General features: G+C 46.8%; 5 protein-coding genes, 1 long non-coding RNA gene and 1 pseudogene across 15 annotated transcripts; 4 read left to right on the top strand and 3 right to left on the bottom strand.

Moving 5' to 3' along the window:
• Positions 1–13,403: 13,403 nt before the first annotated feature.
• LOC125535225 (cytochrome P450 93G1) lies at positions 13,404–15,447 on the top strand. Its single transcript, XM_048698277.2, has 2 exons — positions 13,404–14,456; positions 14,549–15,447. Exons 1-2 carry the CDS (start codon positions 13,458–13,460, stop codon positions 15,188–15,190), a joined length of 1,641 nt encoding a protein of 546 aa, XP_048554234.1. The 5' UTR covers positions 13,404–13,457; the 3' UTR covers positions 15,191–15,447.
• Positions 15,448–45,072: 29,625 nt separating this feature from the next.
• On the top strand, positions 45,073–48,505 carry LOC147983112 (uncharacterized). 4 transcript variants are annotated; one of them, XR_015614941.1, is made up of 7 exons: positions 45,073–45,375; positions 45,437–45,518; positions 45,603–45,714; positions 46,460–46,667; positions 46,751–46,890; positions 47,063–47,122; positions 47,443–48,505. It is a non-coding gene; the product is annotated as an uncharacterized LOC147983112 (long non-coding RNA). The 4 variants fall into 4 exon arrangements; XR_015614939.1 differs by having other exon boundaries at positions 46,974–47,122; XR_015614940.1 differs by having other exon boundaries at positions 47,063–48,505.
• Positions 48,506–50,498: 1,993 nt separating this feature from the next.
• Positions 50,499–59,037, bottom strand: LOC125535224 (MRG family protein). Of its 4 annotated transcripts, none has more exons than XM_048698274.2 (11): positions 58,804–59,037; positions 58,031–58,084; positions 57,831–57,844; positions 55,963–56,108; positions 55,490–55,528; positions 55,225–55,262; positions 54,395–54,499; positions 52,817–52,896; positions 51,673–51,842; positions 50,947–51,031; positions 50,499–50,858 (listed from the first exon to the last, which is right to left on the bottom strand). In XM_048698274.2, the coding sequence occupies exons 1-11, from the start codon at positions 58,951–58,953 to the stop codon at positions 50,774–50,776; spliced, it is 966 nt and encodes a 321-aa protein (XP_048554231.1). In that variant the 5' UTR covers positions 58,954–59,037; the 3' UTR covers positions 50,499–50,773. The 4 variants fall into 4 exon arrangements, with proteins under 4 accessions (XP_048554231.1, XP_048554229.1, XP_048554230.1 ...); XM_048698272.2 differs by having other exon boundaries at positions 55,204–55,262; positions 58,804–59,036; XM_048698273.2 differs by having other exon boundaries at positions 55,204–55,262; positions 55,490–55,525; positions 58,804–59,035.
• Positions 59,038–62,297: 3,260 nt separating this feature from the next.
• On the bottom strand, positions 62,298–68,267 carry LOC125534779 (uncharacterized). 4 transcript variants are annotated; one of them, XM_087542847.1, is made up of 8 exons: positions 67,994–68,267; positions 67,382–67,804; positions 65,489–66,047; positions 64,744–65,406; positions 64,407–64,713; positions 64,091–64,284; positions 63,578–63,813; positions 62,298–63,498 (listed from the first exon to the last, which is right to left on the bottom strand). In XM_087542847.1, the coding sequence occupies exons 2-8, from the start codon at positions 67,556–67,558 to the stop codon at positions 62,608–62,610; spliced, it is 3,027 nt and encodes a 1,008-aa protein (XP_087398973.1). In that variant the 5' UTR covers positions 67,559–67,804; positions 67,994–68,267; the 3' UTR covers positions 62,298–62,607. The 4 variants fall into 4 exon arrangements, with proteins under 4 accessions (XP_087398973.1, XP_087398974.1, XP_087398972.1 ...); XM_087542848.1 differs by having other exon boundaries at positions 64,407–64,944; positions 64,990–65,406; XM_087542846.1 differs by having other exon boundaries at positions 64,407–65,406.
• Positions 68,268–69,984: 1,717 nt separating this feature from the next.
• LOC125540717 (protein GOS9) lies at positions 69,985–70,952 on the bottom strand. Its single transcript, XM_048704298.2, has 2 exons — positions 70,659–70,952; positions 69,985–70,502 (listed from the first exon to the last, which is right to left on the bottom strand). The coding sequence occupies exons 1-2, from the start codon at positions 70,887–70,889 to the stop codon at positions 70,260–70,262; spliced, it is 474 nt and encodes a 157-aa protein (XP_048560255.2). The 5' UTR covers positions 70,890–70,952; the 3' UTR covers positions 69,985–70,259.
• Positions 70,953–83,494: 12,542 nt separating this feature from the next.
• Positions 83,495–102,175, top strand: LOC147983111 (uncharacterized; annotated as a pseudogene).
• Positions 102,176–106,280: 4,105 nt separating this feature from the next.
• LOC125535222 (uncharacterized) lies at positions 106,281–113,137 on the top strand. The gene is made up of 6 exons (XM_087542845.1): positions 106,281–107,145; positions 107,607–107,694; positions 107,769–107,841; positions 107,978–108,082; positions 108,497–110,624; positions 112,194–113,137. Exons 4-6 carry the CDS (start codon positions 108,077–108,079, stop codon positions 113,135–113,137), a joined length of 3,078 nt encoding a protein of 1,025 aa, XP_087398971.1. The 5' UTR covers positions 106,281–107,145; positions 107,607–107,694; positions 107,769–107,841; positions 107,978–108,076.
• Positions 113,138–133,693: the final 20,556 nt, after the last annotated feature.

The following is a 133,693-nucleotide window of genomic DNA, read 5'->3' as shown; positions in this document are numbered from 1 at the left end:
GCCCACGTTGGGTGAATAGGTGGGTGACGAGTCGCTACTTCCGACCGAGATATCATGGTTTTGGTATTTGGATGGCATCCTACGCTCAACCGATTTTTCCTATGTTTTTTTGCCGGTTTTCATTCCATTTTCTCATTGTCTACTTTTATTTTCTTTTTAATTTCTGGAATTCTTTTTAAATTCAGGAACATTTTTTAATTCTTGAATGATTTTTGAATTTTAGTAACATTTTTTGAATTCATGAAACATTTAAAAAATCATGTTCATTTTTTCAATTTGTGAATATTTTAAAATTTTGGAAACATTTTGTAAGATCTATGAACATTTTTTCAGATTCCACGCACATTTTTATAATTTATGGACATTTTCTGAAATTAATGTACTTGGTAAATTCCTGAATATATTTTAAAATTCTAAAAGAATTTAAATAAAAACCAATAAAAATGCAAGGACATACACATGACTTGCTATCTTGCAGATCCCGTAGGGGGCCAGCCACTTTGCTATCACACGATGGGTAGGTGAGCGTATTGTTGCCTCCCTGAGCACTATCGGCGGACTATGAGGTCATGAGTGCTATATCTCGTTTATAGCGACATATACGCTATGCTCACCTAAAGAAACCCCCTCATGCTTCATTATGAGCCGGCCCCTTCCGCAGGCACTCTTCTCTTCTCCCCGCTCCCTCGAGACGATCGCTATATTGGTTTGGTTTTTCGTTCAGTTTTGTTTGGGCTTTGCTCCTTTTTATTTTTTTTCTTTCTGTTTTCTTCATTTCTTAATGTTTTTTTGTTTTCTTTACTCTTTTACCCATTTTTGTTTCTTTTCTTGGTATTCACTGTGTCTTTTTCCGGTTTTTCTTTCCTTTCACGGGTTTGACTGGCTTCTTTCTTTCTTTCTTTCTTTCTTTCTTTTTTCATCGGTTGTTTCATTTTTTGGGTTTCTTCATTTTTTTCTTCATTTCATTCCTGGTTTTCGTTGTTTTCATTCTTTTTCATTGATTTTCAGTGTTTTATTTTTCTTTTTTGGAATTAAATGGTTCTTCGTTTCTTTGTTGGGTTTTCATCGGTTATTTATTTGTTCAACACGTGTCATTTCTTTCTTCAGTACACAATGTACATTTTCTGTACACGTGATTTTGCTGTTGATATATGTTGAATAATTTTTTAAAATAAATGATGTATATATTTACTTAAATACATGTTTTGAACACTTTCTTAATACATGGCAAATATTTTTCAAATACACGATGAACAGTTTTTAAATGACAAGAATTTTTTTCACACACAATGTACATGTTTTGTATACATCAGGAACATTTTTAAAGATAAAATTATATCAATATGTTTTTTGATGTCTACTTTTATTTAATGCATGTTGTACATTTTTCATATACACCGGGAAAAAAATTTCATACGCGTTTAACACTTTTTAAATACATGATCAATATTTTTTCATACACATTGTATTTTTTGTATACATTTTTCGGATACATGACAAACATTTTTTCTATATGCATTTAGTCCTTCCAGCATGCTGGATTAGCATTTACACCTCGGTAATTTTTTAAATGCTTCATTAATTTTGCTAAATACTTGATTAATATTTTTCAAATGCTTGATTAGTATTTTTAAGTACATGATCAACTTTTTTCAAACATACTGTATATATTTTTATACACGTGAAACAATTTGCTATACACATTTGACATTTTCAAGTCAATGATTAATATTTTTTCAAATGTTTTATGTAAAGTGTTTTTTGTAATATACTCCCTCCATCCCATAATGTAAGACGTTTTATACATTATGGGACGGATGGAGTATATATTTAGAATACTTTGAAGTAGAAACAAAAGTAAAGAAAGAAAGCAAAAAGCAAAAACAGAAAACAGAAAAAACAAGATTGTGGCCTCCCACGCGCTTTCCCGGTCCAGCCTTGCGCTCGCCCAGGCGATGCTGCCCTACGTCTCGCTATTGGCGAGATATAGACGGGCCCTATGAGGTCCTCCAAGATATATAGCGCATGCATATCGATGTTTGGTGGAACTGTAAGCTTTTAAGTTTTGTGGCCTTTTGGCGCAAACAGATTTGTCACTTCACACTGCGGTCACTAAACCCATTGAGAAATACTTCCTCTGTACGCAAATGTAAGACGTTTTAGGTCACGTTTGTTTACAGAGGTAGTAACAATTATTTGTTTGTATGTGTCATCTTCTTTTCGCCAAAAAAAAGTGTTATCTTCTTATTATCTCTTCCTATTTTGGGAGCAGTCAACCACAGACCTTTCTCCTTTCTGGCAAAGAGAAAAGGTAGATTGGTATATATTGTTATTTTTGGGAGTAGTTGATGCCATGCAGATGTCATCATGACAAGGGCTGCGTGTCAATGGCCCCGCTTGTCTACTACCAGCCACCAAAACGATAAGAAGCAAATTAGTTGCTCCCATTGGCAAGGCAAAAAGGCAACGAAAGAGCCATTCCAGCTAGCATGTGATGCCGATCGATCGCATGCAAATGGCGCACCAACTTTTTTGGGTGTGATTTCCTCTGTCTAATTGAATTTGGTGCTGGTGCATAGTCCAGTTAGTGTCTGCAGCTGCACCCTTGATTTGCATGATCAATGAAATATATGCAAAATAAGTAAATAGGAGTAACACATTTTACAAGAAGAATGGACAAAAAGATCGACATCGAAGGACTTGCTAGTATTGGGTTGGTTATCTCACTTTCACTTCTCTAATTGTTGACCTCACAACTCATGCAAAGAGACCCATCGATGGCAACTGGTCAGAAGTGACGCCATACCAAGCATGTTCATGTCCACTGGAAGTCGACTCGGCACCAATCGCACATACGATCTCGGTGTCCCGCAAGCTAGGTTTCTGCTCCAACAACTCCCAATCTGTGGCCGTGAGCGAGCTTGAAGGGTTGGTGTGGTTGACTTTGATAGCAAAGGTCACTTTTCTCTGCTGAAACTGTCGGGAACATGATCCATGCAATCACATCTTTTAGGGAGCCATTCATCAGAGTTGGTGGCTTAGATTTGCTGCATATGGCGCCTGGAGAATGACTTGGTACCAAGTTCCTGTCCACAGGAAGATATATAGACCAATTAATTGCTTTCAGAGAATTAATAGAACGCAATTTTGGTGCATCAAAATGTTGGCTGGCTAATTAACTCTGGTCCTACGTACGTACTCACACAAGTTCGAGCTATTATATCCTTATATGTGTGGTGAACAATATGTGTGACACTCCCTTCGCGTCCGGGAAACAACACACGGGTTTTGCGATTAGTTTATCAGATAATATACCTGTGACATAAAATTGGAACGGTTGCATTCATAATCAGAAACATTTTCCATGTGATTATAATTTTTGTGTAGTCAAAGTTCAGTTTAAATCCACACATAAAAAAGATTTCAGTTTGGAAGACGGCGTCTGGTGCCAAAAATAAAGGAAGGGTGTGCGCACCTAATACTGATGTGGATTTTCCCTGAAGAAAGGGGAAGAAAAAGAGAACACCATTAATGTTGGACATCCATGCCTGCTTGCCTACATAGACTTAAGCTGGGGTTTCAACTGACTTGAACACCATTAATTAACTAATAGTATGAGCCATGAGATGCTCAAGTAATTAAGTGGCCGGGAGGCGAGTGATAATCTATTCAAAGCGTGTGAGTTTATAGCTAGGTTTTGCTGTTGTTATCTACCATAACTAGAGAAATAAAGGTTTGGGCTTGTTGTAGATTCAATGTTAAAGCGGTATCCCACACAATTTTTTTTGCATAGTTTTTCAAGAAAATAACTTTAATTGTTCATTTACGTCAATGTAAACTTTCTGCCCAAACCTTGATCTTTCTAAGCTATGGTAGATAGTAGGATGCTACATTGATAAACCGTTATGGCGTCTGAAATTGCCCCTCAAAATAAAGATGTTTTGATGGTACTTATTTTTCGCGGGATTTTTTTTTGATCTATTCATGATCTTTTATGGTAGTACAAAAAACAATAGAAGTAATAAAAATTATATCTAGATCCACATACCACCCAATGGCGACTACAAGCATTGGAGCGAGCCGAACGCGCGCCGTCGTCATGTCCCCTCCCTCACTGGATTTGGGCAAAATTTGTTGTAGCAGACAGTTGGAAAGTTGTCGTGCTAACGCCCCAGAGAAGCAACACAGCAGAACAACAACCATCGCTGATGAAAAAAGGTGTACATAAGAAGGATCCAGCTTATAGACACGCGAACAAGTGAGAAAGATTTTTTGATGGTACTTACGGGAGAGTTTATTCTAACGTAGCAAAACCAAATTGGCACGGTTATCAACAAATCTAGTTTGAACAAGAGACAATCCGTCACCTTATTTTTTGAGTGTCCAACTAAGCAAATCTCTTGGCGTGACACACTCACACACATCTACATTTTAATATCCCATCTCCTCGGACATGGAGTATGTGTGCTCGAGCTCACAGGAGCTAGAATGAACAGTAAAGTCTGAAAATAGTAAAAAAAAAATCTGTTTTTCTTTGCAAGAACATTGATGTTTTTTCTACATACATGTAAATCTGCAGGTTCGAATCACATTTGTAGAGGTGTGGGCAAAAAACAAATCGATGCTCCAAAGAGTGTTTTTGGAGGTATTTTCGAGCATTAATTTTGTTTTTTTATCCACACCTCCACAAATGTGATTCCATTGCAAAATTTTGCATGGGTGTAAAAGAACATCGATATTTGTTGCCAAAAAAATCCAGAGTTTTTTTGGATTTGTTTAATATTATTTGGAATTTACTGTTCATTCGAGCTCCTGTGAGCTCAAGCTCACAATATCACTTTTTGCCATCTACACGTACTATGTCATTTATTCTTGTGCCATGGTTACATACGAGGTGGATAAGTTTCTCCTTTCTTTGATTTGTATAGGCGTGGCAATGGTTTTTTGTTCTATTTGTCTATGTCGCAACAAGATTGTTCTTTGAAAGGAGAAAAGTTTAACCCGTGTATGCAAGTTAGGGTGAAAACCTAGATTCTTGCCTGGTGGTTGGATTCACTGACGACGGTGCTTGAGTGTCGCTCCCTTTTTGAAGATGTTGTTGTTGAAGAACCTCGTTGTCTATGTGGAGTCATGAGATGGTTGGAACAGATAAGGTCATTGTCGTAGTTTGCCAATCACAGATCTGATCGCTTGTGTTTTTGACTTTTGTTCCTCGCTTACGCATAGATTTGGTCTTATATGACCATTTGCCGGCGTGGTTTTGTGTGTGAGTTCGTGTTGGCCGTGTGTCCTAACTATGTAGAGGCCGGGCGTGCCCTCATTATATTTGTATCCTATTGATGCTCCATTATAAGGCAATAAACACTAGTAGAAAAGGGGCTTTCGTTCGGGCCTGGCCAGCCCATTAGTCCCGATTCTTCCACGAACCAGGACCAATGAATGCATTTTTCCCGGATCGTGAGCCCAGGGGGGCGGCCGGGGCCTCGTGGGTATTGGCCCCGGTTCGTATGGACCCATTTGTCCCGGTTCTAGGCACGAACCGGGACCAATGGGCCTCGCTCCTGGCCCACAAACATTGGTCCCGGTTCTTGGCTCGAACCGGGAAGAAGGCTGGGCATTAGTCCCGGTTCCAGCCACGAACCGGGACAAATGAGTTGCCTATATATACCACATCGCCGGCGAGCAGAGCACTCCACAGTGCTCTGTTTTTTTGCTGGCCGGCGAGGAAGGGCATTTGGGTGCTCTAGCTCACCTCTTATGCATGTGAGGTGTTCGATGAAATGCCCGAGCCACACTAGTTAATCTTTCTCCTCTCGAAGCTCGACCTTCGAGCTCCATTTTTTCCGAGATTAATCTAGGTTTAGCGGTCCGTCACGCCCCGTCCTCGTCTTCACCACCGTCGATCGCCCGCGTCGATCTCGTCACCGGCACCACCATGGTGAGCCTCTTGTTCTTATCTTCTTTCTGAAAGAAAAAAAATCTTACTTTAGATAGATACTTGTCTAATTTTCTTACTTTTGACACACATAATTATATATAATGCACGCAGATGAACCGGCAATGGATGTACGGTGACAGACACACCTCCGAGTACATTAAGGGCGTGCGTAAATTTCTCGAAGTGGCTGAGGCAAACAAGCAGAATGGTTTTATGTGTTGTTCATGCCCTGATTGTGGGAATACAACACGTGGTTCCCACTAGTGCATGTGTTGAACTACGGTAACTACCATGGAGATACCCTGGTAAGATTTTTTACTATTACGACATCCGTGCATCTTTTGCATACTTCTAAAACTAGTACATCATTGCTAACTATGAAGTTATTACTATGTTTTTCAACAGATAATCCCAGAGAATTGTGTGCCTCATTTGATGTATCAGAAAGGTAGCCTTAATGTTTTGAACATACAGCCAGGTCATTCTACGAATCTCAACTGTCCATACCAGATTTCTAAAAGGAATGGAGACATGCAAATCAAAGGATGAAAAAAATGTATGGACAGTCATAAGGAGGTTCTTGGAAGCAAAAGAAAGCGAAGCGCAAGAATTGGAGACAGGATGATCTCCATTCTCCATAATGGAGAGTCAGGGTCTATATTGTTTTATGCTATTTTACCTTAAATAGGGTATTTAGGTCCTACCTAATACTGATGATCATGTGCTAAGAACAATTAAATAGGGTTGGTTCGATGACTATGAGGATGATGATCATATGACTTGTTATTAATAACGAGTAGAAGTTGTATGATGATGATTAGTAGACTTGTTATTATATATGATGATGCATGATGCGAGCATGAAGAGTTATTATATATCAACGGGTGAACATGGATTGGATTGAAGTGAAGGCAACATGCATGTGGTGCATGTTGAAAGTAGTACAATCCAAACTTGATCAAGTTAGGATTAGTATTACTTTCGACATGCACCACATGTTGCCTCACTTCAATCTAAGTCATGTTTAGGCATAGCAGTAGCAGTAGCACGGAGATAAGAGAGGACACATCTCTCTATTAGCTACCTATACCAACCTAAATTAACCCCCAAAATCCCTAAACCACCTCCTTTCAAAAAAAAACCAGCCCCTAAAATGCTGACGCGTGGAAGCTTATTTGTCCCGGTTGGTGCTACCAACCGGGACCAAAGGCCCTCGTGCCTGGACTCGCCGGAGCGGCCACGTGGAGGCCCATCTGTCCCGGTTAGTATAAGAACCGGGACTAAAGGCCTAGGGCATTATTAACGACCCTTTAGTCCCGGTTCCCCAACCGGGACAGATGAGCCTTATGAACCGGGACAAATGGCCCTTTTTCTACTAGTGAAAGTCCACCCTTTATCGAAAAAACCCTTGTATGCAAGTGTTGTTCTCACATATCAACTTGTTACGAACGTGGGCTATGCATGCTGCAATAGACGTGTCACAAGGGAGTCGACGGAGTTGGCGCCAAGCAGCTAGAGTGGATTTCCACATAATTTATATCTTTTTTTAACAAAGTACAATGCAGATGCCCGCATAGATGCACTTACACTCACCTCTGTGAAAGCACGCACACACACTCTGTCTCTACGAGTACCTCCGAGACGCTGAGTCAATAGCCAGTCAATGGGTAGGCCCCTATTTTAGTTGGAAACCGGACCTTACTTTTTCAGTAGTTGGAAAAGTTGCAAACCAGCCAATGTCACTTTTTGGAAAGTAGCAAACAAGACAATGTCACTTTTGCATAAGTTGCAAACAAGGAAATGTTACTTTTCCCCATGTTTTTGTGAAACTAGAAAATGCATATGATGACCATTGAACCTTTTGATAGTGTTGATTTGTTATTGAAATCTCTCGGTTGTCCCCGAAACTTGGTTCCCCGATTTTCTTTTCAAAAAAGAAAACTAGGACGGAAAGGATAGGAGAGATCACGAAAATGGTTGGCAGTTTGTACTTAATGCTGGGTGCGTTAGCGTCTGTCGGGTACCAAATTGAAATGCATAAATAAATTGAAATGTTGCATTTTGGCACGTTAGTTTTCTAGTACAGTTAAAACAATTTCTATGTTGGTTGCATCTTTTGGGAATCTACAAACTGATTTTTTTATAAGTCTGTCTTAGTTATGGCTGGCTAAGAAGTGAGAGAAGTCCACTTTATCCTTTAAACTTGTCCTAAGGTTCAGATTACAACCTCAAACTATGATTTGGTTCAAAATACACCCCCAAACTTAGGAAACTACTCAAAATACACCCCTTCCCTGAGTTGACCCTGGTTTTGCCCTGCCATGTCACCGGTTTCTCCTCTCTCTGCACACTTGTCCGCCAAGTCAGCAATCTTGTGAGTTATTCTTTCTCCTCACTCAGTTGGCTCTCTCCTTTCTCTCGAGGTAGCCTGAGAGGCGCCCAGCTGCCTGCTAGGCCCTACCTCCACCCAGCCTCCTTCATTTCCTACAACTCACCGTTGCTGCCCATGATGCACACCATAGATGGGTAGTCGATGATGGCAAGAACAAGGCACAACACGCCAACGAATCAAGAACACGGAAGGACGACTTCACCCATCATCGTGATTTTTCTTAACATAAACATACAAAAGATGATTTTGTATCCTATCGGTATTCAACACCTAGGCGTACTAGGATTCCCCCATATCCTTGAGAACTAGGGGGTTTGCTCAGACATAAAGACAAGAAACATCATAAAGATAATCATGGATGAATGACCAATGTAATATACATAGGAATCCACCTAGGGTTTTGGTATTACAAAGAGATGAATAGTGATGATGATGGTGACGATGGTTGAAGTAGGAGTCTCCTTGATTGGGCTGATGGCATGGCGGTGCCCTTCTACCGATTGCCCCTGGAGATCCCTTTTGGAGGCAGGGTTCTTGGTTCTATTGTGTGTTATAATTTCTCAGTGTCTCCTCTCCATGATCTGAAAGCATGGGGGTGCATGAACTAGGTGACCAGGGGGTGGCGATGCTACTTTTTACGAGCGATGGTATGAGCAGGCACGCTTGTACCGGACGCAATCTTCGCCTCTGGAAACGCCTATGCGTCTGCTTTCTCTCCCACTTGGTTGCTGCTTCATATGGTAGGTTATTATCACACCAATTAGCATGATTTTCGCACATTGATTGTTGTTCTCTTTTTAATTCTTCAAATCCCCTCCTTCATTAAGATCCGGGTGAAATCAAACAAAAAGGATGCGCAAACGCGATAAAATCATGAAAATTCTATGACTGTGTGCAAAACAAGATGCAAAAAGTGATGCAAAATTGAACTCGTCGGTTAGCCTATATTTTTTCTTTTCACTGTCTCTTTGCCAAAAGAATCTGTATCTAAAATAATCCGGCCTTTATAGGACCCTGTTTGGAATTTGGAAAATGAGAGCGCGTAGAGGACCATGTTTGTGAGAACGGAATTGATCAAGACCAGTCGCCCTCCAATGAAGAGCAATTTGCCTTTCCAATCGCTAAATTGTTTGTCTAAGTGTTCTTTGGCATATTTCCGCATTCTTTGGCAAATTTCCACATTACTGAGGTGCTGATAACGACTCAAAATTCTTAGATATGTAATCGACAATTGACCTTGTGCACCAACCAAACAAATTGGTGTGTGGCCACCTCATTGGCTTCTATGAAACAAATCAATTCACTTTTGAAAGTTATTTTTAAGCCCTTATATTTGTTCAAAAGCTAAAAACAAAAGTTTCAGATTTCTAACCTTGTTGAGGTCATGTTCCTTAAAAAAACATCTTTTTTGGCATTTTGCAATGTTGAGTGCGCCACATCTAGGGCTGAAAGAAAAGCTCGAGGCTTGTATTTTGACTCGACTCGATATTGACTCGAAAAGAAATGAGCTGAATACGAACAATTTATGTAGCTCGATAGAGAAATGAGCTAGTCTTGAGCCAACACTTGCTCTCTTGATTGTAGCTCAATAGCCCGGCGTCACATAATTATATTAGACAATCTTGACATATATTAAAGGAAAATAGGATAATATATTGTGATATATGTTGTGTACGTTTTTTCTTAATTTTATCTATTAGCAAACATGGAAGCCTAATTAAGCACGGGGAAAACTTTCACCACTATATGGTATGTAATCAGCCATGTATTAAATATCCTATTATGCTCGGTTAAAGTTTAAGAGCGGGCACACCATCATTTTTCTATCTTTCTAGTTCATCCACAACCCCTAGTTATCAAGTGCTAGTCTTCAGTTGAGAGAGAGTAAGTCGAATTTTATAGTGGTTTCATTTGTTGTGTTGTGGCCTATTATGTTTGAAAATTTTGTCTTAGATTATTAATAAAATTATCTTATTTAGCTTGAAACTAGCTCGAGATCGATACAAGCTGAGCATGAGCCACTTTCTACTACTCGATCTTGAGCTTCACTCAGTTTGAGTTCGCTCAAATTTTAATATAATCTAAGGTGAGTCTAATCCAACTCGCTCGAACTCGGCTCGTTTGCAGCCTTAGCCACATCCAAAAGGTGGGGCATCACTCCTACAATTTGGCCATTCTGCTTGGTCCGATCAATTAGAGTAGCTAATATATCTTCAACAATGTTAAATAACATCGAAGACAAGGTGGTCACTTTGACGTAGTTCTTTTTTCATCTTAAATTAATGACTTATTTCATCATTGACTTTAATAGTCATACTATCTACTCACACTATTAGAGGGAGAAATGTTGACCATTAACCATTTGGCTTTATTACTTCTCCAAATGCTTCCGCAAAATACTCTTAATACTAAATGCAAGGGGGACTTTCGAAACATCAATGATCTAGATCTAGACCACCAAACAAGGAGAAATATTGTATTACCTCCGTCTCGGTGAATAAGTCATTCGCGTAGTTCTAGATTGATGATTTAACTATCTAAATATGTATTATATGTGACAAAAAATATGTATTTAGAAACTACATCATTATAGAAATCTAGTGATATACTTTTCATGACATATAACACATATTTAATTCCTTAAATCGGTGACCTAGAATTACGCGAATGACTTATTCACCTAGACGGAGGTAGAGTTTGGACGCGTGTTTGTCACCCGCTGGAGCTCGGTGGTCTAGGCATACGGGACCTGCACCGCGCTGGGATATCTCTTCGAGTCCGTTGACTGTGGCTGCAGGCCACTGATCAGTCGCGCCCTTGGTCGCACTTGACGCTACCTCCCGATCCGCAAGTGCTCCAGTTTTTCTGGGCCTCCACGTCGTGGACCGTGGGCGATGGCACCTCTTGCAGATTTTGGGTCGACCCGTGGCTAGAGGGCAGCTCCATCTCTTCCCTTGCCCCTGCGCTGACGGCCCTTGTCCCGGCACGGAGGCGGCACACACGCACGGTGGCCGCGGCTCTCCTGAACCTCACTTGGATCGCGGACATCCAAGGATCGCTAGGGCCGGCCGCCATTCTTGAGCATGTGGACATCTGGCGTCGACTGCAGCACGTCGCGCTCTAGTTGCAGCCAGACACCATCCATTGGCGCTGGACTGCGAATGGCATTTACTCGGCTTCATCCTGCTACTCGGCCTTGTTCGGGGGTTCCACGGCCTCCGAGCATTGGCGGCTCGTGTGGAAATCTGGTGCAACCCTGTCGGTGAAGTTCTTCCTGTATCTGGCCTCCTTAAATCACTACTGGTCTGCCGATAGGCTTGCCCATTGGGGCCTGCCGCATGTGCCGACATGCACGCTCTGCATGCAAGAGCCCGAGACCCTTCACCACATCCTCGTGGGCTGCATCTTCGCGAGAGTTACTTGGCACGAGGTGCTCTCTTGGTGCCGAACGACGGCACAACCACCAAATGGCTCTTCCTCCTTGTTCGCCTGGCTGTCCACCACCCTCCAGACCATACCGGTTGCTGATCGCCGAGGCTTCACCACCGTGGCAGGCCTCACGGCATGGACAATTTGGCGCCATCGCAACTCCGTCATCTTCGACAAGATCTCTCCCGCCACATCAATGGTCGTTGATGCTATCAAGGAAGAGGCTCGCTCCTGGGCAAGAGACGGAGCCAAAGGAATGAAAGATTTTATCCCTGTAACCCGAACTTTGTATGCGAGGCTGAGCATCCTCTTCTCTGTCTGCTCACTGGATCGCCACGGACACGCCTGTTACTGTACACGAACGTGGCGTGAATATGTATGTTCTTCCCCCTATGAATGAAAAGATACGCTCTTAAGCATATTCTCAAAAAAGATTGTACAGAGTAGCGGCATGATCTGCTTGCCGTAGGCCGTTACCCACCGTGAGTTTTAGAGCATCTACGGCCTCTTCAAATATTCCTCAAACGCTCATGAAAATGTCAAATCAGTAACCGGACAACAGAGAGAAGGAAAAAACGACCTGACCTCTCGTATCATCTCTATACGTCCGGGCTATTCACGAACTCTCATATTCTAACAAAATATAGAGAGAAAATATAAGGGCTTGTCGACACGCCAGTCCGCCACGTAAGACACGGGCCACCATGACCATATTTTTTTCACCTTCTTTTTTTTCTATCTATTCATCATTAATCATGGCAGTATGAACACAAATAATAATAAAAAATTTATCCAGATTCATAGGCCACCTAGCGACGACTACAAACGCCGTTGTCATCATCCCTTCCTCACTGGAGCCGGGCAAAACTTGTTGTAATAGACAGTCGAAAAGTCATCGTACTAAGGCCCCATAGGATCAACATTAAAACAGCAATCGTTGCCGATGAAAAGAAGCGTAGATCAGAAGGATCCAACCCGAAGACACACTGACGTAGATGAACAAAGACCGGATCCACCAAAGACAATCATCGACTGAATCCCACGAGATCCACCGGAGACACACCCCCACACGCCCTCCGACGATGCTAGACAGACCACCGGGATGAGGGCCAGGCAGAGAGAACCTTATTCCACCTTTATGGAGTTGTCACCGTCTCGTCTTTCTGAGTAGGACACAAACCCTAGCAAAACTCAAATAAACATATTAAAACGGAGCCCTCCCGCCGGCGAGGACCGGGATCCACCGCGTCTCCATGGCCTTAAGGCCACATAAGGCGAGGCAGATCGACGGCGGCGCCGACGTGAGGCAGGAGCCCTAGCCGCCTCTTCTTGGAGAAGAGAGGGGAGGTTTTTTTTCTTCCTTCGCATGCAAGTGATTAGAAATATATAAAATATAATAAGGAATATGGCTATATGAAGGAATAAACAGGGGCTCAAAACGAACAATGAAGGATGTGGACGTCTAGGAGGCCGGATTCGTGGATGCTCTTAATTACACAGCACGGAGCGAATACGATCGATCCTGGGGAAGCTTGCTGATAGATCATGGTGATCCATACGTTTACCTACCGACGAGTCCACTGGAGCTCAGTTAATTAATCACCAGCTTGTTAATCGCATTTCCCGCCTATATATAACACACAACAGTTACGTGCGTGTAAGTGTGATCCAGAGGTAGCAGGCGCTACCCTCGCGGCAATGGCAACGGCGTCGAGCATGCAGCAGCCGGCGCTGCTCCTTCGGCAGCTGACGCAGGACCCAGTGACGGCATCCCTCCTCGCGGCCGCACTCGCCACCGCGGTCCTTATGATCGCCGCCGTGAGCAGAGGCGGGGGACGGAAGCCGCGGCTGCCGCCGAGCCCGAGGGGCTTCCCGGTGATCGGGCACCTGCACCTGGTGCGCCCGCCGGTGCACCGCACCTTCCACGACCTGGCGGCCAGGCTGGGCCCGCTGATGCACATCCGGCTCGGCTCCACCCACTGCGTCGTGGCCAGCTCGGCCGGCGTCGCCGCCGAGCTCATCCGGACCCACGAGGGCAAGATCTCGGAGCGGCCGCTCACGGCCGTGGCGCGCCAGTTCGCGTACGGCGACGACGGCTTCGCCTTCGCGCCCTACGGCCCGCACTGGCGCTCCATGAAGCGCCTCTGCATGTCCGAGCTCCTCGGCCCCCGCACCGTCGAGCAGCTCCGCCCCGTCCGCCGCGCCGGCCTCGTGTCCCTACTGCAGAGCGTGCTGCACCGGGCGTCGGGTGCTGAGGCGGTCGACCTCACCGCCGCGCTCATCCGGCTGTCCAACACGTCCATCATCAGGATGATGGCCAGCACCGTGCCTGGGAGCGTCACGGAGGAGGCGCAGGCGCTGGTGAAGGCCGTGGCGGAGCTAGTCGGCGCGTTCAACGTCGAGGACTACATCGCCGTGTGCCGCGGCTGGGACCTCCAGGGCCTCCGCCGCCGGGCCGCCGACGTCCACCGCCGCTTCGACGCGCTGCTCGAGGAGATGATTCGGCACAAGGAGGAGGCCCGAGAGGCCAGGAAGATGCGTGGCGGAGCAGAAGGAGAGACGCCGGAGAAGAAGACGGCCACGGGAACGACGACGGAGAGCAGCAAGGACTTGCTCGACATCCTGCTGGACAAGTTGGAGGACGACGCGGCGGCGGAGGTGAAGCTCACCAGGAAGAAGATCAAAGCCTTCGTCATCGTAAGACCAAAGATTTGGATTAATAATCTTCTTCTTCGTGCCGTTGCGATTATTGAATTCTTCTCGATCACACACGTGGATGTACTATGCAGGACGTGGTGACCGCGGGCTCCGACACGTCGGCGGCGATGGTGGAGTGGATGCTGGCGGAGCTGATGAACCACCCGGAGTGCCTCCGCAAGGTGCGGGAGGAGGTCGACGCGGTGGTGGGGCGCGACAGGATCGCGGGCGAGGGCGACGTGGCGAGCCTCCCCTACCTGCAGGCGGCGTACAAGGAGACGCTCCGGCTGCGCCCAGCAGCCCCGATCGCGCACCGGCAGTCGGCGGAGGAGATGGTGATCTCCGCGGCCGGCGGGTTCACGGTGCCGGCGGGCACGGCGGTGTTCATCAACCTGTGGTCCATCGCGCGCGACCCGGCCAACTGGGACGCGCCGCTGGAGTTCCGGCCGGAGCGGTTCATGGCCGGCGGCCGCAACGAGGCGCTGGACCCGCGCGGGCAGCACTTCCAGTACCTGCCGTTCGGGAGCGGCCGGCGCGGCTGCCCCGGCATGGGGCTGGCGCTCCAGTCCGTGCCCGCCGTCGTGGCGGCCCTCGTGCAGTGCTTCGACTGGGCCGTGGACGGCGACGCGGAGAAGATAGACATGGAGGAGGCCGACGGGCTGGTGTGCGCGCGCAAGCACCCGCTGCTGCTCCGGCCCTCGCCGCGCCTCAGCCCCTTCCCGGCGGTCGTCTAAGCCACGCCGCACGGACGCCGGCGCGGCGTCGCTGTCGTCCACGTCCCTCTATACTTTTTCTTGTGCCGTCCGCACGTACACGTCAAGAGTGGTCGTTTCCTACTATACGTACTACTGCCGCTGGCACGTTAATGAAGCTGTTTACAGTCATTGTCAGGTGGTTCATAGGTTGCAACTCCATATGGATCTATGTATATTGCTGTCACATCTTACTAATAAATACTACAGTCTAGTACAGTATAAATTAGGCAGCTCCACACAGTGGTCTTATATTTTTATTTGGCATCGTCCATGTTATTAGAATACATACACATTGAAGATTACAAACCGGAGATAATCAGATAATCTAGAATAACGTAGAGATAGAATATTTTCTTGGACACAAGTTTCTAGGTTCTTGCTCTCAACTCCCTTCGGGCTTTTTTATGTATTTTTTATCATTTATGATGTTCGCCTTCTGTCAGGAATAAACCAAAAGTTTTCCGGCAAAAGAAACTTCCTTGGTTTTTATTAACTTTATATATATTAGCTTTGTCTCTAATATAACTTTGTAAACTTGACCAAGTTTACAAAAAAATATTAGCATCTGCAATGCTAATCATTACCATTAGAATCATCATTAAATATTATTTCACACCATATATATTTATTTTTGTGAAAGTTTAGATTATTTTTAATAAACTTGATCAAACCTTACGAAGTCTGACTATGATAAAAGCTAATAGGCGGAGCAAACAAAAATGGAAGAGTACCACTATATTTACCCCACGAGGGTCAGAACAAGACAGTACTAGGGCATGTACAATGATTGATAAGACAGTCTTATTTTAAGTCTTACATGTAATTTAAAGATGACAAAAAACTATGTCTACACTGAGTTCATATCTTACCTTATCTTCAATAACTCATTATTCCTTAAAACATGGTGAGACAAATTATGCTAAGAGATCATCTCTTGTCTTCTCTTAAATAAGAGAAGACAAACCTTTTCTTATGAGATTTTTTTCCTTCACCTCATCATTTATCCTACGTGGCACTCATAAAATAGCATCATTGTACATGCCCTAAATAGTCAGCCCATTCTAAATTTTCTACATGCATAGGAGCGGTTGGTCGCACAACGTCGATCCTAAGTTCCTCTGCCACTGACGCAATGCGGCGCCCCGAAGAGATTAATCACCTCTTTCCGAAAACCCAGCACCCGATCAATCAAAAGATTAAATCAGCCTCATAGTTTAGATCCCATTCTTGAGTTCCCTGTATTAGATTAGATTGCGACCATCTGCTTGGAGCGCAAGCAAGAGGCGCCATCTCCCAGCAGGCCGTGTCTCCAGCCGCGGCGCAACCCGTCTATCCACGTATGCATGTGCAGCAAGGAGAAACCCATCCGGGAAAGTATCCAGTGCTCCCAGCTTTGAGATACTCCCGGTGCTCCAATGTCAAAAAATATTTTTAAATATTTCCAAAAATTCCGGAAAAAAATGAGAATGTTCACAAGGGATGTCACTACATCCCCTGAAAATTTTAGGTCCAAAATCGAAATGTATATTGAGAAACAAAAAAGAGAAATCCATATATGAATAGTGTCAATGTTGCTTTTGTCTCTTCTTTACACTATTCATGCTAGATTTCACATTTTTGTTTCTCAATGTGTGTTTCGAGTTTGGATCTAAAATTTTTGGGGCTTGTAGTCACATTCATTGTGAACATTCACCATTTTTTGGGGTATTTTTTTGAAACATTAAAAAAATGTTTTTTGACATTGGAGTACTGGGAGTACCGAAGGCTGGGAGCGCCCTATACTTCCCCAAACCCATCCAGCCAAAGGTGCGCGCATGGGTTATGCTATGCATGGACTGTTTTCATTTTTATTCTGTACAGTATGTATGCGGGTGCAACAAGCACGGCATCGGATCCCGTGCGCATGACGTGTGGACAAAGGCCCATGCACTGGGATCACACGATGACACGAGTACACACACAAAACCAGGCAGCTTCATCGCGCCGAGCGACATCACCTGCAGCGAGCGATCTTCACCGGCCCTGCGCAATGACGTCGAGCTGTACCACTATTAGAGGCCCGAGAGAGAAGAACGTCGAGCCACAGCGCCACTGTATTGCTGATGTGTGCTCGATGGATTTCCTTTGATCCTTGCGAAATCGGTGGGCTCATTGCCGACGACGCCCTTCTGACATCCGCATTATGCATCGTCCACGACTGCAACTTCGTCGTCTACAATATAGCGCAAGAAGAATTTGCGTCTCCGACTTTGTGCGGCTTTACCATCGAGCACGACTACACCATCGAACACCGCTACTTCACGATCAACTACCTCGACACCCACGGCTACGTCGTCTATAGCTACACATTATCAACAACTCTAGTCAACTGCGTCCCCCTCGTCACTTGCGTCCACAGCTCCCCCTATATGACTCGATAGGGAACAGAAAAGAAGACAGGGAAGGCACCAAAAATAGACACACTCACCGCCCTAGGTGCCGACGACCCATAATTCGTAAGGGTGGTGCGGTGTAGAAGATGACAAAAGCGCAAAACTTTAAATTAAATCGTAATTGGCTGCTTCCCACCCGCTATGACTATGAGTAAATGTTAAAAACTTAGAATACATACACATTGGAGATTATCAACTAAAGATAAATTAAAATCCGTAGAGATAAAAACATCTTCCTGTGCCACAAGTCTCTAGGCTTCATGCTCTGTAAGCTGTAACGCTATAGACCCCAAGAGGATCAAATCAATACGATACCAGATATTCAGGCTATTACGGTCGACAGCAAGATGCTCCTTCTTCCTCTCCTCCTCTTTCTTCTCGTTTTGATCTTAGAAAGATGCTCATTCTCTCTTTTTTTTTCTTTTTCTTTTGCAAGGAAAAGGAGTTGAAGAGGTAGGTTTAAGGTTTTGCGTGGGTGGCTAACATCCAGCCTCACGTCTCTTTATATAGATGATCATAATACAATTACATACGTATACAAATACGTGTACATGTATAATATGTTAGACCCTATTTTACATGCCCCCTCAATCTGAACTACATACAAGATTCAGATTGGTTCTAAAACGGTCTAGCATCTGTCGAGTAGCGGGTTTAGTAAATACAGCCGCTAGCTGATCATCAGTTGAGATAAACCTGACTTCCAGTTTACCAACAGCTACTCGTTCCCTCACAAAATGGAAATCAATCTCAATGTGTTTGGTCCGAGCATGAAACACTGGATTCGCCGTCAGGTAAGTTGCCCCTAAGTTATCACACCACAATATGGGTGTGCGGTGCTGTGTGACTCCAAGTTCTGTGAGAACTGTGTCTATCCAAATGGCTTCAGCCGTGCCATTGGCCAATGCCTTATACTCTGTCTCGGTGCTAGACCTCGAGACTATAGGCTGCTTCTTGGAACTCCAAGATATAAGATGGGGTCCAACAAATATAGCAAAGCCACCAATAGAACGCCTGTCATCAACACAGTCTGCTCAGTCTGCATCGGTGAATATACTGACTCCAGTAAATCTAGACCTACGAATCCGTAGTCCCGTGTCTAGCGTACCTTTGACATACCTCAGAATACGCTTAACTACTTCCCAATGAACCTCCGTAGGCTGAGACATGAACTGGCACACTTTGTTCACTGCAAAGGAGATATCAGGACGAGTGAGCGTCAGATACTGAAGTGCTCCAACTACACTGCAATACCTGAAAGATTCGTCAGTACTCAGCAATGCACCACTATGACGCGAAAGACTCTCGGATGTAGCAAGTGGAGTGGAAGTGGACTTGTAGTTCTCCATGTTGACGCGATGAAGGAGATCAAGTGCATACTTCTTCTGCGTCAATGTCATGCCCCCTGAATGAAAGGACGCTTCCAAACCAAGGAAGTACTCCAACCGGCCCAAGTATTTGATGGGAAAACTTGCGGACAAGGACTGCACAAGGCGATCCACCACAGTAGGTGTAGAACCAGCAATCACAATATCATCAACATACACCAGCATATATATCTGAATAGCACCATGTGAAAAGATGAACAGTGACGCATCTGCCTTGGAGGGAACAAAACCAAGCTGTGAAAGTCGCTGATTCAACCGAGCTTACCAGGCACGCGGCGACTGTTTGAACCCGTAGATGGACCTCTGGAGTTTGCAGACATGAGACGAGCATCCTCAAAACCAGGGGGCTGCTGCATGTAGACATCTTCGGCCAGAAAACCATGGAGAAAAGCATTACTCACATCAATCTGTCGAAGACTCCACCCGCGGGAGACAGCGAGAGAGAGGACCAGACGAACCGTGGCAGGCTTCACCACGTGGCTGAAAGTATCTCCATAGTCGATCCCTTGCTGTTGAGTAAAACCACGAGCAACAAGGCGAGCTTTGTGCTTGTCAACAGAACCATCCGAACAATGCTTGGTCTCAGCAGAGTGTTGTGGTCCTGGTCATAGCGCTTGTGACAATCATCGGCCTCATGCCCCCAATTTTTGCAAATTTGACACCAAGGGTGCCAAGCGATTGTTGCGACGGCCACCACCGCTGTTGTTGCCGCCGTTACCCCGCCACTTTGCCGACCATTGCCGGCGTAGGAGGGGTTGCGGTCGCGGCCACCGCTGGGGCCGCCGTTGCCTCCTTGGCGGCCGTGCCCGGGCTGGCCGTTGCCATCGGCCGAGCGACCCCTGTCGTGGTTCTAAGTCTGACAGTAATGTAGGGGGGTAAGTATGGAGAGGCAAGATCTTAGCTATGGAGAAGTTGTAAGCACACGAGGTTTACGAGTTCAGGCCCTTCTCGGAGGAAGTAATAGCCCTACGTCTCGAAGTCCGGAGGCGGTCGACTGGATTATGCGTGTATGATTTACAGGGGTGCAAACCCTTTACACTGAGGAAGGGGTGGCTTATATAGAGTTCGCCGGACCCCTCCGGCCCTCAGTTATGCAGGGTTTTAAATACATTAAGGTCGGGCGTTACTGGTAACGCCCCTAATAAAGTGCTATGATGACCATAAAGGCTACTTAATAACCGACCGTTAGCATGCGGAGTGCCTTTAGGTCTCCTGGCAGTCGAGTGGTTTGGTCTTGGTCGAGTGATCGCTTCTTGGTCGAGTGTCTTCGAGTCTGTCGAGTGGAACACCTCCAAGTCGATTGAAAGGTGATTTCTTCTAGAGATGTCCTTGTGTAGGGCAGTTTGGACATGTCCATGACCCTACCCTAGGTACATAGCTTCGTCATTAGCCCCCGAATGGATCGAGGTTTGAGTGGGGAAGGAGTTGAGGATTTTCTCGACTCATTTTTCATGCCATGAGCATATCTGGTTTCGGATCAATGAACCTGAGTGATGACAGCAACTTCCTTTTCAGTCGCCTTGATCCATTCTTAGCTTTTTGTCGAGTGAGATTCTTTACTTGAAAGGCTCCGAGTGACGGTGCGGAGGAGATCTTCGGTCTGACAAGTTGTTCTGCTGCCCGCAGATTTCACGGGATCTGAATTTTGGGAAGCGCGCGGGACGGGGGAGGCCGCAGTAATCGGATGGGATAGAGTGGAGCCGCCTCGATCCCCGCGCCACCTTTTTCGCCACGTATCACGCGCGCGATTGTTACGGGATTTGACAGGGCCGCCCGGGCCTACCAGTCAGCCACTCGGAAGCGGCCTCATATAAGGCATCGGACCGGGGCCTCTTCGAACAGTGCATCCCCATTATCTCTTCTCCTCTTCACGCTCCCTCGCCGCGCTCGCTCTCTCCCCAGCGCCACCGCTCCGTACGCGTTTCGCCGGCGACGATGGGGAAGGAGAAGACGGCGGCTCTAGAGTGGGCAAAGAAGGCGACGACGAGGTCGAAGGGGAAAGCGACCAGTCGGGGCGGATCCTCCTCGCGAACCGGCCTACCGAAGGGCTGGATCCAGGGCGACTGGATTCGCTCAACGATCACCCAAGAAGTCCTCGACGACCTAGCCGAAGGAGGGCTGATCCCCTATGAATCGGCGCGGCTTCCGGGGAAGGAATCCGAGCCGCAACCTCGGGAGGGTGAGCGCGTTCTCTTTGCTACCCACGTCGACCGTGGATTTTCCTTGCCTCCTCACCCTTTCTTTCGGGGATTTCTGAACTTCTTTGGGGCACAACTCCACCACTTTACTCCCAACACAATCATTTATCTCGCCGCTTTTGTTTCTTTGTGTGAGAATTTCCTGGGTTGTCGACCTCACTGTGGCCTTTTCAAGCACATTTTCACTTGTCGCTCCCAGATGGTGAAAAAAGCTAATCCGAGTGACGAGAGGACTCAAGTGATTCAGATGTGTGGGCGTCTTGGTGTCCAGATGAAAGGAAAAAGCTCCTTTCCGGCCATGATTCTTCCCGACTCAGTTCGCGGATGGCAGTCGACCTGGTTTTACTGCAAAGACCAGTCAATGCCAGGGCAGTCGACTGGCCTCCCTCCTTTCACCATGGACCGAGTGAGGAAACCCTCCCCTTTGAAGGTGCTCCCGGAGGAGAAGGCGCAGGTGAGGGTGCTGGTAGAGCGAGTGGTCCAGCTTATCCGTGACGGGGTCACTGGTATGGATCTCTTGGAGGTCTTCCTTCAGCGGCGCATCCAGCCTCTTCAAGCCCGAGACCATCCGATGTGGATGTATTCAGGTCTTGAAGACTCCACTCGGATTCACCCGGAGGAGGTCGATGACGACACACTAGAGAAGTGGCTGTCGGGCATGACCGGAAACAAGGACAACCCCAGGGGAGCCAGGAGAGTTCCTCCACTCGACCAGTCTCATGTACCAGAGAAGGTCCGATTCTGAGTTTTTGTTTGTAATCTGAATTCACGCGCGCAACTGCCTATACTGAGTCGACTGACTTTGTTCTTCCTGCTTTCTTTCAGGCCATTATTGAAATGTATTCAATGCCCAACGGAGAGCAAGAGCAGGACCCGGAAGGAGAAGCGAGCGGCGACGACAGTGGCGAATGGGAGTCTGACGGTAGAGGAGACGAAGAAAGCGATGATCCAAGTGACGAAGAAGAAGTCGAGTCGCCTCCTCGCAGGGAGAGGCGGTCCAAACTTGACCAAGAACGACCGAGCACCCATGAAAAGGCGATTGCTCAAGCTAGTCAGTCTTCAAAGCGTCCTCAGACCTCTTCGCCAACTCCGACTGAAAAAGCGTTAAAGCATCCCAAAGTCGCAGAGCCGAAGCTTCGGAAGGCGTTGCCGAAGATTAAGATTGACATCCCCATCGCTTCCGCGTGAGTGTCTCCCTTCATATTTACTCGACGCTCTATGCTGTTTGTTTTTCTTGTTTTAACCGGGCGAACTTTGGAATTATCAGCGCTGCTACTTCCGGGACCTCAGCCTACAGGGACGATGATGAGGTGATGGAGGATGACGTCACTTCTAATCTGGGTATGATTTCTGCCATACTGTCTTTATTTTGGTCGATTCAACTGCAATGTGTACCATTGGGTGATGTGATTTTGTCGATTGAACTTTGAACATCCCCTAACATTATTGACCTCCTTGATGATGATGATGAAGAGCCCAAGAGGCCTTTGACGAGGAAAAATAGGCAAGCTCCTGCGAACGAGGTGCCACAATCGACGCCGAGTGCGGAGCCAGTCGTTCAGGACGCTGGCGATGCCAATCGGGGTTCTGTTACCTTCGCCGTGCCATTGTCGAGTGCCTTGCCTTCCTCGTTGACTGCTCAGGCCCTTGTCGACCCGCCTTCAGTTTTTGCGACCCATCATGTCCCAGAGGATAAGGTGAATGCTGCTAGGGAAGCCATACGCCAGGCGGGCATTATGATGGAGAAGATGAAGACGGTGCGGGACGCCAGCCAAGCCGCCTACGATGCCAGCTCGGCTCTCCAGAGCAACGTTCAGGTTAGTTGGTCGCCGCTTGTTCTGTTAGGATATGCTATCTGAAGACTCTTTCCGAAAATCTTTGCATCTGTACACCCACTGGGTGCGTCGATTGAATTTTTGAACTAGTGGGGGCACGCTGAATGCACCCACTGGGTGTAGTCCCCGAGACTACGGTGGACTGCTGGCAGTCGACTGTAGTCTTTGCATTTTATCGAGTGTAAACCGAACTGGTAGTTTGTCTCTTCCACTCGATTTGGTCGAGTGGGATCAGAACCGGTGGGGGCACGCCAAGTGCACCCACTGGGTGTAGTCCCCGAGACCGCGGTCGACTGCTGGCAGTCGACTGTGGTCTGAGTTCTACTTTCTCTCCCTTTTTTTACTCCCTGCACTCGACTCCGGCGGGCCGGTCGAGTGGGATCAGACCCGGTGGGGGCACGCAAAGTGCACCCACTAGGTGTAGTCCCCGAGACTATGGTGGACTACGGGCAGTCGACCGTAGTCTTAGTACTTATTGTCTTTGTCGTTTTTCGCTGTAGAATAACTTCTCCCCTTTGATTTCAGAAATCTTGTGATCTTGGAGCTCGCTTTGCTGACTTGGAGAAACAGCAGATTCAACTGAACCTTGACTTGGAGCTGGCCAAGACAGAGCTGCAAAAGGTCAAGGACGGCGCCACTGGTAAGACGAGTTTGTTGACTAGTCTGTCTTAGGCTTGAGTACCCTTCTGCTATTTCTGAATCAATCATCATTTCTTTGCAGAAAAACTGAGAGAAGCTCTGGCGAAGAAGGATCAGGATTTGGCTGCTGCTCGAAAGGAGGCTGACGACAGGGCCGCTCTGGCTGAACAGAAACTGGCTTCGGTCGGCCAGTTGGAAGAAGAGAATACCAAGCTGAAATCTGCTCTGAACGAAGCCAACAAGGAGTGCTCGCGCTGGAAGAAGGAGAACCTCAACCTGGGCAAGAAGATGGAAGGCATCGCTCGCAGGAGGGACGATCTGGAGAGCTATCTGAGGAGCCTTGCCAAGAAGTTGTTCATCAAGCTTGAAGGTGCACATTTTGTTCCGACTGATTTTTTTTGTGTCGACTCAGCGTATGAAAATTGACTTATTCTTGGATCATGAATGCAGAGTTTTGCCAGAATTTCGAGGAGGAGACTGGGCGGATCGAACCAGGTTTGGATCCAATCAATTCTCTCGTGAAAGATGAAACTGCCATGAATCTGCTCCGATTGGAATCCCACATCGACGGTGTCGTGGACTATTTGGCTCGACTGAAGGTCACCATGTCACGGATCGACCCGGCACTTTGGCCAGCTCCAAAATGATCTTGAGTCCCTGATGACTCGACTTACGAAATCCTCGACCGAGTGCGGGAGTGGAAGAAGTCTTCTGCCCGGTGTGGCGCTGATGTGGCTCTGTCTTTGGTTCGTGTCCATTGCAAGGAGGTGCGACAAGATAAGCTGCAGCAATCAAGGTCGCCAACACCCAGAAGCATGACTTCCGATCTTTTATGGAGATTTTCATCGCTGCAGCCACACGGATCGCCGACAGCGTTAACTTAGACAAGTTCGTCGAGCCTGCTAGTCCTCCTCCCGCGGAGTGAACAAACTTTTATGCCTCACCTTAAATTTGCCTCGGAATGCCGAGTGGTTTTTGTAACCGTTAAACTCTTTCGGGCTGAATGCCCGAGTGCTTCGATCCGTGGTCCGGAACCTTTAGGATTTATCTGAACTTGGTTTATCGTTGAATATCTTCATGAATCCCCTGTTGGGGAACGTAGTAATTTCAAAATTTTCCTACGCACACGCAAGATCATGGTGATGCATAGCAACGAGAGGGGAGAGTGTGATCTACGTACCCTAGTAGATCGGCAACGGAAGCGTTTGGTTGATGTAGTCGTACGTCTCCACGGCCCGACCGATCAAGCACCAAAACTACGGCACCTCCGAGTTCTAGCACAGTTCAGCTCGATGACGATCCCCGGACTCCGATCCAGTAAAGAGTCGGGGAAGAGTTCCGTCAGCATGACGGCGTGGTGACGATCTTGATGTACTACTGTCGCAGGGCTTCGCCTAAGCACCGCTACAATATTATCGAGGACTATGGTGGCAGGGGGCGCCGCACACGGCTAAGAATATGATCACGTGGATCAACTTGTCTTCCTCTAGGGTGCCCCTGCCTCCGTATATAAAGGCTCAAGGGGGGGGGTGCGGCCGGCCTAGGATAGGCGCGCCAGGAGGAGTCCTACTCCCTCCGGGAGTAGGATCCCCCCCCAATCCTAGTTGGAATAGGATTCGCGGAGGGGGGGAAAGAGGAAGGGGGGCCGGCCCCCTCTCCTTGTCCTATTCGGACCAAGGGAGGGGAGGGGCGCGCGGCCCATCTCTGGCTGCCTTTTCTCTTTTCCACTAAGGCCCACTAAGGCCCATATACCTCCCGGGGGGGTTCCGGTAACCTCCCGGTACTCCGGTAAAATCCCGATTTCACCCGGAACACTTCCGATATCCAAACATAGGCTTCCAATATATTAATCTTCATGTCTCGACCATTTCGAGACTCCTCGTCATGTCCGTGATCACATCCGGGACTCCGAACAACCTTCGGTACATCAAAACGTATAAACTCATAATATAACTGTCATCGAAACCTTAAGCGTGCGGACCCTACGGGTTCGAGAACAATGTAGACATGACCGAGACACGTCTCCGGTCAATAACCAATAGAGGGACCTGGATGCCCATATTGGCTCCTACATATTCTACGAAGATCTTTATCGGTCAGACCGCATAACAACATACATTGTTCCCTTTGTCATCGGTATGTTACTTGCCCGAGATTCGATCGTCGGTATCCAATACCTAGTTCAATCTCGTTACCGGCAAGTCTCTTTACTCGTTCCGTAATACATCATCTCGCAACTAACTCATTAGCTGCAATGCTTGCAAGGCTTAAGTAATGTGCATTACCGAGAGGGCCCAGAGATACCTCTCCGACGATCGGAGTGACAAATCCTAATCTCGAAATACGTCAACCCAACATGTACCTTTGGAAACACCTGTAGAGCACCTTTATAATCACCTAGTTACGTTGTGACGTTTGGTAGCACACAAAGTGTTCCTCCGGCACACGGGAGTTACATAATCTCATAGTCATAGGAACATGTATAAGTCATGAAGAAAGCAATAGCAACATACTAAACGATCGGGTGCTAAGCTAATGGAATGGGTCATGTCAATCAGATCATTCAACTAATGATGTGATCCCGTTAATCAAATGACAACTCTTTGTCCATGGTTAGGATACATAACCATCTTTGATTAACGAGCTAGTCAAGTAGAGGCATACTAGTGACACTTTGTTTGTCTATATATTCACACATGTATTATGTTTCCGGTTAATACAATTCTAGCATGAATAATAAACCTTTATCATGACATAAGGAAATAAATAATAACTTTATTATTGCCTCTAGGGCATATTTTCTTTAGTCTCCCACTTGCACTAGAGTCAATAATCTAGATTACACAGTAATGATTCTAACACCCATGGAGCTTTGGTGTTGATCATGTTTTGCTCGTGGAAGAGGCTTAGTCAACGGGTCTGCTACATTCAGCTCCGTATGTATCTTGCAAATCTCTATGTCTCCCACCTGGACTAGATCCCGGATGGAATTGAAGCGTCTCTTGATGTGTTTGGTTCTCTTGTGAAATCTGGATTCCTTTGCGAAGGCAATTGCACCAGTATTGTCACAAAAGATTTTCATTGGACCCGGTGCACTAGGTATGACACCTAGATCGGATATGAACTCCTTTATCCAGACTCCTTCGTTTGCTGCTTCCGAAGCAGCTATGTACTCCGCTTCACATGTAGATCCCGCCACGACGCTTTGTTTAGAACTGCACCAACTGACAGCTCCACCGTTTAATGTAAACACGTATCCGGTTTGCGATTTAGAATCGTCCGGATCAGTGTCAAAGCTTGCATCAACGTAACCGTTTACGATGAGCTCTTTGTCACCTCCATATACGAGAAACATATCCTTAGTCCTTTTCAGGTATTTCAGAATGTTCTTGACCGCTGTCCAGTGATCCACTCCTGGATTACTTTGGTACCTCCCTGCTAAACTTATAGCAAGGCACACATCAGGTCTGGTACACAACATTGCATACATGATAGAGCCTATGGCTGAAGCATAGGGAACATCTTTCATTTTCTCTCTATCTTCTGCAGTGGTCGGGCATTGAGTCTGACTCAACTTCACACCTTGTAACATAGGCAAGAACCCTTTCTTTGCTTGATCCATTTTGAACTTCTTCAAAATCTTGTCAAGGTATGTGCTTTGTGAAAGTCCAATTAAGCGTCTTGATCTATCTCTATAGATCTTTATGCCTAATATGTAAGCAGCTTCACCGAGGTCTTTCATTGAAAAACTCTTATTCAAGTATCCCTTTATGCTATCCAGAAATTCTATATCATTTCCAATCAGTAATATGTCATCCACATATAATATCAGAAATGCTACAGAGCTCCCACTCACTTTCTTGTAAATACAGGCTTCTCCGAAAGTCTGTATAAAACCAAATGCTTTGATCACACTATCAAAGCGTTTATTCCAACTCCGAGAGGCTTGCACCAGTCCATAAATGGATCGCTGGAGCTTGCACACTTTGTTAGCTCCCTTTGGATCGACAAAACCTTCCGGTTGCATCATATACAACTCTTCTTCCAGAAATCCATTCAGGAATGCAGTTTGACATCCATCTGCCAAATTTCATAATCATAAAATGCGGCAATTGCGAACATGATTCGGACAGACTTAAGCATCGCTACGGGTGAGAAGGTCTCATCGTAGTCAACCCCTTGAACTTGTCGAAAACCTTTTGCGAAAAGTCGAGCTTTGTAGACAGTAACATTACCGTCATCGTCAGTCTTCTTCTTGAAGATCCACTTATTATCAATTGCTTGCCGATCATCGGGCAAGTCAACCAAAGTCCATACTTTGTTCTCATACATGGATCCCATCTCAGATTTCATGGCTTCAAGCCATTTTGCAGAATCTGGGCTCACCATCGCTTCTTCATAGTTCGTAGGTTCATCATGATCTAGTAGCATGATTTCCAGAACAGGATTACCGTACCACTCTGGCACGGATCTTACTCTGGTTGATCTACGAGGTTCAGTAGTATCTTGTTCTGAAGTTTCATGATCATTATCATTAGCTTCCTCACTAATTGGTGTAGGTGTCGCAGAAACAGGTTTCTGTGATGTACTACTTTCCAATAAGGGAGCAGGTACAGTTACCTCGTCAAGTTCTACTTTCCTCCCACTCACTTCTTCCGAGAGAAACTCCTTCTCTAGAAAGGATCCATTCTTAGCAACGAATGTCTTGCCTTCGGATCTGTGATAGAAGGTGTACCCAACAGTCTCCTTTGGGTATCCTATAAAGACACATTTCTCCGATTTGGGTTCGAGCTTATCAGGTTGAAGCTTTTTCACATAAGCATCGCAGCCCCAAACTTTAAGAAACGACAACTTTGGTTTCTTGCCAAACCATAGTTCATAAGGCGTCGTCTCAACGGATTTTGATGGTGCCCTATTTAACGTGAATGCGGCCGTCTCTAAAGCATAACCCCAAAACGATAGCGGTAAATCAGTAAGAGACATCATGGATCGTACCATATCTAGTAGAGTACGATTGCGACGTTCGGACACACCATTACGCTGTGGTGTTCCGGGTGGCGTGAGTTGCAAAACTATTCCGCATTGCTTCAAATGTACACCAAACTCGTAACTCAAATATTATCCTCCACGATCAGATCGTAGAAACTTTATTTTCTTGTTATGATGATTTTCAACTTCACTCTGAAATTCTTTGAACTTTTCAAATGTTTCAGACTTATGTTTCATTAAGTAGATATACCCATATCTGCTTAAGTCATCTGTGAAGGTGAGAAAATAACGATATCCGCCACGAGCCTCAATATTCATCGGACCACATACATCTGTATGTATGATTTCCAACAAATCTGTTTCTCTCTCCATAGTACCGGAGAACGATGTTTTAGTCATCTTGCCCATGAGGCACGGTTCGCAAGTACCAAGTGATTCATAATCAAGTGGTTCCAAAAGCCCATCAGTATGGAGTTTCTTCATGCGCTTTATACCGATATGACCTAAACGGCAGTGCCACAAATAAGTTGCACTATCATTATCAACTCTGCATCTTTTGGCTTCAACATTATGAATATGTGTGTTACTACTATCGAGATTCATCAAAAATAGACCACTCTTCAAAGGTGCATGACCATAAAAGATATTACTCATATAAATAGAACAACCATTATTCTCTGATTTAAATGAATAACCGTCTCACATTAAACAAGATCCGGATATAATGTTCATGCTCAACGCTGGCACCAAATAACAATTATTTAGGTCTAATACTAATCCCGAAGGTAGATGTAGAGGTAGCGTGCCGACCGCGATCACATCGACTTTGGAACCGTTTCCTACGCGCATCGTCACCTCGTCCTTTGCCAGTGTTCGCTTAATCCGTAGTCCCTGTTTCGAGTTGCAAATATTAGCAACAGAACCAGTATCAAATACCCAGGTGCTACTGCGAGCTCTAGTAAGGTACACATCAATAACATGTATATCACATATACCTTTGTTCACCTTGCCATCCTTCTTATCCGCCAAATACTTGGGGCAGTTCCGCTTCCAGTGACCAGTCTGCTTGCAGTAGAAGCACTCAGTTTCAGGCTTAGGTCCAAACTTGGGTTTCTTCTCTTGAGCAGCAACTTGCTTGCTGTTCTTCTTGAAGTTCCCCTTCTTCTTCCCTTTGCCCTTTTTCTTGAAACTAGTGGTCTTGTTGACCATCAACACTTGATGCTCCTTTTTGATTTCTACCTCCGCAGCTTTCAGCATTGCGAAGAGCTCGGGAATAGTCTTATTCATCCCTTGCATATTATAGTTCATCACGAAGCTCTTGTAGCTTGGTGGCAGTGATTGGAGAATTCTGTCAATGACGCAATCATCTGGAAGATTAACTCCCATCTGAAACAAGTGATTATTATACCCAGACATTTTGAGTATATGCTCACTGACAGAACTGTTCTCCTCCATCTTGCAGCTATAGAACTTATTGGAGACTTCATATCTCTCAATTCGGGTATTTGCTTGAAATATTAACTTCAACTCCTGGAACATCTCATATGCTCCATGACGTTCAAAACATTGTTGAAGTCCCGATTCTAAGCCGTAAAGCATGGCACACTGAACTATCGAGTAGTCATCAGCTTTGCTCTGCCAGACGTTCATAACATCTGGTGTTGCTCCAGCAGCAGGCCTGGCACCCAGCGGTGCTTCCAGGACGTAATTCTTCTGTGCAGCAATGAGGATAATCCTCAAGTTATGGACCCAGTCCGTGTAATTGCTACCATCATCTTTCAACTTTGCTTTCTCAAGGAACGCATTAAAATTCAACGGAACAACAGCACGGGCCATCTATCTACAATCAAACATACATAAGCAAGATACTATCAGGTACTAAGTTCATGATAAATTTAAGTTCAATTAATCAAATTACTTAAAGAACTCCCACTTAGATAGACATCCCTCTAATCCTCTAAGTGATCACGTGATCCAAATCAACTAAACCATAACCGATCATCACGTGAAATGGAGTAGTTTTCAATGGTGAACATCGCTATGTTGATCATATCTACTATATGATTCACGCTCGATCTTTCGATCTCAGTGTTCCGAGGCCATATCTGCATATGCTAGGCTCGTCAAGTTTAACCTGAGTATTCTGCGTGTGCAAAACTGGCTTGCACCCGTTGTAGATGGACGTAGAGCTTATCACACCCGATCATCACGTGGTGTCTGGGCACGACGAACTTTGGCAACGGTGCATACTCAGGGAGAACACTTTTATCTTGATAATTTAGTGAGAGATCATCTTATCATGCTACCGCCAATCAAAGCAAGATAAGATGCATAAAAGATAAACATCACATGCAATCAATATAAGTGATATGATATGGCCATCATCATCTTGTGCCTGTGATCTCCATCTCCGAAGCACCGTCATGATCACCATCGTCACCGGCGCGACACCTTGATCTCCATCGTAGCATCGTTGTCGTCTCGCCAATCTTATGCTTCCACGACTATCGCTGCCGCTTAGTGATAAAGTAAAGCATTACAACGCGATTGCATTGCATACAATAAAGCGACAACCATATGGCTCCTGCCAGTTGCCGATAACTTGGTTACAAAACATGCTCATCTCATACAATAAAATTTAGCATCATGTCTTGACCATATCACATCACAACATGCCCTGCAAAAACAAGTTATACGTCCTCTACTTTGTTGTTGCAAGTTTTACGTGGCTGCTACGGGCTTAAGCAAGAACCAATCTTACCTACGCATCAAAACCACAACGATAGTTTGTCAAGTTGCTGTTGTTTTAACCTTCGCAAGGACCGGGCGTAGCCACACTCGGTTCAACTAAAGTTGGAGAAACTGTCACCCGCAAGCCACCTATGTGCAAAGCACGTCAGGAGAACCGGTCTCGCGTAAGCGTACGCGTAATGTCGGTCCGGGCCGCTTCATCCAACAATACCGCCGAACCAAAGTATGACATGCTGGTAAGCAGTATGACTTATATCGCCCACAACTCACTTGTGTTCTACTCGTGCATATAACATCAACACATAAAACCTAGGCTCGGATGCCACTGTTGGGGAACGTAGTAATTTCAAAATTTTCCTACGCACACGCAAGATCATGGTGATGCATAGCAACGAGAGGGGAGAGTGTGATCTACGTACCCTAGTAGATCGGCAACGGAAGCGTTTGGTTGATGTAGCCGTTCAGCTCGTTCAAGCACCGAAACTACGGCACCTCCGAGTTCAAGCGTTTAGTCGATCAAGCACCGAAACTACGGCACCTCCGAGTTCTAGCACACGTTCAGCTCGATGACGATCCCCGGACTCCGATCCAGCAAAGTGTCTTGGAAGAGTTCCGTCAGCACGACGGCGTGGTGACAATCTTGATGTACTACTGTCGCAGGGCTTCGCCTAAGCACCGCTACAATATTTTCGAGGACTATGGTGGCGGGGGGCGCCTCACACGGCTAAGAATATGATCACGTGGATCAAGTTGTCTTCCTCTGGGGTGCCCCTGCCTCCGTATATAAAGGCTCAAGGGAGGGGGGGTGCGGCCGGCCTAGGAGAGGCGCGCCAGGAGGAGTCCTACTCCCTCCGGGAGTAGGATCCCCCCCCAATCCTAGTTGGAATAGGATTCGCGGAGGGGGGAAAAGAGGAAGGGGGGCCGGCCCCCTCTCCTTGTCCTATTCGGACCAAGGGAGGGGAGGGGCGTGCGACCCATATCCGGCTGCCTTTTCTCTTTTCCACTAAGGCCCACTAAGGCCCATATACCTCCCGGGGGGTTCCGGTAACCTCCCGGTACTCCGGTAAAATCCCGATTTCACCCGGAACACTTCCGATATCCAAACATAGGCTTCCAATATATCAATCTTCATGTCTCGACCATTTCGAGACTCCTCGTCATGTCCGTGATCACATCCGGGACTCCGAACAACCTTTGGTACATCAAAACGTATAAACTCATAATATAACTGTCATCGAAACCTTAAGCGTGCGGACCCTACGGGTTCGAGAACAATGTAGACATGACCGAGACACGTCTCCGGTCAATAACAAATAGAGGGACCTGGATGCCCATATTGGCTCCTACATATTCTACGAAGATCTTTATCGGTCAGACCGCATAACAACATACGTTGTTCCCTTTGTCATTGGTATGTTACTTGCCCGAGATTCGACCGTCGGTATCCAATACCTAGTTCAATCTCGTTACCGGCAAGTCTCTTTACTCGTTCCGTAATACATCATCTCGCAACTAACTCATTAGCTTCAATGCTTGCAAGGCTTAAGTAATGTGCATTACCGAGAGGGCCCAGAGATACCTCTCCGACGATCGGAGTGACAAATCCTAATCTCGAAATACGTCAACCCAACATGTACCTTTGGAAACACCTGTAGAGCACCTTTATAATCACCTAGTTACGTTGTGACGTTTGGTAGCACACAAAGTGTTCCTCCGGCACACGGGAGTTACATAATCTCATAGTCATAGGAACATGTATAAGTCATGAAGAAAGCAATAGCAACATACTAAACGATCGGGTGCTAAGCTAATGGATTGGGTCATGTCAATCAGATCATTCAACTAATGATGTGATCCCGTTAATCAAATGACAACTCTTTGTCCATGGTTAGGAAACATAACCATCTTTGATTAACGAGCTAGTCAAGTAGAGGCATACTAGTGACACTTTGTTTGTCTATATATTCACACATGTATTATGTTTCCGGTTAATACAATTCTAGCATGAATAATAAACCTTTATCATGATATAAGGAAATAAATAATAACTTTATTATTTCCTCTAGGGCATATTTCCTTCATCCCCTGCCGAGTGAACTCGTTCTTCATTCGAGACAACTTTTGTATTTGTATCGCAGCTCCGAAGGAGAAGGAAGCAGTCGACCTGCGCTTCTTTGCCCTTGCGGGTCGGCGATGGAGTGCGCATTGTATTTGTGGCGAAGCTCTCCAGGGGAAGACGGCAGTCGACCCACACCTCGTTACTGCAGAGCGTGATGGAGCGCACATTGTATTTGTGGCGAAGCTCTCCAGGGGAAGACGGCAGTCGATCCGCACCTCGTTACTGCAGAGCGGGATGGAGCGCAAATTGTATTTGTGGCAAAGCTCCCCAGGAGAAGGTGTCAGTCGACCTGCACCTCGTCGTCCTTGATGATTGAGATGTGTTTCGTACTTAGGCGAGTACTAGACTGCAGCTAAGCCCCCGAGTGGGAGGATTGCTCTCCGCTCGGTAGGATTTTCAAACACTTAGGCGAGTACTGGACTGCAGCTAAGCCCCCGAGTGGGAGGTTTGCTCCCCACTCGGTAGGATTTTTTCAAACACTTAGGCGAGTACTGTACTGCAACTAAGCCCCCGAGTGGGAGGTTTGCTCCCCACTCGGTAGGATTTTTTCAAACTTAGGCGAGTGCCGGACTGCAGCTAAGTCTCCAAGTGAGAAAACTTAGGCGAGTACTGGACTGCAGCTAAGCCCCTGAGTGGGAGGTTTGCTCCCCACTCGGTAGGATTTTTTCAAACTTAGGCGAGTGCCGGACTGCAGCTAAGTCTCCGAGTGAGAAAACTTAGGCGAGTACTGGACTGCAGCTAAGCCCCCGAGTGGGAGGATTGCTCTCCACTCGGTAGGATTTTTTCAAACACTTAGGCGAGTGCCGGACTACAGCTAAGTCTCCGAGTGAGAAAACTTAGGCAAGTACTGGACTGCAGCTAAGCCCCCGAGTGGGAGGATTGCTCTCCACTCGGTAGGATTTTTTCAAACTTAGGCGAGTGCCGGACTGCAGCTAAGTCTCCGAGTGAGAGAATTTAGGCGAGTACTGGACTGCAGCTAAGCCCCCGAGTGGGAGGATTGCTCTCCACTCGGTAGGATTTTTGAATACTTAGGCGAAACGGGTTCGCAGCTAAGCCTCCGAGTGGGAGGCTGGCTCACCACTCGGTAGGAAATTATTTTTACAAACTTAGGCGAAGCGGATTCGCAGCTAAGCCACCCACTAGGGGATTTCTTACGCAAACAAAAACAATAACAATCACTGGGAAAATTATAACGCTCTTGTCTTTGATAAATAAACTACAGAAGTTTTTTCTTATTACATCTCATCCGAGTGAGAATCCAAGTATAAAAGGGGTGTAGTAGCTCCGCATTCCAGGCTCGTGGCTCATCAATCTGGCGATCGACATTATAGAGGTGATACGCTCCATTGTGGAGGACTCTGGTGACTATGAAGGGGCCTTCCCAAGTAGGAGCGAGTTTGTGTGGTTTCTGCTGATCCACTCGGAGGACTAAGTCTCCTTCTTGGAAGGCTCGACTCTTCACATTTCTGGCATGGAATCGACGCAAGTCTTGCTGATAGATGGTCGATCGGATCATGACCATTTCTCTTTCTTCTTCCAGGAGGTCGATTGCGTCCTGCCGGGCTTGTTCTGCTTCTTCTTCAGAGTAAAGCTCGACTCGAGGGGCGTTATGAAGCATGTCACTCGGCAAGACTGCTTCGGCTCCGTAGACCAGAAAGAATGGGGTTCTTCTGGTCGATCGGTTCGGGGTCGTCCTCAATCCCCAAAGAACTGATGGAAGCTCATCGACCCACGCACCTGCTGCGTGCTTGAGATCACGCATCAATCAAGGCTTCAGTCCTTTGAGGATTAGGCCGTTTGCTCTTTCCGCCTGTCCATTCGACTGAGGGTGAGCGACCGAAGCATAGTCGACTTGTGTGCCCTGAGAGGCACAAAAGGCCCTGAATTTGTCAGAATCGAAGTTTGACCCATTGTTAGTGATGATGCTGTGCGGAACTCCATATTTGAATATCAACTCTCTGATGAAACTGATAGCAGTGCAAGCATCAAGATTCTTGATAGGCTTAGCTTCAATCCATTTGGTGAACTTGTCGACTGCTACTAGCACATGAGTGAAGCTGCTCCTGCCCGTTTTCAGTGGTCCAACCATGTCCAGCTCCCAAATAGCGAAGGGCCAGACGAGTGGAATGGTTTTCAGAGATGACGCGGGCTTGTGCGACATATTGGAGTAATACTGACATCCTTCACATTTGTCGACTATCTCTTTTGCCATTTCATTGGCCCTTGACCAGTAGAATCCCGCTCGGTATGCTTTAGCCACAATGGTCCGAGAGGACGCATGATGACCATAGGTCCCCGAGTGGATATCATCAAGGATCATCTGACCTTCTTCTGGTGTTATACACTTCTGACTGACTCCAGCCGCGCTTTCCCTATACAACTGTCCCTTTATGACTGTAAAGGCCTTGGATCGACGGACGATCTGTCAAGACTCTTCTTCGTCCTCTGGGAGTTCTTTCCTTAGGATGTACGCGATGTACGATACTGTCCAGTCGGGAGTGATGACCAAGACTTCCATGATCAGGTCGACCACAGCTGGAACTTCAACTTCAGTCGGATCCGTGGCACTTTTTGGCTGCGGGGCCTCTTCAGTGAAGGGATCCTCCTGAACTGATGGTGTGTGGATGTGTTCCAAAAACACATTGCTGGGAATGACTTCTCTTTTGGAACCTATTTTTGCCAAATCATCAGCCGCTTGATTTTTCAATCGGGGTATGTGATGAAGTTCTAACCCCTCGAATTTCTTCTCCAGCTTTCTCACTGCATTGCAATAACCAGTCATGGCTGGACTTCTGACGTCCCATTCCTTCATCACCTGATTAACCACGAAATCTAAGTCGCCATAGACCATGAGGCGACGGACGCCGAGTGAAATGGCCATGCGCAACCCATATAAAAGTGCTTCATATTCCTCCTCGTTATTGGAGGAATCAAAGTGGATTTGAAGAACATACCTGAGCTTATCTCCTCGGGGGGAGACCAACACCACCCCGGCATCGGAACCATTCAGCATTTTGGAACCGTCGAAGAACATGGTCCAATGCTCCGAGTGAACCTGAGTCGGCAGTTGCTGTTCAATCCACTCGGCGACGAAATCTGCTATTGCCTGGGACTTGATAGCCTTCTTTGCCTCAAACTTGATATCTAGAGGAAGGAGTTCAATCGCCCATTTTGCCACTCGACCAGTTGCATCTCTGTTATGCAGGATTTCTGACAATGGAGCGTCGCTGACGACTATAATGGAATGATCAGAGAAGTAGTGAGCAATTTCTTTGTGGTCATATAAATCCCATATATAAGCTTCTGATAATGAGGATATCTTTGCTTCGACGGGGTCAAAACTTCAGAAATATAATATACTGGGCGCTGAACTTTGAAGGCTTTTCCTTCTTCTTCCCGCTCGACCGTAAGTACCGTACTGACGACTTGTCCCGTGGCTGCGATGTAAAGCAGCAAAGGCTCCTTGCTGATTGGGGCAGCAAGCACCGGCTGGGTGGAAAGCAGAGCTTTGAGCTCTGCAAACGCTGCATCAGCTTTGGGAGTCCACTCGAACTTGTCAGACGTCTTCATCAATCGGTAAAGAGGTAATGCCTTTTCACCGAGACGAGATATGAATCGACTTAAAGCGGCCAAGCAACCAGTAAGCTTCTGGACGTCGTGCACTCGCACAGGACTTTTCATTCGGAGTATAGTGCTGACTTTTTCTAGGTTGGCGTCGATTCCCCGTTCGGAAACGAGAAAACCGAGTAATTTTCTGCCAGGAACTCCGAATGTGCACTTTGATGGATTAAGCTTGATATCATACCTCCTGAGGTTGGCAAAGGTTTCAGCAAGGTCAGTCAGCAGGTCGGAACCCTTCCGTGACTTGACCACAATATCATCCATGTATGCTTCCACATTCCGACTGATTTGAGTGAGCAAACACTTCTGAATCATCCTCATGAATGTGGCTCCGGCATTCTTGAGGCCGAACGGCATGGTAACATAACAGAAGCACCCGAATGGAGTGATGAAAGCTGTTTTGATCTCGCCAGGGTCATACAGACGGATCTGATGGTACCCGGAATAGGCGTCTAAAAAAGACAGTCGCTCACATCCTGCAGTCGAGTCGACTATCTGATCGATGCGGGGGAGAGGAAAATGATCTTTCGGGCAGGCCCGATTGATATGTTTAAAGTCAATGCACATGCGAAGTGACTTGTCCTTCTTGGGGACCATGACAACATTGGCGAGCCACTCGGAGTGGTAGATTTCTCGAATGAACTCCGCTGCTAAGAGCCGAGCCACCTCCTCGCCAATAGCCTTTCTCTTCTGGACGGCGGACCGTCGGAGATGTTCCTTGACAGGTTTTACTTTTGAGTCGACTCTTAGGCGGTGCTCAGCCAGCTCCCTGGGAACACCTGGCATGTCAGAAGGCTTCCATGCGAAAATGTCCCAGTTCTCACGAAGGAACTGGATAAGCGCTTCTTCCTATTTGGAGTCGAGTGTTGTTGAGATATGAGTTGGAGCAGCGCTGGGATCGGTCGGGTGGATGTGAGCTGTCTTCGTTTCGCCAGACGACTGAAAAGCTGATTCTATAGCGGGCTTCTTGGCTCGCAACAAATCACTCGGGTCTGCAGTCTTCTGGTATTCCTGCAGCTCCACCACTGCCATCTGAGCATCAGCGATCTTTGAACCTTTTTGAAAACATTCTTCCGCTTTCTTCCGATTGCCCGTAATAGTGATCACACCTTTGGGGCCAGGCATCTTCAATTTGAGATACACATAACATGGTCGGGCCATGAAGCGTGCATAAGCCGGCCTGCCCAAAATAGCGTGATAGGCACTCTGGAAGTCTACAACTTCAAACATCAACTTTTCTTTGCGGTAATTCTTGGAATCACCGAAAACCACATCAAGAGCAATCTGACCGAGTGATTCAGCCTTCTTCCCAGGAATGACTCCATGGAAACTCATGTTGCTGGTACTGAGTCTGGACATCGGAATGCCCATCCCTTTCAACGTCTCAGCATATAATATGTTCAAACCACTGCCACCATCCATCAAGACTTTGGTCAGTCGAGTGCCTTCAACAACTGGATCGACCACCAAAGCTTGCCTCCCAGGGGTGGCGATGTGTGTTGGGTGATCGGACTGGTCGAATGTTATGGCAGTCTGAGACCACTTCAGATAACTAGGTGTCGCCGGAGCAACCATATTCACTTCTCGATTCATTACTTTCAGTCGACTTTTGCTTTCAATATCAGCAAAAATCATCAGGGTGGAATTGACCTGGGGGTATCCATCGTCACTATCTTCCTTGTCCTCAACTTTGTCCGACTCCTTTTCCTTATCTTTGGGCTGCTTGCCCTAGAACTGCTGGATCAAGAGTCGACACTGTCGAGTGGTATGTTTCGGGTAAATAAAATTACCCTCTTCATCTTTCTTGGTGTGGACGAGACATGGCAAGTCCAACAAATCATTTCCGTACTGGTCTTTAACTTTCTTGGGGTTCCAAGGTCCTTTGGGTTTCCCTTTAAACTTTCCTTGGGTTACGGCCAAGGCTTCCCCAGGAGCAGCTGGCTCGGCTTTCCGCTTCTGTTTCCGATTGGAATTTCCTCCAGTTTCTTGAGCGACTGACTTGAGCTTGCCACTCCTGAGTCGATCCTCATCTTCATCATTAGCGTACTTGGTGGCAATCTCCATCATCCGATTCAGAGACATATCTTCGGTCCGAGCGAATTTCAGATTCAGTTCTCTGTACTTGACGCCTTCTTTGAAGGCACAGACCGCTTGGTGGTCAGGCACATTCTCTACCGTGTGATGTAACGTGATCCATCTCTCGATGTAATCCCTCAAAGTTTCATTCGGCTTCTGCACGCAAGACCGTAGTTCCGTCAGCCCTGCCGGTCGCTTGCATGTTCCTTCAAATGTGGTGACAAACACTCGGGCGAGATCTTCCCAAGTGTAAATGCTGCTGGGTGCTAACTGGTTTAGCCACGCTCTGGCCGAGCCTTCCAACATGAGAGGCAGGTGCTTCATGGCCACTTCATCATTGCCGCCGCCAATCTGGACGGCCACTCGGTAGTCTTCAAGCCAAGTATCGGGCTTGGACTCACCAGTGAACTTGCTGACTCCAGTCGCCAACCTGAAGTTGGGAGGAATCACAGCAGCCCTGATGGCTCTACTAAAGCAGTCTGGCCCCGAAACATGTGCTGTGCTGCTGGTAGGTGCATCTCTATCGTGACCTTCTCGGTGAGCTCTGTTCCTGTCAACCAAACCTTGAACGAGAATGGATCTCGCATCAAAGCCTGGCTCCCTGGAGTCGATTGGAATCCTTCACCCAACACTACGAGGGCGCCTGTCATCCTGCTGTCGAGGCGCATACGACCCGCTCCTCGAGGGAGGGGTAGGCACTCGACGTCGATCATCACGATCGAATCGGTGATCATATTGCTCACGGTTCCCGTGCTGATTACGCCGGTCTCCACGTCCCTCACGCCTCGGGGGCGATCTTGGGCTATGAGCCGACTGGACTGTGTCTGCAGCAATGGATCTGCTGTGAATCCTGTTCCGCGACTGAGAAACAACGGAATTCTGGTCTCCTGCTACCCGGAGTAACGCTCTGATCTGCAGGAAGCCTCCGCCAGCCTCCGACTAGGAAGGCTGAATCGACTCTGCTATACGGGCTACAGCTGATAAATTCTGAATCGGAGTTCGATATACCTGCGGGGGCGGGAAGAGCTGACTGGATTCGGGAACCCGTTGTCGTGCACGCTCGTCGAGTGCTCGCTGGAGGTTCTCCAGTCGAGTGCGCTCGGCCAAGTTTGCCAGGTGCGCGCCCTCCAAGGCACGAGCCTCGGGGGTTTCTCCGACGATAGGAGTGTTCAGCGCATCCATGTTCCGGCGACGAAGTTCTTCTCTCTACAGCGACGTGAGAGGCTCGGGGAGATATTCCTCATGGGGACGCGACGGGTCGCCTCCACCTGCGCCTCCATCGGTGCGGGGAAAACCGGGAGGACTGGGTGGTCCATCGACCATCAGAACCTCCGCCGCCGGATCGCTGCTGTCGCACTCGGATGCGGTCTCTGCGGAGCCAGTCGACAGATCGAATAGGCCGTAGAGGGATTCATCGGGCTCGATTGCCGCGACTTGAGGGGTGGCCGACTAGCGTGCCACATCGTGTCTCACCTACCGCTGAAGCCTCGACCGACCGGAGCGCTTGCGCCGGCGGGAAACAGGGAGGGAGGACAGCATAGGGGCCGACCGGTAGGGGGTCGACGGTTGCCGCAAGAGAATGCCGCGGACGCACGCGCTAAAGTGCGTTGCCCCGCGGACAGGGAGTGCGTCCATGTCGAGCGGAGCCTCCTGAAGCCAAGCGGAGTCATCGGCGATGAACGTGAGCGCGCCGAGACGGATCTCGCGGCCCTCCACCAAAACTCCGCCGAAAACCATAATGATTCAGATCAGAAAAGATCGCAACTCCTCCAACAAATCGCTAAAACACCGGCCCCACGGTGGGTGCCAACTGTCGTGGTTCTAAGTCTGACAGTAATGTAGGGGGGTAAGTATGGAGAGGCAAGATCTTAGCTATGGAGAAGTTGTAAGCATACGAGGTTTACAAGTTCAGGCCCTTCTCGAAGGAAGTAATAGCCCTACGTCTCGGAGCCCGGAGGCGGTCGACTGGATTATGCGTGTATGATTTACAGGGGTGCGAACCCTTTACACTGAGGAGGGGGTGGCTTATATAGAGTTCGCCGGACCCCTCCGACCCTCAGTTATGCAGGGTTTTAAATACATTAAGGTCGGGCGTTACTGGTAACGCCTCTAATAAAGTGCTATGATGATCATAAAGGCTACTTAATAACCGACCGTTAGCATGCGGAGTGCCTTTAGGTCTCCTGGCCGTCGAGTGGTTTGGTCTTGGTCGAGTGATCGCTTCTTGGTCGAGTGTCTTCGAGTCTGTCGAGTGGAACACCTCCAAGTAGATTGAAAGGTGATTTCTTCTAGAGATGTCCTTGGGTAGGGCAGTTTGGACAGGTCCATGACCCTACCCTAGGTACATAGCTTCGTCAACCCCCACCTTGTGAGGAGTAGGGCTCCGACTAGAGAGCACGTCCGCCCTGGCCGTAGGAGCCCGAGCGAGTCACGGCGTTGGCGGAGGGAGTCCACCCCTCCGACGCACTCTGCTGAGCCTACAACGCTTCGAACGACAAGACGAGCGAGTAGAAGCTGGAGTAGGGCATAGGTGCGTTACTCACACGCAGGGAGGCGGCGATGGAGTTGTAGGCGGAGCCGAGTCCGGTGAGGATGTGATCAATGAGCTCATCATCACGAATAGGAGAGCCGACGGCAGCCATGGTGTCGGCGAGGGCCTTCATCTTGTGCATGTACTCAGCCGCGGACATCTCCTCCTTCCGCAACGTCTGGAGTTGACGCCGGATGTGACGGACGTTGGCGCGACTCTGCGTGCCGTACGTGGCACTGACGGCCGTCTATACCGCCTACGCCTTCTCGCAGCTAATGAGCTGACAGGCGATGTCCTCCTCCATGGAAGTAAGGAGGAGGCCCTTGACCTTCTAATCCTGAGTCCACCAATGATGGTACGCCGGATTAGCGGCGGTCGTCGCGGCGTCGCCAATCCCGACAGCAATGGTCTTGTCGGGTGCCGTCGTGGTGCCGTCCAGGTAGCCATGGAGGTTGGCGCCGGCTAAGACGGTGCCGGCGATGCCTCCCCACATCATGAAGTTGTGGCGGCCAAGGCGAACGGTGATCGCCGGAACGGCGAGGGCGGCGGGAACGGTGGCAGCCACGGGCGAGGTGATGGTGCCAACGCTGTTGGAGAGCGAAAGGGCGGCGGACAACATCGCGGCGGCGCGGAGGAGGACAGCGCGCGGCGGCGGAGAAGAAACTCACGGCGGCGGCGGTGCGGAAGGGCGGCGCACGGCGGCGGCAGCGGATGGATCGGGCGGCGCGTAGTGTTCGCGCGGCGGCCTTGTGGCTAGCTAGCAAGCAGCTGGATGGATCTTGCGTATGCGCGTAGCTAGCTAGCAAGCGGCGGCGGCGACGCGGACGATGGGATCGGGCGGCGGCGGCCCGACCTGCCTGATACCAAGTTGAAGAGGTAGGTTTAAGGTTTTGTATGGATGGCTAACATCCAGCCTCACGTCACTTTATACAGATGATCATAATACAATTATATACATCTACAAATACGTGTACATGTATAATATGCTAGATCCTATTTTACAAAAGGTGCTCTGCACTCTGTCTTGCGATGACAGTAAGATGCTTCCTTTGTCACGCTTAGTGGGCACCAAAGAGTATTTTCATAGCTTGGAACCGATTGACAATACGTATACGTTAGGAATTCCACATGGAAGCTCTACCACATTGAATAGACTTCATACAGTAGAACACAAATCTATATGCCATGTTGACCGTAGGCACAACACAATGCGTATGGATACACTATCCGTACTGGAGTACAACACTTCATTTCACATAATTACTCTAAATTAATCCATGGTTTATACTATAATGATACTCCCTCTGTCACATAATATAGTGCACATTGGGTTTTTGCAAAAGTCAAGATTCACAAATTTTGATCAAATTCATACAGAAAATTATCTATAGCTAAATACCTAATATATACCAAATGAAAATGAATTTCATAATGAACCTAATGATATTGATTGAGTATTTTATATGTTGATGAATTTTTGTATAAACTTGATCAAAGTTTACGAAGTTTGACTTTAAAAAATTCTAATACGAGCTATATGTTGGGACAGAGGAAGAACATACTTTCAACTATGATTAAGAGCATCTACAGCCGGACATTGCAAATCCGGCCCCTCAAACACCCACAGATGCGCCCCGGCACGTCCGCGGGCACTGACCGGTCACTCCTCAAATTGCCTCGTCCACATCCATGTATCTCATATCCGATCACCTATATCCATACTAAACCATGCAACGTCGTTAAAAACAACATACATCATTAGCGAACATAGAAACGAACATACAAATGCACAATCCGTTCACCAAAAGATCACAATCGAATCCTTAAAAGATCGCCAAAGTTCACATAATGCACATCATACGACGGACAAGTTTAAACTACATCTAAAATCTTGAAATTAAAGTGGGGAAGGCGGATCTTCACCACTTCCTCGCCGGCCCTTTCCCCTTCCTGTCGCCGGCACAGCTGTAGGAGTCGACGGCTAGTGGAGGATCATCTGAGTCGTCGGACGAGGCGCCGTGGTCATCGCCGTCATAGTCGGAGGAGGAGTTAGAGAGGATAATGAGCCCTTTGAGCCATCGGATGGCCCTGTCCTGCTGCCGCTTGAGCTTCGCCAGCTGAGCCGCCTCCGCCGCCTCGCGCTCCAACAACTCAATGGCAATCCGGAGTGCCTTCGCGTTCTTCCAGCGAAACCGCTAAGTGTCCGTCTCCAAGGTCGTAAGCGACCGGCGGTAGACCCAAGCGAGGAGCTGCTCGTCCTCGTCGGGCTCCGCCTACATCCTGCGATGGTGGCGCACGGACTGCTCCGCCGCATCCCTCTCCCTTGGCCGCTATCTTTAGCAGCAGGCGACACGCGTCTTTGATCCCGGCGTGCACGTCCGGGCCGGCAGGGCGGGTACAAGCACCCACCACTGCCCACGTGGGGGGGGGGCAGCAGTCGGCGGGGCAAGGGATGACATGGGGGAGGCGTGGACTGTGCAGCCCTCGCGGAGCTGCGCATGGGCCGGGAGGGGCCGTCACCAGCGAGGGAGCTGCGGCGACGCTGCAGATCCGGAGCTACCCACAGTGTCCACCTTGGAATGCTCCGAGGCAATGCAGAGGGCCAACTCCTCGTTGGCATCTAGGTCGGAGTCAGAGCGGCTGCTGGAGCTCGACATGGTCACTAGATTAGATCAGAATTTGAGAGGGGGGAGAAGAGGACGGAGTGAGAGAGGAGAGCGAGTGTGCTAGGGTTCCGAGTGAGGAGCTGGATTGGGGGCTTTTGTGGGACAACGGTGGGGTCAGTGGTGGGCTAGGCCTGTCAGGCGGACGCGGATGCCCCATATCCGCCCTACATTTGGGTTGGATATGAGGGGCGCCGGACAGCTTGGGCGTTTGAGGCCGGTTCGAGGCGCCAGATTGGGTTGATTTTTTGTGACCGGTCCGCCCGGCCGGGCATTTGAGATTGTTTTGGAGCACCCATCTGTAGATGCTCTAACACCTTTAGAACTAAATTCGGGGGTACCGGTTTCATCACATAGAAACCATATTTAGATATATTAAAACTGAGTACCCTCCCAGCCCTCTCACCGCTCCCAGCCATCACTCTCGACTACCGTCCGTTTTCCCGATTTGAATGTGCCTAGCCGTCCGATGCTCTGCTACGTGGGCCAGTGTCGAGGGGACGCTGCTCCCGTAACAGTTTTCGAGCAACCTGGTTAATTGGGCCCGGTAGAGCGCATGAGGCCCGTTTAGCCCTGTCCCTTTGCAGTTCACGTTTTCGTCCAATGGTCTTCCTCCCGTGAGTCCCCTCCCCTCTCGTGTCCTAACCTATCTTCACGCCAGGCTGCGCGTCGATCATCCAGCGTCTCTTCGGTTGGATCTGGAAGTGATCGGGGTTGGGACTAAGCCGAGGGAAAATAATGCGGCGACGGGAAAGATGTGAATAAGGCAGTGTCGTGCTAGATCAACGATGCGAAGAACATCACGCATCGCGGGTATGGGGTGGAAAGTTTGTGTGGGGCCGCGATGCAAGGATTTTTGCTACCTATTGTGTCACCGGTGGACTCGATCTTCCAATTCTGCCTCCAACCAGGACGACTCAAAGGTTTGGTAGCCTTTCTCGATTCGCCACCACAAAGGTTTCTCTTTTTTTTTTTTTGCTTCAGCGCCTGCTCATCTACCCCTTTTAACCCTAGGCGTTGAAAGAAATGGAAGCGACAACAATGAGATTATAGGCTGGGTCACCAGGTAAATCTCATTCTTCATAATCAAGTGTTATACATAATTACCTCTTATATCGTTCTTATGCTGTCACTTGACACGATTCTGCAGGGACACCATTTGTATATTGTACTCTACCAAGTGTAGCAAACACATGATATCACAAGCTATGATACGAGGATACCTAAGATGTCTGCACTGCTAATCTATTAAGCATTTTGCGGTGAATTACTTTTCTATCTGAAATCCTTTTATTTTTTGTCAAATAAACTATGAACTCACACATGTTGTTTGATCACTGAACATTAATCCATATTGACGTTAACCCTTTCTATTAAAAAAAGTGAACGACAATATGCAAGCTATTGCTGAGGATTTGACCTTATGATGCATTAAGGCAAAGAATCTTGATTTTACATTTTTTTTATTCCTTCCCGTGCTATTTATATACTTTTATTCTGGCGGCTTCCCCATCTAGGTAGGAGCTCACACCTCGTGAGTTTCTGGAATTAGCATATTTCCATAGCTTCGTACAAAAGCATTGTAAATTTTATGACAGAATATAACGTGGTAATTTTAGGAAAATATACAGCGAAATTGATTAATTTTGCATCTGTCCAAGTTGTGCAAACACATGTTCGGTTATTGTTTCTTTAAACTTCTAAGGGTTTGGATTTTTTATCATGCTATATACACATGCAAGGGAGAAGTTTTGTGATTTAGTAAAGGATGTCAAGGTGGACCCTGAACTCTGAAACTCGGGTCAAACAACATTACAGTTTTTGATATTTCTTATTATTGAACGAAAGCTAAGCTTTCAAGCCGTAGCTGAGAGGTGTTCATTATGCACTTCCATGATTTGAGGCTTCATGGTGGCATTGATTCTGTTATTTGAAACTCTATATGGTTTATATAGATTGGCCTTTTTTAGTTTGATGATCTATTTTCGTGCCTTCCTTTGTGGTCAGGTATTGTTCATTTACAACTGAAATATCATGGTTCTTGCTTTGTGGAGGAGTTAATGCCATTACTTTGAATAGCGAGGATCTCTACAGAATTGGGCAATCAAAGATTTTCATCATATTGTGGGTAGCATTTGTGTCCTATTTCCATAGGTTCAAGTTGTTATTAGCAGGAGCAGGAACATAATTGTTCTTAGCAGGCTGACCAAAAAGTGTAATTTTTCTGCCACCAATTTGTTCAGTTTTCCTTGTCCTGCACTTATTGGCTTCACCTCAAAAGTTTCTTCATGTTTGCAGGGAAGTAGTAACACCTTGCAACAGGACTTACTGAAACAGGAATAAGAGTCGGCAGAGCAACTGCTAGCCAAAACGTCAAGATCTTAAATTTACACGAGTGAAATGAAAGTGCCATATGATCTTTTTCATGATCACTTTAGGTATGGCTCACTTACAAAAACTATGCAGGTTTCTCTTGATTAATGTGGTGGTCATTTATTTTAGAAAACTTGCATGTCTTCAGGCAAGTGGCTAAATGTGGAAAGGTACCATAATTTATTATGGGCATGTATAAACAATAGCATGATAGTGGGCCTGTGTTTTATTTCCCAGCTTGAAAAAATCAGCAAGGATGTTTCATAGCCATACAAGATTTCTAAATCTTGATACTAGGTACGTATGGTAGGTGATGCTCTCTTACGAATATTAATATAAATGCTACTCTCTCTATAAAGAAATATAAGAGTGTAGTGATCTAAACGCTCTTATATTTCTTTATGGAGGGAGTATTTGAGTAGTGATGCTACTGTTTAGGTGCATCAGTATACACTATTATCGCTTACATTATGATGTTGCTTTATGGTGAACAACTTTAATTTATTTGCATGTCACACTACTTGAGTTAGAATTTCATAACAACCTACTACCATTTGATTGAGCGCTTTGGAGATGATTTTTAGTTTTTTACCTCAACAAAACTTTCCTTATTGTAGATCATATGAAATTCTTCAACCAGAGAAGATCTCCTCAATGAGTTAAACTACATTATCAGCCATCTATCTTGACACAACAAAGACATACTGAAATAACTACATTGACAGTAATTTGAGACAACAAAGACATACTCAAAGAAAGCAATGAATGGTCACTGAGAAATGATATTGTATTTCAACAGTCTCTATGAAAACACTGAAATTGTTCATCTCTATTCTATGAGTAAGTTTGACATGTTTTTTGACAAATGATTCTTTTGACCGTCTAGATCTTAGTGATGTATTTTTATGGACTTCGGTTAGTCCATGGTGTTTTAATGCACTATATGTGTATTAGTGTATGCCCAAATGCAAATGTTGTCGAAATGTATGAACGCAGATTGCCAGTAGGAGAAATTTATTCCTCTGTTGTAACCTCTATTTACATTTCTGAACTTTAAGGGGATGAGAATTAGTAATTGCACTACTTTCCAATACTGCCTTAAGGTTTTAATGTATTTGTCAAATTTCTGGCATTACAGTGCAAAAAGTTATTAAAAATTCTATCACAATAGATGGGCGCAGCAACGCGCGCCATCATTGATCTAGTACTATGTTTATAGCTACACATCGGCAACAACTCCAGTGAACAGTGTCCGCCTCATCATCTGCGTCCTGTGACTGTGGGAGGGGATAGAGGAGAAGATAGAGAAGGCACCATAAGGGGCGCAATCAACACCCTAGGTACTGACCCATCAGTCATTAGAGGCATAGTTCGATGATGATGTAGCGGAGAAGACGATAGAAGCGCGAGACTTCAAATTCAGTCGTAATCGTCTCCTTCACTCCCGCTATGACCGAGGAGAAATGTTAGAATGGATACACATTGGAGATTACAAACTGGAGATGAATTAGAATACTGTAGAGATAAAAAAAAATCTTCTTGTACCACATGAGGGTCAGATCATTACGACACCAAATAAATATTCAGGTTATCTATATTTTCTACAGTCGACAGTAAGATGCTCCTTCTCTGTCTTGCGATGACAGTAAGATATTTCCTTTGTCACGCTTAGCAGGCACGAGAGAGTATTTTTATAGCTTGGAACCGTTAGACAATACGAATATATTATGAATTCACATGGAAGCTCACTTCATACAGTAGAGCACAAATCTCTATGGCATGTTCACCATAGGCACAACACAAATGGGTATGGGTACATTGGATACACTTCATGTCACTAAATTACTCTATATTAACCCATGGTTTATACTAATGATACCCCCCCCCCCCCCCCCCCCCCGCTCCCGCGTCTTCTCATAATATGGTGCATATTGGATTTTTGCAAAAGTCAAGCTTCACAAAATTTGATCAAATTCATACAGGAAATACCTAATATATACCAAATGAAAATATATTTGATAATGAACCTAATTACAATGATTTGGTATTTTATATGTTGATGGATTTTTTTATAAACTTGATCAAAGTTTACAAAGATTGACTTAAAAAGATTCTAATATGTGCTATATGTTGGGACGGAGGAAGAACATACTTTTAAAACCTTTAGAACTAAATTCAGGGGTACTGGTTTCATCACAAAGAAATCACATACTAACAAGGTAGTAATTATTGGCCAAGGCGGTGTCTTAACGAGAAATACGAAAATGCTAGACCTACCAATAACTCTTACGAAATCTTACGTACTAACTCCCCTTTCCCCCAATCTACTACCCCCCCCCCCCCCCCCCGGCGCCCTCCCCTCCTAATTTTAGGAGTGATGGGCCTCACTCTCCACTTTAATCTGATCAAACATTGCCAAATCAGATCAGACCGTAAACATCCCACGTATGTGATCGGAGAGAGCACCCGTCGTCCAGGAGCACCCACCAAGGCATCACCGGCATGGGGCTCGCGCTGCAGTCCGTCCCCATCGTTGTGGGGGGCCTCGTGCAGTGCTTCTACTCGGCCATACCAACAGACGACGATGCAAAGCCGACGGGGATAGACAAAGAGGAGGCCGACAGCCGCTGCTCCACCCCTCGCAGCTCCTTGGTTCCTTCCCCGTGTGGTCGTTTAAGCCTAGCCGCACAGTACATATTCCCTGCGTTCCTTTTTACTTTGCGTATTAGGTTTGCCTTAAGTCAAACTTAGTAAAGTTTGGCTAAATATATATTAAAAACTATCAACGTCTACAATATCAATTAAATACAATATGAAAAGATATTCCGTGATGGATGCGATGGTACTGATTTAGTGTTGTGGATGTAGGTATCTTTTTCTATAAAATAAACTTGGTTTGAAGACTTCCAGGACAAACCTAACACGCGGATAGTACAAAATGAGAGTACCATGCGAAGCCGTTGACAATACAAATATGTTAGGAGTTGGACGTGGAAGCTCTCCTCTCACTTATTTTGCACTACTCCACGCCACTCATTCAACCTAAGCTGTGATCAAGCTTCACGTACTATGGAATAAACATTGAATACACTTGATTGATACAGATGGGCCGGATTGCCGCTGTTGGCAAAACGGGTTGCATCACCTTATTTATTTTTTCTTCCAGCTGACGGTCTTTTCGCCTACGATTTAGTTACATCGTTCGCCCAGAGGGGTTCGGGTATTATCAGGAACAAGTGCAAGTGCAGGCACCCACACCAAAACACACATCTAAGAGTTAAGCAAGTACTAACAGCAAGTGAAAGAAGAAACACGTTAGCTCCCTATACTTGGGCTCTTCACACAGAAGTTGCCCGGTTTTATAAGCTTAAATCATTCAGAAAACAAATTCTGAAATATAGCTACTTACCAATTCCAAAAGCAGGCACCACAGAAACAAAAAAGTCCAGAAAAATAACTATAGTCAGTTTGAAAGAGGAACTCAAATTCATATGCCTCCATTCACTGAGCGCTTTAAAACAGATCTAGCGATATCAATCATGCCACAGAAACCACATAAGTAGTTCTTGGGCCAGACCTTGCCCTTAATACGATCCGCACATGGGAATGGAGGGGGCACTCGCAATTTGGTGTTGTCCAAAGAAGGAAATTATTCAGAGTTGGCAAGAAAACAGAGAGATTCTGCAAATGTACACTAGTGAAGTGATGTAGGACAGTCTCAGGGGCACCACACAAATGCAAGGATTTTGTACGCAGGCCAACACTGACGTTGGACAGGTCAGCTACATGAACTTGTTGTTAGCAAGCAGAGCGGCGATCGGCGGTCACGGGTCACACATCCCACAAAATATCCACATCCAAGCAACAACCAGACTATGAGGTGTGAGCTACGCAGTACAAATCCAGCAGTGGATGGCGCATCCGACATACAGACACCAACGTTTGCTTCTATTTGCCTTTTGCCCCATCAGCGCCTTTGGAATCACCGTCGTACGCAGAAAGGAAGAAATGAACCTGGTTCTTCTGCAGAAACCTGACATTTGGTCGATACGTTTAGCGGACCAGTTTGGCCTCAACCAAGAATCAAGCACACGCTGACAATTTAATCGAGAGTTGCTTACTTGAGAATGTCCAGTAATTTCTGCTGCAGCTTGTTGAGTGCATCTTCTTCCATGTTCACAGAAGAAAGTAGCTCTGGTAGTTTCACTGTAAAGTGGTAAAGTAAAGCCGTTCAGACGCCATGGTAACAATGTCATGGCAAGGTGACAGTCAGAAAAATGATATTGACATAATCAAGTAAACAATCCTACTAAACTAATCAAAGCACAAGCAATGTGCTTTCTGAGGTACCGACAACTATCCCAGATCAGTTCAGCAAACATATAATGTACTTGGCAAACAAGTCTCCCCATAGTAGAAAGCTAGTGGTGCATGGCCGCTGTTTTCAGCCCCTTTGCAAGGCAAGAAACATGGTTTGCTTCCAAGTAAACATGCCAGCTTTTTTTTATTTCATTGGGTTTTGGGTGACTTGCAGAAAGAGAACCAAACTGGGGTAGAGTCCCTTTAGAAGACAAGAAATTGTGCACCGAGCTTTATAGGAAGACTAAAATTATAATGCCTCCATGAGTAAGCATCTTATCAGTTCAAACAACAATAACAAGGATGGTAGATACTGCTACAACTGACTGACAGTGGATCAAGGAAAGTCAAATAAAGTAATAAGATAACACCTAACGTCATTTTCCAAAGCTCTCACGAGCACTTCCAACTGAGAGCCACAGGGGAACTATATGAAAGGATAAATCAAAGACATAAGACAGCTCCTGGAGTGGAAAATTTGGACATACCAAACAGGCGTAGTAGATGCTCAGCTCCATATACAGTCGAGGGTGAAACGTCACCTTTAATTTCCTCCTTATACTGCTTTTGCTCTTTCTTGTATAAAAGCATGGCAGGCAATGCTTTATCAAAGTAACAGCGTAATCCTTTCGTTACCTCAGCACAAGAGTCACTTATCCTTCAAAACAAAAGGTGGTAACCTTTAATGGAGAAAACAATGCTTGACAAATGACACAAGTAGCTCTGGGTCACAATTAGAACACTATTGCACAAGAGAATTTGCAACATTTAGACAGCCAACCAAATAAACAGTTCTTCATTAGCTTAAGTTGTTGGGAACTTCACCACGCTGATGGCGAATTAGCAGATTTGATCCAGGAAGGTTAGAAGGCCAATTGATGTTTTTTTTTCTTTCTGTCATATTAGTACGCCTAAAAGAATTGGCACATAAATTATCTGCTGCATGGTAATAACGATCACTAGCAGGGGGCGCAAGGCACATCAGCTAAACTATAAGCCAAATCTGTGCAGATGGGATGAGTTTCAGCAAGCCTGATACAAATTGTCCCAAGCCCATGACAAGCCCAACAAGCGTACAGTAGTTAAGAAATAGTAATTCATTTAAGAAAATTACAGACCCCGCTACAAATAAAAAAAGAATTGTTTTTGGTAATATTGCTGGAAGAAGCCACCTGAAGTTATGGAAGGCTTGAGCTCAATCTCAACATAAGACGTCATTTTTCTCACAGAAAAAAATAAAAACAGGTCTTTGTGCCTTACATATGCAAGCTATTAAGTTCCTTCAGAACTAATCAGACCAAACGTTTTTTGCTATATTGCTGGAAGAAGCCATCTGAAATCAGGGAAAGCTTGAATTCAATCTCGACCTAAGAAAAAACGATTTTTTTCCACACAAACAAACAAAAAGCAGTCTGTGTATCTTGTACACCTGCTAGCTGTTAACTTTTATCTGAATTTTGCATGGAGCTGTTTTCTCTGACAGTAACTAAAATGGCACTACGATGCTTCAGCATTATGCAGTCAAGCCGTTGCATAATAGGAAAAAAATGGGAAGTTCACAATTCTAGTAAACTACAAATGTGACCAGAAAAAGAGGCTAATAAACAAGATATCATAACATAGATTACTGACTTGTTATCCTTCTTTACCCGATACTCCAAATACTTCGTTAGAATATCATCAACAGTGGGCGATCGAGGTAGTTTTACAAGCTGCAGGACAAGGAAAATGCTCAGATGATGTCATCAAATTATAGCAGAGAATTTCCCAGAAATAATCGAGCCAAGCAATGAGATTCAGCCCACAAGTCTGCAAGAACAAAGATGTGGTTCTCTCTGTGATGACAAAAAAACTGATGAAAATGATACCATGCTGAAAATGCAGGATTCTCAGCATGATTTTCTAACAAATAGCATTGTAAAGTCCAAGTCTAGCGCGGTGGCAATTGACTTAAGCCCTGTTTGGAATCACTCCGCCCCGCTCCACTCCGCGGAGCGGAGCTGGGCTTGAGCCGCTCTGTGAAAACGAGCTACAGCCTGCTCCACTCCAGGAGCGGAGTCAAAGGAGTGGAGTGGAACCAAACAGGCACTTAATGGAGACTTTTATGGATGGCGGTGCAGGATTATCCAAATTTCTAGCTTGAGGACAAGCTGTTTTGTAAAGCGGGTGGAAATGATACTTCTTTACGGATGCACATTTTGAGCGTGGGAATCAAAGAAAGCCAGTAACTCGTAACATGATGAGTTTGGGGGTTTTGAATATATTTTATCAAAAACTAGGACTAGAAAATTTCTGCAGATTTTCTCAAATTAATTAAAGCTCAAATGGGAATTTCATAGTAATTTGTGTTCAGTATTATTAAATTATAACATAAGTTGTATGTACTTTATTTGGTTTCAGCATATTATAATATGCCTCACTGATTCTTTGTGGATTTCCTGGAGTTCATTTGGTATTTTTCTTGCTTTATTTTTATCTCTCAGATATTCTTAATTTGAAAATGCCTATTTAATTCATCCAGCCTCACAGGCCAAATCTCCTCCCGGCTCATCTCGCTTCCCCTCAGTCAGTTTCCCGATACTGACCATGTAGTCCACCTGCCACCGCCTTAGGGTAGAATTAGGTATCCTTTCCGGATACGATTAAGTAAACTAGAAAATGATATGATGATTGAGTAGAAGGACATCCTATGTGATCTTTTCATCAATCAAGAAAAATTGCATCCCCCAAACAAAGCGCAGCTCAGAGCCATTTTGCTCTTGGCACAAGAGGGGGAGCATGAGCTATTTGTGCTACCCTTTTCAATCTCCCTGAGACAACTTCTTCAATCTCCTCTTTCCCATCAACGAATATCAGCCCCATAAGAAGTAAAAAAATATATGTTTGAACAGAAACTCAAATCTCAAGTACTGGATCATGTTTGGAAGTTAAATAATGGTTTCTTTTCTAGTAAAATGTTGGTAGCTGTCTGATCCGAGCCACATCTTATCGAATGGCAAAGACTGCTAATTCATTATTTTATTCTAAGGTTTGTTCCTATTTAATACATGTCCTTCCATTCGCCGCTTGTTATTTCTTTTTCTTGGTTCATGCTATTTCCCAACCAGCTGAAACACTATGCAACTACCAACTAGTGATGTAAGAAAGAAGATGAGTGCAATTCAGATATAAATAAATGAATGAAAGATAGTGCAGTCAAGAATTAAATACCTTACCCAGCTGCGTGACAAACTCCCAATCATCAACAAGTTGCTTCTTTAGTGTTACGGGAAACTGTGACATTAGGAGACTCTCTGATGACCTTCTTTCCTTTTCCTAAATCAACCAAGGTGGAGTCATTAATACGTTACAGCAACATCACAAGAAACTTGATAAAGGACTATGCAAACTGATTTATTACAGTCTACCAATTTGGCAAAGATATCTGAGCATCAAAGTTATTAGTCTATTTCATTAAGCTGGACCATAACTTCATACTGGATAAAAATGATGGTTCTATGTCAAGCTATCGAAACTAGGTAACTGATGCTCGCCAGGTCGCCTCAACTAGTGGCGATTTCAATTTTTATGATATAGACCATACAAATGCAATAACTTGAACAAGTATGCAAAATCTCTCAACAATCATTTTTCACACATTAAGCTGCTGGCTCATTCGCCAAAAGAAAAAAAACTGCTGGCTGCTGTTGCAGGCCATTATGCATATGCTGTCTAAAATATGAATTTGGAGGTCAAACTGCTACAAGACGGCAAGAGAATGGTGTCATGTATTGCACGGAAGTCATAATTTTTGTGTGAATTGTCATCCTCAGTCAAGGAAATTTGAAGATATCACTGGACTTATGCAAATTACAAAATAAAGTAAAGTACAGTACTAAACAATAAATAAGTATTAGCATTTTGGAGGAGCGCAGAAGTGCAAAAGGAGATATGTTTAATATTAGTATTGTTCTGTATATGGATAATATGCATAGAGTATGAACTTTATAGAAAATCAAATCAGATACTTAAGAATGTACATGTTTGGGAATCATAGCCACCTCAACGCCAAGCTGATTCTTGCGCTTCTTCCCCTTGACTGGAATTTCAACATAACAAGTATATTAAAGTATGTATCATACAACTACTCCCTCCGTTCCAAATTACTCGTCGTGGTTTTAGTTCAATTTAAACTAAAACCACGACGAGTAATTTGGAACGGAGGGAGTAAGTAGCTGGGGAAAATCTGAAAACAGATAAATGCACCAACAGAATAAAAGAAACAGATGACATAAGGAATTCTGTTAAAAAGAAGAGTAAACTTACCAAGACCCTTAGTGTCCTCTTTATCGCCTTTTGCATCTGCTGAAAGCAAATATGAGAGCCAATCGGGAGAAATTTCAACCAAAAGACCATAAGTATAAATATGGTCGAGATATGCCGACTTTCTAATGCCCTATCAAAGTTCTGAAAGGCGGCCACCTAACCTACCAAGGCTCTAAGAGACACCCTTACTAGAACAAATCACCTTTTAGAACATTGTAATCTATATTCATTACTTCATTAGTGCAGACAGGTATAACTAGTGACATGCTTATCTATCACCAAAAGTTGTTTCAGCACCTATCAAAAAATCATTCCAATAATGGGTTGCAACTTAACAATTTACTTCAAAAAGAAGATATGCAGGATGGAATTTGAGCTACATCAGTATGAGATGATCAAAATGTTCAGTTATAGCCATCCCATGGATAGAAATGAATTGCAAGATGCTGCAATTACTGCAAAATGTCACTAACCATTAGAGCCTTTTGGGTTATGCTGTGCTGACCGTCCACCAGTCCTGACGGTTTTGTCCCCTGACTGGTTTTTCAGCTCTAGTTGTTTGCGAACATTCTCTTCAGTTAACTTCAATAAACGATCACTTGCGACCCATTCATCCCAACTATAACCATTGAAAACTGAATAAGTTGAAAAGAATGTGTACAACTGTATATGGAGGATTAGAACAGCAGGGATGGACAATTAATTAACTGCAATGATGCTGATATAATTAAAATGACAGAAGCAAGCAATCAACAGGGATTCATGAAGAAGTTAATGGAATATAACTGTGCACAACCATAAATCTGAAGATGAAATACCATCAAAAGATGGCCTGCACGTCAATCCTTTTTAGTTGTTCATATTAACAGCAGGTAGCAACTAACATAGGAACCCTCTTCCGCGAAATTTACCAAGCCACTCAAACAGCTGTATTAGCTCATTCAGAAGTCCATATAAACAGAGGACAAACCATACACTTTAAAACTGGCAAGTGCATGAAAGCAGAATTTCGATTGGCACAATTACTGAACCAACCCCTCCATCCTTCTGCTTTATTCATATTGCCAAATTCCATCCACCACCCACTCAATCAGCCATACACAAAAACATGGAATCACTTAGGCTGCTGAGACATATCAATACCCTGTCTAAGATGCCTTCATTACCACAATCTTCGAACTTCAGGAAATGAAATGCACGGCTAAGAACAAATCGAGTAATAAAAAACAAAACAAAAGCAAGAATGGAATCATTAGACATCCGTATGGGACACAATCCAGGGCCTTGACTGTGATAATGAGCAAATAAAGTATCACTGTTGTAATATGTTATTACTTTGTTTTGCAATGTTAGTACAAGTCCATTGTGTGTACAAATCAAAGCTGCCTAATCTTAGTAATGAGTAATGACATTGGATCATACATAACGCTGTCGATTGACATACTACAAGTCTACAGCCACCTCCTTTACGGCATTAAGGTGGGAACAGAGAGTCGAGTATTGCAATAATTACAGTCTTGACTTCTTCGACGTACATCACGAAATGATGGTGCACAAGCAAATGGCCTTATATTGTGAAATGGTTTTGCTTACTGTTAAGTTTACAAGGAGTATGTTGGCAACAGACAACGAAATCAAAGGTATAATAGAATAGTACATAGACACTAAAGGACCAAACATATAATCATGCATAAGACTAGCACTGGCGCATTATACAACATAAGTCGACTACATTAAACTAGAACATAAATTATTATGTTATAAGGGATCAAAACTGGCCATGTTTAACATAACTTATGTAGGCAAAACATGCAGCTCAAAGTCAAGGCTTTTGAAATAATGTGATGTTACATAAAAAGAAGCACATTATTTGATACGAATATATCTGGCTAAACGAAAAGGCATTTGGTTTAGTCAATGCTAAGAAGTGAAAAGCCATGCATAACTTCGTAACCCTCATGAAAACTAGGTGGTTGCACAGCATTCCGTGATTCCAAAGATAGGCATACACACAAAATTGAAGATCAACAATTTCCAAGATGCAGCACGAAATTTTATTTCTTGAGCTGAAATAAGAGCAGCAATAATGCATCTGTGTTTAACTAAGTTTAGAACATTTCCTTTGTAGAGAGTTCAACTTGTAATGATAGAATGGCTACTGCATGTGATGATGGTGTCAATTGCTTGACCAATAAGAACATCAAATAAAGTATATTGCAACTAAAGAACTGTACTACATATCTTACAAATATCACTGACGTATGCATCAATAGAAAGAACAGGAACAGCATAATGATACATTTCTAATTCCAAGTGAACAGCCACTGCGGTATGCACTTACTTTTTATTCCATCCCTGCAAAAAGGGAAGAGACAAAGTTAATAACAGTGGGAAAAAAGGACCTACAAGGAAGAGCGGACACATATATAGAGATTATATCTTCTGATATCTTAATGCTAAGAGTGGTCAATAATTTCAAAACAATGAGGAAACACCGCCACTCGTCCTCCCGATTTTACAACGGCGATTTGGGGGACTTACAAGATAATGGACGAAATACCGCCACTCGTCCTCCCGATTTTCAGTTTTTTGAACCTTCACAGATTGAAAACAAATAACGAAACTTTGTCATCAGCAACATATATTCAGCATAGATAAAAAAAACACCGGCAAAAAATATTCAGCATACATAAAAAAACACAGGCAAAAAGTATGTACCAAAGAAACATATACGCTGCATACACTTATATCATGCACTTCCCAACCCGACATTCACAGCTGGGAAATGTTGGGAAAGAGATACTACTACATTTTAGCAGAAACGAAAGCGGTCTACTACAAGTGAAGAAAGAAAATAAAGAGTAGCCGTTTTCCTTTTCGTTTAGTTGGGTTGCCTTCCTTTCTCCCATTATTAAATCGGTACTACTGAGGGGAGAATCCACCTGGTGCTAATCAGGGTCTGGTACTGAGATACTCACAAACTTGTGTCTACATGCGCTCTCTAAATAAATTTTAAAAAAAAATTATGCCCTAAAAGTAAAAATCTGGGCGGCGCTGCGTTCCTTTCTTATCTGAAGAGAAGAAGAGTGCTGCGCCGTCCGATGCGATGTACACGGCCTCGGATTACAACTTGCTGAACCCTCGTCTGCACCGACGGCCCCGCCCCAAACCCTAGCCGCGGCCGAAAAAAAAACGGAACGGAGAAGCGGGACCTCCCGGGAGCCGACGCGGCGGCGGGCGAACCCTAGACCGGAATGGGAGCCGCGCGGAGGTGGGGAGAGAGGGGGAAGGGGAGGGGAGGAGAAGGGGGCAACCTTGGCCTCGTAGAGGAGCGGGCCGTGGTAGGCGAGCACCTTCTCGCCCTCCGTGAAGGAGACCGAGGAGCCCTTGGCCCTGTCCCTGTCCTTGTCCTTCCCGCCGGCGCCGCCGCTGGTGGTCGTGGTCGTGTTGGAGCTGCCGCCCATGGCGCTGGAGCCGGGACGCACGCCGATGGGAGGGGGGGTGGGGGTTGGGAGTGGAGCGGAGCGGGGGAATTCGGAAATGGGGAGAGGGAAGCCGCTTCCGGTGCCGAGGTGAGGGGAGAAGAGGAAACCGGCCGGCAGCGGTTAAAGGGGCCGGGAAGGAGGAGTGGGGAAGGGCCTTGGGCCAAGGCCCAAACAGGAGGAGGCCTCTCCTTTTTCTCACTCACTCACTAGGCTTTCTACCCTCAAACAAAAAAGAGTACTAGGCTTTCCCACTTCCCTTGGGGTGGGCTTTGACACTTCCTTTAAAAAATTCAAGCAAATAAATGTTAGGCTTTGACATTTTTCTTTTACAAAAAACTATAAAAAGTTGACAATCCTTCTCTTAAAACAGTGGAGTGGAAAACGGTGGTGTGTGAAAATGTATGCGGGATAAAAGAATCACACGTCAATGGAGTGGAAACAGGGCCGGCCCAAGCAGGGATCCAATCACGTGCATGTCCACTGTACGTAAGCATATTGGAAAGGAAAAAAAGGGACAAAAATCATAGCAAGCCCAACACATTAGACACATAGTCAACCAGCCAAACTTCATGTCCGACCGGTGCCGATAAAATATTCTTAAAATTTCTGAAAATAATTGAGTAGATTGAAATAACAAACTTTTATCATATCAGATTTTTTTTGTAATTTATACTCGCGGCTCGAGGAACAAAAATAACAATCATGAAACAGATGGTATGTAATTAAAATTGAACACTAACCATGATGAATGTGTTATTTTTATTTCTCAAGCTGCGAGTCGAAGTTGTTATTGATTTATCTTTTCATGTTAGATACACACTATGTCAATCAACTCGTTATTTTCAGAATTTCTTTTAACTTGTACTGTCTCATTTTTAATGTTTGGTGCACCGGTTGCATACGAAGTCTGAGTGGGCAAGATAGATCCTCAATAAACTGCTATGCTAGGATGGAAGTCATGTCGATTACAACACAAATACTAGCCAAACACTTTTATTAGAATGTGTTAAAATAAATAAGTGAAAAGAAATAAATAATATACTAAAATAATACTAGGAAAGATAAATTTATAATGTATAGATAAAAAACAATAACATATGTAAAAGGGTAGGCCTAACAGGGAGAGGGGTCGACAGTTCCTTCTCTACCAAGGCGAGTGCTAAGATCTTCTGTCTCACGGCTGCTCCACCAATTCTCCCCTCCGGAGTCCTGGTAGTGACATGTGACCCTTGACAAAGTCCCAATTATGCCGCATGTAGGATGGCGTTCAACTTCTTTACATGTATGCAATGTTCTTGGTGACTAATTTCCTTACCACGTCACAATCCTCAATACTCTACTATTGTCTTTATTCGGTTTATATATTTTTAAAAACTATAATTCAAAATTTTTAATGTGAAAAATGAACTTTTCACGTGTCAAAACTGCGCTTAAAGTTTTCTGAATTTCTTGATTGAAAAATACCATTTTCATCATTTTTAACATCTGGAAGTAAAGTTTTCGAATTTTATAGTTCGAACACAACAATTTTATTGTTAGTATTTTTTATTCTATTTTTTGCAATTTGTGTGCTTCGAAATTTAAGTTTGATTTTTCTTTGCATAGTTTCAAACATGTAGAATAAGAAGTAGAGATAAAAAAAGGTCACTTAGCATAAGCAACGAGGGGTGTCTCATCTGAATTTTGTCCCTAGCAATATTTAAAATATTTAATATTTTAAGCTCTAGATGATAAGTATACATATTTAGACTCTTTTTTTCTTAACTAGATGAACTAGCCATCATATTGATAGTTAGAATATTATCTGTAAAATATTTGCACTGATTTGGGTGGAATGGATAGAACTAAGCTGAACAATTTGAACAATTTTCCTAAAATTCTCTTGTATACTTTCAGGTACTCCAACTGATATAAACTTCAAGTTGAATTTTTGAAGATCAAGTGATCGACAACATCGTCTAACCATCTCACATTTCAAATCACAAAATGCAAGGCGTCTAACATACAATTCAACACCTTCCCATGCCATGTTCCAATCTCAACAGGATGTTGTTATGTGAGCGTCTCTGCGAGACATGTTTGAATTTGTTTGGGTAATGTAAAGAATTTGTGGTGCCCTTATACGTACTCACATTACTTGGAACCGGCATAGTATGTGAAACCACACTCTTCACAATAACACAAATCAACTCTTTTTTCTAGGTTAGCCAATTAGTCAGGGTGTAAGTGTATTGTCGTGAACTTTGATTGCTTGAAGATGATAAATGTTTATGTAGAATGGACGGTTCTCTTTGGGCCCATATGCGGCCATCTTCGACGCATACATAACATTGATGAATGTAGTACTCTCTCCGTCCTATAATAGAAGAGCGTTTTTAATAATACATTAGTGTAAAAGAACGCTCTTATATTATGGGACAGAGGGAGTAGCTAATACTCTTTCTAAGCGAGCTCACTCTTCCGCTAAGAGAGTCCGGCTGCTAGTGAACAATGTTGCTGGTACTGGTGAAAAATGTGACAAGTTTAGATTGAATGTAAAGGCCGCCTAATAATAAGCTCGGTACAAGACACACAGTTGTTTAGTGGCCACCTATCTCTACTATGCCACTCTTATGACCACCTCTAGTGATCAGTAGCGCATTCTCTTGTGTCCATTACAAGAGCGTTGGATTATTGCCAAGTACTCCATCTCTTAGTGATCTAAACACTCTTATATTTCTTTACGGAGGGAGTAACTGTCTAATATCTAAATACGTAGTATCTCTACTCCATAATTCTCTGGAAAGATATCCAACCCTTAGATATTCTTGTAATATCTCCTTGGTTCTCCCCCGCAAAAAAACTATATCTCCTTGGTTCTCTAGAACATTACAGCTAATTTCTCGACATTTTTGGAATACTCAAATTGTGCATTGTTCATTTCTCAATGGCAGGTAATAAATCTGCAGAGTTTGCACTGGTGAAAAGCTGAACTTGAACTCAATCAAACAAAACTCCAGATAGTGCAAATCAATCTTACAAGAGTATATAGGATAAACAAAATTTAGGGTTTTTTGCGGCAGTTGACCGGTTGGAAAGAGAGAGTTGCTTATAGCTGTATCTGGTCTCCTAGAGAATGACTATGGAATCAAAGACCTTCAGCAGTGTGATTTTTTGCTATGCAAAGGCCGGGTGTTACTCATTGTGTTTTGTATTCTCTTGATGCCACATTATGAGTCAACAAAAATGCCCTTTATCAGAAAAAAAAAGCAATGTGATTTTTTGACATGTGTGTATCTGATATAAATTATATATACTGGAAAAAGGGTGCAAAGCACCCTAGAGAAAAGACACCCGCATGTATAATTAGTTGCGAAGACTAAGTAAAAGTACAGAAGGTAACATTACAAGCAGTCAATTGTCCTGACCTACCATCCACATCCCCTTAACTACCCTACCTACGCTGGGATCTCATCCCATCGCTCTAACAAGTGTGATGTGAAATGCAGAATGATACATACATACAGCCAGACATATATACATACATAGCAGAGGTCAAGGCTGCTCCTCCTTTCCTCCATGTGTATGCTATTGCCATCCATGAGGTACCTTGCCATGATGATGATTGATGTAGCTAGCCTAGAAAGCTAGGTGTTAGTCAGAATCAGAGCTGGAGCTGCTGTCCGGCTTTGCCCTCCGGCCTTGGATCGCGGGCTTCAGAGCTTGCCGAGGGTCGCGGAAGGATTGCTGTGACTGGGACGGCTGCTTGCCCCCTTTCGCCGGTGCTGCCGCTGCCGCCGGTTTCTTGTTGGCAGCAGCTGCTTTGGCGGCCAAAGCAGCCGCGTCTTTCACCTCCTTGCACACCTTCTCCAGTATCACCAGGAAGTCGCGCACGACGACGAACAGGCGCAGGCCCTCGTCCTTCCCCTTGCTGCCGTGGAAGTAGTCCACGGTGGAGCGCACCATCAAGCGGAGCTTCTTCTCCTCCTCCAGCAGGCGGGTCACCTGCGCCTGGGAGTTCTCTACGAACTGGGCCAACTTGCGTTGGAACCCACTCTCCTCCTCCAAGCTCTTAATGCCCGTGTTCAAGAACTCGTTCGCCTTCACCAGCCTGTGCCCGAGGCTCGCTACTGCGATGGTAAGCGCGTCCGCATCGAGGATCGCTGCCTTGCGGACATTCTGGAGGTCGTCAGACAGGCCGGACACCATTTCGAGGCCAAGCTGCTTGTAGTGCTCCGTGTCGTCGCCGACATCCTCGGAGAGATCATCGGTGCCACCGCTCACGCTGGAGACACTGCTGTTCTGCTCCTTGGCCGCCCGCGCGGCACGGACACCCTCCGAGCGGATGATCTCCTGGACGACGAAATGCAGCAGCGTCGTCTTGCCATCGAGCCCCTTGACATCAGCCAGCTTCAGGAGGGTGTCCAGTTTGAACGCCTGTGCTCCCCCTCGAAAGGTGCCATCATTCATTCGGTTGCCAGTTTTAAGTACAGCCTCCAGTAGCTTCTTGAAAAGACGGCTGTGCCTAAGCTCGTCGCAGGCAACCTGATTGACTAGTAAATCTTAATCAGTGCATATATTGGTCAGTAGAATGAGGCATCTGCTAAATCTTAGCTTAATTTACCTCTAGGGTTTTGAATGACTGCTCCACACTTGTAGCTTCTTCCGTCAAACTGGCCATCAAAAGCAAAGTCTCCAAGCGCTGGAAAATGTATGGGATGTCAATGATGGTCTTCAAGAATTGCTCCGCTTGACCAAGTTGACTCATTTCTCCAGTGTACAGCCGAAGCCGTAGCTCCTCATCACTGGTTGGGGTCCACCGTAGCAAGGTTGTTATCAAATCGGCTGGGAGATCATGCCCTGCATGCAATTACCAAAGGGAACAAACATGCCCAACTATTTATTGGTCCCAGCTTACCATAGAACAAAATTCAAGAGTTTATATTGTAAAGTGCAGTGCTTGACTCAAACAAAAGATCCATCCATGTATCTGTCACCTCCTCACCATGCATATGGAGCACAGTTCATGTATCCAAGAGATAGTAGATTTTAGACAGGAGAACAAAACACAAACTGGGCACTGCAATGTGCTTGTGGAGGGCAACTTTTAAAGTAAAAACACAATGTGTCGCTTTACCTTCTGTAACTGCAGTATGCACGTCTTGAGCTGTAACACTGAGTGCCTTCAGTGATATTGATAAATTTTGTGCCTTTTTAGCATCCAGGATCCTAACGACTTGAGGAGCTTCCTTTGCTGGCTCTTTTTTGCTATCATTACTTTTGTCAATAGGTTTGCAACCAAAAAGAGATTCGATCATCTCCTCATTAAACCTACAAATGAATTAGTACGATTGAAGAGTTAATTGCAACAGCAAGTAAGAAGTTGAGTGAGATATAAAACAACATCAGCAGCATAAGCAGAAATAATAACAAGAGAGGACCGGCTCGCTTACTGGAAGGATCCTGCTTTAATTTGATCCCACACCATTGCTTGATCTGTTGCAGTAACTTTATCCCAGAAGAAGGGCTTCAACTTTGTTTTCGAAGAGTCTGCAACAGGAGCTGCAGCTCCTGGCTTCTTAAGCGGCGGAGGTCCTTTTCTTGGACCACCGGGCATTGCTGGTGGCGGAGGTCCCCCCGGTCCACCACCTTTTAGAGGTGGAGGTGGAGGTCCAGGTCCTGCTCCAGCCCTTGCACCAGGAGGTGCTGGTGGCCCTGGAGGAGGAGGCCCGCCCGGCTTTGGAGGTGGTGCGGGTGCACCTGGTGCAGGCGGTGGTGGTGCTGGTGCACCTGGCGCAGGTGGTGGTGCGGGTGCACCTGGTGCAGGCGGTGGTGGTGCGGGTGCACCTGGTGCAGGCGGTGGTGGGGCGGGTGCACCTGGTGCAGGCGGTGGTGGTGCAGGTGCACCTGGTGCAGGCGGTGGTGCTGGTGCACCTGGTGGCGGTGGCGGTGCTGGTGCACCTGGTGGTGGTGGTGGTGGTGCTGGTGCACCTGGTGGTGGTGGTGGTGCACCTGGTGAACCTGGTGGTGGTGCACCTGGTGAACCTGGTGGTGGTGCACCTGGTGACCCTGGTGGTGGTGCACCTGGTGAACCTGGTGGTGGTGCTGGTGCACCTGGAACTAGAGGAGGAGGTGGTGGTGCTGGTGCACCTGGAAGTGGAGGAGGAGGTGGCGGAGGTGGACCTGCAGAAGAAACTGCAGCCTTCTCGGGTTTGGCCGTCGGCTGTCCAGCGATGGTTGTTACTTCGTACGAAGCAAACCTGCTGTGTCGCTCCATTAGTTCTGCCTTCATTGATGCTGCTCCTACTGACTTCAGTTTCGTGGCTGGTTTTTCAACATTCAACCTCATCACTGGTACTGTAAATTCAGGCTGCTGTTTCTCAGATGCACTGTTTGACAATCCTCCCAGCCTACTGACATCGATCTGGGTGGCGGAATCCTTACGGGAAGAACCTGATGCACGTAAAGGAATAAATACAAGTAAATGACATGTAACATAATGGATGGAAACTAAACAAAACTGAGCTAACACCACCTGTTAGGTCACCACCCCCCACTAGATCATACGGTGCTGCTGGCTCTTCGTCACACATCCCACACAAGCTACCGACAAGGGCCACCAATGCTACACAAGCCACTGCACCAATGACAGCAGTGGATGAACCCGAGTCATCATCCTTGCGCTTCTTTCCCATAGAAATTTTTATGCTAACAGCTAGCGGACGAGCCTCTGCTTCGGAAGAGAAAAGACCCCTGATTGCTTCTTTTGCTGGCGGTGACAAAGAATAATGTGATGTTGAAGCTCCTTCAAGAAGGTATCTTATTTTTGATGCAAAAGACAGTTTGAAATTATTGGAATGTGGCAATAAGCTTCCTGCCTCCTCCTCAGCATCTTCATCCTGTGTATGCCCAGAGCCATGTGGCGAAGGAAAATTATGCTTGCTTAAGCAGTCCAGAATAGTATCGGCAACTTCTGGAGACAAAGAAGTGCTCATTCCTTCCTTGGTGCTGAATGCAAGGGTGTGATTGGACTGGTTTTTAACATCTTGAAGGATTATCCTATCTAGACTACAGTTGAGCCATAATTGTTCCACCTGAGTGTAATGCAATGTACGAGAAATAACAGTTAGAGCTAAAAATGTGGATATTATACTTTAACTTACAACAAGAATCATATAGTCAGCACTTGATGGTTCTTGAGGAGGGTGTTTCTCATTTATAAGAAGGATATATAGCTAAAATTCCTAGAAATTGGCAAGGTTTACATAAAAATAATTAATAATTAGATAGGAAAAAAACTACCTGGGTGAAATGGTGTGATGGTAAAAACACTATTGATGAGAAAAAAAATAGTAACAGGATGAGAAAATGATGGTGCTACTGATTAGTTGTTGTCGTCATTTTTAGAGTGAATTCCACTTTTTACCTTGTAGTTGTACATTTGTGACACATATTACCCCATTTAGCGGAAATTTTATCGAAATATCAGATTTTGGAGACTTTTAACACGGTTTTACCCCAGTTTTACATTTTCTTTGTTTATGGTCGATAGGATCGGCATGTTGCGTCATTGATTCGTAAAAAAATCTGTAAGGATCGGAGGGCATCATTGGCGATCTTGTCCAAGCTTCTCTTGTCTATCTGTTCCATTCCTTGTGGCCGTCCACATATTTTTGGATCCGGAGCATCACCTCACACCTTACCTGATGGACACGCATCAGAAAACGAGGGTCCAAAGCTTTCAAAAGGGGTATTCTAGACGAATTTTCACTCGACGGGGTAATTAGTGTCACAAATGTACAAATATGGGGTAAAAAGTGGAATTCACTCTCATTTTTACTTGGTTTCATGAGCATAGACAAAAGACATAAAACATTGTTATTTATACTATGTTAACTAGTCAGGTTTCATGATAGATGATGAATATGAGTAAACCTTGTAAGTAAAATTCTACAAGAAATTCTCTTGAGATACAAAACCCACTCCATTTTGGAGTACAAGATAGTGGCATGTGTATCACACAAGGAAATCGACAGTAGTGTCTTTAGCACTTGCTGCATCAGTACTGCAGGTAACCCGGTATTATGGCTTGCTGCCGTAAGGCTGTAGACGGAATACAAGCATGAGTAGTGTCATTGTTCCGCCGATGACCACAGAATCTTGATTTCTTGGTTTACTTTCCCTGACCCTAAACAAATTTAACCTAAATAATCTGTCTTTTTAAAAAAAAAATTGCGAGTGAACCTAAATAATCTATCACCAACAAAGCTAAAAAGCCACCACCTTGCGCTTTTCTTACCAGCGCGCACGGTTAAGCACAATGATGCACACATTAAGCGCAATTAAGCTAGGCATTTTGCTGTCATGAGCCTAGACGCGCCTTTTCTTAACTATATGCAATGCAAGACAGAATAACTCCAATTCTTACCAATTCATCACCTATTCGGCTCGGGGGAGACGGCTGGGGAGGTGGCGGCGGCCAAAACAAGTTCTTCCTGATGGCGGCGACGAGCAGCAGCCCGTCGCGGTCTGTTGGCGTGAGCAGCAGGAGGGAAATGAGGCATGCGCTGAGGAGCCATTTCAATCTGCTCCTCGGCCACCTCATCCTATGTAATCTGCTTGCTTGCCTAATCGACCCCTAATTCCTCGCCCAGCCGGCCATTGCTCCCCAGTGGGGATCGGCACCTCAAGAACACCGAAGGACCGAGCACCGATTCTTCCTCGCTTGATTCTCCTCCCCAAATCGCTGGTCTTGGGACCAAAACTTGTGGAGGTGATTTGCCCAACCAGATTTGACAGGCTGATGCCCGCGCTAGGGGTTGCCACCTGTTGATGTTGGATCTGGGTGCCTCTGCATTCGGATTAAGCCACGGAAAAGGGGATAAAATTAGAAACTTTTGGCAAGAAGAGGACGAACCCAATAATAATGATAAAAAATCCAAAAAAATCTGAAGGGATCTGCGGTTCGTCGGTCGATCCATGCGGCGGGAAAGGAATTTGGATGGATGGGGGAAGAAGGGGGGGAGAGAGAGAGAGAAACCTCCGGTTGTCGGCGGCCCGGACCGAATCTCGCCGGAGGAAAACGATGAGCCGCCACCAATCCACCAGCCTGGGCACCGCATGATACGGCGGACGGGAAACGAAAAAAAGATGAAAGGGAGCAATCTCCCGTCCCTTGTTGCCTCATAGCGATCTATTTTTGGGGGAATGCTTTGGTGTGAGATGGGGGTGGAAGAAGAGAGGCTGCCCTTGAGGCTAGGAGGAGAGCAGCCATTGCTCCCAACCACACTCTGATTCTCGTGCGTTTGCTCTGCAATATGTTTCCCAAAGGTTACATGAAAATTGTACTAGTAGTATATTTTCTCTAAGAGCAACTCTAAAACCTCGCCGGACATTATAATTTATAATTTCAGATGTTTTACTGCTCCTTTTTTTTCCAGGCAAATCGGTCCGCCGCTATATTTACTGGACATCAGCCGATTTAGGGTTTGTATCCTCCATTTTCCCACCCGCCTCTGCCGCAATCTCCACTACTCCGGCGCCCAATTCCACTTCTCCGATGACTGATTCCGTACGCAGCGCCCATTTCTCGCAGATTAATGGTTGGCAAAGGTCAGGGGTGTGAGGCCGCGGCGGGTTACCGGCTCACCGCCGCACAATATAGTTGGCCAAATGGGCCGGTTTTTTCGGGCCGGCCCGTGAGCACGCCGGCACGGCCCACCTTGGGCCAGGCATGGCACGGGCTAAACGGGCCGTGCCAGGCACGCGGCACGCCCTGGGCCGTGCCTGGGCTTGGAGGCTGGGCACAGGGGCCGGCACGGCCCGATTAAGTTTTTTTAATTTTTTTATACATCTATATATGGCCCAACATGTAAAAATAGGCTAAAAAAAGTTCAGTGCGTCAAATAATAGACTGAAAATATGCGGCCCACCGTGCTAAACGGGCCAACGTGCCGACCCGTTTACTAACTGGCCCGTGCCTGGACCTGGAGGCGCAGCACGCGGGCCGGCACGGCACGGCCCGTATAGTAATCGTGCCCTGGCGGGCCGTGCCGGGCCAGGCACGATTACAATGGGCCGTGCCGTGCCGTGCCGGGCCGGCCCGTTTGGCCAGGTATGCCGCACAAGCCCTCCTGGCACGATGTGGAGGCCTGGAAGCTCCAGTCGGACCGTCGTCGGGCCGTGGTGCTCGAAGCAGGCCCGCGAGCGCGGCGCCCTCTCCCGCAGCGGTGGAGAGAAAAAGAAAAAGTGATTTTTTTTGCACATATCTCAACATAAGATCGATGGATATAGTATCAACTGAGACTTAACGAAGTCTCAGTCGACTGAGACTTAGCAAGACTGTATTTTAAAACATCATTTTTTTTCTCGGATTTTACTGTTCATCCTGGATCAGTGGAGCCCGGGATCACATACTCCACGTCCCCTGTTCTTATATATTTTCAAATGGAATATAACAACTTGTTGTGTTGCATTGCATATATCTTCTCTTGTTCTAGCATGTCCTCCATTCTTGTTCTTGCACGTCCACCGATTTTTGGTGGGTCAGTTGGTAAACTCAAAAAAGTTGCACCCAAGGAATTTTTACAACATTTGATGCCGGGATGCACTACATCGGAATTTCCAGTCATTTGTATCCGGACTTTATTGAAAGATCCAAAGAACTTTGTTGGCTTCACATCACATAACTTTCTAACAAGTTGTCCGATCTTAGTTAATGAAAACTGAAGAACTTCCAGTAAGTATAAATTAGTTACTATGTTGGCGGAGTTCGTAGAGCTGGCTGTGCGTTGGTCTTGATGCACGCTCGTGTCGCCACTGGTCACTATTTCCTTCGTCACTAGTGTCAAATAACATCTTACATTATGAGACGAAGGGAATAGTTGGCTTTCTATTAAAGGCGGGGCAGAAATGCATTTTCTCTTCATTTTTGTGAATAGAAATTCCTTTTCTCTAAAATCTTAAAAATCACAGAGGAGAAGGAGAATAAATACGTTTGTGCAAGATTAAATCTGCCTCTTGCAAGTAGCATTTCGTATTGTCTGGAAATTACTTACTTGCGGAATTAAACTTACTATTGCAAGCTTAACCAATACAACAACAAACATCACCAACATTTTAAACATCACGCGACCAATCACATGCACGCACGGGGAGCAACCAGCTAGGCTGGGTAGCTAGCGTGCTGCCGCCTTATTGAACAACAACGACATACATGCACACACACGGACATAGTAACCTTCTAGCTAGTCTGGTTAGCTAGCGAACGCAGTCATATGTAGATCATCATACATATGATGCAGCAATCAAATCTTGAGATAAGCACCAATGGCGCTGAGGTAGTCATCAGCTTGGGCGCAGAAGGCGACGATAGAGCCGTTCATGAGAGGGATGCGGAAATGGGTGTCGGCTCCAGCTTTCGGCCTCACTTTTCCGAACGGGCCATGGTGCTTCTGGGCGTCGGTGGTGCGGAAGGTGAGCGAGGTGATGTATCCGTTGTAAGTGTACCCGGAGAGCTCGGTGATACGCACATTTGTCAAGTGGATAGTCTGCACGTACACATAATCACAAGAAATAACAAACGGTTAAACATGGATTGAGAAATTATTACCCATTTACCAAGAGTAAGTTATCATCGAGAAGATGTAATAATCCAACCTGCTAATGTGCACAGTATATATTTTGTTTTGACGTGGAGGGAGTACCTTGCTCTTCTGGCCAGGAAGCGGGGTGCCCCATGGACCTGCTTTGTTCACATGGTTTTTGCTGTCGACGAAGGTGAAGGATATGGCGTTGATGATCCCTTCGTGGCCGGACGTGCTCCAAATCTCCAAGCTCCTAAGGCTTGACGGCGCAGAGCTCGTCAATTCGGCGATGTCGTAGACATCACCATTTGACCCACCAAACATGCCAACCTTCACCCCATATGTCGACATCGGCCGCTTGTTTTGAGAGAGATCGGTCGCTAGTCTTTGATGGAAAGGCTATGGCTGCTTGCTTCTTTTTTGCTCCGGAACCAAGATGCCGGACGTTATTTATAGATAGAATTCAATAGGCCGGGTTGTTCAAGTCAAGTCAAGTCAATGCCTTATCATGGCGTCCCTACGTACTCTACCCATATGCAACCACTAGCTGCATGTCATTGATTCGTACACGAAATTTCCTACTCCAGTTCCTTCTTCCAGAGGTTCGTTCTTGGTGCATCACTTCTGGTACTAGGGACCCCTTTATGCATTAATCCGCTAGTGCCCCTATTTTCGCTGCAATTTCTAGACCTAGCTCTTCCGAGTCACTGAACCAGCAGGTCTTAAGATTGACGAAGTTGCGTGAAACCTCATAGTTGACGGGCATGCTATATATATCGTTGAAAGAATAGTGTCGAAGAACTTGAAACAAATTCAACATATGCGAGCATTCGTGTCAAATCTAACACTTGAAGCTGGGTCGGTTTCAAGCAAGAGACCTAACCATCTAAGCAATGCTCCAAAGATGACATTTTGGACCACCCGTTGTAGCCAATTATCATGAAACCAACTCCTGAATCACCCCGCCACATCGGGATCCAAGTCGTCCGCCTTGACATACAATATCTTTTGCTCCTCAGAAGCTTCCTTGGTCGCAAGCTTCCTCTCCTCGAACTTAATCTTCTTATTTTATATTCCTAAGAAGATGCCAAATTTCTCCACTTTTTTTCTCCTTAATGCCATTGCGCTTGGCATATGATTCCTCCTTCTTCGTCACGATGTCCTCAAACTTCTCTGTCATCTCGGCCGCCGCCCCTTCTCGCTTCTAGTTCTTTGTTTCCCGCTTTCCTCCCCCTTGACCAAGCCACATGGGTGGCCTGTGCAAACCCTCTAATCGACGGATCACCACCTTCACCACTTGCTTTGGCGTGGCGGTCTTTGACGGGAATGGGCAATGGTGCTCCACTTGCTTTCTGCATTCAACTTGAACCAACAATGAATCATCATGAATGGTTTTGCATCGGAATAGTGAAGGGAATGTCCAAATGCGTGGGTGCCAATTGGGTTTTTGGGTGGGTTTGGGGTATCGGAGTGTGACGTGATGGACATCCAAACTCCCTAGAGCTCCCCAAATTTTAGGCGGTCTGCGGGATTTCAAAAATCCGGACTGGTCAGGTTCGCTTTGATGATCATAGTGAAAGTAACTTAGCTAGTAACATAACGTACCCCAATACAAAATTTACTTATGTGGGAAATAGTTAATGAGGAGAGAGAGACGTTTGTGGTAACATAATGGGTTACCATAAGACTACTCATAGTGGGAGTAACATATTTAACATGCATGCCACATAAGCAAAAAAAAAAGATGTGGCAAACAATTAAAGAGGAGAGAGACAAATAGAGTAACATAATATGTTACCATCACATGGCATTTTCCAATTCAGAATGGCCCTACAAAGTAATAAATGAAGATATCTATGTTAATACCCCTATGACACTACCCACTATGAAGGTAGTAACATAGGCTAGCACCATATGCATGTTACCATTCTAAATTACTTTCCACTGTGACTAGCCAACATAACACATCCGAGACAAAATGAATCTACATCTAAATAAATGAAACGTGCATGATATCACACATATACTACAAATTATATAGGTAGTAACATAGACTAGCATCATATGTATGTTATTTTTTTTTGCGGGGAAAAAAAGGAATTCATTAATTAAGTGGCAGCCATGTCTGCATTACATAGGTCCGGAACCTCGTCCGGCCCAGAATGAAGCCACACCGCAGTGCGCTTCTTTATTCGACCAAAGTTCGCTAAAAAATGACTAACAGTGTTTCGTTCACGCCTCACAAGCTTAACTAAGAATTCACCATGTTCCCGAAGATGCGAAGTAATCTCGCGGATCAACATCATATGCTCCGATCGGTCGCCAATACCTCCTTCAATTAGTTTTACCACTTCTGCGCAGTCCGTTTGAATCACAAAAGGCAGCTCAGACCACTGGGTAGCCAGCGAGATGCCTTCTAAACATGCAGCAAGTTCAGATTCTAGTGGTGATGCACACTGCCTTAACTCACGGCAAGACGAAAAAATAATATCTCCATGTTCATCCCGGAGGACCATGCCAGCTCCTGCAGTTCCGTCCTTGGCAGAAAAGGACCCGTCGATGTTGAGCGCAGCCCAGCCGGCCAGCGGTGCCTCCCATCCAAGTGATGATGGCTTCTCACGCTCAACATGTGATAACAATTTCCTGCTGTACAAAGGCGCAGCTACCATTTATCCTTTGATGTTATTTGTCTAGGTTACTCCCAATATAACCGGCTTTTTAGTCGGCAATCGAATGTGCATTCATGAGATCAAGTTGCCACGCTTAATCAATGAGATCAAGTTGCCACGCTTAATCAATTAATGTGCCTCGCTGCAAATGGTGATCGAAGACGGTGTGAACGGCATAGACGGACGTGGATTCTATTGATCGGTAGTGCACCAACTTTCTACCGTTAATCAATGAGCAATGAGTATGCATGGCAGAGTAGGAGTTTATTAGAGTATCTGCAGTCGGACATAGCAAATCTGACCCCTTAAATGCCAACAGACACGTATGGCCAGTGATTGGGCGTGTCCGTTTTAAGCCTTTATTTTTTCGTCCATGCAGCCACACTCCTCATTTTCTTCTTCATATGTCAGGTAACTTAGACGTGATTGGTGGAGATGAAGAGAGAGAAAAAATGAATAAAGAAATAGAAAAGGTGGTCCGGGTAGGTTGCGTCCGACACCGCAAACTGACCGGACGCGTTCGCAAGCCCTTATATCCACCCTACACTGTCTTTAACATGAGGGTTCACGAAAAATCCGGACGTATAGAGATGATATGAGGGGTCTAGTTGGGTCACTTTTTTTCTTCTCTTTCCTGTCTGATCATTGTCCGGCACATTTGCGGACATTTGAGAAGGATTTGAAGATGCCGGTTATAGATGCTCTTACTATACTATCATCCATCATTAAGAGCAACTCCAATGGGGCGACCCATTTCGTCCGCCGCCGTCCGTTCGGGTCGGCGCGGACACAAAAGGCGGCCCAACGCGCCAACACAAACGGACGCGCGTCCGCTTTTCGTCCGTGGGTGACCCATTCCTGGCCCATTTTTGAGCCGGATTTACGTCGGCGCGGACACGCGACGGACGCGCGCACGCTCGCCTTCTCCTCCCCCCGGGCTCGCTAGTTGGTGGCACATTGGCCTCCCCCATCCAACAGCAACCCTCGCCCGTCTCCTTCATCGCCGACGCCGCCGCCCATTTTTGCCGGTGTCGGTGTCAAAACCGGCGAATCTCGGGTAGGGGGTCCCGAACTGTGCGTCTAGGCCGGATGGTAACAGGAGGCAGGGGGCACGATGTTTTACCCAGGTTCGGGCCCTCTTGATGGAGGTAAAACCCTACGTCCTGCTTGATTAATATTGATGATATGGGTAGTACAAGAGTAGATCTACCACGAGATCAGAGAGGCTAAACCCTAGAAGCTAGCCTACGGTATGATTGTTGTTCATCCTACGGACTAAGACCCTCCGGTTTGTATAGACACCAGAGATGGCTAGGGTTACACAGAGTCGGTTACAATGGTAGGAGATCTACATATCCGTATCGCTAAGCTTGCCTTCCACGCCAAGGAAAGTCCCTTCCAGACACGGGACGCAGTCTTCAGTCTTGTATCTTCATAGTCCAGGAGTCCGGCCGAAGGTATAGTCCGGCTATCCGGACACCCCCTAATCTAGGACTCCCTCAGTAGCCCCTGAACCAGGCTTCAATGATGACGAGTCCGGCGCGCAGATTGTCTTCGGCATTGCAAGGCGGGTTCCTCCTCCAAGTACTTCATAGAAGATTTTGAACACAAAGGTAGTGTCTGGCTCTGCAAAATAAGTTTCCATATATTGCCATAGAGAGAATAATATTTACACACCACGGCCAAGTCTTTATTCGAATCATTTTACTGTCCCACCTCAGCGCGTTTAGCGAGGCGGTTTCCTTGGCACATCTTGTTAAAGCAGAGATCGTGTCCCCTTATTCCGGGATTCTCATCAATACGGGCGTGGGTAACCCAGTCGTACCCGTTGGTATGTTTTCTCGATCAAAGGCGAGTCCCAAACGGTCACGGGGAGGGCCCTTGGTATTCAACCTCTTATAAAGAGACCAAGGCCTTACTCCTTTCTTTCAATCTCAAACGAGTTCGCCCTTCGCCTCGAGTTCCAACACCCAAGGCTCCAGATTTCAGGCGCTTCGGACCTTCGACAATGTCCGGTTCCGATCTTCGAGGCCGATGGATGCCCTCCTCCGTCACGGAGGAGGACGTGCTGAAGTTGAGAGAGGCCAGGTTCTTGACCGGCGAAATCTCGCATAGGCTGCCTGCTCAAGGGCAGGTCATTCCCACTCCCATGCCTGGTGAGAGTGTGGTGTTCATGTCTCACTTCCTTCGGGGGCTAGGCTTCCCGACAGATCCCTTCGTGAGGGGGTTCATGTATTACTATGGGCTGGAATTTCACGACTTAGCCCCGGAGTCCATCCTCCATATTTCCTCATTCATCGTCGTGTGTGAAGCCTTCCTCCGTATTACTCCTCACTTCGGACTATGGCTCAAGACCTTCAAAGTAGAGCCGAAGATGATCGAGGGATGGCACGCGGAGTGCGGAGGTGCTTTTATAAGCAAGAATGCTGGTGCTCCATGGCCCGAGGGCTCTTTTCAAGAGGAGTCCAGCTTATGGCAATGAGAGTGGTTTTATATTACCATCCCCAGGAGCCCCAAGTGGGTGGCGCCACCTGCCTTTCGCCCAGGTCCCCACCACAGCTAGCGTCATGGGTTAATAAAGGACTGGACTGGGGGCCGTCCAAGGACGTGCCCTTGTTGCAGGGCCACATTCGAGATCTCCTAGAAAGAGATATCAGTCTGGTCGTGGCGACACAGGTTATGCTGATTCGCCGAGCTCTGCCCTGCAAACGTCGCCCCCTCCGCCTGTGGGAGTTTAATCCAGAGGGACCACGAGCTCTCCAACATTTTATGGGCGCGACGCCCGTGGAGATGTACAAATTGTTCTTCGGATCACAAGTAATGTGTCCGGACTTGACCGAGGACGCAGGTCTGAGCTGCAACCGCCCGGATACTCAAGTAAGTAGCCCCATGCCCGGACTCGCAATCCACATATTTATCATAAAATTGCCCTTAAAAGAGCTATCCCTTAAACAGGAGTGGATAGCGAAAGCAAAGCTAATCAGGTGTCCATCTCCCCTCCCCGAGACCACGCCGGGTCCCGTGCTAGTCAGGATGTTGGAGGTTGTGCCTTCGGAGGAAAGCGAGGGAGGGGACAAGGAAGCTACGGCCTCCTCGAAGGAGGCTGTTTGGAAGGGAGGAATCGAAAATTCCTCTCCTCAGGGGAAGAAGAGGACCGCCTCTAAAGACCTGGAGACCATGGCCTCAAAGCGGGGGAAGAAATCTTCGCCAGAGGGTCCTGTGCTGGGGGATGCTTCGGCCGAATTATGCCCTCAAGGGGATCAGCCCTCCACCGAGCCGTAAGTAGAGAGGAGTTTTTCTTTTTAAGAGATGAGAGAAATCCTTGCTTTATATCTGAGAAAAGTAATCGAAAATTTACCTTGTAGCTCGGACCTTAGCCCTTCTCAGCAGAGCTCGTCTTCGATGGATCTTCTTCCGGAAATGATGGAGAGCAGAACGCCTCCCCCTGCCGTACCACCTTGCGAGGCAGGCGACCCTGAGGTATCGTCACGGAGGGTTTCTCCGAATCCGGCAGGGCCGGAAGGTAGTCATATGGCCCCCCAAAGCCCTCCGCGTCCGGCCTTCTAAAAGGGCCATCGGACGAGTCCAGCACCGGCTGGTGCGCGGTCGGAGGAGCTGAAGGATCTGCTAGGGAGAGCATCTATCTCAGAGGAGCACCGTGCATTGATGGGTACGGTGATTGAGAGGATTTCATCCGCGGAGAGCGGATTGCACGAGGCCGTCAGGAGTTTACTGACAGGTTTTGAGGTACGCGAAATAATGTACCCTTTTGGGACAGTTGCCCATAAATAAGATGCGCCCTGTGTAGATAGTAGCCCCTGAGACTCTGTGCGTTGTCAAAAGTGACGGCGCGCAGAGGATCATAATCCCAGGTCTAATATGCCGCCTTCATACGCAGGTGGCGAATTGTCGGGTGGCCAGCCGGACTGATGAATTTGCCGAGCTAAAGCGGCAACTTGACGTGGCAGATGCCGACATCGCGCTTGTCAACAAGCGGCTTGACGAGGCACAAGGTATGTAATTACTCCGGCGGCACCTGGTAAGAGGAGCTTTACGCCAGTATCTTACAATGTGTGCGCTTGATGCAGATGGTGCTGCTGCCATGGAGAATCTTCGGGCAGAACTTGCCCGAGCCAAGGAGCAAGCCAGGAAAAGTGATGCGGCTGCCGGAAAGGCAATTGAAGAGCTGAAAGCCGAACAGCCTGCTCACTGCCGAAGCAAGAAGGAAATGGCCGAGATGGCTGTGAAGCTGAAGAGCGCCGCTGACCGTTGCAAGCTTCTTGAAAAAGAAGATCCGACGGAATGGATGGACCTGAAGAAGGCCGTTGCCGATGCCAAGGATGCTCGCTCTGCGATGAGAGCTATGAAGGAGGAGCTGCGTCAGGCCGGAGAGATCGCGGCTGGAAAGCCCTTTATGCTGCGGAGGAAGTTCTGTGATCCTAAACATGCTCCATTAGACCAGATGTGGAGTACGGCGGACACCTATCTGGATTTAGCAGCGAGTGCCTCAGATGCGGCCGAACACTTCTGAGATCAAGAAGATCACGAAGTGGAAAAGCTCTTTTGGTCGCAGTTCCACAATCCAGAGCGTCCACTGTCATTAGCCGATCGTTTGGCCGAATGGGCCGAGCTGAATAGGTTGTCCGGACTCGCCATGAAGTATGTCATGAGTCATCTGTGGCCAGAGAGGCCAGAGCCGAAAAGTTATTTCAACTTGGTGCATCAGTTCCTTGGTGCGGTGCCGCATATCGATGCGATGAAGAGGTCAGTGTGCATAGAGGGTGCGCGGATGGCTCTTGCCCGTGTCAAGACATACTGGGCGGAAATGGAGGCCACCGCTGTTGCATCCCCAGACTCGGATGGAAGCCGAGTACCTGCCGAGCACTATTTTCAGGAAGTTCTACAAGGCGCTCGTTTAATAGAGACGCAGTGCTCGAAGGATACTATATTCGAATAGCATATATTATTGTAAAACAATATTTTGATAAATTGTAGAAGCTTTTTATACTTGTGCCTGCAAGTATTATAATACCTCCTGTGCGGCCGTTTAACATATATGTATATATAATCTGAAAGATGGCAGTCGTCGGCTTCAGCCCCCACGCACATAATGCGGGGGTGTTCGCAGAAGGCGCATTTTCACACTTGATCCAACGCCTTGGTCCTACAAAGGAGGTGATAGCGCAGCGAACTAGGCAATCGGACTATGATGCTTTATCACTTTCACTTAGCCATAGGAGTTTGACAGTGAGGCTACTTATATAGCCCCTGGTGGCGCCTGCGCTCTCCCGAACTCGGGGCGCGTATGTGCCTGGTCAGGAAACGACCCTTCATTGATGAGGAGGAATTCTAAAATTCCGGTAAGTCATCGAGTGGTTGACCAGTCTCACGTTATATCATGACAGTCCGTTTTCGGCTTTCTCTACTGAGGTGCTCGCCTGACCGAACCGGGGCACAATCGCAGTAGTTCTCCTGGTGCCGCCTTAGCCGATAGAGTGGAACGTAAGGTAGCAAAGTACAGGAGCCGGGCAAACCCAACATTTGACCAAAGACATGATTCGGAGCTGATGCATATAAGGCCAAACTCGCGATGCCGAACACTCCCTAAGGTATTCAGTCTTTATGAGGACGGGCGGGATAAGGCCCTTAGTAATAAGCCCCTAGTGTCCAGGTACGTGCAAAACTCTAACGTGGCCACATGCCAAAAACGCCAGCCTCCTCCTTGGTTATACCAAGAAACCAGGGGATGTGTATCAACAAGAGACAGTAAAAAAGGTTTACGCAGGGTCTTAATCTGAAAAGAATCCTTGGAACGGGTCCGTGCTGCACGTCTGCGCCTGTGTCTCCGTTGTGCCGTATCCTGGACGGGCGTAGCACGGTGTTCATCTGTAAAAGAGAGGAACTTAGTTGAAGAAAGATCGTGCTGAACATAAGTTATACTAAATAAACAAAGTATAAATCGAAATGGGTAAAATTGAGCTTTATTGTCTCTTGTTTTATATGCGCGGAGCCCCTAGTACAGGGGTATATGGCTATTAAGCCTTTATCAATTATATGTTTATGCCGGACTCGTCTAGCCGTGTCCGTGGTCTTGACGACCTATTTAGGTGCTTTGGCTGGTGAAGCCGCTTTATTGTGGGGCTGTCAAGGCAGCCGCACTGTCTTCCGCGCGAGAGGAACACTCAATGTTTTCCCTTTAATGAGATGATGCCTCGTGGACTGGGCATCTTAAGCGTAAGAGATGCATAATGCGGTATTGCGTTAAAGCGGGCGAAAGCTTCGCGTCCCAGCAGTGCTTGATAGCTACTTGAGAATGGGGCGTTGTGGAAAGTTAGCTGTTCGCGACGGAAGTTATTGGGGGAGCCGAACATAACTTCTAGCCGGAGAGAACCCATACAGCGGGCATCCGGGCCTGGCATTACCCCTTGAAAGGAGGTTTTGCTATGGCGAATTTTTGTTGGGTCTATCCCCATGTTGCGGATTGTGTCCTGGTATAACAGGTTTAGACCACTGCCGCCGTCCATCAGGACATTTGTAAAGTGGAGTCCGCCGATTATTGGATCTAATACCAAGGCAGTCTAGCCTGCATTCCGGATACTTCTAGAGTAATCCTGATGGTCGAAGGTGATCGGTTTTAACAACCATTGGCGAGACTCCTTTGGGATAGGCCGTATGGCGCATATCTCTGGTGGCACCGTTCTGTTCGTCACGTGAAGTAAGTTTACTGTTTTGACTTCTTGTGGGAAATCCTTTTGTTTCCTGGTGCTCTGCTTGTGGGGTTCGTCATCGTCCTTACTTGGTGTGTCGAGCCCCTTGTGTTCGGCATTGAGTTTGCCGGCTTGCTTGAAAACCCAACAATCTCTGTGGGTATGGTTCGCAGGCTTCCCGGGAGTACTGTGTATTTGACATATCTTGTCCAAGATTTTGTTTAAGTTGGATAGCTCGTCCCTGTTATCCTTCAGGGGCGGCTTTCTCTGATTCTGCCGCAAGCTTTTGAATCCGGCGTTGACCGCCATGCTCTTTGGGCTGTTTCCCTTATTCCGGCGCTGGTCCTTGTTGCGTCGGGGTTTTCCGTTTCCATCCCTAACTTCGGATGTACTTGGGTTGCTGGTGCTACATCTTGCCAACCAGCTGTCCTCTCCTGCACAAAAGCGGGTCATGAGGCTTGTTAATGCGGCCATTGTTCTTGGCTTTTCTTGGCCGAGGTGTCTGGCGAGCCTTTCATCTCGAACGTTATGCTTAAAAGCTGCTAGGGCTTCGGCGTCCGGACAGTCGACTATCTGATTCTTTTTAGTAAGAAATCTGTTCCAGAATTTCCGGGCTGACTCTCCGGGCTGTTGAGTTATGTGACTGAGATCGTCTGCATCCGGAGGGCGGACATATGTCCCTTGAAAATTTGCCCGGAAAGTATCCTCAAGCTCTTCCCAACTTCCAATGGTGTTTTCGGGAAGGCTTTTGAGCCAATGCTGGGCTGGCCCTTTAAGCTTGAGGGGTAAGTATTTTATGGCGTGGAGGTCATCTCCTCTGGCCATGTGTATGTGGAGGATATAATCCTCGATCCAGACCCCAGGGTCTGTTGTTCCGTCGTACGCCTCTATGTTTACGGGCTTGAATCCCGCTGGAAATTCATGGTCCAGCACCTCATCGGTGAAACATAGGGGGTGTGCGGCACCCCTGTATTTGGGTGTGCCATGATGTTTGGATATTTGTTGTGTTGCATTGCTTACTAGAGCTTGCTTTCTTGGCCCGTATATAGATCTGGCTGGGCCATCTTTTTGATGCGGATCCTTTGGTGGATCGCGTGCCGGCTTGTGTGCGGCGCCGCTTGCCGCTCCATGCTGGCCATGCGGTCGTCCATCCGACCGGATGGCTTTCCTATTTTTTGACTGCGGGGCTCTAAGGCCTCCTCGTCAAATTCAGGCAGTAGCTTTCGCTTTGGATAGCTTTTTGTGCGGCGACTGCCGCCATATTTGTCTGCGGTGTTGCGTACTTTGCTCCATTTGATTCTGAGTGCATCTTCCGCAGTTTTGAGCTTCCGCTTCTGCTTTTTCAGGCTATGCACAGTGGCGACGAGCCTTTTGTGGAGGTTCTTCTGCTCCATGAGTTTATCCGGCGTAAGGTCGTCCGGACTGTTGTTTTCACCGGGGACGGGGTGTTCGGTTTGTTTATCCAAGTTGCCCTGTTCGGACGCTTGCTCGAAGGCATGTTCGTCGTCCGCCGGCTCGTCCTGCTCTATGGCTGGGTCTGTATGGCTGCTGTCTCTGTCGAGGCGGGGCTTGGAGCGGCGCTTACGTCACCGCTTTGATTGCTTTTCGAGTGAACGATCCCTCGTTGCATCCCTGTGTTCCTCGTTGTCACTTCTTTTGGGTGTGTCCACCATGTATACATCATGGGATGAGGTGGCTGTCTAGTGCCTTATAGGCATCGGTTCATGTTCATCTCCTACATCGTCGTCCATACCGTCGATGTCTTCGGAGTCGAAGTCGAGCACGTCGTTTAAATTATCGACAGTGGCTACGAAGTGGGTGGTGGGTGGGCATCGAATTTCTTCCTCGTCCACATCCCAATCCTGCCGGTCATAGTCCGGCCAGGGCTCTCCTGACAAAGAGAGAGACCTGAGTGAATTCAGAATGTCGCCGAAGGGCGAGTGTTGAAAGATGTCTGCGGCGGTGAACTCCATGATCGGCGCCCAATCGGATTCGATCGGTAGGGGCGTGGAGGGCTCGGAGTCCGAAGAGGAGTCCGGCACCTTGGAGTCACGGGCTTCGCAGATGACAAGGCTGGTGTTCGGCTTGATCTCCGTAGAGATTGCAGCCCCCGAGGCGGTGTCTAACCACCCATCCTCGATTGGTGTGATCGGCTCCGAGCTAGGGTCGGAGCGGACACAGATGCGGCCTCCAGGGCACTGTTCGGCGGCAGAGCTAGATCATGCCCATCGTGACAGTGCGGCGCGCTCGGGTGTGGCTCGAATCCGTCGAAGATCAAGTCTCCGCGGATATCAGCCGTGTAGTTCAAACTTCGAAATCTGACCTGATGGCCAGGGGCGTAGCTTTCGATCTGCTCTAGATGACCAAGCGAATTGGCCCGCAGCGCAAAGCCGCCGAATATGAAGATCTGCCCGGGGAGAAAAGTCTCACTTTGGATCGCATCGCTGTTGATGATCGGAGAAGCCATCAGGCCTAAAAGTGACGACACAGAGGAACTCTCAATGAAAGCACCAATGTCGGTGTCAAAACCGGCGGATCTCGGGTAGGGGGTCCCGAACTGTGCGTCTAGGCTGGATGGTAATAGGAGGCAGGGGACACGATGTTTTACCCAGGTCCGGGCCCTCTTGATGGAGGTAAAACCCTAAGTCCTGCTTGATTAATATTGATGATATGGGTAGTACAAGAGTAGATCTACCACGAGATCAGAGAGGCTAAACCCTAGAAGCTAGCCTATGGTATGATTGTTGTTCATCCTACGGACTAAGACCCTCCGGTGTATATAGACACCGGAGAGGGCTAGGGTTACACAGAGTCGGTTACAATGGTAGGAGATCTACATATCCGTATCGCCAAGCTTGCCTTCCACGCCAAGGAAAGTCCCTTCCGGACACGGGACGAAGTCTTCAATCTTGTATCTTCATAATCCAGGAGTCCGGCCAAAGGTATAGTCCGGCTATCCGGACACCCCCTAATCCAGGACTCCCTTAGCCGGCGACTCTGCCTGCTGTCGCGCCTCCACATCCGCCCAGCCCACTCCCACGTCGCTCGCCACCGCCGTCTTGCCACAGGGGAGTCGACTGCTTCCCACCCCCATGCCCCCACCACACAGCCGCCCCCCGACCAAGAAGCCGCCTCGCTGCCCCGGCCAGATCCTCACCGGCACGCTCGTCGGACGCCGGCCCACTCGTCAGATGCCGGCCCACTCGTCGGATGCCGGCAGGGCAGCTAGCTGGTCCTTGCGCGTCGCGACTCCCTTCACTGACCGTCTCCTTCGTCGACGCCCGCAAGCTATTCGACAGTTTGCCAAGGTACAAAATGGACTCCGCCAATGAGTTCTTTTTTCACAATTTCCTTTGAGACTCCGACGATTCGTCGACCGATGATGAGGAGGATATATTGGCTGTCGTGTTGGTCCATCACCACCTTCAACAGCCAGCGGCCGTTCTTCCGTGGCTCCATTCTGGGCCACCTTCTGGCGTTGAATCGCACCCGAGAGAGCGGGCATTTCCTTCTTTGGAAGGACTACTTTGATACAACAAACCCGTTGTTCAAACATCAAAAATTCCGCTGTCGTTTCCGTATGAGTAGGCATCTTTTCAACCGTATTAGAGAGGGGGTGGTCGGCTATGATGACTATTTCAAGTGCAAAGAGGATGCCGTTGGCAAGATTGGTTTCTCCTCTTATCAGAAATGCACCACCGCCATCCGAATGCTTGCATACAGAGTTCCCGGTGATCTCATTGATGAGTATGTCCGTATGAGCGAGTCTACATGCCTAGAGTCCCTGTATAAGTTCTGCAAGGCTGTTATTGTTGTGTTTGGCCCTGAGTACTTGAGAGAGCCGACTGCTGAAGATACAACCCGTTGTTGGCGACGAATGCTAGCAGGGGCTTCCCAGGGATGCTTGGCAGCATAGACTGCATGCACTGGGTGTTGGGGAACGTTGCAGAAAACAAAAAATTTCCTACGGTTTCACCAAGATCCATCTATGAGTTCATCTAGCAACGAGTGATCGGATTGCATCTACATACCTTTGTAGATCGCGAGCGGAAGCGTTCAAGAGAACGGGGATGAGGGAGTCGTACTCGATGTGATCCAAATCACCAGAGATCCTAGCGCCGAACGGACGGCACCTCCGCGTTCAACACACGTACGGTCAGCATGACGTCTCCTCCTTCTTGATCCAGCAAGGGGGAAGTAGAGGTTGATGAAGATCCAGCAGCACGACGGCGTGGTGGTGGATGCAGCAGTCACCGCAGCAGGGCTTCGCCGTTCTTCTGCGAGAGGGAGAGGTGTAGCAGGGGAGAGGGAGGCGCCAAGAGTCAAGGGTGCGGCTGCCCCTCCCCCCCTTTATATAGGCTCCCCAAGGGGGGGGCGCCGGCCCTAGGAGATGGGATCTCCTAGGGGGGCGGCGGCCAAGGGTGGAGTGGCCCCCAAGGCAAGTGGGGCGCCCCCCATCCTAGGGTTTCCAACCCTAGGCGCAGGGGGTGGGCTAAGGGGGGCACACCTGAAGGAAATATGCCCTAGAGGCAATAATAAAGTTATTATTTATTTCCTTATATCATGATAAAAGTTTATTATTCATGCTAGAATTGTATTAACCGGAAACATAATACATGTGTGAATACATAGACAAACAGAGTGTCACTAGTACGCCTCTACTTGACTAGCTCGTTAATCAAAGATGGTTATGTTTCCTAACCATGGACAAAGAGTTTTCATTTGATTAACGGGATCACATCATTAGTTGAATGATCTGATTGACATGACCCATTTCATTAGCTTAGCACCCGATCATTTAGTATGTTGCTATTGCTTTCTTCATGACTTATACATGTTCCTATGACTATGAGATTATGCAACTCCCGTGTGCCGGAGGAACACTTTGTGTGCTACCAAACGTCACAACGTAACTGGGTGATTATAAAGGTGCTCTACAGGTGTCTCCAAAGGTACATGTTGGGTTGGCGTATTTCGAGATTAGGATTTGTCACTCCGATTGTCGGAGAGGTATCTCTGGGCCCTCTCAGTAATGCACATCACTTAAGCCTTGCAAGCATTGCAACTAATGAGTTAGTTGCGGGATGATGTATTACGGAACGAGTAAAGAGACTTGCCGGTAACGAGATTGAACTAGGTATTGGATACCGACGATCGAATCTCGGGCAAGTAACATACCGATGACAAAGGGAACAACGTATGTTGTTATGCGGTCTGACCGATAAAGATCTTCGTAGAATATGTAGGAGCCAATATGAGCATCCAGGTTCCGCTATTGGTTATTGACCGGAGACGAGTCTCGGTCATGTCTACATTGTTCTCGAACTCGTAGGGTCCGCACGCTTAAGGTTTCGATGACAGTTATATTATGAGTTTATGAGTTTTGATGTACCGAAGGAGTTCGGAGTCCCGGATGTGATCATGGACATGACGAGGAGTCTCGAAATGGTCGAGACATAAAGATTGATATATTGGAAGCCTATGTTTGGATATCGGAAGTGTTCCGGGTGAAATCGGGATTTTACCGGAGTACCGGGAGGTTACCGGAACCCCCCGGGAGGTATATGGGCCTTAGTGGGCCTTAGTGGAAGAGAGGAGAGGTGGCCAGAGATGGGCCGCGCGCCTCTCCCCCCCTTGATCCGAATAGGACAAGGAGAGGGGGCCGACCCCCCTTCCTCCTCTCTCTCCTCTTTCCCCCCTCCACGAATCCTATTCCAACTAGGAAAGGGGGGAGTCCTACTCCCGGAGGGAGTAGGACTCCTCCTGGCGCGCCTCCTCTTGGCCTCCCCCCCCTTTGAGCCTTTATATACGGAGGCAGGGGCACCCCCTAGAGACACAAGTTGATCCACGTGATCATATTCTTAGCCGTGTGCGGTGCCTCCTTCCACCATAATCCTCGATAATATTGTAGCGGTGCTTAGGCGAAGCCCTGTGACGGTAGAACATCAAGATCATCACCACGCCGTCGTGCTGACGGAACTCTTCCCCGACACTTTGCTGGATCGGAGTCCGGGGATCGTCATCGAGCTGAACGTGTGCTAGAACTCGGAGGTGCCGTAGTTTCGGTGCTTGATCGGTCGGGCCGTGAAGACGTACGACTACATCAACCGCGTTGTCATAACGCTTCCGCTATCGGTCTACGAGGGTACGTAGACAACACTCTCCCCTCTCGTTGCTATACATCACCATGATCTTGCGTGTGCGTAGGAATTTTTTTGAAATTACTACGTTCCCCAACAGTGGCATCCGAGCCTAGGTTTTATGTGTTGATGTTATATTCAAGAGTAGAACACAAGTGAGTTGTGGGCGATATAAGTCATACTGCTTACCAGCATGTCATACTTTGGTTCAGCGGTATTGTTGGACGAAGCGGCCCGGACCGACATTACGCGTACGCTTACGCGAGACCGGTTCTCCCGACGTGCTTTGCACATAGGTGGCTTGCGGGTGACAGTTTCTCCAACTTTAGTTGAACTGAGTGTGGCTACGCCCGGTCCTTGCGAAGGTTAAAACATCACCAACTTGACAAACTATCATTGTGGTTTTGATGCGTAGGTAAGATTGGTTCTTGCTTAAGCCCGTAGCAGCCACGTAAAAACTTGCAACAACAAAGTAGAGGACGTCTAACTTGTTTTTGCAGAGCATGTTGTGATGTGATATGGTCAAGACATGATGCTAAATTTTATTGTATGAGATGATCATGTTTTGTAACCAAGTTATCGGCAACTGGCAGGAGCCATATGGTTGTCGCTTTATTGTATGCAATGCAATCGCGCTGTAATGCTTTACTTTATCACTAAGCGGTAGCGATAGTCGTGGAAGCATAAGATTGGCAAGATGACAACGATACTACGATGGAGATCAAGGTGTCGCGCCGGTGACGATGGTGATCACGACGGTGCTTTGGAGATGGAGATCACAAGCACAAGATGATGATGGCCATATCATATCACTTATATTGATTGCATGCGATGTTTATCTTTTATGCATCTTATCTTGCTTTGATTGACGGTAGCATTATAAGATGATCTCTCACTAAATTATCAAGAATTGTTCTCCCTGAGTATGCACCGTTGCAAAAGTTCTTCGTGCTGAGACACCACGTGATGATCGGGTGTGATAGGCTCTACGTTCAAATACAGCGGGTGCAAAACAGTTGCACACGTGGAATACTCAGGTTATACTTGACGAGCCAAGCATATACAGATATGGCCTCGGAACACGGAGACCGAAAGGTCGAGCGTGAATCATATAGTAGATATGATCAACATAGTGATGTTCACCAATGAAACTACTCCATCTCACGTGATGATCGGACATGGTTTAGTTAATTTGGATCACGTAATCACTTAGAGGATTAGAGGGATATCTATCTAAGTGGGAGTTCTTAAGTAATATGATTAATTGAACCTAAATTTATCATGAACTTAGTACCTGATAAGTATCTTGCTTATGTATGTTTGATTGTAGATAGATGGCCCGTGCTGTTGTTCCGTTGAATTTTAATGCGTTCCTTGAGAAAGCAAAGTTGAAAGATGATGGTAGCAATTACACGGACTGGGTCCGTAATTTGAGGATTATCCTCATTGCTGCACAGAAGAATTACGTCCTAGAAGCACCGCTGGGTGCCAGGCCTGCTGCTGGAGCAACACCAGATGTTATGAACGTCTGGCAGAGCAAAGCTAATGACTACTCGATAGTTCAACGTGCCATGATTTACGGCTTAGAACCGGGACTTCAACGACGTTTTGAACGTCATGGGGCATATGAGATGTTCCAGGAGTTGAAGTTAATATTTCAAGCAAATGCCCGGATTGAGAGATATGAAGTCTCCAATAAGTTCTATAGCTGCAAGATGGAGGAGAACAGTTCTGTCAGTGAGCATATACTCAAGATGTCTGGGTATTGTAATCACTTGATTCAACTGGGAGTTAATCTTCCGGATGATAGCGTCATTGACAGAATTCTCCAATCACTTCCACCAAGCTACAAGAGCTTCGTGATGAACTATAATATGCAAGGAATGAATAAGACTATTCCCGAGCTCTTCGCGATGCTGAAAGCTGCGGAGGTAGAAATCAAGAAGGAACATCAAGTGTTGATGGTCAACAAGACCACTAGTTTCAAGAAAAAGGGCAAAGGGAAGAAGAAAGGGAACTTCAAGAAGAACAACAAGCAAGTTGCTGCTCAAGAGAAGAAACCCAACTCTGGACCTAAGCCTGAAACTGAGTGCTTCTACTGCAAGCAGACTGGTCACTGGAAGCGGAACTGCCCCAAGTATTTGGCGGATAAGAAGGATGGCAAGGTGAACAAAGGTATATGTGATATACATGTTATTGATGTGTACCTTACTAATGCTCGCAGTAGCACCTGGGTATTTGATACTGGTTCTGTTGCTAATATTTGCAACTCGAAACAGGGACTACAGATTAAGCGAAGATTGGCTAAGGACGAGGTGACGATGCGCATGGGAAATGGTTCCAGAGTCGATGTGATCGCGGTCGGCACGCTACCTCTACATCTACCTTCGGGATTAATATTAGACCTAAATAATTGTTATTTGGTGCCAGCGTTAAGCATGAACATTATATCTGGATCTTGTTTGATGCGAGACGGTTATTCATTTAAATCAGAGAATAATGGTTGTTCTACTTATATGAGTAATATCTTTTATGGTCATGCACCATTGAAGAATGGTCTATTCTTATTGAATCTCGATAGTAGTGACACACATATTCATAATGTTGAAGCCAAAAGATGCAGAGTTGATAATGATAGTGCAACTTATTTGTGGCACTGCCGTTCAGGTCATATCGGTGTAAAGCGCATGAAGAAACTCCAGACTGATGGACTTTTGGAACCACTTGATTATGAATCACTTGGTACTTGCGAACCGTGCCTTATGGGCAAGATGACTAAAACGCCGTTCTCCGGTACTATGGAGAGAGCAACAGATTTGTTGGAAATCATACATACAGATGTATGTGGTCCGATGAATATTGAGGCTCGTGGCGGATATCATTATTTTCTTACCTTCACAGATGACTTAAGCAGATATGGGTATATCTACTTAATGAAACACAAGTCTGAAACATTTGAAAAGTTCAAAAAATTTCAGAGTGAAGTTGAAAATCATCGTAACAAGAAAATAAAGTTTCTACGATCTGATCGTGGAGGAGAATATTTGAGTTACGAGTTTGGTGTACATTTGAAACAATGCGGAATAGTTTCGCAACTCACGCCACCCGAAACACCACAGCGTAATGGTGTGTCCGAACGTCGTAATCGTACTTTACTAGATATGGTACGATCTATGATGCCTCTTACTGATTTACCGCTATCGTTTTGGGGTTATGCTTTAGAGACGACCGCATTCACATTAAATAGGGCACCATCAAAATCCGTTGAGACGACGCCTTATGAACTATGGTTTGGCAAGAAACCGAAGTTGTCGTTTCTGAAAGTTTGGGGCTGCGATGCTTATGTGAAAAAACTTCAACCTGATAAGCTCGAACCCAAATCGGAGAAATGTGTCTTCATAGGATATCCAAAGGAAACTATTGGATACACCTTCTATCACAAATCCGAAGGCAAGACTTTTGTTGCTAAGTTCGGAAACTTTCTGGAGAAGGAGTTTCTCTCGAAAGAAGTGAGTGGGAGGAAAGTAGAACTTGACGAGGTAACTGTACCTACTCCCTTATTAGAAAGTAGTTCATCACAGGAACCTGTTTCTGTGACACCTACACCAATAAGTGAGGAAGCTAATGATAATGATCATGAAACTTCAGAACAAGATACTACCGAACCTCGTAGATCAACCAGAGTGAGATCCGCACCAGAGTGGTACGGTAATCCTGTTCTGGAAGTCATGCTACTAGATCATGATGAACCTACAAACTATGAAGAAGCGATGGTGAGCCCAGATTCCGCAAAATGGCTTGAAGCCATGAAATCTGAGATGGGATCCATGTATGAGAACAAAGTGTGGACTTTGGTTGACTTTCCCGATGATCGGCAAGCGATTGAGAATTAATGGATCTTCAAGAAGAAGACTGACGCTGACGGTAATATTACTGTCTACAAAGCTCGACTTGTCGCAAAAGAGTTTCGGCAAGTTCAAGGGATTGACTACGATGAGACCTTCTCACCCATAGCAATGCTTAAGTCTGTCCGAATCATGTTAGCAATTGCCGCATTTTATGATTATGAAATTTGGCAGATGGATGTCAAAACTGCATTCCTGAATGGGTTTCTAGAAGAAGAGTTGTATATGATGCAACCAGAAGGTTTTGTCGATCCAAAGGGAACTAACAAAGTGTGCAAGCTCCAGCGATCCATTTATGGACTGGTGCAAGCCTCTCGGAGTTGGAATAAACGCTTTGATAGTGTGATCAAAGCATTTGGTTTTATACATACTTTCGGAGAAACCTGTATTTACAAGAAAGTGAGTGGGAGCTCTGTAGCATTTCTGATATTATATGTGGATGACATATTACTGATTGGAAATGATATAGAATTTCTGGATAGCATAAAGGGATACCTGAATAAGAGTTTTTCAATGAAAGACCTCGGTGAAGCTGCTTACATATTAGGCATTAAGATCTATAGAGATAGATCAAAACGCTTAATTGTACTTTCACAAAGCACATACCTTGACAAGATTTTGAAGAAGTTCAAAATGGATCAAGCAAAGAAAGGGTTCTTGCCTGTGCTACAAGGTGTGAAATTGAGTCAGACTCAATGCCCGACCACTGCAGAAGATAGAGAGAAAATGAAAGATGTTCCCTATGCTTCAGCCATAGGCTCTATCATGTATGCGATGCTGTGTACCAGACCTAATGTGTGCCTTGCTATAAGTCTAGCAGGGAGGTACCAAAGTAATCCAGCAGTGGATCACTGGACAGCGGTCAAGAACATCCTGAAGTACCTGAAAAGGACTAAGGATATGTTTCTCGTATATGGAGGTGACAAAGAGCTCATCGTAAACGGTTACGTTGATGCAAGCTTTAACACTGATCCGGACGATTCTAAATCGCAAACCGGATACGTGTTTACATTAAACGGTGGAGCTGTCAGTTGGTGTAGTTCTAAACAAAGCGTCGTGGCGGGATCTACATGTGAAGCGGAGTACATAGCTGCTTCGGAAGCAGCAAACGAAGGAGTCTGGATGAAGGAGTTCATATCCGATCTAGGTGTCATACCTAGTGCATCGGGTCCAATGAAAATCTTTTGTGACAATACTGGTGCAATTTCCTTGGCGAAGGAATCCAGATTTCACAAGAGAACCAAGCACATCAAAAGACGCTTCAATTCCATCCAGGATCTAGTCCAGGTGGGAGACATAGAGATTTGCAAGATACATACGGATCTGAATGTAGCAGACCCGTTAACTAAGCCTCTTCTACGAGCAAAACATGATCAGCACCAAGGCTCCATGGGTGTTAGAATCATTACTGTGTAATCTAGATTATTGACTCTAGTGGAAGTGGGAGACTGAAGGAAATATGCCCTAGAGGCAATAATAAAGTTATTATTTATTTCCTTATATCATGATAAAAGTTTATTATTCATGCTAGAATTGTAATAACCGGAAACATAATACATGTGTGAATACATAGACAAACAGAGTGTCACTAGTATGCCTCTACTTGACTAGCTCGTTAATCAAAGATGGTTATGTTTCCTAACCATGGACAAAGAGTTTTCATTTGATTAACGGGATCACATCATTAGTTGAATGATCTGATTGACATGACCCATTTCATTAGCTTAGCACCCGATCGTTTACTATGTTGCTATTGCTTTCTTCATGACTTATACATGTTCCTATGACTATGAGATTATGCAACTCCCGTGTGCCGGAGGAACACTTTGTGTGCTACCAAACGTCACAACATAACTGGGTGATTATAAAGGTGCTCTACAGGTGTCTCCAAAGGTACATGTTGGGTTGGCGTATTTCGAGATTAGGATTTGTCACTCCGATCGTCGGAGAGGTATCTCTGGGCCCTCTCGGTAATGCACATCACTTAAGCCTTGCAAGCATTGCAACTAATGAGTTAGTTGCGGGATGATGTATTACGGAACGAGTAAAGAGACTTGCCGGTAATGAGATTGAACTAGGTATTGGATACCGACGATCGAATCTCGGGCACGTAACATACCGATGACAAAGGGAACAACGTATGTTGTTATGCGGTCTGACCGATAAAGATCTTCGTAGAATATGTAGGAGCCAATATGAGCATCTAGGTTCCGCTATTGGTTATTGACCGGAGACGAGTCTCGGTCATGTCTACATTGTTCTCGAACCCGTACGGTCCGCACGCTTAAGGTTTCGATGACAGTTATATTATGAGTTTATGAGTTTTGATGTACCGAAGGAGTTCAGAGTCCCGGATGTGATCACGGACATGACGAGGAGTCTCGAAATGGTCAAGACATAAAGATTGATATATTGGAAGCCTATGTTTGGATATCGGAAGTGTTCCGGGTGAAATCGGGATTTTACCGAAGTACCGGGAGGTTACCGGAACCCCCCGGGAGGTATATGGGCCTTAGTGGGCCTTAGTGGAAGAGAGGAGAGGTGGCCAGAGATGGGCCGCGCGCCTCTCCCCCCCTTGGTCCGAATAGGACAAGGAGAGGGGGCCGGCCCCCCTTCCTCCTCTCTCTCCTCTTTCCCCCCTCCACGAATCCTATTCCAACTAGGAAAGGGGGGGAGTCCTACTCCCGGAGGGAGTAGGACTCCTCCTGGCGCGCCTCCTCTTGGCCGGCCGGCCCCCCCTTTGAGCCTTTATATACGGAGGCAGGGGAACCCCCTAGAGACACAAGTTGATCCACGTGATCATATTCTTAGCCGTGTGTGGTGCCTCCTTCCACCATAATCCTCGATAATATTATAGCGGTGCTTAGGCGAAGCCCTGCGACGGTAGAACATCAAGATCGTCACCACGCCGTCGTGCTGACGGAACTCTTCCCCAACACTTTGCTGGATCGGAGTCCGGGGATCGTCCTCGAGCTGAACGTGTGCTAGAACTCGGAGGTGCCGTAGTTTCGGTGCTTGATCGGTCGGGCCGTGAAGACGTACGACTACATCAACCGCGTTGTCATAACGCTTCCGCTATCGGTCTATGAGGGTACGTGGACAACACTCTCCCCTCTCGTTGCTATGCATCACCATGATCTTGCGTGTGCGTAGGAATTTTTTTGAAATTACTACGTTCCCCAACAGCACCAGCCCACTATGGGCTGGTTCCCCTCCCCACTTCAGCCCATGGGGCCCTCCGGGATGGGTGGCCCCACCCGGTGGACCCCCGGGACCCATCCGGTGGTCCCGGTACAATACCGGTGACCCCCGAAATTCTCCTGATGGCCGAAACTGCACTTCCTATATATAATTCACCTCCGGACCATTCCGTAACTCCTCGTGATGTCTGGGATCTCATTCGGGACTCCGAACAACTTTCGGGTTACTGCATACTTATATCTCTACAACCCTAGCGTCACCGAACCTTAAGTGTGTAGACCCTACGGGTTCGGGAGACATGTAGACATGACCGAGATGACTCTCCGGTCAATAACCAACAGCGGGATCTGGATACCCATGTTGGCTCCCACATGCTCCTCGATGATCTCATCGGATGAACCATGATGTCGAGGATTCAAGCAACCCCGTATACAATTCCCTTTGTCAATCGGTATGTTACTTGCCCGAGATTCGATCATTGGTATCCTAATACCTCGTTCAATCTCGTTACCGGCAAGTCACTTTACTCATACCGTAATGCATGATCCCGTGACCAGACACTTGGTCACTTTGAGCTCATTATGATGATGCATTACCGAGTGGGCCCAGAGATACCTCTCTGTCATACGGAGTGACAAATCCCAGTCTTGATCCGTGTCAACCCAACAGACACTTTCGGAGATACCCGTAGTATACCTTTATAGTCACCCAGTTACGTTGTGACGTTTGGTACACCCAAAGCATTCCTACGGTATCCGGGAGTTACACGATCTCATGGTCCAAGGAAAAGATACTTGACATTGGAAAAACTCTAGCAAACGAACTATACGATCTTGTGCTATGTTTAGGATTGGGTCTTGTCCATCACATCATTCTCCTAATGATGTGATCTCGTTATCAATGACATCCAATGTCCATAGTCAGGAAACCATGACTATCTGTTGATCAACGAGCTAGTCAACTAGAGGCTTACTAGGGACATGTTGGTGTCTATGTATTCACACATGTATTACGATTTCCGAATAACACAATTATAGCATGAATAAAAGACAATCATCATGAACAAGGAAATATAATAATAATCCTTTTATTATTGCTTCTAGGGCATATTGCCAACAGTCTCCCACTTGCACTAGAGTCAATAATCTAGTTACATTGTGATGAATCGAACACCCATAGAGTTCTGGTGTTGATCATGTTTTGCCCTAGGGATAGGTTTAGTCAATGGATCTGCGACATTCAGATCCGTATGTACTTTACAAATATCTATGTCTCCATCTTGAACATTTTCACGAATGGAGTTGAAGCGACGCTTGATGTGCCTGGTCTTCTTGTGAAACCTGGGCTCCTTGGCAAGTGCAATAGCTCCAGTGTTGTCACAGAAGAGCTTGATCGGCCCCGATGCATTGGGTATGACTCCTAGGTCAGTGATGAACTCCTTCACCCAAATTGCTTCATGCGCTGCCTCCGAGGCTGCCATGTACTCTGCTTCACATGTAGATCCCGCCACGACGCTCTGCTTGCAGCTGCACCAGCTTACTGCTCCACCATTCAACATATACACGTATCCGGTTTGTGACTTAGAGTCATCCAGATCTGTGTTGAAGCTAGCATCGACGTAACCCTTTACGACGAGCTCTTCGTCACCTCCATAAACGAGAAACATGTCCTTAGTCCTTTTCAGGTACTTCAGAATATTCTTGACCGTTGTCCAGTGTTCCTTGCCGGGATTACTTTGGTACCTTCCTACCAAACTTACGGCAAGGTTTACATCAGGTCTGGTACACAGCATGGCATACATAATAGACCCTATGGCTGAGGCATAGGGGATGACACTCATCTCTTCTATATCTTCTGCCGTGGTCGGACATTGAGCTAAGCTCAATTTCACACCTTGCAACACAGGCAAGAACCCCTTCTTAGACTGATCCATATTGAACTTTTTCAATATCTTATCAAGGTATGTGCTTTGTGAAAGACCTATGAGGCGTCTTAATCTATCTCTATAGATCTTGATGCCTAATATATAAGCAGCTTCTCCAAGGTCCTTCATTGAAAAACTCTTATTCAAGTAGGCCTTAATGCTGTCCAAGAGTTCTATATCATTTCCCATCAAAAGTATGTCATCTACATATAATATGAGAAATGCTACAGAGCTCCCACTCACTTTTTTGTAAACGCAGGCTTCTCCATAAGTCTGCATAAACCCAAACGCTTTGATCATCTCATCAAAGCGAATGTTCCAACTCCGAGATGCTTGCACCAGCCCATAAATCGAGCGTTGGAGCTTGCACACCTTGTCAGCATTCTTAGGATCGACAAAACCTTCCGGCTGCATCATATACAATTCTTCCTTAAGGAAACCATTAAGGAATGCCGTTTTGACGTCCATTTGCCATATCTCATAATCATAGAATGCGGCAATTGCTAACATGATTCGGATGGACTTCAGCTTCGCTACGGGTGAGAAAGTCTCATCGTAGTCAACCCCTTGAACTTGTCGATAACCCTTAGCGACAAGCCTAGCTTTATAGATGGTCACATTACCATCCGCGTCTGTCTTCTTCTTAAAGATCCATTTATTTTCTATGGCTCGCCGATCATCGGGCAAGTCAGTCAAAGTCCATACTTCGTTTTCATACATGGATCCTATCTCGGATTTCATGGCTTCCAGCTATTTGTCGGAATCCGGGCCCGCCATTGCTTCTTCATAGTTCGAAGGTTCACCGTTGTCTAACAACATGATTTCCAAGACAGGGTTGCCGTACCACTCTGGTGCGGAACGTGTCCTTGTGGACCTACGAAGTTCAGTAGCAACTTGATCTGAAGTTTCATGATCATCATCATTAACTTCCTCTCTAGTCGTTGCAGGCACCTCAGGAACATTTTCTTGAGTTGAGCCACTTTCCGGTTCAAGAGGTAATACTTCATCAAGTTCTACTTTCTTCCCACTTACTTCTTTCGAGAGAAACTCTTTCTCTAGAAAGGATCCATTCTTGGCAACAAAGATCTTGTCTTCGGATCTCAGGTAGAAGGTATACCCAATAGTTTCTTTAGGGTATCCTATGAAGACGCATTTTTCCGACTTGGGTTCGAGCTTTTCAGGTTGAAGTTTCTTGACATAAGCATCGCATCCCCAAACTTTTAGAAATGACAGCTTAGGTTTCTTCCCAAACCATAATTCATACAGTGTCGTCTCAACGGATTTCGACGGAGCCCTATTTAAAGTGAATGCGGCAGTCTCTAAAGCACAGCCCCAAAATGATAGCGGTAAATCTGTAAGAGACATCATAGATCGCACCATATCTAATAGAGTGCGATTACGACGTTCGGACACACCATTACGCTGAGGTGTTCCAGGCGGCGTGAGTTGTGAAACTATTCCACATTTTCTTAAGTGTGTGCCAAATTCGTGACTCAAGTATTCTCCCCCACGATCTGATCGCAAGAACTTGATTTTCCTGTCACGTTGATTCTCAACCTCACTCTGAAATTCCTTGAACTTTTCAAAGGTCTCAGACTTGTGTTTCATTAAATAGATATACCCATATCTACTCAAGTCATCAGTGAGGGTGAGAACATAACGATAGCCACCGCGAGCCTCAACACTCATTAGACCGCACACATCAGTATGTATGATTTCCAATAAGTTGGTTGCTCGCTCCATTGTTCCTGAGAACGGAGTCTTGGTCATTTTACCCATGAGGCATGGCTCGCATGTGTCAAATGATTCGTAATTAAGAGACTCTAAAAGTCCATCTGCATGGAGCTTCTTCATGCGTTTGACACCTATGTGACCAAGGCGGCAGTGCCACAAGTATGTGGGACTATCATTATCAACTTTACATCTTTTGGTATTCACACTATGAATATGTGTAACATTACGCTCGAGATTCATTAAGAATAAACCATTCACCATTGGAGCATGACCATAAAACATATCTCTCATATAAATAGAACAACCATTATTCTCGGATTTAAATGAGTAGCCATCTCGAATTAAACGAGATCCTGATACAATGTTCATGCTCAAAGCTGGCACTAAATAACAATTATTGAGGTTTAGAACTAATCCCGTAGGTAAATGTAGAGGTAGCGTGCCGACGGCGATCACATCGACCTTGGAACCATTCCCGACGCGCATCGTCACCTCGTCCTTCGCCAGTCTCCGCTTATTCCGCAGCTCCTGCTTTGAGTTACAAATGTGAGCAACCGCACCGGTATCAAATACCCAGGAGCTACTACGAGTACTGGTAAGGTACACATCAATTACATGTATATCACATATACCTTTCATGATGCCGGCCTTCTTGTCCGCTAAGTATTTGGGGTAGTTCCGCTTCCAGTGACCACTTCCCTTGCAATAAAAACACTCAGTCTCGGGCTTGGGTCCATTCTTTGGCTTCTTCCCGGCAGCTTGCTTACCGGGTGCGGCAACTCCCTTGCCGTCCTTCTTGAAGTTCTTCTTACCCTTGCCTTTCTTGAACTTAGTGGTTTTATTCACCATCAACACTTGATGTTCCTTTTTGACTTCTACCTCTGCTGATTTCAGCATTGCAAATACTTCAGGAATGGTCTTTTCCATCCCCTGCATATTGAAGTTCATCACAAAGCTCTTGTAGCTCGGTGGAAGCGACTGAAGGATTCTGTCAATAACCGCGTCATCCAGGAGATTAACTCCCAGCTGAGTCAAGCGGTTATGTAATCCAGACATAGTGAGTATGTGCTCACTGACAGGACTGTTTTCCTCCATCTTACAGCTGAAGAACTTGTCGGACACTTCATATCTCTCGACCCGGGCATGAGCTTGAAAAACCATTTTCAGCTCTTCGAACATCTCATATGCTCCTTGTCTCTCAAAACGCTTTTGGAGCCCCGGTTCTAAGCTGTAAAGCATGCCGCACTGAACGAGGGAGTAATCATCGGAACGTGTCTGCCAAGCGTTCATAACGTCTTGTTCTGCAGGGAGAGCAGGTGCTTCACCTAGCGGTGCTTGTAGGACATAATCTTTCTTGGCAGCTATGAGGATGATCCTCAGGTTCCGGACCCAGTCCGTATAGTTGCTGCCATCGTCTTCCAGCTTGGTTTTCTCTAGGAACGCGTTGAAGTTGAGTACAACGTTGGCCATTTGATCTACAAGACATGTTGTAAAGGTTTTAGACTAAGTTCATGATAATTAAGTTCATCTAATCAAATTATTCAATGAACTCCCACTCAGATAGACATCCCTCCAGTCATCTAAGTATAACATGATCCGAGTTAACTAGGCCGTGTCCGATCATCACGTGAGATGGACTAGTCAACGTCGGTGAACATATTCATGTTGATCGTATCTTCTATACGACTCATGCTCGACCTTTCGGTCTTCTTTGTTCCGAGGCCATGTCTGTACATGCTAGGCTCGTCAAGTCAACCTAAGTGTTTGCATGTGTAAATCTGTCTTACACCCATTGTATGTGAACGTTGGAATCTATCACACCCGATCATCACGTGGTGCTTCGAAACAATGAACTGTCGCAACGGTGCACAGTTAGGGGGAACACTTTCTTGAAATTATTATGAGGGATCATCTTATTTACTACCGTCGTTCTAAGTAAACAAGATGTAAAACATGATAAACATCACATGCAATCAAATAATAATAGTGACATGATATGGCCAATATCACATAGCTCCTTTGATCTCCATCTTGGGGCTCCATGATCATCTTTTCACCGGCATGACACCATGATCTCCATCATCGTGTCTCTATGAAGTTGCTCGCCAACTATTACTTCTACTACTATGGCTAACACGTTTAGCAATAAAGTAAAGTAATTTACATGGCGTTTCTCAATGACACACAGGTTATACAAAAAATAAAGACAACTCCTATGGCTCCTGCCGGTTGTCATACTCATCGACATGCAAGTCGTGATTCCTATTACAAGAACATGATCTCATACATCACATATATCATTCATCATTCATCACAACTTTGGCCATATCACGTCACAAAACACTTGCTGCAAAAACAAGTTAGACGTCCTCTAATTGTTGTTGCAAGTTTTACGTGGCTGCAAGAGGGTTCTAGCAAGAACATTTTCTTACCTACGTTAAAGCCACAACGTGATTTGTCAACTTCTATTTACCCTTCATAAGGACCCTTTTCGTCGAATCCGCTCCAACTAAAGTGGGAGAGACAGACACCCGCCAGCCACCTTATGCAACTAGTGCATGTTAGTCGGTGGAACCGGTCTCACATAAGCGTACGTGTAAGGTTGGTCCGGGCCGCTTCATCCCACAATACCGCTGAAGCAAAATAAGACTAGTAGTGGCAAGAAAGTTGACAACATCTAAGCCCACAACAAATTGTGTTCTACTTGTGCAAAGAGAACTACGCATAGACCTAGCTCATGATGCCACTGTTGGGGAACGTTGTAGAAAACAAAAATTTTCCTACGGTTTCACCAAGATCCATCTATGAGTTCATCTAGAAATGAGTGATCGGATTGCATCTACATACCTTTGTAGATCGTGAGCGGAAGCGTTCAAGAGAACGGGGATGAGGGAGTCACCGCAGATCCTAGTGCCGAACGGACGACACCTCCGCATTCAACACATGTACGGTCAGCGTGACGTCTCCTCCTTCTTGATCCAGCAAGGGGGAAGGAGAGGTTGATGAAGATCCAGCAGCACGACGGCGTGGTGGTGGATGCAGCAGTCACCGCAGCAGGGCTTCGCCGTTCTTCTGCGAGAGGGAGAGGTGTAGCAGGGGAGAGGGAGGCGCCAAGAGTCAAGGGTGCGGCTGCCCCTCCCCCCTTTATATAGGCTCCCCAAGGGGGGGCGGCGGCCCTAGGAGATGGGATCTCCTAGGGGGGGCGGCGGCCAAGGGTGGAGTGGCCCCCAAGGCAAGTGGGGCGCCCCCACCCTAGGGTTTCCAACCCTAGGCGCAGGGGGTGGGCCAAGGGGGGCGCACCAGCCCACTATGGGCTGGTTCCCCTCCCCACTTCAGCCCATGGGGCCCTCCGGGATGGGTGGCCCCACCCGGTGGACCCCCGGGACCCATCCGGTGGTCCCGGTACAATACCGGCGACCCCCGAAACTCTCCCGATGGCCGAAACTGCACTTCCTATATATAATTCTTCACCTCCGGACCATTCCGGAACTCCTCGTGACGTCCGGGATCTCATCCGGGACTCCGAACAACTTTCGGGTTACTGCATACTTATATCTCTACAACCCTAGCGTCACCGAACCTTAAGTGTGTAGACCCTACGGGTTCGGGAGACATGTAGACATGACCGAGACGACTCTCCGGTCAATAACCAACAGCGGGATCTGGATACCCATGTTGGCTCCCACATGCTCCTCGATGATCTCATCGGATGGACCACGATGTCGAGGATTCAAGCAACCCCGTATACAATTCCCTTTGTCAATCGGTACGTTACTTGCCCGAGATTCGATCGTCGGTATCCTAATACCTCGTTCAATCTCGTTACCGGCAAGTCACTTTACTCGTACCGTAATGCATGATCCCGTGACCAGACACTTGGTCACTTTGAGCTCATTATGATGATGCATTACCGAGTGGGCCCAGAGATACCTCTCCGTCATACGGAGTGACAAATCCCAGTCTTGATCCGTGTCAACCCAACAGACACTTTCGGAGATACCCGTAGTATACCTTTATAGTCACCCAGTTACGTTGTGACGTTTGGTACACCCAAAGCATTCCTACGGTATCCGGGATTTACACGATCTCGTGGTCTAAGGAAAAGATACTTGACATTGGAAAAACTCTAGCAAACGAACTATACGATCTTGTGCTATGTTTAGGATTGGGTCTTGTCCATCACATCATTCTCCTAATGATGTGAACTCGTTATCAATGACATCCAATGTCCATAGTCAGGAAATCATGACTATCTGTTGATCAACGAGCTAGTCAACTAGAGGCTTACTAGGGACATGTTGGTGTCTATGTATTCACGCATGTATTACGATTTCCGGATAACACAATTATAGCATGAATAAAATACAATCATCATGAACAAGGAAATATAATAATAATCCTTTTATTATTGCCTCTAGGGCATATTTCCAACACTGGGAGTGGAAGAACTGCCCTTCTGCTTGGCAAGGGCAGTATAAGGGCCATGTCAGGGCTTGCACTGTCATACTAGAGGCCGTGGCGTCTCAAGATCTCTGGATCTGGCACTCTTTCTTTGGCATGGCCGGATCACACAATGATATCAACGTGCTTCAACGCTCGCCGGTGTTTGCTAGGCTTGCGGAAGGCAACAGTCCACCGGTGAACTTTACTGTCAACGACCACAACTACGACAAAGGATACTACCTGGGTGACGGTATGTATCCTCAGTGGACCATTATTGTCAAGACAATACCCAACCCTGTCGGAGAGAAGATGAAAAGATTTTCCCAAGAGCAAGAGAGTGCTAGGAAGGATGTCGAGCGTGCCTTTGGTGTTTTGCAATCTCGATGGTGCATCGTTCGGTATCCTGCTAATACCTGGAGCACGCAGAAACTGTGGGAGGTGATGACTACTTGTGTGATCATGCACAATATGATCGTAGAAGACGAGCGCCCGGAACGTCTGTACGATCAAGGCTTTCAGTTTCAGGGTGAGAATGTTGTGCCTGAGCATGGAGGAGCGGTAATGTTTGAACAATTCATCCAATTTCATCATGACATGCGTGACTGGGAAACTCATGTGCAACTGTAAAATGATTTGGTTGAGTATATGTGGGCTCATGTTGGCAACCAATAAATGTATCTTCTTTTATTCGTTTGCAAAACTATTGTAAGAACTATGTAAGACATTTTTATTTTTATTCGGCTTGTAAAACTATGCTATTTTATTCGGTTCAAACTATGTTATTTGACTATATGTTTATTAAATGCATATTCGAATCAATGCAAAAATAGAGCGGCCAGCCTGCCATGCCGGCACATATGGATCGGCGCGTTAGGCGTGCTGCTGACCCATATCTAAAACAGGGCGGACGTTGAACGGGCGGCCGATCCAAACGAATAAAAAGCGGACGAAATCGCCATTCATTTGAATCTCCCCGTTGAAGTTGCTCTAAGTTATCACTACAACGTTTGTCGGCCGAAGACCACCATTAACCATCGTCACCCTAGCTAGCTCCACCTCCTGCGTCCGCGAGCCACCCTTTTTCCTTTTCACAGCTGAAGTATATAAAAAATCATCGAAGAGTGTATACATGGTCCTACTCTATAGATTAGCACTTAGCTTTCAAGTTGGTTTTTCTTTTTTTGCGAAAGTTTCAAGTTGGTTCACGGAGTGCATTACCAAAAATGATGTCAGTCGACACAAATAAGCCCAGTCAGTTAATTGGTACTACCTTCATTCCTAAATATAAAATGTTGAGACAGTTTAAATTAAACTACTACCCCAACATCTTATATTTAATAATGGAGGTAGTAAAAGATAGCCACCTCAAAGAAGTCATTGAGTCAGTTGTAACTACGAAACCTGCTAGGATAAGTGTTTTATTTTATTTGCAACCGTTTGCCTAAGAGGAGCCGATTGCAGACTTTACCAAGGCAGTTAACATCTAGAAATCGCCACCACCGCCATGCATGCACGAGAAGGCAACGGCGATAGCGTCACACACCTTTTCCCTTCCAACATGAGGAGGAGGGTTGTGCACGGCCACAACCACCACCACACATGGGAAGGGCAAGAGTGGCGGCGCATGTCCGTTAGTAAGGCTACCCACTCCAAGAGAGATACGATACAAGACACCTGAACCTCATCATCGGAGTAAGTGCCTTAGGACGCCCAAGTCCTAAGATCCATTGCGTTACTTTAGGGTTTCTGCGGCAACAAGAGATTTAGTTCCTCAAAATTGCAAAATCGCCTGATCATATTGTATCCCTTAAAGATCGGTACCAAACTACCGACCTCAAACTGACTATAAGGATAATACAATCTGTTGTCAAAGGCAGAAGATACTCGGGAGCTCATTCCTGTACCCTAGTTCAGTAGATAGAAAAACACCCATTGTAATCACCTAAGTTCATCAATAAAGATAGGTAGGCATGACAGGTAGACGAGACATATGTTTATTATCCATCGGGAGTCTGAACCTTGGTAAAACCATCACCCGCAAAAACAAAACATCATGTCACCATCATCGCCAATGAGATCCCCTCAGGGTTCACCCCTCTCTCTACATCCTTCCATAAAAAACTTGAGACCTTAAGATTGACAAACCATTATTCGTGAACATTTGGTGCCCAACTTGGGGCCCCAAACTACGCGACAATCCTTCTCATGGAGCGCGTACATGCTGGGGAAAGAGGAAGGCAAGCGGCTATCCCCCACCGTAACCCCGAGGAGGCCTACATCGACCTTAATCCTTGGTGTGAAAGTCATTCAATCCTAGCTTGGATCCTCCCAAATCACCTTAATGATGCGGAGACGATTCCTTGGTCCGGAATATGGGCTTCAGGCACACCCCCAAGGTCATCTTGACTAGGGAGGTTTTTTTTCCTGATGTTGAGGTACCCTCATCGATCCGACCTATTCGATTACCGCTAGGCCAGAGACCACTATGGAGGATAAAGTTGCATGCCAGATCCCCCTGGCCAGAGGTCCGCATCAGTCAACCCACAGTGCGTCACTGATCAGATCATCGCGAGGGAACCGTTTCATCACACATTAGTGTTGTAACGAGATTTGGTTCAAGCAAACCGTGAACTCGGGCCATGTGCCCCAGATCAGGCCACCCTTTTACCACCGAGCCTCCTCTCGGTGGTTAGGGACCGCCACTCCTAGTGGATCAGGGACCTCCTATAAGACCTTATTCTACCCTCTGATTATGCATTAATTATGTGCTCGACTCTTCATAATCAAGTCATTTTGGAAGCCTCTACTCATCATATCCTCTTCAGAAGCCTTCTCTAGGATGACCTTCCTTTCAATGTTCTTTTTGCTAGCAACCTGGCGACACTCTATGTACAAGAAGTGAACTCTGCCCAGTGGACTCACCATTGTGCGAGGTATTTGTCGGGACACCATACCATGTGTGCGGGAAAAAAAATTCTCCTTTCTATACGCGTAAGGAGGAATGGAACTATCTAACCACTCCCACCCTCTTCTCTTCAAGGCTCGCGCGACGTTCACATTCATTGCGAGTAGACCCACACCGCTCTCCCCAGGAGCAACACTATTTCATGACTGCTTATGCCTTAGGATATGGGACCATGGGGCATGATAACAATCAAGGGGTCCCTAGAAGCGATCTCTTGACCCGGGGAAACATACCTTGACGAAGTTATGAGGGACTCTATAACCTCATGAAGGGGTATCAGTTGAGGGATGTATTACCAACTGAACCCAGGGGAAACTCCTTTGGCTTTCGACCTTAATGGCGGAAATTTTTTGACATGGTTGCCTGGAAATAAGGGGCTATTCTTTCCTGGCTCTGAGCGGTAGTGATATTAAACTAATTTTATTGAATTTCATATAAGCCGGGGATGATTTGTGTTTAATGTTAATCCATTACTTAATTAAGGTCCCTTGTGTAGCATATGCAAATCCGTTGCATAACTAAGGTCCCTTATCTGGTAGACACATGCAATTTTCTATTTTGTTAGATATTGATCATATCAGCTTGTAAAAATTATACAATACATATACTAAGTAATAGTTGAAAGCAAGTATTTTAGTGTTGAGCCTGAGATCATAGCTCATTTGGTTACATGCCTATGAGTTTCATAGACACGAAGATTAAGTCACGGAGGAGGAGAATGTGTACATTGGTGATCCAGCTTCTAAGTGCGTGGCCGGATCCCCACGCAGGCTAGATGGGTGTGATGTGAGCTGCATATGCAATGGCAGGAATTCATGTTATCCGAAAACTACTTAATTTCCAAAATTTATGTTACAAGCTTGACCAATACAACAAACAACACACCATAACATTAAGCAACTATGGCATTGATGAAAATTAAACATTTGACAAAGATGAAGGCTATGGCATCGATGATCATGTCGTGACCCGACGTGCTCCAAACCTCCAGGCTCCTAAGTCTTGATGGCGCAAATGTCGTCTCTCCGGTGATGTCGTAGAACTCTCCGTTTGACCCACCAAACAGACCAACCTTCACCTCATGTCTCGACATCGCTTGTTTTGGAAGGGCCTGATCAATATTCGCAGATGACGATTAACCACATTGAACTTGTCATGGGCTTCCCCACCAGGCCTGATCAATATTCGAATATCACCATGTCGAGGGCTTCCCCACCAGGCCCGATCAATATTCGAATATCACAGATGTCGAGGGCTTCCCCACTAGGCGGCTTGCCCTTTCTGCGATCAGGCGGAGGAGACGATTAACCACATTCTTCTAACCTGTGTGTTTGCCCGAACAGTGTGGAGTGCTGTGCTAGCGGCGTTGGGCAATTTTTTGCGGGGAATTTATTAGAACATTCTTTGTAACACTAATCTTCATAGTCATTCAATTGAGGTCTTCAATTAAAATTATATTACTATTCAGTTTTGACCAGTTTAACAATCTCCATGATTCAATTCTTTTATACTATACACTTTGCTTTCTAATTTTTAAGGCCTCATAATTAATTGAGGTATTCAATTCAGAATTTGGTCATTCGATTTTGACGGGGTCAACAATTTCTCAAGTTCCCCCATTAAGACGGAGGGAGTAGTTGCCTTACACGGACATGGAGTTTGTGAGCTCAAGCTCATATGCAGTTTTTGCTATAGTAAAATTCAAAAAAAAGTACTAAAGAAATTAAAAAAAATTGAAATTACGTCAGCAACAAACATTAATGTGTGTTTGACATGTACACAAAATTTTGCAATGAAATGACATTCATGGAAGCCCCAGGAAAAATTGCTCCAGAAGGGCATTTTGAAGCATTAATTTGTTTTTTTTGTCTAGGCCCCATGAAAGTCATTTTATCACAAAAAATTGTATGCATGTGTAAAACGCATCAAAATGTAAAACGCGTCAGTATTTTTTTGAATTTGTTTACTACTCCCTCCGCCGCGGAGGGAGAAGTATTTTGTTTTGGATTTAAGAAAGGGTGCATAATTGGCTAGTACAGTAGTAAAAACGAAAAAACTGGGTACCCCTTTGGCAACTTTGCAATTCCCCAATCTTTCTGGCACACATGCCCGACCGTGAATTCACCGCGCCGTCTCCGGCGACTACCTCAACTCCGGCGGGATATCGGCGGGTCGCCGACTCAGGGTGGGGCGACCCGCGAGCACGCGTCGCCGACTTAAAATCAAGCCTAGCTTGACGCCTGCCTCCCACCACCCCGTCGTCACCGCCCTCCTCCACGAGCTCCAAAATCCACCGGCCTTTGGCGGCGGCTGAGCGACAGGGAGGGACATGGCGGGCGACCTCCTCGACACGCGCTCGAGGCGGCTGGTGGGCAGCGCGCGATGCGGGCAAGCGGTGGCGTGGCCGGTGCGGCGCGGATCCTGTCCGACGAGCTCGTCGGCGACGCGGTGCGGGAGCTGCTCCGGGCCTGGTGAGGCGCTGCGATGGTCGCGCCGAACGCAGCGGCCGGCGGACACGGTGTCGCGCCGCCGGAGAGCTGCGGTGGACCCTGGTCTCTGGTCGGGCAGGCGAAGTTGCTCTGCACTTCAGTTTCAGAAATGTCTCTGGTCGGGCAGACTGCAAAGTTGATTCCTCTGCTTCTCTCTTTTGCTGAGAATTAACAAGTGTTTGATTCCTCCTTCACAGAGTGATTTAAAGAACATGTTATTGCTTTGCCCTTTGCAATTCATCAATGTTAATTGACTGACCAACATTCAGTATGTTATTTGGCAAGTAGAGTAAATGTTAAGTGACTGACCAACATTCAGTATGACACTTGAAAGAACTTCAGGTGAGCACACATTTGGCTCTAACTTGCGTGAGGTTGCATTGACGTGGCAAAGGAATGAGGTAGCCTCCACATGGCTGCTGACATGTGGGTGCGCGTCACTTCACCGGCTCGAACTACTTTTATTCTATTTTTTACCTCATTAACTTTACAAGTATATGAAAAATAGAAACTTTTTAGGATTAATATTTAGAGGTCGTGTCGGTGCACAAGACACACTGTCTATTTCTCAAGGGCAATTGTAGCGGCATACAAAAGTTGGTCGACTAATGGGATGGCAGACAACAACCGGCTCGAACTGCTTCAATTCTTTTTTTTTACCTCATTAACATTACATACAAGTATATGAAAAATAGAAACTATTTAGCATTATGCTTTTAGATGCCATTGCCCAGAACAGCATTGTCTGTTCCTCAAGAGAATAGTAGCCGCATACGAAAGTTGGTCCATTGACGGGATGGCAGACAACAACCTGATTTATCTTTCCCTTTATATCCCTGTGTATCTTTATACCCATCAAGCTAAGAATCTGATGATGGATGTGGTGTGCAGGAAGCAAGGAATTCACAGCTTTGATTTAGAGAGAGAAAAAGCAAAGAGAAAAGCAAAGCAAAGCAGTAGCAAGGAATGTTGCTAATGGGTATGCTTCTCCATGGCCGTTTCCCATACCTTCTTATCTGAAGCATAACTCTGCTCTCTGCATGCAACTTTCAGTTTCCTTGCCCATGCTCTAGTTTACTGCTCGTGTGGTGTACCTAGGCTTGTTACAGTGCTGCAGTTAATCAAGGTAACTATACCGATGCTTCTATATACATATATGCAGATCTATGAATTGCTTCTGCAAATTTATAGGCAAGTCTTCTTTTAACAAGGCATCAGGTTGTAACTTGTCCAAATGCTTGTGTCGGTCTTGTACATGTCAGGAAAGGAAGAGAATTAGATCCGGAGATTTCTGTAGATTGACCATGGGTTAGAGCTTCGAAGCGGAGCTGTTTGCATTTGAAGGATTCATTTGATTCACTATGAAGGTAATCCATCACACACCTCAATCTAAAGGTGGTTAATGCTGTAGATCCGGGACTTGCTTGATTTCTTTAGCTAGTTGCTCAACCCACCTTCAGTTGTTGTACAGACAAGAATTAAGTAAGCCATTCCTTCATTTGAACTATTTTCCTTTTTTTTATTTTTCACCTATTGTCTGCTAGCATTTGAAGCTTTAAAAATCTATAGCAGATGATAGCAGATTCAGTGGGACACACACACACACACACACACACTTGATAATTGCTTCCCTATCTATCTGTGTTAGTAAGTTATATCTTGGTAAATTTGAGGAAAACTTTTAGTTATGTTGCACCTTATTGTTCAAATTGAAAGAGTTGAGGAAAAAAAAGCTAAAAGCGACATAACTCATTTCGTGCTATCCTTGTTGAACATTGCAGGAAAATGTGATCCAGGCAAAAAACATCGATGCTGCAGCAGGAGAGATAGTTGCTGTTTTAGAGGATACAAGCAAAGGAAATGTCATCTACTTTGATGGATGGAGTGGATTTGGGGCATCCGCGGCACTCAAGGTAGTAGCCCAACGTCTGATATCACCAAAATCAAAGTTTGACAAGGTTATTCATGTGGATTGCTCGGTGTGGAAAAGCATGAGGGCTCTGCAAAAGGCAGTAGCGGAAGAGCTGAAGCTTCCGCAGTATGTGATGGCCAGCTTCGATCGGTGTGACGAGGAGGACGATTTCAATGGGATAGACGAACGCTCTAGAGGGGTCATAGCAGATATCAATAGGGAAATCTTTGAAAAGCTTTATAACAGTAGATTTGTGGTGATTTTTCACAACGGGAGTAGAACATACATTGATTTTTATGAGTGTGGCCTCCCAGTAATACCATTCTTGAGGAACAAAGTGCTGTGGACCTGGCGCGGGAGGTTTCGGCTCGGTCACTTGCCAGTCATGATAGATCATGAGGAAGGAGCAAAGGCGAGTATGCAGACTAATGTTTTTTTGTATTCTTCTCTTGAACATGAGGAAGTAGTGCGTGAAGAGGCCGAGGAGGTTGCCAAGTGCACGAGGTTTGCTGAGCCTGGCTACCTGAACCACAAGGTAGTCAGCCAGTGCGTCATGTACGGATGGTTACTAAGAAGAATCACCTCTGCTATAGGTCTGGACTTGGACGCCCATGGACCAAACTATTGGGTCTGTGATGGGATTATACAGGGCCAAGGCAATACATCAGCATGGGAAATTGGCAACTCTTTGCAGAGGAACATCCGCTTGGATTGGATGAGGAAGAACTCTAAAGAAGCAATTTATTTGGCAGATTTGCTTAAGAGAAACAATGATCTTGATGATGGTCGCTGGGTTTACATCACACACAAAGAACCTGGATGGAGTGATACTGTGCTGGCTCCTGTGGTGACATCCTTCTTCTTGTATGCAGATGAATCACCAACAAATACAATACCAATGTTGCCGGTTAGCATGTTCCAACATTCACAAAGCAGCAAGCTGCGTGTGTTACATCTGTCTCATTGCACCTTCAGTTTTGCATCTCCTCCTTTCTTCAACTGTGTCCAACTAAGATTGCTGCATCTGGACCACTGCAGAAATAACATAGGCAAGGAAAAGCATCCAAGCCCTAATGAAAACATATCATGTTTCCAGAAGCTATGGGTGCTGGATCTGAGGTATACAGAATGGTACTGGCTGCTATTTGAAAAGATGAAGACAGTGATGGTTGAACTCAGGGAGTTTAATGTGGAGGGAATCAAGCATGGGAGCATTAGTGATTTGTGTGGCGGTAGACCAAGCCTTGTAGTACTTCGCGTAACAGTAGCTGATCCGGTCTGTATGGAGAACGAAGACACAAATAATCAAGCACATTTCCCCAATATGTCCAGTACAAATAGCCTTACGACATCTAGCTTTATCACCGATGTCCTGCCTCCATTGCTTGAGTCATTTAGCTTCATCAACAAAGCTGCAACTGCTGCCAAGATATCTAGCATCTCCTTCCGGGGTTGTTCTCGGTTGAAGAGTGTACTTCTCAGGGGAAATCTGGGGAACCTGGAGGAGCTGGACCTCTCGGGCACAGCAGTGAAAACCCTTGACCTCAGAGAAGTGGAAGCTCCATACCTCAAGCGTCTCATGCTGCTGGACTGCGAGAAGCTCCGTGCAATATTATGGCCACCAGAAGATAAAAGGACATGGGTTTTGGAGAAGTTGCAGATCAGCACCGTCCAATCTGCATCACCTAGCCAGAATAATTGGGAAGAGAAGACCAAGGAGGCTAGTCCTACTGCAGGATCATTATCTATCCTTACATTTGGGGCTTCACCATTAGGCACCGGGCGAATTGTATCTTTTGACTTCAATTGGTACATATCTGTTGTGGATGCAAGGCTCATGTGGTCGCTTCTGCCCTTTCAGAAAGAAATTAGGGAAAACTATGTATACATGGAGATTGATTCATCTCCTGCCAGTGGAGCTGATGTTGGTGGCCGTGAAGTTGCTCAAGGCATCGGGAGCCAGCAGCAGTTTGCTCAATACTTATATGCAAGAGATTGTTGGAATTCCGTCCATAGGATCGATTATATCAAATTACGATGAACACGCGCACGCAAAAACTTGATAGCCAAGGGCCCGTATCGTGCCCTTTGTTTCTCTCTTTTTATTTTCTTGTTTTCTTCACACGATGTTACAATCTCACGGCCAGGGCTTGTACTTATATACACGTACAAAGCAAAAACCTGAACCGACTAAAACAGCCGTAGCTTACACAAGAACTCCTACTTGCTAGTACGTATAGCACTAGGACACGTCCTAATACTACACAGACACGCAAATCCTAAACCTAATACAACGACTGGACTCCTAGCCGGACTGACGTTTACGAGACTAACCAAAACTCACTCGGACAAACACACGTAGCACAAGCCGCTTCAACTAGTACTAACTCAACTTACCTAATCTAATCATCGGCAACGCTGATCACAATACTAACTTTCAAGATTATGCTAACAATCTCCCCCTAATCTTGACTCTGGTCTTCTGTGCTTCTTCGATCTTGACTCGTTGTAGATTTACGACTTATTGATCCAAACTTCAACGCGTGATCCAGACTATCAGTCCACACGGTCGCATTTACGCGTGCAACGTGTAAGACTGGACACATCATCAGTCTTCACGTCGTACAACTTAACTGGTCACTGTCCCACTACACGTCGAGCTTGAGCTTCAACTGTCATATCCGTACAAAGTATGACCCGCCTGGAAACATGCAGTGCCTCCTTGCTCTGCCATGTTGTGCCACCGCCATTGCTTGGCCGCTGCCTTGCACTCGGCCCGCACCATATTCCTTGTACTTGCCTGCAATATATCCACTCTCCATTGCTCGCACACCTCCTCGCTTTACGATGGCTTCGCCTACCATCGTCCGCCTTCGGCATCACACCGAATCCACACTGGCCGCAACCAGGACGCTCCACGAGGACATGGACATGACTCACGAAACACCGTGCACATCGCTTCCACTTCAACAAATCATCACCAAGACGAGCACTTGGACACAACGACGACTCACAGACGCAACGACGACTGACCGTGCAAACTCGCACGACTCCTTTACTCATCTGACTCCCCCGGACAACGATCTTGATGAGCTCTAGCCCCCGCCTCGGCACCACCTCTCACATCAAGGATCTTCTTCCACCGTCTTCACGACGACAGCCTACTGCCCCCCTCTTTGTCGCTCCAACGAACGACGATTGCTTGATCCTCCGCGTCGCTGCATCACCCAGCGACTTCATTGCCCGCCCCGAGGTGCTAGTCGGGTCGCCACCCCGGGGCAAGCGCGGCATCAAAACGACCTTGCTCTGATACCAATTGTTGGACTTCAGCCCTCAGGATCGATCACATAAAAGTAGATGAACACGCACGCTCAAATTTTTTGCCAAAGGCACGTGTCGTACCTTTCTTTTTCCTCTTTTTATTTTCTTTCTTTTCTCACGATGTTCCGATCTCACATAACCTGGTGTGTATATATACACGGCCTCACACACCAGCTAACTATCCCACTCGTACAAGACTTCCAATACGAACGCACCAAGGAACCTATCCGGACTCTAACATAGAGATCTCTTTCAAGAGCACTCTCAAGCTGTCAGTGCTATCGAAGGTGTGACCAGCTGGATGTGGGCTTGCCCACCTATTCCTACTCCAAGTCCTAAAGACTGGTACTTCCACATGCAAGATGAAGAGAAGATGGAGAGTGGATCGTTACAGGAACAACACAACACTCGGAGGATTAGTACCACTGTTGCTTTAGCCCCTGTTTCGATGTGGGATAATGCATGGTTGTTGTATGTGCATGATAGCTCGTCCATCACTTGCGTTCCGTGCCCACAAGGTGCAAGGTGGAGGTGGCTTAAATGGTGCAGAATAGAGAGGTGCCCCAAGCTATGCTATGTCTTTGCCACTCCCCAACTAAGTAGTGGCCAGCACTCCTTTTTATCTCTGTCTACATTCTGGGCATCCCAGCTCCTTATGGCATGCTACATCTGCAACTGGAGTACAACATACCAACAAACTGGAGGATCCTTCGAACACCTAGAATTATTGCACCTAGACTATTGCCCCAGACTCATACATGTGCTTCCCTTTTCTGAGCATTTGGACACCCTGCCTAGCCTGGAGACGCTCGAGATCGTGTGCTCCGGTGATCTGAAGGAAGTCTTCCCTTTGGACCCTAAGCTCCAACAGAAGCGGGAACCTATAGAATTTCCCAAGCTAAGAAGGATCCACCTGTACCAGCTCTCCAACCTACAGAGCATCTGTGGGAGAAGGATGTCCGCGCCGAACCTTGAGACCGTCAGAATCCGGGGCTGTTGGGGCCTTCGACGCCTGCCGGCAGTCAGCGGCAGCACCACCAACCGGCCCAAGGTGGACTGCGAGAAGGACTGGTGGGACAACCTGGAGTGGGAAGGGCTGGGGGCGAAGCACGACCCTTCGCTCTATGAGCCGAGCCACTCGCGATACTACAAGAAGGCCCACCTGCCAAGGGTCACTGTTCTCAGGTGAGATATATATGGGTTTCTGTCCCTACTTTAATCAATAACTTGGTGTACTAGCGTACTTAAACTTACAGTTTGTATCTGTATTACTTTTGTTTTGTCTTGATACTATGCGTGTATAGTATCATCCCATTGATGGTTTGTTCTGCTGCACTACTGTAGGTAATCAAATCCATCCATGGTCGATGATTGCTACAGGCACATCGATCCTATGGTGCTACGGTGCTTCATTAGTTGAAGCTTTCTTTGGACTGCAAGTTTGTGTGTTGTTGCCATACTTCATGCTGCTTGATTGGTTGTGTGGTGGCGTGAAATCTTCATCTGCATTGCCATGGTGTGACGGTGCAGTCTTTCAGTTCAGTTTGATTTGATTTGCTTTGGTTTGGTTTGGTTTGGCTTGATTCGGTTTGTTTGGCCATTATTGCTTGACAAAGCCATGAATGCGTCTAAGTAAGTATGCATCATCTGGTTCTATAGATGATGCACGGTACAAGCTTTGAGCCAGAGACAAATAAATAAGAGAGGGCATTCAGCTTGGGTGGCATGAGCACCCTGCCTGCTCCTGTTGTAGCTCTCCATTTGTGTGTTGTGGTGTGTGATTTGTCAGCTATGGACTGATTACCGTAATGCGAAACAATTCCTCCGACTTGTATACGAATGGTGATTTGTGTGTGTGTGTGTGATATAATAAACTGCAGCTTTATGTTTTGTCCTGCGTTGATCATACAACACTACCGGAATCGCCCCCTATGCTGACGGCCAGGGCCGTCGGCATAGGCCTGAGTCCCGTCGTGGTAGACCTATGCCGACGGCCCCCGTCGGCATAGGGCCGTCGGCAACATATGCGTCGGCACAGCCAGGGAGGCCGTCGGCTTATAAAAGCCGTCGGCATATATGATACGCCGACGGGGGCCGTAGGTCTATGCTGACGGCCCAGGCCGTCGGCAACTATCACGCCTAACGGCGGCCGCCGTCAAGTCTGCCCAATGACTGATCGCCACGTGGCATCCCTATGCCGACGGCCTAGCCGTCGGCTTAGCCAAAACCTATGCCGACGGCTAGACCGTCGGCATAGGGGTGCCACGTGGCGACCAGCCGCTGCTCTAGGACCAGGTCTATGCCGACGGCCGGGCCGTCGGCATAATTTGAAACTAAGCCGACGGCCAGGCCCTCGGCATAGTCCTTCATACAGAGCTCCCAGTAGCTGACACGTGGGCGCCTATGCCGACGGCCTAGCCGTCGGCACAGTTTTTAAACTAAGCCGACGGCTAGGCCGTCGGCATAGGCGCCCACGTGTCAGCTACTGGGAGCTCACGCTAGCCCTATGCCGACGGCCTAGCCGTCGGCATAGTTTGCTTTTGCTTTTTTTTTCTTTTTTCTGTTTGTTTTCAGATCAATTCAATTCAAATAGTAGCACATATCAGCAAATATATATGATGAGATAACATATAAAACACAACGGGATATCAACCGGCACCATCACAACAATATATGCATAAGCATCATCACACACAAGTCTCTAAATGAACATCATCACAACCAACATAAGCATATAGAGAAGCACACAAGTCATCTAAATGATCATCACCACACACAAGTCATCTCAAGCATCATCACCACACAAGGATCATCGAGCACCGCGGAGGTCGTCACCGCCAAGACGGCCAAAGCCCAGGTCGTCAGTGCTAGCGGCAGCGCTACCGCCAAGACCGCCTCCGCCTCCGCCTCCGTGGATCGGAGTGGTCGAGCTCCGTGTCTCCGGAGTGCTGCGAAGACCGCCGCCAACGGTAGATCCACATGTTCCCTGGATGTTGAAAAGACATATGCACGGGATATATGACTGTGTTGAAAGGCATGACATGCTTTGGGTGAATAGATTGGGGATGAACTAACTGGCGAGGGGCCAGCGTTCTGTGCCACAAACTCCTCAAAGCTCATCAGCACTGGTTGTGCTGGAGGGCATTGTGCTGGAGGGAACTGAGGACACCTGCCGGCCGCCATATCCTGAAAAGCCTGCTGCATCTGGCTATCCCTCTGCACTTGGTGTTCATAAAGCCTCTGATGCCACGCCATGGTCTCCTGGCGTGTGTACTCCATGTAGGCCTACGGTATGACATGTTGGAACTCATAAAACTACTAAATGCGGAAAATGAAGTGAGCAATGAAGATAAGAGGGAAAATACTTACAGATTGTTGCTCCTGAAAGAGGAACTGTGTACTGGTCACTGGCTGGCTCGTGCGCTGGCTCAGGCTCGGGTCGATCCGACGAAGCTGTGTGTAAGAGATACTAGGAGTGATCATAGCATCGAGAACCGCCTCCCGACCGTGCTCCTTGGGCCCCATGCTCACCACCGCCCTGTCGTCCAGAGGCGCCGCAATGGGGTCAGGTGTGTCAGGATGCAACTTCAGATACGCTTCAGAGTAGGCCTGCTTCCTCCCCGCGGTCTTCTTGCCGTAGTACTGGGGCTCGCCAGGCTTGGAGTCCTTCCGTGTATGGGCGATCTCCCACGCCTGCATGTCTGAGAGCGGCCGCTTCAGTTTCTCCTCCTGCACCACCAAACAGAGGTTAGTCATACATAAGAAAGTGATGGTAAATAGAAGAAGAAGAATGTTTAATGGGGTTAGTCATACATTAACTGCCTTGTGGAGATAGTGGTTTCGGTTTCCCTGAGCATGTACTCCCTCCGTCCCTCGGTTAGCCTTATTTTTGGTTCTCATAGCCGCCCAGGCTCCATCCTCATCACACCAAAGATCCACCAATGCCGCCCAGGACTCGTCTTTTCCATAACACCAATTTGGACACACCTACATAATAAAAGCATAATGGCATGTAGGTGTGTCCAAATTGGTGTTATGGAAGCATAAAGCATAAAGCATAATGTACTACAAGGTAATGAAAGCATAATGAAAGCATAATATATGAAAGCATAATGAAAAATCTTTTATACTTACCGCCAAGAACTCGGGCCTCTCCAAGGTAATGCCCATCCTCCGCGCTTCTTCCTTGGTCATCTTCACACCAAGATAGTCGTGTTAGTATGTGGAGATGGCCACATAGCGCACCTCGTACTGCATCTGGCGGGCCTTCTTCTTGCATTGGCGCAGCACGATCTGGTCCGCTCTAGCCCTGTGCTCCGGAAGAACTCGATAGAATGTCTACAATCATGCATGAAACAAGAATGGAAGAAGCCATGAGTTAAATCATTCATGAAACTAGAATGGACTTGTGCTTCTGAAGAGAACTCACCCAGAAAGTAGTGATCACGGCCTTGGCATGGGTCTCATGGTCCGCGTGGCGGGCCGCTTCCCAGTGGTCCCAGCTCGTGGCCAAAACCCGACGGTCCGGCTGCCTGACTGGATCAGGACAGTACAACCCCGGCCAATATAACTTCAGCAAGACGGTGATGAGGCCGTTGGGAATACGGACCCCTTTAGAATATATCCAGTTGCTGCAAAAGAATGAACTATTAGCATGTGACAAGCAAAATAAATAACAACCGGAATAAGCATGTGACAAGCAAAATAATAAACCACTTACTCTTTTCCCGTGGGCTCAATGAGCCACTTCTGCTCCTCAGTAGCAGGAACCTGCTTTGGTAGCTTTGCGTTGCCACGCAGCCACCCCTTCTTGTCAACCCCCTTCCCGTCACCACCATCATCCCCGCCACCACCCTCCTCCTCGCCTGCCTCCCCCTCCCCAACCTCCTCCCCAACCTCCTCCCCAACCTCCTCCTCCTCCTCCTCCTCCTCGCCTGCCTCCTCCTCCTCCTCCTCCTCCTCCTCGCCTGCCTCCTCCTCCACCTCCTCACTAGAGGAGGGTACCTCACTAGAGGAGGGCCTCGAAGACAACACCCCTAAGTCGGTGAGGGTGTGCTCTTTCTAGCCGCGACCCCCTGTAGTGGCTCTCCCCCCAGCACCTCGTCCTCTAGAGGCTCTCCCCCCGCCCCCTCCTCCTCTAGGGGCACCTCTCCCTCGACCTCCCTGTGAGGAGTCATCGTCAAGTAGCCAAGGGGGAGGATTACGTGCTCGACCACTCCGACTAGGCAGGCCGACGACCTTGCGTAGGAAACCCACGCCGCCGGCCTTCCCCTTGCCCATGTTCCACGAACCTGCATTCAAAAGAGAAAAAGCAATTAGTAAATTAATGAAATGAAGGAAAAGGCATGATAATAAACACATTAATAAAAATGCATAAAAAGGCATATTCCTAAACTATAGAAAAAAAATACTTGAAACGTACATCTGCTAGAACCCATATGAATCATCAATGTTGTAACCTCTTTCTCGGTCCGTCTCATCATCACTATCAATCATATCATCTTCGTTGTCCGACGGAGGTGGAGGCTCTTCCTCGTCGTCAGCGTCTTCGTTTAACTTTTCTAGCATAAGTATGTCATTTTCATTGACAATGGTCTCACCATCATTCCGTGCATCGTCGACGTTTGGGTCCACATCATCATCACCCAATGGTGTAGCTTCATCGTTTCTAACCACATCATCATCATCATCATCAGGTTGCTCTTGATAGAACACTCCCTCGTATGTCATGGGGTTAATGTTGTAGTAATCGTCTTCATTCGGGTCTGGTAGCTTACCATGTGGCGACACATTGAACACAACTTCCCAACCCTTTAGATACACTTTCTGGCATGGGTAAGGCAGATAATATACTTGTGTAGCTTGGGTAGCCGCAATGAAGAGATCGGCTCCGGCATAGACGGTTGATGGTTTAACTTCGACCAAACCAATGGAAGGCGTATGTTTTACCCCCTCCCGTGGATCGAACCATCGGCATTTGAACACAGGAAGACTTAGGGTCTCACGCCCCTGGCGGAATTTAACCTCGTATATATTTTGTACCCTTCCATAGTAGTCTACTGAATTTTGACCGGGGGTGTACACTCCAGTATTTATAGTTTTGGGATCGGGGCGGCTGTTTTGGTGCTCCTCTGTATGGAAGCGATACCCATTCACATCATACTTTTTACATGTCATGACGGCAGGGTCAAAACCCATGGAAACCCATCTCAGTTCATCATCCATAGATATGTTCGGATCTTTTCCCTACAAGTATAATGGAAATTGTTGCGTGCATTAGTTCGGTTAACTAATAAATGTTGAAGTAGGTATTTAATAGGGGAGTGTGGAAAATTAGTTTCTCCATGAACCAAGCAACAAAATTTTTACGTCCAGGGTTTCCATGACGGAGAAGAGTAAGTGCCTTCGCCTCAGTAGGAGGATTCACTCCCGTCCATTCCTCTTGAACGAAATCACTAAAAAAGATAAGCGGTGTTAGACTGGGACTAAGTGAACATGAAACATGATGATGTGAAGACATAAAGGAATGGTGTAGTGGTATTACCTCATCCACACTTCCTCAACTTCCTTGATGTTGTGCAAGATATAGAACATGAGGTCCTCCCACTCTTGTCATGGCATGTTATAAGATTTCGAGGCCCCAGCCCTCCCACCTTGCGCGTTGAACAGATCGAGCCTGGGTTGATACTTGGGCTCTTCTATATTGTATCGAGGCACCTTGTTATGCAGATGGGGAACGTGGTCTGGATAGTATGATGTCCTGAGGTCTGACACCTCCTCTAAGATAACTGCCTCAGCTATGGAAGCTTCAATCTTAGCTTTGTTTCCACATTTCCGTCGGAGATGCTTGTTCTGCCTCTCAGGGCCGTACTGCCAGCGATTTTTCACAGGGCCCCCCAACAATACCTCGTTCGCGAGGTGCAGAATGAGATGTGTCATCGGAGTAAAGAAGCATGGCGGAAAGATCTTCTCTAGCTTGACTATCAACTCCGGTGCCTTCTTATGCAATTTTTCAATCACCTCTTTACTTACTTCTTTAGCACAGAGCGTGCGGAAGAAATGGCTAAGCTCGGCAAGCACTCGCCAGACATGCTCGGGGACATAGCCTCGAACCATCACCGGCATTATCCGCTCAATCCATACATGGTAGTCATGACTCTTCAGGCCGGTCACTTTGCCCGTTGAAAGATTGACTCCCTTACTTATATTCGATGCATAACCATCGGTGAACTTCAAAATTTGTTTCAGCCAGATAAGTACTTCTTTTTTTCCTGGCGGTTTAAGGACAAAGTCAGCATCTGGCTTGAACCAGTTTTTTCGACCGCCTGTGGGAGGCTTCATGTTCAGGCGTGGTCTATCACAAATTCTCTGTTGATCGGCTCTAGCTTTTACGTTATCCTTCGTCTTATCAGGAATGTTGAGGATCGTGTGGAAAAGGGACTCTGCCACATTCTTTTTGGTGTGCATCACATCAATATTGTAAGGAAGTTTGAGGTCCTTGAAATAGGGAAGCTGCGAGAAGGGGGTAATGTGCGTCCAGTTGTGCGTCTCACCATATCCCTCGAAGCCTTTGGCTTTGGCTTTGGCTTTGCCTTTGACTTTAGACTTGAGAGCTTTTAGTTGAGCAAGAACATCTGCCCCCGAAAATGTTGGAATCTCGGTTACTTCATGAACAACCCGACCTTTCGTGAAGTTCTTCTTGTCTTCCCTGTCTGGATGGTCTGGAGGGAGGAACTGTCGATGCAGGTCAAAGGCTACATACTTGCCACCCTTACTCAGCCAAATCATTCGCAGAGCCTGCATGCACACTGGGCATGGCATCTTACCACTTGTACACCATCCGCAGAATAGAGCATAGCCGGGAAAGTCATGCATGCAATAGTGCAACCAAACTTTCATCAAGAAATTTCTCTGCAGATCCCGGTCGTATGTCAACCTCGGAAAGTACCAAGAATGGTGCAAAGCATCCACAAGCAGCTGCATAAACACACCCAATTGCTTCCCCGGGTAGTCAGGCCCCGGAATGATGAGCGACAAGAACATGGTCTTCCGTTGCATTAGGGCACCGGGAGGAAGATTGAGCGGAATTACAAACACAGGCCAGCAGCTGTATGGATTGGACCACATACCATATGGATTCAACCCATCACCTGATATGGCTATTCTGACATTCCCAGCCTCGACTGCTTCCTCGGGGTATTATTCATCGAATGACTTCCATGCTTCCCCTCCCGATGGATGTATGATTTTTTTTGGATTGTACCTTATACCTTCCTTGTGCCACTTCATCATTTTGGCAGACTCCTTCGTGATGAAAAGGCGCTGCAGTCTTTTTATAAAATCAAGATACCGAAGAACCTTAACGGGGATGGTTAGCTGCTTTTTCTCACCATCCTCACCGACCACCTCAATGTACCGAGACGAACCACACTTCCTACAGTACTTGTCATCCGCATACTCGTGCCTAAACAAAAGGCAATTCTTCGGGCAAACATCTATTTTCTCATAATCCATAGAGAGTGCCTTCATGATTTTCTTTGTATCGTACATGCTTTTCGGCAGTTCATGACCCTCAGGGAGGCTGTTAGCCCATACTCCCAGGAATGCTTCGAAGCATTTCTGGCTACAGCCGTACTCAGCCTTGACTGCAATCAGTTGCGAGATGGCATCCAGCTGAGATATTTTCGCACCCGCATAAAGAGGTTTCTTCGACGAGGCCAAGACCTCCAAGAAGGCCTTTGCGGTTGCCTCCGGCTCCTCCGGTTCATTCTCTGAAGGTGTCGCATTTGCCGTTTCTGCAACAATGACATCATCTAGCATGTCCCTGACCCCGTCGTCCTCATATCCATCGATGCGTTGTCGCATCACCTCCTCTCTACCACGGTCCTGCTCGGCTATGTTTATCGGCGGCATGTCAAAGTTTGGCATATATCCGTGCGTGCGAAGGTGCTCACTCATGTCCGTCTGATTTCTACGGTGACGTCTGGCACATCTCGCACAGGGGCATGGTGGGATAATTCTCATTGGACGACGGAATATCTCCTTCAAATACACATCGGTTTTCGCGATCCACTCTGATGTTACTCGATTCCGACGGATAAAACCACTGTACATCCACTGATTATCTGCCATCCTCTGCTTTTTTGCAACCCACACAACATAATTAAGGATTCACTTAAATTAATGGCATCAAATTTTCAGTTTCTACCGCGTTTAATCCACCTACATCTCTAATAGGTAAAGATGGGTCCTAATCCCACCCGAGGATGTGTAGATTGAGTACGTTCTCCATTCTACCCCGTTCCGAGACAAAATTTCGGCAGCACCTCCCCGTTGTTCTCCAGATACACGTCTCGGCAAATAGCCGAGAGAATGTGCTCCGGAGAACAATGGGGAGGCGCCGCCGAAATCCTGTCTCGGAACGGGGTAGAACATGGAGAACATACCCAATCTACACATCCTCGGGCTGTCCGTGGAAAACACTGGACAATCCGAAAGAGCTGCGGTGATAAATATGCTATTGAATGCATATTTATCCATGCAACCCTTTCGGACGGGAGACGCCTAGGTTACGTCAGTTGACTTGAGAATGAAATCTAGTGATATGAAAAAATGGAGGGGATGGACTTGTAGCTCACCCTCGGCTGTAGAGGAAGTAGTCGAACGGCAGAGGGATGCTCAGGGGGACCAACGCGTCGTACAACGGTCACTCCGATGAAATGCGACACCACAAAGACTGCAAATTCCACCGAAAGAACAACTTAGATCATCACATCTCAGTAAAGTGTCAAACTTTTGTCTTCTATTTTTTTAGCAACATCATCATGAGTATCATTTTTTTAGCAAGATCATCACATCTTAGTAAGTCTCAAAATTTTGTCTTCAATTATTTTATCAAGATCATTATGAGTATCAAAAAAATAACAAGATCATCACATCTCAGTCAAGTGTCAAATTTTGTCCAACATCCATCCATCCATTCATCTATCATTAACTTTACCACATACATTCGTCAACATGACCTAACATTAAATATATGACAAACAAAGTTTCTAAAAAAATTCACCGACATTCCATCCATCCACCATCTATGATTCTAACAACATCCATGAATCCATCTAAGAAAAATTTATCCATACATCCATCCACCTAAAAACAGTAGCAAGAACAGCACAGCAGCACATCCATCCATGATTCTAACTATCTATCCATCCATTCATCTAGCAGCACAGCAGCGGCAGGGGAGCAACGGCAGCAGCGGGGGGAGCGGCAGGGTGATGGGGGAGCTCACCGAGGGAGCAGGGGACGTGGTGGCGGAGGTGGTGTCGGAGGGGCCGGCAACGGGTGGCGGAGCGTGGGCGGCTGGGGGCTCCCCGGTGCTCACCAGCAGCAGAGGAGGGCCGGGAAGGGGTCGTCGGACCGCCGGAGCCGTGGCCGCAGCCAGCTCACCACGAGCAGGAGGGTCGGGAAGGGGGCGAGGACGACGGGGACAGTCCCGGGACGGGGCCGCGCGGTGCGGGGCGGCTGGGAACAACCAGCGGCGATGCGGGGCGGGCGAGGAGCGTGGGGAGGGTTCGGTGCGACGCAGCCAGGACGGGGGCGGCAGCGGTGCAGATGGGGGCATCGGCGGTGCGGGGCTGGGATGGTCGGTGGCGGGGGGATCGAGTGGCGGAGGGCGGGAATCGAGCGGTGGAGGGCGGGGATCGAGCGGCGGCGGGGCTGGATCGAGCGAGGAGGGTGGATGAGTGGTCGGGGCGTGGGGTGCCTGGTTGGATAAGGTGTGAGGTATGCCGACGGTATAGTCGTCGGCATAGGTTCTTTCCACCTATGCCGACCGTTGTGCCGTCGACATACCTGCTTTTTTTGTTTTTTGTTTACATTAAATTCAATTTCTTTAAAAAATGTCCTAACAAAATGTAATTATTAATGTCTGGCTCTCAGCACACTGTAAAAAATAGTTCCACCTCGCCACCCCGTCCCGTCTAACCCTGACATAGACGACCGCCGGATCTAGCTCTTTGACTTGCGCCGGACTGGGTCTCACCGGTGGACCTTTTCACCTGATTTTCGTAGCCCAGCCCATAGCTGCACCCCCCAACACCATCCCGGCCCAACCCACCCAAAGATACCCTCCGTGTCGGCCCGACGTGGCCGTTTCCCCCCTTCGGGACACGGCGGCAGCCACGCCCGTGAGGTCTACACGGAGGGACGGGGGCCCTGGTGGGGGGTAGCAATGCCACCAGAGCATCGCACCGGGCCCTCATACATGAGGGGTGGTGTTGTGGCATGTCTGAAGAGGCGGCACTGGGGACGGTGCGACACTCCGGTGGCATTGCTACCCCCCCAGTGCCCCCGTCCCGCCTAACCCTGTAGCGTTTGACCACGGGATCTAGCCCTTTGACTTTGCATGGACGGGCTTTGACCAGTGGACCTCCCCACCCGGTTGTGTTAGGTCAGCCCATAGGAACACTTTGGAGCAACATCCGGGCCAGACCCACAGCAAGATCCCCTCCGTGTAGACCCCACACGTCCGTTTCCCCCCTCCAGGTGCCGGCGGCGGCGCCGTCCGTGAGGGGGGGCACACCCCAGACACGCGTGCCGGGCGTTTGCAACCGCCACAACACTTCCAGACTTGTGAGAGGCCGCCTACGCAAGATTTGGCGGCATGCTAGCCCTCGGAGGCCGCCGGCCACAGCCGTAGACGCGCGAAGGGCAATCCGCGTAGAGGGAATTTTTCGGATACTTCTCCATCACCAAAAATTATGAAAAAATACCATCGTTCCTATAGCACATGTGCCCGCGTCGTGCAAAAAAACTCATGATTTTATCGCGCTCCGAGTATTTAGTAATATTGATGCCGCATCGTTACCGCAGAACGTCTACTACCGTGTCATCGCCGTCCGTGAGAGGGGGCCACGCCCCGGAGACGCGTCCCGCCTCTTCAGACATGCCACCACACCACCCCACATGTATGAGGGCCCGGTGCGACGCTCCGGTGGCATTGCTACCCCCCAGTGCCCCCGTCCCGCCTAACCCTGTAGCGTTTGACCACGGAATCTAGCCCTTTGACTTTGCACGGACGGGCTTTGACCAGTGGACCTCCCCCCGGTTGTGTTAGGTCAGCCCATAGGAACACTTTGGAGCAACATCCGGGCTAGACCCACAGCAAGATCCCCTCCGTGTAGACCCCACGCGTCCGTTTCCCCCCTCCAGGTGCCGACAGCAAGGCCGTAGGCATAGATGGCAACCACTTTTTTTTCGAAAAAATAGTCCCACCTCGCCCAGGGACAAGCAATTTGACCCATTTAAATAGTTCACTAATCCATACGTTATAAGTTCCACCCATAGCCCCACCCATAGCTACACCCCGACCCAACCCAACACTAGATTCCCTCCGGTTCCACCGCACCCGCACCATCCCCCCTCTAAGTGACAGCTGCTCTGCCTTCCGTGGAGGGGGGGCCACACCACGGAGCCCCAAGATGGGCGTCTACGACCCAACCCAACACTAGATTCCCTCCGGTTCCACCGCACCCACACCATCCCCCCCTCCAAGTGACGGCGGCTCTGCCTTCCGTGGAGGGGGCCAAACCACGGAGCCGCAAGACAGGTGTCTACGTATGCCAGAACACTTTCACACATGCATCGGGACCCGTGCGATGTTTCGGTGGCATAGCTACACCCCGAAGGCCACCGCGAATCCCAGTTGACCAGTAGATCTAGCCCTTTGACTTTCGCCGGACGGGCTTTGACCGGTGGACTCTTCCACCTGGTTGCGATAAGTCAGCCCATAGGAACATTCCCGAACACGGTTTGGACCCAACCCAACACTAGATTCCCTCCGGTTCCACCGCACCCGCACCATCCCCCCTCTAAGTGACGGCTGCTCTGCCTTCCGTGGAGGGGGGCCACACCACGGAGCCCCAAGACGGGCGTCTACACATGCCAGAACACTTTCACACATGCATCGGGACCCGTGCGATGTTTCAGTGGCATAGCTATACCCCGAAGGCCACCCCGAATCCCAGTTGACCAGTAGATCTAGCCCTTTGACTTTCGTCGGACGGGCTTTGACCGTTGGACTCTTCCACCTGGTTGCGATAGGTCAGCCCATAGGAACATCCCCGAACAAAGTCTGGACCCAACCCAACACTAGATTCCCTCCGGTTCCACCGCACCCACACCATCCCCCCCTCCAAGTGACGGCGGCTCTGCCTTCCGTGGAGGGGGCCAAACCACGGAGCCGCAAGACAGGTGTCTACGTATGCCAGAACACTTTCACACATGCATCGGGACCCGTGCGATGTTTCGGTGGCATAGCTACACCCCGAAGGCCACCGCGAATCCCAGTTGACCAGTAGATCTAGCCCTTTGACTTTCGCCAGACGGGCTTTGACCGGTGGACTCTTCCACCTGGTTGCGATAGGTCAGCCCATAGCAACATCCCCGAACATGGTTTGGACCCAACCCAACACTAGATTCCCTCCGGTTCCACCGCACCCGCACCATCCCCCCTCCAAGTGACGGCGGTTCTGCCTTCCGTGGAGGGGGCCACACCATGGAGCCCCAAGACGGGCGTCTACGCATGCCAGAACACTTTCACACATGCATCGGGACCCGTGCGATGTTTCGGTGGCATAGCTACACCCCGAAGGCCGCCCCGAATCCTAGTTGACGAGTAGATCTAGCCCTTTGACTTTTGCTGGGCGGGCTTTGACCGGTGGACTCTTCAGCCTAGTTGCGATAGGTCAGCCCATAGCAACATCCCCAAACACGGTTTGGACCCAACCCAACACTAGATTCCCTCCGGTTCCACCGCACCCGCACCTTACCCCCTCCAAGTGACGGCGGCTCTGCCTTCCGTGGAGGGGGCCACACCATGGAGCCCCAAGACGGGCGTCTACGCATGCCAGAACACTTTCACACATGCATCGGGACCCATGCGATGTTTCGGTAGCATAGCTACACCCCGAAGGCCACCCCGAATCCCCCCTCTAACCAGATTCCCTCCATGTCGATCGTTTCCCCCCTCCGTGACACGGCGGCAGTGACGTCCATGAGGGGGGCAATCGATATACCATCGGGGCATGTTTTTTGTTTAGATAAGGCACATTTATGTTGTGAAAAAATACAAAATAATAAATATATAAACTAAAAATAAAAAATAAAGGTATGCCGACGGCAAGGCCGTCGGCATAGCTGCGCACACGGAGCTACGATCCCACGGATCGATGACATGGCATTGCACGCGGATTGATGACGTGGCAGATAGCATGGGCTAGGACTATGCCGACGGCTATGCCGTCGGCATATCTCTGCCACACCACAGGCCCTCACTCCCTCGGATCGATGACGTGTCGACGGCGCGGATCGGTGATGTTAGCAATTCTATGCCGACGGCCTAGCCGTCGGCATAGTTATGCCGACGACCGCCGTTATCCCCCGTCGGTGTAGTTTTGGCGCCGTCAAACGGTCGCCGCTAATCGGGTAGGTGGGCCCTTTCTATGCTGATGGCCTCTTCTATGCCGACGGTCCCCGTAGGCGTACCGCGAGCTGTCCCGACGGCCGTAGTATGCCGACGGCCCCCGTCGGCATAGATACACATATACCGACGACTATTCTACGCCTACGGCTTGCCCTTGGCCGTCGGCATATGTCCATTTATGCCGACGGGCGCCGTCGGCATAGATGAGGCCGTCGGCAACTAGATAATTTCTGGTAGTGCAAGCTTGTAAAATTTGAATTTAATTGGTACATATCTGTTGTGGATCCAAGGCTCATGCGGTCTCTTCTGCCCTTTCAGCAATATATTTATGAAATGTATACATGGAGATTGAATCATCTTGTGCAAGTGGACCTGCTGTTGGTGGTTGTGAAGTTTCTCAAGGCATCGGGAGCCAGCAGTAGTTTGCTCAATTCTTATATGCAAGAGATGTCTTTCAAGAGCACGCGCAAGCTGTCAGTGCTATCGAAGGTGTGACCAGCTGGATGTGGGCTTGCCCACCTATTCCTACTCCAGGTCCTCAAGACTGGTACTTCCACATGCAAGATGAAGAGAAGATGGAGAGTGGATCGTTACAGCAACAACACAACACCCAAAGAATCACTACTAGTGTTGCCTTCGGCCATGTTTTGATGTGTGATAATACACAGATGTTGTATGCGCATGATAGTGTTTGGAAACGTAGTAATTTTAAAAAAATCCTACGCACACGCAAGATCATGGTGATGCATAGCAACAAGAGGGGAGAGTGTTGTCCACGTACCCTCGTAGACCGAAAGCGGAAGCGTTAGCACAACGCGGTTGATGTAGTCGTACGTCTTCACGATCCGACCGACCAAGTACCGAACGCATGACACCTCCGAGTTCAGCACACGTTCAATCCGATGACGTCCCTCGAACTCCGATCCAGCCGAGTGTTGAGGGTGTTGGAGATCGAAGCAGAAATTCAAAATTTTCTACGCATCACCAAGATCAATCTATGGAGTAATCTAGCAACGAGGGGAAGTAGAGTGCATCTACATACCCTTGTAGATCGCTAAGCGGAAGCGTTCAAGTGAACGGGGTTGATGGAGTCGTACTCGTCGTGATCCAAATCACCGATGATCCTAGTGCCGAACGGACGGCACCTCCGTGTTCAACACACATGCAGCCCGGTGACGTCTCCCACGCCTTGATCCAGCAAGGGGAGAAGGAGAGGTTGGGGAAGACTCCGTCCAGCAGCAGCACGACGGCGTGGTGGTGAAGGAGGAGCGCGGTACTCCAGCAAGGCTTCGCCAAGCACTACGAGAGACGAGGAGGAGAGAGGTAGGGGTGCGCCAAGAGAGAGATCAAATCGCGTGTTGGGCAGCCCCCATACCTCAAGTATATATAGGGGGAGGGGAGGGGGCTGTGCCCCCTCTAGGGTTCCCACCCCAAGGGGTGCGGCAGCCCCAGATCCCATCTAGGGTGGCGGCCACAAGGGGGAGAGGGGGAGGCGCACCTGGGGTGGGCCTTAGGGCCCATCTGCCCTAGGGTTTTCCCCCTTCCCCTCTTGGAGGCGCCTTGGGCCTTGGTGGGAGGCACCCCAGCCCACCTAGGGGCTGGTCCCTTCCCACTATTGGCACATGTAGGCCTCCGGGGCTGGTGGCCCCTCCCGGTGGACCCCCGGACCCCTCCGGTGGTCCTGGTACACTACCGGTGATGCCCGGAACACTTCCGGTGGCTAAAACCATACTTCCTATATATAAATCTTTACCTCCAGACCATTCCGGAACTCCTCGTGACGTCCGGGATCTCATCCGGGACTCCGAACAACATTCGGTAACCACGTACATCTATTCCCTATAACCCTAGCATCACCGAACCTTAAGTGTGTAGACCCTACGGGTTCGGGAACCATGTAGACATGACCGAGACACCTCTCCGGCCAATAACCAACAACGGGATCTGGATATCCATGTTGGTTCCCACATGTTCCACGATGATCTCATCGGATGAACCACGATGTCGAGGATTCAATCAATCCCGTATTCAATTCCCTTTGTCTAGCGGTATTGCACTTGCCCGAGATTCGATCGTCGGTATCTCGATACCTTGTTCAATCTCGTTACCGGCAAGTCTCTTTACTCGTTCCGTAACACATCACCCCATGATCAACTCCTTGGTCACATTGCGCATATGATGATGTCCTACCGAGTGGGCCCAGAGATACCTCTCCATCACACGGAGTGACAAATCCCAGTCTTGATTCGTGCCAACCCAACAGACACTTTCGGAGATACCCGTAGTGTACCTTTATAGCCACCCAGTTACGTTGTGACGTTTGGTACACCCAAAGCATTCCTACGGTATTCGGGAGTTGCACAATCTCATGGTCTAAGGAAATGATACTTGACATTAGAAAAGCTTTAGCATACGAACTACACGATCTTTGTGCTAGGCTTAGGATTGGGTCTTGTCCATCACATCATTCTCCTAATGATGTGATCCCGTTATCAACGACATCCAATGTCCATGGTCAGGAAACCGTAACCATCTATTGATCAACGAGCTAGTCAACTAGAGGCTTACTAGGGACATGGTGTTGTCTATGTATCCACACATGTATCTGAGTTTCCTATCAATACAATTATAGCATGGATAATAAACGATTATCATGAACAAGGAAATATAATAATAACCAATTTATTATTGCCTCTAGGGAATATTTCCAACAGTCTCCCACTTGCACTAGAGTCAATAATCTAGTTCACATCGCCATGTGATTAACACTCACAGGTCACATCGCCATGTGACCAACATCCAAAGAGTTTACTAGAGTCAATAATCTAGTTCACATCACTATGTGATTAACACTCAATGAATTCTGGGTTTGATCATGTTATGCTTGTGAGAGAGGTTGTAGTCTATGGGTCTGCAACATTCAGATCCGTATGTATGTCATCTAGTGGATGCAGCTACTACGCTATATTTGGAGCCATTTCAAATAACTGTTCTACTATACGAATCCGGTATCTCTACTCAGAGCTATCCGGATAGGTGTTAAGCTTGCATCGATGTAACTCTTTACGTCGAACTCTTTATCACCTCCATAACCGAGAAACATATCCTTATTCCTCTAAGGATAATTTTGACCACTATCTGGTGATCTACTCCTAGATCACCTTTGTACCCTCTTGCTATACATGTGGCAAGGCACACATCAGGCACGGTACTTAGCATGGCATACCGTACAGAGCCTATGACAAAAGCATAGGGGACGACCTGCGTCCTTCCTCTTTCTTCTGCCGTGGTCGAGCTTTAAGTCTTAACTTCATACCTTACAACTCAGGCAAGAACTCCTTCTTTGGCTGATCCATCTTGAACACCTTCAAGATCATGTCAAGGTATGTGCTCATTTGAAAGTACCATTAAGCGTTTTTGATCTATCCTTAGAGATCTTGATGCTCAATGTTCAAGTAGCTTAATCCAGGTTTTCCATTGAAAAACACCTTTCAAATAACCCTATATGATTTCCAGAAATTCTACATCATTTCTGATCAACAATATGTTCACAACATATACTCATCAAAAATTATATAGTGCTCCCACTCACTTCTTTGGAAATACAAGTTTCTCATAAACTTTGTATAAACCCAAAATCTTTGATCATCTCATCAAAGCATACATTCCAACTCCGAGATGCTTACTCCAGTCCTTAGAAGGATTGCTGGAGCTTTGCATACTTGTTAGCATCTTTCAGGATTGACAAAATCTTCTGGTTGTATCACATACAACCTTTCCTCAAGAAAATCATCAAGGAAACAATATTTTGACATCCTATCTGCAAGATTTCATAAATAATGCAGTACCTGCTAATATAATTCCAACAGACTCTTAGCATCGCTATGAATGAGAAAGTCTCATCGTAGTCAACTCCTTGAACTTGTCAGAAAACATCTTAACGACAAGTCGAGCTTTCCTAATGGTGATACTTACCATCATTGTCTGTCTTCCCTTTAAAATCCATATGTACCTAACAGCCTTAGGACCATCAAGTAGTTCTTCCAAAGTCTACACTTTGTTTTTATACATGGATCCTCTCTCGGATTTTATGGCCTCGAGCCATTTTTCGGAATCCGGGCCCACCACCGCTTCTCCATAGCTCCTAGGTTCATTGTTGTCTAGCAACATGACTTCCAAGACAGGATTAGGTACCACTCTGAAGTAGTACGCATCCTTGTCGTCCTACGAGGTTTTGGTAGTGACTTGATCCGAAGTTTCATGATCACTATCATAAGCTTCCACTTCAATTGGTGTAGGTGCCACAGGAGCAACTCCTTGTGCCCTGCTATACACTAGTTGAAGTGACGGTTCAATAACCTCATCAAGTCTCCACCATCCTCCCACTCAATTCTTTCGAGAGAATCTTTTCCTCGAGAAAGGACCCGATTCAAGAAACAATTCCTATTGCTTTCGGATCTGAGACAGGAGGTATACCCAACTGTTTTGGGTGTCCTATGAAGATGCATTTATCCGCTTTGGGTTCGAGCTTATCAGCCTGAAACTTTTTCACATAAGCGTCGCAGCCCCAAACCTTTAAGAAATGACAGCTTAGGTTTCTCTAAACCATAGTTCATACGGTGTCATCTCATCGGAATTACGTGGTGCCCTTTTAAAGTGAATGTGGTTGTCTCTAATGCCTAACCCATAAACTATAGTGGTAATTCGATAAGAGACATCATGGTGTGCATCATATCCAATAGGGTGCAGTTATGATGTTCGGACACACCATCACACTATGGTGTTCCAGACTGTGTCAGTTGTGAAACCATTTCCACAATGTCTTAATTCTGTGCCAAACTCGTAATTCAGATATTCATATCTATGATCATATCATAGATATTTTATCCTCTTGTCGCGACGATCTTCAACTTTACTATGAAATTACTTGAACCTTTCAATAATTCAGACTTGTGTTTCATCAAGTAAATTATACTCAGCATCTACTCAAATCATCTGTGAAGTAAGAACATAACGATATCCACTGTGTGCCTCAGCACTCATTGGACTGTACACATCAAAATGTATTACTTCCAACAAGTTGCTTTCTTGTTCCATCTTACTGAAAACGAGGCCTTTCAGTCATCTTGCCCATGTGGTATGATTTTCATGTCTCAAGTGATTCAAAATCAAGTGAGCCCAAACTATCCATCTGTACGGAGTTTCTTCATGCATATATACCAATAGGCATGGTTCGCATGTCTCAAGTGATTCAAAATCAAGTGAGTCCAAAGATCCATCAACATGGAGCTTCTTCATGCGTTTTATACCAATATGACTCAAATTGTAGTGCCACAAGTATGTGGTAATATCATTACTATCTTATATCTTTTGGCATGAACATGTGTATCACTACGATCGGGATTCAATAAACCATTTATTTCAGGTGCAAGACCATTGAAGGTATTATTCAAATAAACAGAGTAACCATTATTCTCCTTAAATGAATAATTGTATTGCGATAAACATAATCCAATCATGTCTATGCTCAACGCAAACACCAATCCCGATGGAAGATGGAGCGTGCGATGTTTCATCACATCAACCTTGGAAACACTTCCAACACATATCGTCGTCTCACCTTTCGCTAGTCTCCGTTTATTCTGTAGCCTTCTATTTCGAGTTACTAACACTTAGCAACCGAACCGGTATCTAATACCCTGCTGCTACTAGGAGTACTAGTAAAGTACACATTTAATATAATATATGTCCAATACATACTTCTGTCAACCTTGCCAGCCTTCTCATCTACCAAGTATCTAGGGTGGTTCTGCTTCAGTGACCGTTCCCCTTATTACAGAAGCACTTAGTCTCGGGATTGGGTTCAACTTTGGGTTTCTTCACTAGAGCAACAACTGATTTGCTGTTTCATGAAGTATCCCTTTCTTGCCCTTGCCTTTCTTGAAACTAGTGGTTTTACTAACCATCAACAATTGATGCTCCCTTTTGATTTCTACTTTCGCGGTGTCGCGAATAGCTCAAGGATCATATCTATCCCTGGTATGTTATAGTTCATCATGAAGCTCTAGTAGCTTGGTGACAGTGACTTTGGAGAACCATCACTATCTCATCTGGAAGATTAACTCCCACTCGATTCAAGCGATTGTAGTACTCATACAATCTGAGCACATGCTCAACGATTGAGCTTTTCTCCTTAGTTCAGGCTTAAGAAACTTGTCATAGGTCTCATACCTCTTGACGTGGGCACTAGCCTGAAATCCCAATTTCAGTCCTTGGAACATCTCATATGTTCTTCGATGTTTCAAAAACGTCTTTGGTGCCTCAATTCTAAACCATTTAGCATTACGCACTAAACTATCATGTAGTCATCAAAATGTGTATGCCAGATGTTCGCAACATCTACAACTGACGCTTGAGGTTCAGCTCACTGAGCGGTGCATTAAGGACATAAACCTTCTGTGCAGCAATGAGGACAATCCTCAGTTTACGGACCCGGTCCGCACAATTGCTACTATCAACTTTCAACTAAATTTTCTCTAGGAACGTATCTAAAACAGTAGAACTAAAGCGTAAGCTATGACATAATTTGCAAAGTCCTTATGACTATGTTCATGATAATTGAGTTCATCTGATTATTTCATGAACTCCCACTCAGATAGACATCCCTCTAGTCATCTAAGTGATACATGATCCAAATCGACTAGGCCGTGTCCGATCATCACGTGAGACGGACTAGTCATTATCGGTGAACATCTCATGTTGATCGCATCTTCTATACGACTCATGTTCGACCTTTTGGTCCTCCGTGTTCTGAGGCCATGTCTGTACATGCTAGGCTCGTCAAGTCAACCTAAGTGTTTGGCATGTGTTCCGAGGCCATGTCTGTACATGCTAGGCTCGTCAACACCCATTGTATTCGAACGTTAGAATCTATCACACTCGATCATCACGTGGTGCTTCGAAACAACGAACCTTCGCAACGGTGCATAGTTAGGGAGAACACTTTTCTTGAAATTTTAGTGAGGGATCATCTTATTTAAGCTACCGTCGTTCTAAGCAAATAAGATGTAAAAACATGATAAACATCACATGCAATCAAATAGTGACATGATATGGCCATCATCACTTCGCTCCTTTTGATCTCCATCTTCGGGGCTCCATGATCATCATCGTCACCGGCATGACACCATGATCTCCATCATCATGATCTCCATCATCGTGTCTTCATGAAGTTGTCTCGCCAACTATTACTTCTACTAG

This window comes from Triticum urartu, chromosome 2A, assembly GCF_056163025.1.
Source record: "Triticum urartu cultivar PI428250 chromosome 2A, HENAU_Tu73, whole genome shotgun sequence".
NCBI classification, from domain to species: Eukaryota; Viridiplantae; Streptophyta; class Magnoliopsida; order Poales; family Poaceae; genus Triticum; species Triticum urartu.
This window is presented reverse-complemented; position numbering and strand designations above follow the sequence as displayed.

Coding starts and splice junctions, on each gene's coding strand:
- LOC125535225 (XM_048698277.2), top strand. CDS start 13,458: ATGGCAACGGCGTCGAGCATGCAGCAGCCGGCGCTGCTCCTTCGGCAG. Junction 14,457..14,548: donor AGATCAAAGCCTTCGTCATC/GTAAGACCAAAG, acceptor TGTACTATGCAG/GACGTGGTGACCGCGGGCTC.
- LOC125535224 (XM_048698272.2), bottom strand. CDS start 58,953: ATGGGCGGCAGCTCCAACACGACCACGACCACCAGCGGCGGCGCCGGC. Junction 55,529..55,962: donor TAACCCAAAAGGCTCTAATG/GTTAGTGACATT, acceptor ATTTGCTTTCAG/CAGATGCAAAAGGCGATAAA. Junction 51,032..51,672: donor GCATCTACTACGCCTGTTTG/GTATGTCCAAAT, acceptor ACCACTTTACAG/TGAAACTACCAGAGCTACTT.
- LOC125534779 (XM_087542846.1), bottom strand. CDS start 67,558: ATGAGGTGGCCGAGGAGCAGATTGAAATGGCTCCTCAGCGCATGCCTC. Junction 64,285..64,406: donor ATTAAAGCAGGATCCTTCCA/GTAAGCGAGCCG, acceptor ATTCATTTGTAG/GTTTAATGAGGAGATGATCG. Junction 63,499..63,577: donor AGTCATTCAAAACCCTAGAG/GTAAATTAAGCT, acceptor CTAGTCAATCAG/GTTGCCTGCGACGAGCTTAG.
- LOC125540717 (XM_048704298.2), bottom strand. CDS start 70,889: ATGTCGACATATGGGGTGAAGGTTGGCATGTTTGGTGGGTCAAATGGT. Junction 70,503..70,658: donor TTCCTGGCCAGAAGAGCAAG/GTACTCCCTCCA, acceptor GTGTACGTGCAG/ACTATCCACTTGACAAATGT.
- LOC125535222 (XM_087542845.1), top strand. Junction 110,625..112,193: donor ATACTTATATGCAAGAGATT/GTTGGAATTCCG, acceptor TCTAACATAGAG/ATCTCTTTCAAGAGCACTCT.